The 144,179-nt window shown below is 37.9% G+C and overlaps 1 protein-coding gene across 3 annotated transcripts; it reads left to right on the top strand.

Moving 5' to 3' along the window:
- The first annotated feature begins 52,141 nt into the window (after nucleotides 1-52,141).
- On the top strand, nucleotides 52,142-133,738 carry SNX13 (sorting nexin 13). 3 transcript variants are annotated; one of them, XM_063303733.1, is made up of 26 exons: nucleotides 52,146-52,373; nucleotides 72,004-72,116; nucleotides 74,054-74,156; nucleotides 78,420-78,509; nucleotides 83,712-83,833; nucleotides 88,196-88,317; nucleotides 90,260-90,361; nucleotides 90,988-91,076; nucleotides 94,869-94,952; nucleotides 98,331-98,469; nucleotides 99,538-99,626; nucleotides 100,080-100,179; nucleotides 102,294-102,487; nucleotides 104,362-104,466; nucleotides 104,675-104,807; nucleotides 106,095-106,132; nucleotides 107,110-107,179; nucleotides 115,297-115,436; nucleotides 116,308-116,415; nucleotides 117,320-117,430; nucleotides 120,597-120,758; nucleotides 124,801-124,872; nucleotides 127,630-127,775; nucleotides 129,133-129,201; nucleotides 129,736-129,848; nucleotides 130,155-133,738. In XM_063303733.1, exons 1-26 carry the CDS (start codon nucleotides 52,359-52,361, stop codon nucleotides 130,400-130,402), a joined length of 2,877 nt encoding a protein of 958 aa, XP_063159803.1. In that variant the 5' UTR covers nucleotides 52,146-52,358; the 3' UTR covers nucleotides 130,403-133,738. The 3 variants fall into 3 exon arrangements, with proteins under 3 accessions (XP_063159804.1, XP_063159803.1, XP_063159802.1); XM_063303732.1 differs by having other exon boundaries at nucleotides 115,264-115,436; XM_063303734.1 differs by lacking the exons at nucleotides 116,308-116,415; nucleotides 117,320-117,430; nucleotides 120,597-120,758; ... (3 more) ...; nucleotides 129,736-129,848; nucleotides 130,155-133,738 and adding an exon at nucleotides 115,883-115,956 and having other exon boundaries at nucleotides 52,142-52,373; nucleotides 115,264-115,436.
- Nucleotides 133,739-144,179: the final 10,441 nt, after the last annotated feature.

Here is a 144,179-nt window from a genome sequence, read left to right as displayed (position 1 = left end):
TGTTGAATTTTAACACAAATTATTTCATAAGAACTTATACAAAACTTATAAAACAGTTAAATAACAGGATCTCAGAAATTAGGCTCACAAAGGTTCAGGAAAATAATAGAAATAAAACTCTGGAAATGCCATGCATTTGATGAACAAGATCAAAAAGCTTAAGTGATAACAATTTTATGTTTTGCTGCAAGAGACTAATACAACTATCTCTTTAAAAGCTGGAAACTCCTGGATGTTAATTCCAGGAATTGCTTGAATGGCTCTTCATTCATTCATAACTTCTACAAAAGCAGAAGCATATATGTAGGAAAATATGTAACGAAGTGAAAACGAGGAATATAAAATAATTTGTCTCTTTATGCAATATAAGAATTTGAAAAGGGATGTAAGCATACAATTATACTAGAAGTTCAGGATATAGGATTTAGCTCCTATAAAACTCACAAGCTGTAAATGATTACTATTGCTTTATATTACTATTCTTACCCATTTTTCAAGCAATTACTGTGAATCACATCAATTTAGACAGAGAATCACAATCTATCCTGAGGAAAAGAGACTTTTCACTATGATATATTGTTAAAGGATGGCCAACAGCAAGCTTCAAATTCATTTACATGTGTAACATCTGCATCCATTTTATATTAGCCACAGTTTAGCATCTGATATAATCCCAACTCTGGTTTCTTGAAATAAGCCAATGTCTTAAACTATAGTTTGAACTTAATTACAAAAACAAAATTAAGAATAACTACAATTTGTCAGGTTTAGGTAACATAGCAAGCTGCTATCAATCTAAAATGGAAATAAAGCCTTCTTAGTAAGTTAAAGGAAGGAAGGAAGTTGTGCAGCCCATGGCTTCACCCTATGCCATTCTAAATTTAGCACCACACCTAAACAGCCCGTAACTTTTATAGTTATTTTTATAGTTATAGTATTAAAATTATAATATCTAGAATGCTATATTAAAAAATGGTTTGGCTCATCCATTCCCCTTCTTTCACTCTGTTTCCCAAGAAGCAAGTCACAGGGTAAGGGAACAGTGAGCTGCTACCAGAACTCTCAGTGATCACTTGTGGAAGATTTTTGAAATGAAGCCAAGAGCAACATAAAATTAGACAAAAGTCTGCATGCAGTTCTAGGGTCATAAGATGCCCATCATTTCCACTACAGTATATCATCACCATACTGGGAATCTGCTGCATAAAAGATGTCTTCAAGGTGCCTAACATAAACACACATTATAGGGAATGTCTCACCAAGCACTAAGTTCCTCAGGGCAGTCAGCACCTGCTTTCCTTGGGCAGTTCCCAGACTCTTACACCTCAACTAATGCCTAGGCTGATATTTATCCTAATGTTTTTACCTTCTGTGCGTTAAAATAATTAAACTATAATCTGACATTTAATGATGTGAAAGAAATAATGGCATTTCGTCAAGGATAAAAAATTGTATTTTTCATTCTTTTGATTATCAAGTTGTACATAAAAACACAAAGACCTTTTCAACTACCAAAAGACTACTGAATATATAGTAGTATATACTACTAAAACTATTTATTTCTTTTAGACATATATAATTTCCATATATCTGCCTATCTAATGCATTTTAATTCTCTAATATTTAAATAGAAACTTCATTTTTAAATTTCAATATATCAAGAACCGATACATCTGTTTTCAGTAAAAATAAAACCTAATTGCTGCACTGAGATACAATAACATTCTGTGACTTTATAAAATCATACATCTGGTTTTTTAAAAAAGTAGGCTTATATAATTCATTGAATATAAAAACAACGATATTTCTATTCCAAAGAATAATTTCTAACCACTCTAAAAATACTGTTTTTCTTTAAAAGCAAACAGCAGCTATTTTCATTGTTTTAGGACTAGAATTATTAATCCCAGAAGTTTGTTCTGCAGAAATTTCTTCAGCACCAAACTCAGCATTTTCTTTTCTTCCAATAGTTACAGTATTTAATGAAAGAATCCAACCTGATAAAGCAGGTGAAAACCAGAGCGAACAGTATCTCCCTTTTAATTTCTGGATATGCTTCCTATGCACTTAAGATAAACCTTATGCCTGCTAACTTGGAAGCAAGTCCCATTTTGTTCAGCGATACTTCCAAATCCTCTCATGATAGCAGCCTTAATCTTTCAGAAACACAAAACCCTGTAATTAATAAATTTAAGCAACCACCCAAATTGAAAAAGGCCCACCCCAAATCACAGAGATTGGTATCGTAACACTACATGTTATGTGCACAACTAAGTTCCTCTACCTGTTTGATCCCCACCATACATTCTCTACTGTGACACCTCGGAGCAGCTTATAATTACTCGGTTCATTTTAACAAGTATATAATTTAGTACGTTCCTACCCCACCCCACCGCAGTAGCCCAGATTTGGGGGGGTGTGAATGAGTGTCGGATGTTCTGTTTAAATAATAGCTGGCTGTAGGAGAGGGGCGAGAAAGAACCTGCGCAAACGGCTAACCTCGTGAAGAGCTGCCAGCCTCCGAAAGCGACGCCGAAGCAGCTAAACGGCTTCACTCCCGACCAACCCGGAGCAGCATCCTAAACTATGCAAAAGACCACCGCGCGGGAATCCCAGGGCACCCCCAGCCAAACGCGCACGAAACAGCAGCCACTTGGCGGTAGGAAGGCGGGACCGTGAGAGCCGAGCGGAGACCCTGACCCGATCTGCGCCGCCAGGTGCTTCTCCTGCCCTCCCACGCGCCCCACTGCACTCCGTAGGGATGGAGACGAGACCCCTCGGAGAGCTTTAGTCTAAAGAGGAGAAAGCAATTTCGAGAACGGGCGTGCGGGGCTGGGGGAGGGAATATCCGTCCATCCTTCCGTCCGTCATCGCTGCTCCTATCCCACTCATTTTGCAGATGCTGCTGGTGTGGTGGCGATTATTATTATTTTGCCATAATCCTCTCTCTCTCCTGTAGGGATGCGCAATTGCACACCTGCCCCAAACTGCCATCTTCTGGCGGTGCAGCCAAGGGGTCTAAGACGCGGAGAGCTGGGGGAGAAAAGTTACCTCAGTCGCCGTTACGCCGGTTGTGCGGAAAGGGCTTCCCACGATCTGTTGCCCAGGCGAGCAAGCCGGCAGCCAGGCGAGCGCTGGGCACGGAGGCGGAAGAACCAGCCGAGGCTCGAGGCGAGGTCGAGAAGGAAAAGATGCGAGGGGAGGGACGCCGCCGCCACGAGGGGCTGAGCTTTGCGCTCTCAACCCGCCGCGGCGATTTGAGGAGAATTTACTAAAAATAGTAGCGAGGGGGAGGGCGGAGGAGCCGCCGCCGATTCCACTTCAGCCCACGCGCCTGGCTGACGCTGCCGCCCGGAGAAACGAGCGCGGAGGGCGGCGACTGGGACGGCGAAGGGAAACCGTGCAGGAAGAACAGGTGCGAGGAGAGACCGCCAAGTTGCCGATCCTCCGGAACAGCAAGGGCATATGAGGGGGGCGGGGACGGGCTCCGGCTGTGTATCTCATTTGCATGTGTGCATAATCCGCGAGTACCCGAAGCGCGAAGGCTCTTTGTGAACGCTGCCGGGAGGCGGCTTCGGAGGTGGGCATTCAGATAACTTGCTCCCTTTCCTGTTCGCTTGATTGTATTTTTCCAGCCATCCTTCGTGCACACGGGCAGGCTTCCTGTGCTTCCTCATCTTTCATAACAACCCAGTTTTCTAGAACCACAAGAGTTGCTAAACTGCACATTGGCTACAGAGGATGGGTTCCTCAACCTTTTGGAGGAACCCTTGAAATATATTTCAGGCTTCAGGGAACCCCTGCACATTCAGGCTCAAATATAGGCCAGAAGTTACAAAATTATATTTGTTTCATGTGCTGGCCTGTATATATGCATTAACAGTGTTCTTAAACTAAAAATAAAGAATGGAACTTACTTCTTTCATGAAATGTTGCCCGAATTTGAAATAATTTTTAAATAAATCATGATCTCCCAGAGAACCCCTAGTGACCTGTCACAGAACCCTGGTTGAGAAACCCTGGGTTAGAGGACTTCAGGTGGGAACAGGGTGGACTGAGCAGCTGTGCCCACGAATTCCCCAGGCAGAACTGGCACCATGGCAGTTTTTTTGGGCTCAGTCTGGCTCCTCTTGATGCCCAGGAGCGTTTTTCCCAACCAAGGAAAATGGTGGAAATTGACCCATTTGTCCTCCAGACAGCAAGTTGTAGCCAGGCGATCATAAACATCTGTGATCTACGGGTAAGACTTCACTGGGAGGCTGAAGCATCATCATTTCCAAGCTGCACTGCAGACTTAAAGGAACATTAAGTCCAGCCACCCCATTTCTAAACCACCCAATTTATTTTTTTTTTTAAGTATTTCTACCCTAAGAGAGGCTTTCTACATTAAGGAGAAACTATTTTGGTGCTTATCATTATTTTTGTGATTAATTCTTTAAAAAAAATTTTTTTTTAAGCTTTGGATTTTGCTTTCCATCCAATACTAAGGAGGGTTGAGAGTATGTTATCGTCTCCCTGTTATTTTTGCACTAATTTTGAAGATTTTGGCATTTTTCCTACACATTGAATCTGCCATTCTGAACTTTTACTTTTCTGCCACTACTTTCTCTGGGAACTGTCTGTTATCTTAACTCAGTTTGGAAATATTCCATTACCTTTCACTTCTGCTGGTTAAGTATCTAGGGGGCTCCATAACTTACTGCCTCGGACATGGAGGATCTTAACCAGGCTTTCTTTGACTTTCTCGGAGATATTAAGGCAGATATTAAGCAATTTTTTATGCTTCTTGACAAGTTATTATGCAAGACATTCAGAGCATTCTGGAAAATATGTGGTCTAAAATGTGCCATCTGGTTGGGGATGATGTGGATGAACCTGAAGCATCTAACAGCTATGGAAATGTCTCTCCCAAGAGTGAGATTTGGGGTTCTGTTGAAATCCTGGATGAAATTGACAATGCTGAATTGAAGAACTTAAAGGGAGAAATTTTGCTTTAAGACATGAGTGAATTTGACTTTCTGATAGAATGGAAAATAAGGGGTTATTATGTATGGGACTTTTTTAAAGAGAAGTCTGTGCGAGGGGAGCGGTTGGGCTGTTTGATTTCTTTAAGAAAACTGTGCTTATTATGGGGATATGTAAATGTCTTGGTCTATTTTGAAGTGTGTTAAGGGACCAAAAATACATATCTGAATGGTCTTTTGGCTTTGGATGATTTTACTTATTAATGATTGGGATTATGATTATTAAGATTGGGATTGGGATTATGATTATTTTTTTCTTATTCATGTTTTTTGCATTAATTGTAATGGCAGAAAATGTACGTGCTTTTTTATTTTGATCTTTATTATAGTAGATAGGAATGTATAGAATAGTTGTAGGAAAGGAATAATTAAATAATTATTATTTGGAGGGGAAGTTGATTAGGTGATTTATACTTTTTCTTTTCTTTTAATATAAGGGGAGGAAGCAATGTTATTTAGTGATTTTTATAATGTGCTAAGTGGTTGACTTGTAGAAATAACGTGATTTTGGTTTAATTTAGAGTAAGGGATTGATTATGGAAAATTGCTGTATATCGATGTTTAAAGTCGGAAGTCAGTTTTTGTAATCTATCTGAAAAAATTTATCTTGTGTTTTCACACTTTTTTAGTTTTTTTTTGTAGTTTTTTGTTTTTCTGTATCTTTTATCTTTTTCTGAAATTTAATAAAATTCTTTTTAAAAAAAGAGAGAAACCCTGGACTAGGCTAAGCATGGTTAGCTGTTTGTAGTTCAGTGTGCCATCAAACTGCCGCCACAGTCTGAGAATTATTATCCAAGCTCCGCTATCCCCGGATTAAACTTTCTTCAAGGGTCATACTGGGCTCAAGGCTGGGAACGGTAAGGTTAAGCTGGACACATCTGAAGAACATCAAGTAACACACTGCAGTTAGAACTGTCTTTGAAGATTAACAAATACTGATCTTGGTTAAAAAAAAAATAATAACTTGCCTTCTCCAGAAGCTGGATTATTTCCAGATGGGTTTAAATAACTTACTGATTCACACATTTTTTAAGCCATGTTCTGTCATAAATTAAAGTTTACAAACTAGCATGGCTGGCCACACACAATACACACACACAACAAAACTAATCCCTCTATGCTGTAAGGCCTGTGCCGGCTACTAAGTTAAGGTGCACATCTTTGAGGTGGCACCAAATAATACTGGAACAAAATTTGCTATTCCCGCTGTCAATCTCTATTCTGCCTTGGTTGTGTCTGTTCTGTGTCACTGCTGAATGATGTCCTGATGTGTGAGGGTGTCAGTTGTTATAGATACAGTATTTGATTTCATCCTTTGGCTTTGCCACTGTCTCCTTTCAATACATCACCAGCCAGCGAGAAGAACATTCACTAATGAGGGCACTACAGCAGAAAGAGACACTTTTAACTTTGGAACACTTAGGCTGGATTGTCTGCCCTTCCACACACCCCTTTTGGCCATTTCCCAAGTTTTAAACAAACAAAAAAAAGTAAAATAAATGTATAAGAAGGCATGAGGACAAAAATAGCCTCAGAATGCAGGAAGGGAGACCTGCCATGAGTTTGCAGTTATGCACTGAGAGTGCAACTAACTGGGTCATGTAGAGCGGGAAAACAGAAGATAACCGAAACTAGTAAACTGCTAAGCAACCAGATCATGGAATGGTAGATGCAGAGGTGATTGAAATTGTTAAATGTAGAGACACTGGCAAATATACAACAAAAGCCAATTTCAGCATCCCTCCATTATGGCAATTGCAATGAGGAAAAGCAGCGCAGTTGCATCTAAAGTAAAGATACGTTTCAGAATACTCTTAACAGTGATTGATTGATTGATGAATTATGTATCATAAGTCAATGTTGAGTCTTAGTGACCACATACATAGACCTTCTCAGGATGATATCTACCCAACCTGGCCCTTCAGGTCTTCCAAAGGTGCATGCATTGTCACTGTTACTGAGTCCATCCACCTTCAGGTCATCTTCTTTCCTTCCTCCTTCACAGCACTATAGACTTCTCAAGAAGTTAGGCCTTCTCATAATGTGTTCAGCATGTGATTATTTGGGCCTGGACATTTATGCTTCAAATGAGAAGTCTGGATTGATTTTTTTTTCCCCTATGGTCCATCTGCTGTTTTTTTTTTTTGGCTATCTGGTATTCTCAAGAGTCTTTTCCAACATCAAAGTTCAAAAGCATATTTTATGTTCTGCTTCTTCAAAGTCCAATTTGCACTTCCATAGAGTGTCACTGGGAAACCACTTGCTTAAACATAATTATGTTCTTTGTAGGTATAGACACATCACAGCATCTGAATTTCTTTTCCAAGGCCTTCGTTGCTACTACCAAGGGCTGGTCTACAGCATATTTCTTGGCTGCTGATTCCTTTATTGTGGAGTCCTTGTTGTTGTTTTCTTGCAGACGTTTCATTGCCAGACTAGGCAACATCTTCAGTGCAAAGAGGGAGTGGGCCCTGCTCTCAGTTTATATACTGTGGCTTGCCCTGCTTGTGTTGGTAGGGGTGTTGTTCTCTCCTTGGGAGTTCTTTGATTGGGCTGTTGTTTGCTGCTTGGTTGATTGCCTGAGTTAATAGTTCCTTGATTAGGGTGCATTGTGCTGTTTGATGGTTCATCAGATGCTAATCCTAGTGCTGATTTTTGCATATCTGGGTGTTGATTGCTGGCAAGGGAGTATACTTGTCTTTTGTCTTTTCTATTGTCTCTTTTGAATGGTATGTAAATGTTTACCTCTATGTGTCTGTTGATAGCTGCTTTGTCTGAGTGCCAGGCTTCCAGGAATTCTCTGGCGTTTTTGGATTTGGCTTGGTTTAGGATGCTCACCGTTTCCCAGTTGAAACTATGGTTGAGTCTGTCCATGTGTTGTGAGATTAAGGAGTTCTCATTGTGTCTTCTGACTGCTAGTTGGTGTTCGTGGATGCGCTTTGCTAGTCTTCTGCCTGTCTGTCTTACATAGTGGCTGTTACAGTCTTTGCATCGTATGTTGTAAATAACTCCTGTTTTTTCTTCTTGAGCTATTGGGTCTTTTGGGTTGCTTAATATGTTTTGAGAAGTTTTAGTTGGCTTATGTGCTACGGTGATGCCATGTTGTTGTAACAGTCTGTTGGTGGTTTCTGAGATGTTTCTAATGTATGGCAGTGTTATCCTTTTTATAGTTTCCATTGGTTGGGTTCTAGTGGGTTGGGTGGTGAGGCACTTTTTGATAAAGTTGAGCGGGTATCCCTTTTATTGGAAGATGCTGTGCAGATGTTCTTTTTCTTTTTTCTGGTGTTCTGGGTTGCTGCAGTGTGTAAGTGCTCATCTGAACAATATTCTTATACAGCTTCTCTTGTGGAAGGTTGGATTGTTACTTTGGTAGTGGAGCACTTGGTTGGTGTGGGTAGCTTTCCTGTAGACTTGTGTTTCTAACTTACCATCATTTCCTCTACTGATGAGGATGTCCAGGAATGGTAGTGAGTTGTTGTTTTCTTCCTCCCTTGTGAATTTGATTCCATTAAAGATGTTATTGATGGTTTTGTGGGTTTCTTCCAGTTGTTTCTTTTGTATTATGACAAAAGTGTCATCTACATACCAGATCCATACTTTGGGTTGTATGTGTGGGAGTGCTATCCTTTCAAATATTTGCTTCAATTGAATTCCTTTATTGTTAATAAAGGCAGAAGCTATCAACTGGTAACAGAGAGATGCATAATGCATAATGGTAATAAGGTAAGAGATAGGTAGTAACTCAGGTTAGACCAAGAAGAGAAAAGTAGCATTTATATCAGTTTTAGATATTATGGCTGGGTTTACTTATTGTATAGGGTTCACATGCTAAGGTACAGCTCATTTTAACTATGGTCTATTAAACAAGCTGCAGTGTGATAAATGATAGCTTACAAATCAGGATGGTTGTATTTATACAACATGCTAGACCAAAACCAAACAAACTACATTATTGAATAAAGTAATGTGAAAACCCAGATATTGAACTTAAGGGAGTTTACTCATTAAAAGTAGCTAATCTGTATTGCATTTAACCACAAAGTATATTCCCTTGACCATATGAGAAAAGGACAGATTAGAAAATAAATACAATACTCGCATCCTAGGTTATCACTTTTATCCCTATGTTTGCATTCTTGTTATTACTCTATGCCATGTAAAAACAGTTGTCTTTCTGTACAAATACATCATATATACCCAGATACACATCATGATACATATGGAGCCAATGTACTATATTATACAAGTAGTCCTCAACTTACAACCATTTGTTTAGCGATCGTTCGAAGTTACAACAGTGCTGGAAAAAATGACTTACAACTGGTCCTCACGCTTAACAACTGTAGCAGTGTCCCAGCGGTCACATGATCAAAATTCAGGTGTTTGGCAACCAGCATGTATTTACAATGGTTGCAGCATCCCAGGGTGACGTGATCACCCTTTGCTACCTTTCCAGCTGGCTTTTGACAAGCAAAGTCAATGGGAAACATGTGATTCACTTAACCATGTGCTTCGCTTGATGGCCACAGTGATTCACGTAATGACCATGGCAAAAAAGGTCATAAAATTGGCTGTGGTCACATGATGTCTCACTTAACAACCACGCCACTTAACAATGAATTTTCCAGTTCCTATTGTGGTCATGAGTTGAGAACTACCAGAGATGAGGCAGGCCCCTTCACTTCCAGCCTTCCAGAAGGCTTTGAAGACTTGGTTCTGCCACCTCACCTGGGATGGGGAGGGCAATAGCTCTTCCTGGGAATGGCTGGTGTCATAGAGGCCTTCCTACCAAATGAAATCTGCACCGCTTGGATTTCAAATGTTATATTTATTTTTATTTTTATCTTGGTTGTATTATAATTTATGTGCTTGACAGTTTTAAATTGTAAATTTTATTGTAAACCACCCAGAGTCCCCCTTTTGGGGGGAGATGGGCGGTGATAGAAATTTGAATAATAAGTAAATAAATAAGAGGAAGAAGACTCAAGTTCCATTCTACCTTCAATCACAAGAGCTCACTATTCTATCAGTAATATTAGAAGCAGAGGACCACCACAAAACCAATTCTGTTGGGCCTTTAGGTTATTCAACAGGCATATGTATTCTGAAAGTCCCAAAATGAGGCAATATTCAACAACGTATCAATACAATGTATTAACTGATATTTGAGACTAATGATATAAGGGACGTCTGGGTTTACATCTGGATTTAGGACAGGATTAGCTATGCTCATTTGTTTATTTATTATTTATTTATTCAATTTGTATTGCTGCCCATCTCAAGTTCATGACTCTGGGCAAGATAAAAACCACATAACAAAATTAAAATAATATATATACAGCAGGTCCCTGGTTTAAGAATGAGTTCCATTCCTAAGTCTGTCCTTAAGTCAAATTTGTATGTACTGTAAGTCGGAACAATTATTTAGCATCAGTTAGTCAAATGTTTGTCTTAGTATATAGTATATATTTTATCTTGCTATGTATATAAAACACTTAAGAAACAGTTCCAAATACACTAAAACATCTTAAACATAATAATACACAAAGTAGTATTGTGTATTTAACATGAAACATTGTACTTAACTCAAATTTTTAATGTAACAGTCTTTATGGCAGTCTGTTCTTAACTAGGAGTCATCTGTAAACTGGGACGTTCTTAAACCAGGGACCTGCTGTATAGCAGCTGAGAGAAAACCAAACAACAACAACAATTAACACAACCAACACACAAGCTCCGCCACACATCCCTTCATCCTCATGAATAACATCCCTCAGAATAAAGACAGAGGGAGATCAACCCTGCTGATCCAAAAACTCTCAAGAGTTACTGAGTTTGTTACGTACATTTTACTGCACCATGCTTTCTATATAAGAGCATCCAGTTTACTATTAAACAGTTATGACTGCTGGACGAGAAGAAATTTAAGTCTGAGTTTTGCCCATCTTTACCCAATACAATAATTGCTATACCCCTTTTCAGAAAGGGAGTTAAGACCTGGCTTTGCCACCTCGCTTGGGGTGAGAGGGAGGACAGTAGATCATGGAGATGGCTAGTGCCGTGATGTGGCCCCTGTAAATTCCATCATGACCATCTTGAATTTTATATTTTATATGTTATATTTTACATTTTCTATTTATTATATAATATTGTATAATGAATTTTTATTCTTTTATTTATCGTAAGCCACCCAGAATCGTCACTGAACGAGATTGGGAAATGGATAAATTTAATAAATAAATAAACAACACACCAATTCCACACAAGATTATTGATGTCACCGCCATAGGTAATCTACTCTGCAGATTTTTTTTTAAACCCTATCTGATTGGTTGATTGGCCTGACTTTTTGAGGTTACAGTAAAATTTCTTCAGACAGGACATTTGTAGCTGCTACAGTTGGATATTATGTGTTGCTATCACTTTTTCCCACATTCTTAAAAAATACCCTCAAGTTATTTCCATCCTATTTATGAAAAATGTGTGAATTTTGGTAACTTCTTTTTAAAAAACCCATGAACAAAATTATCACCCATTTGCACTGACCCAGTTTGATAGGTACAGCTATTCCCAGCATAGAACAGACCTGTTTTTTCTGTAACTGTTAAAAATGGCAAGTCTATCAAAAAACAAAGATTGCAACCATAATTCAGTGTGATAAACATGACTGAACACGAATTCATTGTTTTAAGTGATCAAAATCCTTTGCCTGAAATTATGAATCTGTCACTTTTGGTGTGTTTTTTTTTTTACATTCAGGGGTTTTAATTTCAAAGACTTTCCATCTCATTATTGAATAATATGAAAATTTTGATAAGTTCTCATAGAAGAAATGAACTAAAAGAATTTCCTACCCATCCACCTAATAATCATCTGCAAGTGATCTGCTTCTCTTCTTCCTGCTTAATGAAAATGGGTGAGGTAGAGCTGAAGAGACCATCCTCTTAACAGTGACCAGTTTGAAATGCCTACACCAAAGATCGTGTGAACCTCCCAGAAAACATTGTCAGCCATGCCTCGGTCTTCAAATTGTGTTCTTTCCACAATATGATTATCTTTTTTTTCTTTCCCAAGTTTTTTTTTAATCAGCCATAGAGATGTGATCTTTCTTGTTACTTTTCAACTGAAGTTGTAATTCTAAGCGGAGTAAGCCCCTTTGAATGGTGTAGCTCATACTTTTTCATAGGAAGGCTCCATTTTTGCTTTAATTCCTATGAATGTATTCCCATCTTATACACCATCACTTAACTATAACTTGAATATTAAAGATCTTCTTTCATAAAGAGACTCAGACTTCCTCTGAAACATTTTGCAGGGAGTATTTTTGAGAGTGCAAGAGCCAGGTCCTTCTGAAAGAAGACTGTGGGCTGTTAAGATTAGAAAATCTCAGAGTTCAGCACTCTTGCAAGAGCTGAATTAAATGACAGTGGAAGAACTGGTCTCCTTGAAGTCATACCCCTTAAGTCTGGGTGCATGATTGTCTACAACTTTCTTTAGAATTGTAATTTTTATTTGAGCAATGGAGTGTCTATGGAGAATGGGGGAGGTTCCTGGAGTGGAGAGGCAAGAGCTTGGAGAGTGAAGGACCAAGCAAAGAAGACCTCTAAGGTCCCCTGATCTCTTCTTACTAAGTGATATGGCTTCTTACCCCTCCTCCCTGATACTACTGCAAAATGCCAGGTTGGTTCTTAAACCTTTCCTCATCTATGATTGTGGATAAGGGAGCTGACCTGGCATATATTACTGAGACCCAGGCACATGTTAAGTGTTACATATTTGACCCAATTTAGCCCACTTGGTTTCTCAGTGCAATGCCAATCTAGGCTTGGGGATTGGAGAGTGATTTTCTATTCTGTGGTCCATAGGAATGCTGTCTCATTCACAAAATAAATTTTTGCTGAACTGCTTTCTATACAGGTGTGTACAGTTTATCTTTAACCATTATGGCTAGTCTGATGAGAAGAAAACTCAGTTTCTCTTGGATGACATCATTCCTGAAGTATCCAGGAAAGTAGCCAAGTTTTGCATAATTGCTATTTTTATTAGAAGATTAACAGTTATCTTTGTTATGATCCATCTAATACTGACATGTTTATGCTTCCTGTGCCATATATACAGAAAAGCTTTTGTTTAAAAAAATCTGAAGTTAGCCATATTATTTTACCAACTATCCACATAACTTTTTTTTTAATTGTGTTACAGGTAGTCCTCATTTAGTGATCACAGTTGGGACTGGCAACTCAGTCACTAAGCAAAGCAGCTGCTATGTGAAAAATCACATGACTGTGACTGTGCTTACAATTGGTGAGCAAATGACAGAGAGAGAGAGATGCTGCGATGGTCGTAAATGCAGCCATTGGTCGCAAAATTACTTTTTCATCAACATCATAACTGTGAATGGTCACTGTCTAAGGCAGTCGCTAAATGGGGACTACCTGTCTATACCTTATTTCATTTTACCTTAATCTTACTTCATTTTATTCTTCTATCTTTTCCTCTTTTTGCCTCTTACTATTTTGGAACTTACATCATTATTGTTATTTAATCTCAGTTGTAAATAAAGTTCAATCAGTCAAGATGCCTCAGCACCCCAGCAATTATACTACAGATACCAGAAGGCATTATTTTATGGGGTCCCCCCCAAAAAAAGATATTCTTGGGATTTAACATCTGTAGGAAGTGGCTTGAGAAAGTCATCAGGTGTTAGGTGAATAGGTGTGTCAGTAATACACTAATGACACTCGGTTCTGTTCTCTGTAGTATTTGAATCAGAAGAAGCTGTTCATATTCTGGACCAGTGTCTGGACATAGGAAAGATGGGGATGACAGCCTGAGATGCAAACTAAAATTGCATTCTGACAATATGGAGACCCTGTGGGCACTTCCAGGTACAGGAATTGGGAAGTATGCCAATAATGAGATCATCCAGGGTTGCATTTCCCCAGAAAGAGCAGATGACACAGTTCATATGTGATCCTAGTATCCTCCATCGGTGGAGTTCAAAATACCATTGCACCCAATGTAATACCAAGTACATTCTTTCCGAGATTGAGATAGTCTAGCTGCTCTTGTTCACATACTAGTAACCTCATATTCAGATTACTGTAGTGCACCTTTACAGTATCCTTGCATTTGCTCTGGAAACTATAGCTGGTGTAGAATGTGTCAACTGGTAAAACAATTGCTATGACTGCCAGGGATCAGAATACTTGAAATATCAATTTTTCTGGTTTATAATTAAGAAAATCAAGGGAGGTCCTGCTACATATGCCAAGACAATCATCTTAATAGTTACTTATAAGTTGACTTCTTGTGCAGTGGCAACTGCACAGAAACATTTTTCCATCTAAAACATGTGAGATGGCTACTCCAGTAACCTATGTCTTCATTCAGAACTCCTCTGTAGAAAAATTGGACGAATGGTTGTTTTGCTTTTGGCTTTCTTCCCCTGCCCTTTTAATGAATGAATGAATAAAATTTGAGATTGCTGTTAATTGTTAAAGAACAGTAAGAGGTGATTCACTGGGAAGCAGTATGTAAATATATATTCCTGAGGAAAGCCTCCTAGAGTTGGCTTGCAGCTCATTTACACACATATACTTTTGTTCAATGAAATAACAAGAAAATGGGAGGGGCTTAAAGCCATTATTTCCACTTCTTATAGTTTCAATCTTGGCTATCCATATTTCATTTGACTGCTCAGCTGGTTGCTAAGACTTGAGCGTTCTATTCTGGGTAAACTCCATGGGCATACTGCTTTATTTCTGTTTCTACAGCAATTGTCCAAATTCTGATGAGCAGCTTCTACATGTCACTTACACCTCCAGTTAGACAACTTCTTATAGCCTGGATGTTAACCCTTCTCATTTTTGCATCCCCCTGTCTGAAAGGAGTAGTGCATCAGTCTTATTTCCTTCCCACATGGAGTCACCTTTGCTTAACAGTCTTCCTTGCTCCCCTACCATATGCTGTATAAATCTGTTATGCCTTTAGCTGCATTATTCAAATATAAATTCCATCTCTCAGGGACAGGTGGAGACTCCCCCTCTAAAGATGTGTAATCTTAAATATAGGGACAGTTTGATAGTTTACCATCCAATTCATTATTCTATTAATAAAACCAGTAATATATTTTTGCCACATATAGTGCCTGGCCAGTGGTGATTAATCATGGTTAAACCATGGCTTTACACAATGTAACAGACATTATCTCAGATATATGGATATCAAACTAACATTTATAGGCTAATGTTATACTGGAATTTTAGAATTTCTTCATAAAATTGATTCTGCCAGGAAACAATGATGGTGAAATCTGCAACCTTATGTGTGTCTGCTCTGAAGAAAAACCCACTATCATGCTTTTTTGTTTTTTGTTTTGTTTTTTAAGCAAACCATATGATTTATATCTATACCCCTTAAAGGAATTGTTGGAAGGGTGGGAGAATTAAGTGAATGGAAGAATGGAGGGGAAATACTCTCTTTGTTTTGCAGTTATGGCCAACAGATGTTATCATTCTGTTTTCCCAAGAATATTCTGGCAAAAATATGTAAAGCTAATAATTACATATTAGTACACATATCCTCTCACTGTCTACTGATCATACCTCCGTTTCCCCATAAAGAGCTTGGAAATTTGGATTATCTGGCATCTATAAATAAACTCTACATATCTATAGATTTGTAAGGTCAAGACTGTTTAAGATGCTCTGCACCAAAAGAAACAATCAAATGAGAATTAGAGGGTCGATGCATTAAAGCTTCAGATTTTAAAATGGTAAAAGCACAGTAATGCCTCTTTTCAATTTGCAGAATTGTTTACCAAGGTTCTGATACTCCTAATAAATATTATCTTTGCTCCATTAAGTTATGATGGACAGAAATTGATCAGCTGAAAAAAAAAAGGATCTAACAACCTATAAACTCAGAGATGAAGATTACTATGGCAGTGCAGAACTTTGGATTCAAAGACAAAAATGTGCTTCTGACATGCAGATTCCAAATGCAGAATTTGTCTACAGCTGTTTAAAGCCACAGTGCCTTTTTCCAGGTTGTAGAGCTGCCCTCAACTACCACAGAGTCTTCAGAAAGAGGTGCTTGGTTTAAGGATTGGGAGACAGGTGCTCCATGTGTTGTGAAACACCTTTCTGCATTTGAACCTGAACTGCTGTACAGCTCTATTGGATACACATATGCTATACGTTGAGGTCAAGCTATACTGTAATGTACTTAGTCGACTGGGTCAGCAATCCAATACACAACTTTATTGGGGAGAAAGATTAAATGAATACAGTGGCAGTTGCTAATTGCTTTAAAATAAGTATATATTTGATGAATCAGCATGTTTGACAAAAGGAGAACATTAAAAGCAAGAACCAGATTGACCCCCCCCCCCAATTTTTAAAAAACTGATTAACCAACCAATCAATTTTATTTCGGTCATAGACCAGCATACAACTAGTAACATAACAAATACACTAAAATAGAAATACAAATAAAAAGTCATATTGATAGCATAAAATGAGGTAAAGATGAAATTATGAAGGTAATTAACTATCTGTCATTAAGTCAGTGTTGACTCTTAGCAAAGACATAAATTTTCTCTAGGAAAATTGTCTTTTGCTGTTTTGTTTCTTTAAATGTCATACTCTAACTGCCAATAGTCAAAGGCCAAAAGCAAATAACTGTTGCAAAATGATGCTTGGGCTGCGGAATCTGTCCCATGGGCTTAAACAAATGTTAAGCTACCTCATTGATCCACAGGACCTTAAGTGAGGTTCCCCCCATTCCTGTATACTCCTTTTCCCATTGCTACCCCCAGGCCTTCTTGACGTTTGTCTGGCAAGTGCCTTCCTCCATCGACAAAGATGCCTGCCGGATAACCTGTTCCAAGAGCAGAAAAAATTATAGGGAAAGCACATACTGGATGAGTGATTCAATACAGAGTGAGATGGAGTGCTATGGTTTCATACTATATCCTACCCAGAACATTTGTTTCCAATAAGGAGGCATAAGAAGCAGTTGCTTTCCATCTTTTCTTGAAAAGAGAAATGGATGACATCTGTGCAAGGAATCTGTTATCCTGTGCCAGAAGCACATTGACACAAGATGTAGAGCTTTGTAAAGTAGAGGAATCAAGTTACTTACAATATGAAATTGCCAACCCTTTGTTGACCTAGTCTTATCTGCTCAGGATCTGATTTACTGGCTATGTGAGTACAACATACTATTGTTAATTTAACCATAGTTTAATTAATTAACCCAATTTTCTGGATTAATGTGACATACTATGCCATCAAATAACTACATGGATTCACAGAACATCTTAGTCTAGTTTCCTATCCATCACAAAGATACCTGCCCAGAGTCTCCATTCCAGCTTTGATCGCTCTGGGCAATTATCTTGATCAATAGCAAGACAGGAAGTATAAATTGCCACAACGCAGCCAACCATTCTAGACAAGCAGTTATTTAAGTCTTCTAAATCCAGAATTAATTATATCTTCCATCTGAGGTTGTTATTTTGAGAATAGAATGTTCTAGGTCAGAACTCTGTTCTCATTTTGTGAATATGTAGCATATTCTTAATTTATTTTACTGAAGATGCTTCATATAGTAGAACTGTGGAAAGCATTTGGAAGCAGTGCTTCACAATGCAGGGGAACACAAACAAAGCACCTCTCTTCAAATTGTTAAAACAACCACAGACTTGTATTATTGGTTTAGATGTCTTGGAAATAGCTTGCGAAGAGCCACACAAGACTTGTAAAAGATGTGTGTCAAGCCTCTAACAGCAGCTTACAGTTGAGAAAGGTGGGTTCGTACAAAATCTCAGTCAGGTTTATTGCAAGGAAAAGGGAGTTAGGTTACCCAATACTGAAAGCTGGATATGTGTACTAGTAAGCATGTTAAAGCAAGGCCCTCTTGATGCTTTTAACATAGGGGGAGGGTTAGAAGATAAGAAAAGAAAGCCATCTGTTCTTGTTCTGTGATATTTTGGAAGAGTCCATTCATGTTCCACAGCACAGAAAATTGCATTACTATCTGGTTGCTTTAATGATTCAAAGAGAGATGCTTTGTTTGTAATTTTCCGAGACAGAGAGACGCTGGCATGTTTGGGAGAAGGAGGCTTTTGCTGTTAAAGCTGCCTTAGAGGCTTGGAGGCATCTCTTGGAGGGTGCTTCCTCCCCTTTTGAAGTTTGGACTGATCACCGCAACCTCGAGGCGCTCCGTACGCCCAGGCGCCTCACCCCAAAGCAGATTTGATGGGCTCAATTTTTCAGCCGTTTTAATTTCCAGCTTAAATTTATACCTGGCAAGAAGAATTTTCTGGCTGATGCCCTTTCCAGGTTGCCATAGGATGAGGGCCCGGTTTCTGATGTAATTGGCACTGTCCTATCAGGGCCACAACTGGGTTTGGTGGCTGTCACGCGTAGCAGCGCTCGCGGCCAGCCCCCACCTCCTTCCTCGCCGGTTCGCAAGCCGCCTCCATTGTCCTCTGCATTGCGCTCTACTTTTGTATCTGCGCTGCGTTCTGATCCCTGGCTGCTTGCTAATCCTGACAAGGTGTCCATTGAGCACGACCTCGCTTGGGTTAAGGGGCGTTTATATGTACCCGACTCTCAACATCCTGCTATACTTGCTCGTTCTCATGACAGTAAGCAGGCTGGTCACTTTGGTCTTCTGAAGTCCCTACATTTGATCCGAAGACAATTGTAGTAGCATGCCTCCTCAAATTTGGATGACCTTGACCTTGTTGTTCTGTAAGACTTTAAAAATTTGGTTTCCCCCCCAGGCACTAGGCTAGGATCTCGGCTTGGACACTGGGTGAGCCCATTGGGTAAATGGTTTCGGTTGTCGAACATGTTATGTTTGGCCTTACTTCATCTTTTGCTTTTATGGTTTTTACTTTCATTGCTTAATGCCCAAACCGATATTGAGTCACTAGCAAACACCAGGTTGTTGAAATGGCTGGCCAAGAATGTATTTTCAAACAAATAAATACCTGAGGGTGGGTTTGATTCAATAGCCCTTACCAGAGCAAGATCTGAGCAGCGAGATTCTGTGGTTAAATACAGATGATTCCACCAAGTGCCATATTCTGAAAGAATGTGTGTTTGTGGAGCACCAGAAATAGGAGACATTGCGCATGTCCTATTCAACTGCCAATTATATGCCCCAGCAAGGGCTCAGTACTTACAGACACTACTTGATGGAACCATATATTGGGAGTGTAACAAAAGATTATCTTATTTCCTTAAGGGCACAAACACGTATGTAGTCATTAGAACTGTTAAGTTTATAGTTAAGACTGTGCAACCGAGAACACATTTTATAGAACATGTTGGAGTTCCATGTAAAGTGATGAATTCACCTAAACACCTACTGTTTTGTATTTTAATATTCATCTTATTTTATGTCTCTGCAATCTATTTTATCTTACGCTATTTTATCTCACTCTTTTATCTTACCTTAGTATATTTTATTTTATCTTACCTTAGTATATTTTGTCTTATTTTACTATATCTTACCTCATCTCATTTTATTGTCTTATTCTGGCTGATGCCCATTGTTTTGATATGGTCAACTGACTAATCAATAAAGTTATACTATACTACATTCATTCCTTACCTTTTAATGTCTTTAATCCTATGTTAGCTGTCCAGAGTCACAATCTGCAAGTTGGGTGGCCATAGAAATTGAACAAACATATAAATAAATCCATTATGTAAACATATTGCAGGTGCAATCAACAGCACAACAAGAGAAATGGGCTATAAGCAGTCCATTACATTGGCAGGTAGAATTCTGAGATAAAAATGTGCAACTCAGTTGCCTATGTGACCTATAAAAGCCTTGACACCCCAGAGCCTCTCCAAAACTTGTCACCAAATTTTTAAATTTCATATGACAAGAACAAGAGTTTGTTAAATATATGGTAAATGCAAGGCAGATGTAAACTAAATTAAGATTTTTTTTCCTGGTGCCATCCATATCTATGTCTAATTTTGGGAATGCAGCAATTCACAGGCTACATATAGGTCCTAGGAATGCAAAAAAAAAGAAATGCACTCCTCCATTGACAGGATAGGATAAGCAGGTCTCCTCGGACAGATCAGCTGCAGCCCTTCTTTCATATTGAGAGGCAAATGGATTTTGTTGACCCTCACGCCCCCCTATTAAATTCTTCTGCCAACTCACTGTGAAGGTTTCATGCTGAGGGCGTGTTCAGAACTTCTAACTCTGTTCATTTTCCCCAAACACAAGAAATATGGTCCTGTAGATGATTTACAAGTTATTAGAATTTTAATTATTATTATTAAGTAGAGTTGTAGGACTTCAACCACCTACAGAGTCTAATCTCATCCCAGCTTTTCATTACAAAGCTTTCTCCTTTTGTTGTCATGTCAAATAGATTTATTTGCTTTATTCTGATGTAACCATCCATGTATAATCAGACCCACTTAAAAAAGAATCTCAGTGTTCAGAAAGGAAAAGAAAAAGTAAGAAAACACCTAGGAAGTTTTAAAATTCTTCCACCTATCTTGAGCTGCTGAAGGTTGTTTATAATTCCATCTACAGATCAGCAACTGTCACGAATAAAGTTAACTGGAAATGTCAAATGCTGAAATTTATGACAGTAAATGTATGATTCAACTCACATAAAGAGAACACCCTCATAATAAACAAGCAAAGATCTTCTGGAAGGGAAGTTTTTTTTTTCCTGCACTTGAAATTTAACAGGCAACCGTCTACATCCTACACATAACTGTCATAAAGCACCTCTAAATCTGTCCTTGTTTATAGCATGTTATGACAAGATTTGACAGTTTATGAAAGAGCTATAATTGCCACTAAACATCCAGCATTTTGTCAACTGCAATCGTGTTTAAGGAAAGCATTTCTTTTTCCCTTCCTGAAGGAGTTGACTGAACTTTTCCTTGCTCCTGAATGTTTTCAGATCCCTGTTTATCCTCCCTTAGAAGTTATTCTTACAGCAGCAAGGAACATAGGACCTTTGAGGGTAGGGTAAGAATGCCTAATGAAAACCAGTACTAACTGAGTTGGCAGTAATACCCACATGTGTATATATTGATTATTACACGCAGTCCTCTTTACCCAGATTGAAGAAATAATCTTTGGATGCAGTTGGCTTTTTTTGTTTGTTTGTTTGGATTTCTTTACTATGCTCACACAGGAGATCATAAGAGAATGTTCAAAATAAGACACAAATCTGTTTCTGTACACTAATGTTGTAAGGTTTTCTTTACCCCAAAAAGCTACAGGGCCCATAAACTGCAACATGAGGGGGAGGAATAATGACTTAATGTCTCCTTCCCCTGAAGCCTCTTTTTTTTTTTTTTGCTACTGAAAATCTGCATTTTCTCTTCTGAAATTGCTATTTGTTGCTGATGCAAAACTAATACCAAATCTTCCCAGTGAATGTTGAAACGTTTAAATTTAAGATTACATCCTTGGAGTAATTACATCTCATTGATCTAAATATAGAAAGCTGAGTTCTTGCAGTCATACATTTCGTTTTAGTGGGGTGGGAATTTCCTCTCTGGGACATTGTGCCAGGAAAAAAAAACCCTCATTCAGTAATTCTAATTATAGTACATTCATCCATCAGTGTTAGTATACAAGCTATAAAAGAAGTTGTGCAGGGAAGCAACAAAACAGATCAATAGAGGCCAGATGTGCTTTCAGGAACCCCTAAATATAGGAGACGCCCTAGCAAGTCACATAAGAGAGCAGTGCTTGCTGTCCTCTACAAATAAGTCCATCTTCATTTTTTGTTTGGAAGAAAACTTCCTTCTTCCTTCTCCAACTTCTGAAGACCTTTATATAGGATGAAATCAAGAAAGCCAGTGGGGGGTAGAAAGAGTGAGGAGATGTACGTTCAAATCTCCATAGCGCCATGAAGCTTACCAGAAGATAGCTGGGTTCAGGATTTTTACTTCATGTTTCATATTATAAAGCATATGATGATTTAGTACAATATGTGAATGCATCAACTCTCATGTCCTGCTTTTCTTTCAGCTTTCAGTTTTGACATTCTCCATCAATATTCTATACATGCCATCCAAACGTACAGACTGGCTCTGAAGGAAAGCACAGAGCTGCTTTACATTACCTAGAAACAGTAAATATAGTACTCTGGGGAAGTTTTAAACAGCCCTTTTCTCCTGACTACAGTTAAAGAAGAAGGAATAAAGAGAAAATACAGTTAAAAGAAATAAGAAATAGGTGTATGTTACAAAATTAGAAGTAATTCCATGTTGCAGTTTAGGCCCAAATGTAAGTGCCATGTAACATTTGAAGGATATTCATTAAATAATACTTCAGTTCTCCCATAGATAATAGTTACGTTCTTTTAAATGTTTGGCCTGCACCCAAAAGATATGTCTTTTCCTTACATCTGATTAACACAGTAAAATGCATTTTAAATCCAATTTTCCAAGCTTTTAACAATTCTCATGTGTTTTATCTTATTAGCAAATCAAATCAAATCTTTATTACAGTCAAAGACCAACATAAGGAGAGTGGGGTAGTCAGTTAAAAGCATAGAAAATACATTAAAATCATTCATCTCTCTCTCTCTCTCTCTCTCTATATATATATATATATATATATATATATATATTCATTCACAGAAGTCTAAAAGAGGAAAAAAGGAGCATTAGATAGGTGTAGGGGAGCATAAAGGTTAGTATATCTGTCAGTACAGTACTCTAGTGTGATGAATTAGATGCTCATTAAATTTAGTTTATGGCACCAGTCATCATCTGGCAAATTTTAAGTGCTGCTGTGCAGAACCTGGCAACACTGTATGTTGTAGCAGGGTTTATCTTATTAGCAGTAATTATAATAACTCAAAACTCAACTGCATATTGGCTTGAATCCTTTTAATGAGAACAAGAGTGCAATTAGTATATATTTTTTTCACATGTCCATTTTTGAAGTGGAGATGACATTTAACTTTCTCCTTTACAACGTATGCCATTTGTTGGGTTTGTACATTACATTAAGCCAGAATGTAAGTGGTTTGGATTTAGCTTAGTATGTTATGCAAACCCATTGTAGTTTATAAACCATGGCTTAGGGCTTAACATAAAGTGTGATCCTAGCAAATTTTCAAAGCTGGTTGGTCAGTTTAGTGATCAGTTGAACTTCATTAGGTGCTGACAGCAACACTGCCATCATAAAAAGGCATAGTGCAATATTAAAAGGTAGCTTCTGAAATACATGTTTTCTGTATCCAAAATATGATTGCTATAATGCTCAGGTTCAAGTTGTATGTACCAGAAGCTAATTACATGGTCTCAGCACTCAGTAACCTTTTGCATGCAAGTATCTGTGTGTGCACATACACACACAAACACATGCATACATGCAAACACACAAAGCAAGGGTTCTTCTGGACAATCAGGTTGTTCCAGTATGAGTACAGGTCACTAACTTTTTTCTCAGGAACAGGAACACACATTATTAACTACCTACACCCCAGCCCCTAGAAAGGCAACCTTTGCATGTCATTTCCTACTACATATTGAAGTAGATTTTTTTCACTTATTCTGGCAGAAGCAGTGCTGCCTAATTCCCTTACTTCATTTCACTGTAGTTAAGCACCTATGTCTTCTCTGCAGCTGGCTGTTGTGCGCTGTGGCAGGACCACCTCCGTTCTTGTCACTGGCCATTGTCCTCCATCACCATTTTCTTCTTGTTGGTATATTGTTTTCTGCTACAGAAATTATATTACCATGGTAATTGAGTACTTCCTTAAGTATCGGCAGGGTGAAGAGGTCAAACTTAATTGTCCTCAGTTTAGGTGTTAAAAGCTGCATTGCCTGGGGGAGGTACTTGCCTGGACTTGTTTTAGTTTCAGTTTCCTTCTTTCTACACAGCCTCTCTTCCCGGTGCTCTCTGAGCGCATGTGAATGCACAGCTTGTAAAAAAAAATGTTTTTGTGCTTTCTGTAAAGACATTTATTTTTATAGAATTGCCTGGTGTGTGATTTTTCTGATCTCTTGGGCTAAACGCTTTCCAGCAATCTCTGACACTCCTGAGCTGTTGGGATACCTGCCCCCTTCTGAAAGGACTTTGATTGGTGATCCTGAGTTTTGTTTTGTTTCTTAATTTCACTGGTGGACTTTAAAAAAAAAGTCATTTGAGGAAAGGTGAAAGGGTAGGCTTTTGTTTTACAAGTTCACTTCAAGGTACCCTTAAAAGGTGGCTCTCTTTGTTTAAAGTACGTGAAATTGACAAGTGTTCTGCCAGTTCCCCTTTCAAGCACAAGCAATAGGGAAAACCTAAAACTATTTCAACATATTTACTGATAGAACGGCAAAATGGACCTTACTTTCTTTTTTTTTTTAATTGTATTTTAACCAGGGGAAATTGTCAAGCCTTTTGCCAATTTTCCTTTCTAGCCCAAATATTAAGAATGATAAATGATATTTTGTTTTTGTTTTTTATGCACTAGTCCACAGGGAACACACCAGATGGGAAGGAATAAGTATGAAGGGATGTCAAATAAAAGACCCCTTTGGAAAAGAAAGTGGTGGGTATGCTTATCCAGCAGAAATGGGAGTAGTAAAGAAGCCAGGGAATCCACTTACCCAGGACCATGATAAGTGTGGTCTTGGCAAAGCATCATCGCCAAAGAACAAGGAGGAGCTAGAATCCAGAAAAAGGATTTCTTAAGTCAGCTTCTTTTCCAGCTGGTTTACACGCAGGTTAAGACTATAGTGCAGAAAAGCTCCAAGGTTTTGTAGCAGTCCATGAATGAAAACATATAAAAATTGACAGTTTGATAACTTTTTTTTTAATTTTTGGAAGATACTGAACACACAAATGCAGTGAAGGGCAATTAAGGTGATGTCTGATTAAATCTGGTTTATGGAAAAAAACCCTCCCTTTGTAAAATCACCTAGGACAATGTGCTTTCACTTCACATTTGGGGACCTAAGCAAGGTTGCCCTTACCTGTATGGATAACGTGATGCTTTTTAAAAACTTTGAACACATAATATATAGGCTAATTAATGATGCAATGCAGCACTGCTCTTCTACAGCTTGTTTTCACCAGCATTATTAATTACAGCAGAACAGATGTCTTAGGGAGAAGCCAAGGTTAAAATGTATGACTCAATATAATATACGAATATGCGAGTTGATAACCTGGTCATTTCCTTGAGTTCCAAAAGAATCTGCCAGAAATTTTTACCAGGCTCTTTCACTTTTGTTACTTATTCAAGCAGTTTATTCTTGGGAGTATCATCACCACTTATTAGTAACGAAAACTGTGAATTTTGCTCTGTTGGGAAAGTCAAGGAAGACTGATTCAAAAGAGAGTCACCAGACTTTTACTGCATTTATGCTTTTATGTTTATGTGTATATATGTATATGTATTGTATTTGCATTTTATATTGCTATTTTAAAGTTCATATTACCCAGATTGTTAATTTTAATCTTTTTCTGTTGCCGTTGTTCTACATGTGTAGTCTGAGCAAACCCCTTAGCATATCTTGAATTAATTGTCTTTTAGCCAAAATTATGTACTTTTCCTAATTACCCTGACATTGTCAATTTAGTTTTGGATATTTTGGATATTTGAATACTAAATTCCTTGAGCTGGTTAATGACCACAATAAAGACGGCTGCTGCTGCATTTATTTGATCAAAACCCCAAACGTTTTGGGTTTCCTTGCTGTGAAAGACAACATAGCTATATCTCTGGACATTTCCTCAATTGATTAAGAACTGCAAACTGCACTGTTTGAGGGCAAACAATATGCTTTTTAGATACTGCTTATTTTACTAATTGTGTGTGTGTGTGTGTGTGCATGCATCAGGGAAGGATCAGTGTTTATCACAGCTGTGTTCACCACTTTCACAGGCTGCCTTATAAGCACTTTTATTTCCCGAATGATAATCTTTTCCACCTGAGATCTGAACCTGCCAACATGACCTGATGCAGCCTTCTCAAACATGGTATCAATGGACGTTGGATTTCACCCACCCATCATTTCCAACCAGCAAAATCATTGGCCAGCTTGGTTGGTAATTAAAGGAACTGAAATATGAAAATGTAGGAGATGGCAGTTTGAATATTAATCTAGTGTTACACTACATTAGGGCAATGTGGTAATTGTGCACATCGGACCTGTCATAAACCTCTTAATGTAGCTGCAGCTTTTCCAGACAGGTACTATGTGCACATCTGAATCACAGCTTGTCCTTCAAACCAGATTGCTGCATAGTCCTATTGTATTCATCCTGCATTCACATGTGTATACAGATATCAACCTTATGAGGTAGATCAGACAGGAAACATGACCAGATGAGCTAATTCTATCCCTAACACCTGGCTTGTTGTTGTTGTTTATTCGTTTAGTCGCTTCCGACTCTTCATGACTTCATGGACCAGCCCACGCCAGAGCTTCCTGTCGGTCGTCAACACCCCCAGCTCCCCCAGGGACGAGTCCGTCACCTCTAGAATATCATCCATCCCCCTTGCCCTTGGTCAGCCCCTCTTCCTTTTGCCCTCCACTCTCCCTAGCATCAGCATCTTCTCCAGGGTGTCCTGTCTTCTCATGATGTGGCCAAAGTATTTCAGTTTTGCCTTTAATATCATTCCCTCAAGTGAGCAGTCTGGCTTTATTTCCTGGAAGATGGATTGGTTTGATCTTCTTGCAGTCCAAGGCACTCGCAGAATTTTCCTCCAACACAGTTCAAAAGCATCGATCTTCCTTCGCTCAGCCTTCCTTATGGTCCAGCTCTCGCAGCCATATGTTACTACGGGGAACACCATTGCTCTAACTATGCGCACCTTTGTTGTCAGTGTGATGTCTCTGCTCTTAACTATTTTATCGAGATTGGTCATTGCTCTTCTCCCAAGGATTAAGCGTCTTCTGATTTCCTGACTGCAGTCAGCATCTGCAGTAATCTTCGCACCTAGAAATACAAAGTCTTTCACTGCTTCTACATTTTCTCCCTCCATTTGCCAGTTATCAATCAAGCTGGTTGCCATAATCTTGGTTTTTTTGAGGTTTAGCTGCAAGCCAGCTTTTACACTTTCTTCTTTCACCTTCATCATAAGGCTCCTCAGTTCCTCTTCGCTTTCAGCCATCAAAGTGGTATCATCTGCATATCTGAGATTGTTAATGTTTCTTCCAGAGATTTTAACTCCAGCCTTGGATTCCTCAAGCCCAGCATGTCGCATGATGTGTTCTGCGTACAAGTTGAATAGGTAGGGTGAGAGTATACAGCCCCGCCATACTCCTTTCCCAATCTTAAACCAGTCCATTGTTCTGTGGTCTGTTCTTACCGTTGACTTGGTCGTTATACAGTGTCTTCAGGAGGCATACAAGATGACTTGGTATCCCCATACCACTAAGAACTTGCCACAATTTGTTATGGTCCACACAGTCAAAGACTTTAGAATAGTCAATAAAACAGAAATAGATGTTTTTCTGAAACTCCCTGGCTTTTTCCATTATCCATCCGATATTGGCAATTTGGTCCCTAGTGTCATGAGTGCCGTTGAGCTGAAGGCATCAGCACAACGGCACACATGACAATACCTAGGAAGCAGAGGTAGGGATTTAAGATAAGCAAAGCACGCACAACAACAGACACAGACCCCGAGGAGAAGGGAATGACCCCGGCCGGATGACCCAGCCATCAAGACACAAAAGAGGAAGAAGGAAAGACAAAGACAGGGCGGATCACGAGGCTCACCTGAAGCTGTCAGCAAAGCGCAACGGAGATCACCCAGCTGACAGCAATCACCGGCCGGAGAAAGAAACCGATTATGGGCGAAGCCCGGGGCACCAGCAGGGGCCCTGCAACCCTTCACCTACCGGCACGGAAGTATGCAGGACAAAGGGGGAATGACGCAACCCAAAGTGGGGGAGGCACTGACCGGCGCGGGCTATTTAAACCCCGCACCGGCACGCTCCCTTCACTCTCAGCTTTTTTCTCGTTTAGCACTACGCTGTAATAAACCTGAACCTGCTCTTCCCTGAATCAGTGTCTGTGTTTCACTCAGCGGTAGGCAGCGCATGACACCTAGTTCCTCTGCCTTTTCTAAACCCAGCTTGTACATCTGGCAATTCTTGCTCCATGAATTGCTGAAGTCTACCTTGCAGGATCTTGAGCATTACCTTACTGGCATGTGAAATGAGTGCCACTGTTTGATAGTTTGAACATTCTTTAGTGTTTCCCTTTTTTGGTATGGGGATATAAGTTGATTTTTTCCAGTCTGATGGCCGTTCTTGTGTTTTCCAAATTTGCTGGCATATAGTATGCATTACCTTGACAGCATCATCTTGCAAGATTTTGAACAGTTCAGCTGGGATGCCATCACCTCCTGCTGGCTTGTTATTAGCAATGCTTCTTAAGGCCCATTCAACCTCACTCTTCAGGATGTCTGGCTCTAGCTCACTGACCACACCATCAAAGCTATCCCCGATATTGTTATCCTTCCTATACAGGTCTTCTGTATATTCTTGCCACCTTTTCTTGATCTCTTCTTGTTCTGTTAGGTCCTTGCCATCTTTGTTTTTGATCATACCCATTTTTGCCTGGAATTTACCTCCAATGTTTCTAATTTTCTGGAAGAGGTCTCTTGTCCTTCCTATTCTATTGTCTTCTTCCACTTCCGCGCATTGCTTGTTTAAAAATAATTCCTTATCTCTTCTGGCTAACCTCTGGAATTTTGCATTTAATTGTGCATATCTCCCCCTATCACTGTTGCCTTTTGCTTTCCTTCTTTCTTGGGCTACTTCTAGTGTCTTGGCAGACAGCCATTTTGCCTTCTTGGTTTTCTCTTTCTTTGGGATGTATTTTGTTGCCGCCTCCTGAACAATGTTGCAAACTTCTGTCCAGAGTTCTTCCAGGACCCTATCTACTAAGTCCAGTCCCTTAAATCGATTCTTCACCTCCACTGCATATTCCTTAGGAATATTAGTGAGCTCATATCTAGCTGATCTGTGGGTCTTCCCTAATCTCTTGAGTCTGATCCTAAATTGTGCAATAAGAAGTTCATGATCTGAACTGCAGTCAGCTCCAGGTCTTGTTTTTACCGACTGTATGGATGTCCGCCACCTTTGGCTGCAAAGGATGTAGTCAATCTGATTTCGGTGTTCTCCATCTGGTGAAGTCTGTGTATAAAGCCGTCTCTTAGGTTGTTGGAAGAGAGTGTTTGTTATGCAGAGTGAGTTGTCTTGGCAAAATTCTATCAGCCTATGTCCTGCTTTGTTTTGTTCTCCCAGGCCATGCTTACCTGTAATTCCAGGTGTCATTTGACTGCCCACCTTAGCATTCCAGTCTCCCGTGATGAAAATAACATCTCTTTTAGGCGTGTTGTCCACTGGTGCTGCAGATCCTCATAGAACTGCTCTACTTCAGCTTCTTCAGCATCTGTGGTTGGGGCGTATATTTGGATCACTGTGATGTTAGATGGCTTGCCCTGAATTCGAATTGAGATCATTCTATCGTTTTTTGGATTATATCCAAGCACTGCTTTAGCCACTTGACTATTAATTATGAAGGCTACTCCATTTCTTCTGTGGTCCTCTTGTCCACAGTAGTAGATCTGGTGGTCATTTGATGCGAAGTGGCCCATTGCAGTCCATTTCAGTTCACTGACGCCCAAAATGTCTATCTTTAATCTTGACATCTCACCAATAACCACATCCAATTTGCCCTGGCTCATAGATCTTACATTCCAGGTTCCAATGGTGTGTTGATCCTTAGAACATCGGATTCGCCATTCACCACCAGCACTGTCGGTCGCTAGCCATCCTTTCGGCTTTGAGCTAGCTGCGTCATCACGTCTGGGGCTAGTTGAACTCATCCTCTGTTCCTCCCCAGTAGCATTTTGACCATCTTCCGACCTGGGGGTCTCATCTTCCGATGGTATACCGACATATCTCTGGTTGTACTGATCCATTTAGTTTTCACGGCAAGAATTCTGGGGTGGGTTGCCATTACCTTCCCCAGGGATCGCATTTAGTCTGACCTCTCTGTCATGACCTTCCCGTCTTGGGTGGCCCTTCACGGTTTAGCTCATGGCATCATTGAGGTGCTGAAGCTCCAGCACCACGACAAGGTAACGATCCTTTGCTGAAGAACACCTGGCTATGTTCATGAAATGCCTTGTGATGGTATACTATACCAAAATAAGAAAAATAAAGTAAATGGCTTTACTTCACAATTGATCACAGAAAGAAAAATACTAAAGCAAACAGGAAGGCAAACTGTTAGAACTAATGGTGGAAATTGCCAACAACAGAAGAGAAACAAACACCAAAAAGACAAATATCTCGAGAAGGAACTTAAAAGAATTTCAGAGAGCTGTTACAAGAGACAAGAAGCAGTATTACAACAACATCTGTAAAGACATTGAAGATGGAAACAGATACGGAAAAACAAGGATTTATCCAAAAGATCTCTGACCTCAGAAAGAGGTTCCAACTTTGAACTGGTATGCTAAAGGACACCAATGGACAGATAGTTTACCTGAGTCAAAGAAGATCAAACAAATATGGAAGGAATATACTGAAATTCTGTACAGTAGAGAAGTCAATGTCCAAAATACCTTATAATATACTGTATACCCTACCCACAAGAACCTCTAATGCTAGAAAGGGAAGTCAGATCAGCACTCCAGTCATTACCAAGTCAGAAGACTACAGAAATTTATGGAATATATACAGAAATATGACAAGCAACAGAAGAAAAATCTGTAAAGGTTCTAACCTAACTATGCCAGCAAATCTGGAGAATGACACAGTGTCCAATAGATTGAAATAGATTGGTCTACATACCAATAGCAAAACAGGACACTTAACAGAGTATGTAAACTATTGTAAAATATGCTTAATTTCATATGCTAGAAAAAATAGTACTTAGAATAATTCAATGCAGGTTAGAGCTGTACATGGAAAGGGAGATGCCAGATGTTCAGGCTGGTTTTCAAAAAGGGGAGGAACAAGAGACACTATCGCTGGTGCAGGCTGGATAATTGAAAAAGGCAAAGAATACAAAAAGAAGTTGATATGTGCTTCAGTGATTACTGAAAGGCTTTCAGTTGTGTCAACCATATCAACTTGTAGAATGTCTTTAGGAAAATGAGAATTTTCGTTTTTGCCTCTGTTTTGATTGATCTTCCTTCAGCAATCTGACATACAGTAAATAGTTGTCTTATTTCAAATTGGTGTGAATATAGATTGTATCAGACTGTCTGCTTCTTGAAGCAAACAGTTGTGCCTGTTTTTATAACACTCCCTGAAAAATCATCAGCTGGAAACTGCACTTCACATGTGATGAAAATGTTCATAAAATTCATCTTGGCTTAATTCTAAAAAGACAATTACAGAAGAGTAATTTAGAGTTCAGTTTTTCTCAGATTTCAGATCCACAAGAAATCTGAAGTAGATACAACAGAATGCAAGATAAGGTTTAATTCTCCAAGCCTTTTGACTAAGAATATCTGCAACTATCTATTGATACATGACTGACACTATTATTAGACACAGTGAAATGATCAACTTGGATGGCAGATACTGGGTGATACTAATAGTAGCACCTTTGCCCTGAATTTGTCAGTTGTTCCTACTGAAGTCCCCATGACAGGGTAGTTATGGACTCTGTTCTTCCACCAGTGTTGAAATCTGTCATGCTTATCATGCTTCCCAGAAAAAAAAAAATGTAAGTGCTGAGATAGTAAGGCTGGAGCTCAGGAAAAGTAGAGATGAATGGGTGTAGTTGATGAAATGGGTGTCTGTTTCTTCTCAATTTGTTGTGTTGTTATTGCATTGTTTTTATTGCTTGTGCTTTTATTACTGTTGTTAGCATAGAACTGTGCGCCCCAAGATGGGTAGCCATATAAATCTTTTAAATAAATAAACTAACCTTGTAAATTGCTTGAGGGGAAAAAACCATACCCCCCCCTTTTTTTTAAAGGCTGGCTGGGGAATTCTGGGAGTTGAAATCCACGCATCTTCAAGTTGCCAAGGTTGAGAAACACTGTTTTAGAATAATGATTGCAATAAGACAAGGTACATATTTATTGCTACCCTTCACTCTCCCTGTATGTTGTCTATTAACTTATAATGGGAAGATTTTTATCTAGAGTAGTAGAGCAGTGCAGTTCCTGTGTAAAGGACAGACAGTACAAGACACTGCTCTTCCATACAGGAGCATTTCTGCACCCCCATTTCTCTGGGGCATTGTCATTTTCACCAAAAAAGGAAGAAATATTCAGTGTCTGGTTTGCTTGTCATCTCATCTATTGCTGATTTTTTTAATCTAGAGATTGGTGGACCTGCTCCTGATGAGGCCTCAGAGGATATCACTCTGTTTTTTAATTATCCTCCTGATGGCTTCTTCTGTCTTCAACTTTTTTTTTCCAACTTGAAAAACTGATAAAATTAAAAGATCCTACGTTTCCTACAGTTGTGCAGCTTATTTATACAAAAAAAATAAACTATTTTAAAATAAATTCAATTAGTAAAAGTAATTCTTATCTAACTAAATTGTACTAGTACATTTAATACTTGGTATAAGTAAACCAAGTTGCACCTATTGCACTGTATGTTCTTAAAAAAGGAAAGTAAACTTAGAATAGTAAAGGGGTTGTAAAAATGTATAATACAAAAATTTCAACTTTCTCAAAATGTCCCCATTTTTTTTCGTGCTTCAAAATTTCTGGAAATTTTGTATCTCTAATTTATACATCACATTAAACTATGTTTTTTAAATAATGGTTTGTTCCATGGTTCAGGATAACACTAAGCTATGCGCATGGTTTATAACTATAAAGGCTAGCTTAAGACATCATGCTAAGCCAAAACTAAACAAACCACATTATGATATACACAATATATGAACTCAAATGTTTAATCATTGCCAGTTAAAAATGTGGGAAATATCTTTGCTGCATGGATTCTGAAGACTCAAACCTATAAGAAAAGAATTAGAAATGAAAGTATACAAAACAGTATAATGTACTGAAGTAAGCAAATCTGTCACATAAAATATCCCAGTGGATGTAAACTATTTCTGTTTAAGGGATAGATGGTATTTTTTCCTTTTATACATTTTGGTAGTAGAAAGAACAATTCAAACAAGTTGTATTTTGATCGTGAACAAGTTTTAAAAAGCAACCAAAAGTCTTAAAGGCAGATTATGCTTGAAAGAAGCTCCTGCAGTTTTAGTGTCAAGTTTCTTGCCTGAACTCTAAGTGAACAATACATTTCTGTCAAATTATGCAAGGTTACAGACCTGCTTAAAATTCTTTTAAGATGGAATTACTGTAAAACCAAGCTGATACAAAACTATTAGAAGACTAAGATGTTTTAAGATTTATGCATTACAGAATGTGGGCAGTGGGACAACTAGGACACTTCTACCTACTTTTTCTCAGCAACAACCATCAACAAAGCTAAGAAACAGGTTCTATCATGCTTCTGGGGCCCCAGACCCAGGCACAAACCCCCATAAATACAATTAATTCCCTTTTGAAGCCATTTAAGTTGGTGGCCTTTAATACACCTTATGGAACAAATTATATGGGTTAACTTAGCTGTGCATTATGGGAAAAAGAATTTTGGTTGGGTTCCCCTCCAACTCCTACACAGTGAGCAAAAAAAGATGTTTTCCTAACTACTTTGCACAACTCTGTTATGTGCTGTTCTGCTCACTATTTCTTTCATACAAAAAAGACTAGAGCCTAGCACTCCATTACCTTGTGTGCTGTCTGTGCTGACATGGGGCCCCTGATGTTGAGGAAACCACTCCATTAGGAGAACTTGGTACAACAGATGCTTTTTCTGAGCATTCCAGGAACCTCTGTGTGAAGCAACTTTGGCAGAGAGGGTCAAGGTTTACTTCAAAGGTTGGGCTTCACTTGGTCCTAAATCTAGGTGTGGATTGCTTGGTTTTGGCTTAGCATGCTATCTGAATGGAATATCCTTCAAATACTATGCTAATGTGATTTGCGAACTATAATTTATGGCTTAGCACAATGAATTTACTATTACAGGTAATCCTTGCTTAACAATGGTAACTAGGAGCAGAATTTCCATTGCTAAGCAACACGATCATAAAGCATGATGTCACATGACCATGCTGGTCAGTGACAGCAGTTCTAGCAGTCCTTGCTTGCTGTTGTTAAGTGAATCTCACATGGACATTAGGCCCAACAGCACGTGATCTCAATTAGTGACCTCCTGCCAGCTTCCTCATTCACTTTGCTTGTGGGAAGCCGGCAGGGGAGGACACTGTGACAGTTGGAAATGCAGGCCAGTTGCCAGAATCCCAGACTGTAATCATGTGACTGTGGGGGCACTGTGACGGTCAGAACTTCGAGGACTGGTCATAAGTACCACTTATTCAGCATTGTTGTAAGTTTGAATGGTCACTGAACAAGTGGTCATTAACTGAGGACCACCTGTATGGCCTAGTTAATAAACTGTGGAGTGAACAAACCATGGCTTAGGATTCTATATGAATTCAGTAGTGTTAGGGTCTAGTAATTTCATGGCTTGTGGCATTCATCTTCTTGATCTAGCTAGTCTTTTTTCCAAGCCCTGGTCAGGCCCAACAATTGGGATAACAGCTGTCTTTCATCAGCTTCCACTGATTTGCAAGGATTATCAAGGCTATCAGGGCCAGCAAATCTTTCATTCTTGCTGATTCACAAATGGAATAGTAAGCATAAGGCAATTAGTACAAGTGGTATCTAGCTAATAATGTGCAGATTAATTTGTTTTACTAGTCTGGTAAATTTACACTTGGTATTAATTCAGCCATTAAAACTAAGTCAGCAAATCATGGTTTAAACACCATTGCTTCATTGTGCAGGATTCTTGGAGCAGATCACGTTTGCATTAACACTTCTTGATTTCTTAATTTCAGGGGTCATCAGTTCTGCCCTTAAATATAACGGTTACGGCCAAAACATGCAAACACAGACTGCGTACTTCTTTTCTATCAAAACACTTTTAACAACCCAGTTTACAAATTCATCTGTTCGTTAGTTGCAATTACTTTTACTTAGTTAATGACTAAAATAGCAATACACCTGCCAGGAAAAAAGCAGTATCCTGACTAGAAAATACCTTATGTCTTCCATGTCGTTTTCCTAATCCTCCAGAATAAAAAGTAGACACTAGCTGAATGACACGGCAATTGTGAAAGAACTGTAGCTTTTTATAGGTGGCTTTAGTTTGTCATCCCAAAGTGTCACATCCGTTTCCTGTTATGCTATCAAGCATTGCCTGGCTTATTTTCCTAAGATCTTTATCCTGTCTGTTCACCTTTCTATGTTTGTATCTAATTTAAAAGTTTACTGAACTATAGATGGATTATAATGGTGATATTTTAGTATTATTACTTCTGCACTTGCATACTCTCCACTATCCTGAGCAATGAGAAATCTCAAAGGCAGCGCTATACAGATGTGTTTTTCTTTGGGGGAGGTGAGAGAAGGAGAATATCAAGCAGGGCATTTATGGTTTTTTTACATAAAAAAAAAGGAGAAAGAGAGAGCAGGCTGCAATAAGCTCCAGAACTAATAAAGTTGTTTATAAACGTACATTAAAAACAATAATAATGATAAAAACAGTGGTAAATGATAACATGATAAAAACATTGATAATGTCAAAGAGGGAGAATGTATAAATTATTCTTTAAAGCCCTGGAAAAACTGTCCAGAAAGACCATTCCACAAACAGGTATCATCTCTACAAAGACTTCACAGTTTTGGCTGTAGATCAGTGTTGTTTCAAACTCAGTAACTTTAAGATGTGTGGACTTCAACTCCCAGAGTTCTCCAGCCAGCATCTACAGCTGTAGATGTTACCAAACACAATCCCAGTCCACAAGCAGTTAAACAGGAGCATTCCCATTCTGTTCTCTGAATTCTATGGAAGGTGCTTGGGTAACTTCTAATCATCACGTGTGAATTTGTTTGTTTCAGTTCGGTTTGGTTCCTACAGAACACTATGGGACTCGGAGCAAGTCTTCCCCTAACACAGTCCACACATTTTAAAGTTACCGAGGCTGAGAAACACTGCCTTAACCGAAACAGTCCCAAATCCTTTGTTTTTAACATTCCAGCTAGTATTAATGGAAAAAAGATTAAAATATTTGAAACACAAGGATGGCTGCAAATAGCAAATAAGCAGCAGCAACTAATGCCATGACCCTCATTCATAGCAAAATAGTTTAGTTCCACAAATTCCCCTACAAAGCATTTCAGCATAGTCACTATTATATTTCAAACAGCAGTGAAGCAAAAACTGACAACTTCTGTGCTAAAAGCAGAACCTGTCCATCCAGCCTGCAAACAGGATAAATGAAAGTGGAATTTGAATATATAATATCCCTCACTTCACTATTCTTACTTTGCAACGGTTTACCTTATAATAATGGAGAAGCAAACAGATATTTCTCATTCTCTTATTTTTCATTCTTAAGGCCTGGCCACAGCTGCACCACTGGGATTCTATTCTAGGTATCTATTCACAGCTATGCTCTGCTAAATAACCACAAACACTTCAAACATGTTAAAGGCCTCAAATGTGATTTATTTCAAGGAAATTATACCTGGACATGTACCCTTTCATGGAGGTGGGTAGCATGTAAATGTACACAGACAAGTAATTATCCTAGAACAATTGTCACCAGTTCCTCCTTGAAAAACTTTTCATGGCTAACTACTGATCCGATTCTAGATATGTCTTTGAGAATGCATCTTCTTAGGCTGATTTCTATCAACAATCTCTTTTTGGTTTGGGAGACAGTAGTAGGCCAAAGGATTTCTTATTCCTGGGACCCCTTCAGTAGTAAGAAGAGAGTCCATTTCATCATCATGCACATTCTTGTACTCAAGATATGACCATGGAATTCTTGCTAGTATCAACCCTCATGCAGCTGGGCAAGATCACAGAAGCTACACAGATTTCCATAAGGCATCTTTAATGTTAGCCAGGGATAAATACAGAATCTTGGAAACTGTAAGAGGGATTTCCGGCTGTTTCTAATGGGTCCTTTAAGACAGAGTCTCTGTGAGTGATTTGAAACTCTTCTTTGCAGATTTCTAGCCACCTGGGCTGATTTGCCATTTATGAGAGAAGCTGCCAGCAGACTCACCTATCTCTTGATTGTGTCTACTCTCCTTTTTATTCCTTTCCCAGTCTCCCCACAATCTCTCACAGCTCAATTCATGTACGTATCACAGTCTTGCAAGACGGCTTACAAGGAGAAGGGGCTACTATATAACGTCAGCAGGTATGGTAGAGAATCATTGTGAAAGGTGAAAGGTCCCCTGTGCAAGCACCGGGTCATGTCTGACCCTTTGTGGGGATGCCACTTTCGTGACGTTTTCTTGGCAGACTATAGTGGGGTGGTTTGCCATTGCCTTTCCCAGGCGTCACCTTCTCCAGCAAGCTGGGTACTCATTTTACCGACCTCGGAAGGATGGAAGGCTGAGTCAACCGGAGCCAGCTACCCGAGAGAGAATCCAGCTTCCGCTGGGATTGAACTCGGGTTGTGGGGAGAGTTTCGGTTGCAATACTGCCGCCTACCACTCTGCGCCACACGAGGTTCGCCACACAAGAATCATTAGAACTTGGCAACTTTAAGATGTGTGGACTTCAAGCAGGCTGGCTGGGACTTGTGTGGACTTCAAACATGCTGGCTGGGTGAATTCTGGTAGTTGAAGTCCACACATGAATTCTGGGAATTGAAGTCCATTAGTTCAAAGTTATTGTTTGAAAGTTAGTATTTTCAGTACTTATCTCAAGGCAGCAGCATCCATCCTGGAGCTCCTTTCATAGGAGGCTCCACTGTGGCAGACGCCGACACTGAATAAAATGTGGTATTTTTTAAAAAAAAATTATCCCACCTTTATTATTTTTATAAATAACTCAAGGCAGCGAACATAATCTAGGAGGGAAGTGTGTGATGTGTGAATTTCCAGAATTCTCAGCAATGGCCATTCTAATAGAGGAGTCTGGAAATTATCCACACATCTGGAGGCACCTAGATTGAGGAAGAGTAGAAAAGAACATGTGGTCTCCTAATAATTCTTCATTTAGAAATTAACTTTTGTTTTCCTCAGTTGTACTGAATGACAGGGTTTCTTTGCTTCTTTTCATATTTATTCTTTCCTATCCAGTGGAATGTTGGGAACAAATTATGTAAAGAGGCTCAGTTCTGACCATCAGCAGGATAATTCTTCAAAATTGAACAGAACAGAATCTTCAGTAAGAATCATTAATGTTGTTTGCTATTAAGCACAATATAGTTTATTTTATTCAAGGCATTTTTACCTTTTACCTTAGGCATTATTTACCTAATACCTTACCATGCTATTATTCATAGTTCAGTGTGTATGTGCTTTTAAATAAAATCTTAGTAAGAACTACATACTAATGGTCTGCTTTCAGTTTACATAAATGATGGAATAAGCTGCCACCTACAGTTGAGAATTAGGTTAAGATTAAAACTGTATTTTACAGATTACTCTGAAGTAATTTTTATTATTTGGCTGCATGGCCTCAATGGATACGTAAAGTATTGCACAAATGCTAATTTAAAAAAAGATAGAAGACACGCCATCCTGATATACCATGTCCTTTATTTATTTATTTCTCAAATTTATACAATTTACGTAAGACAAGATTTTATAATGCTCTATTACTGCCAGTGGATCTGCAACACAGAACCTATTTATCCATAAGAATTGGACACATTGTGTGTGGGATCACTTCAAGATGTGGATACCCCATTTACTTAGTTAACTGATCATACACAGCTAGCATGTCAAAGGATTCGATTTGCCTCCTTTCTGACATAGTCTTTTTCCATATAGCTGTCTCTCTCTCTGCCAAATGGAGTATTAAAATGTATGCACATTGTATCCAGCTTGAAATGGCACAATCATAAATAAATAAATGCTACTTGATTGCGCTTAAAGTACCAAATGCCCCATGAAGGGATTTTTTGTTTTTCCTTCCTTCATTTAATTTTCATGCCTTATTAGACATTACTGTGATAATAAATTTATCCCTTAATAAAATGAACTGAATCTAGGCTGAATTACTTCATTGGAATAAATCCTATTCTTCCACTAACTTTGAGAGAACTTCTAGGCAGTCATGTTTCCATCTACTTTCCTGGCAGCTGGGGCAAAGGAGCAGCAGAGGCACCTGATGGGCACACAATTACTAATGGGAGTTTGGAAGAGGAAGGGGAAGAAGAAATGGTGCTAATATTGCAGATTGAGCTAGATAAAGGTCATAATTTTAAAATAATTTTCTTTGTGCTCCTGAAGAACCCCGTAAAGGAGCAAACAGACGTTACAGATCCTTCTTCGCTTTCTGCAGAGATATACAGGTGGGAAACAAGTGCTATGGGAGAAAAACGGGATAGACAAAGCAATGGGTCAAGACTGAAGATTAATGGAAGAAAAAGGAGCACAGAAGAACTCAGGAATGTTGTTTTTCAGCAAGACTCATCTGGAACAGGAAGACATTTTATGTTCTTTTCATCTAGAGGATCCAGTGGAGAGTTGAGAAGTAAAATCAGTATTAAAGATGCATTCTTAGTATGTGACATCATTCTCCTGCTGTTACTCACCAACACTGGTATTCACTGAAGTATATTGCTATGTTGTTGTTGTTGTTGTTGTTGTCTGGAATACATACTACTTCTCCTTTTTCTTTTATCTCCCTAATCCCAATGGGAAAGAAGCTGAAGAGGACTCAGACAAGCCCTGGGCAAGAAAAATCTTGAAATAAGTACAGATTGAATATCTGATCCTAGAATCGGACTGTATGCCGGTAAGTGCAAAAGACCCTTTTATCGTAAGTAATCCGTTTGAACCTTTAGTTGATTTTGAGGAGGCAGAAGGCACAAGCAGCCAGGATGGATCTGTTTTTCCACCTCTTCAGGAACATCATCTAAACCAAAGAATAGAAGCCTCCTCACTAGCTCACAGTACTGGCCACGGGCAGGCCTTACAAGGAAACTGCATCCTAGAGAAACCCCAACCTTCCATCCTCCATCAGCTGATGACCTCAACATCCCATCCGCTTAACAATAAACTTCCTCAGCTCTGCTGCCCTCCTGAAAGGCCTATTACAATAACAATAGAACTCACCCCAGGCACACTGACAAGGACCTGCCTAGCTTCCCCAAACTGACCAGCCAATCAGACCCCTACGATTTCCCACCTTGTAGCCCTCAAGTTCTATAAAGATCTTTGCTTTTCCATTGTTTGGGGTCCCTCTTTCTTGTAAAGCAGGCACCCAATGATCATTGGTAAACATGGTTCTTCTCCTCAGTGTTGTGCTCCTTCATCAGACTGAATCCACAACACTGTTTCCCTGTTATACTTGAATATAAATGCCAACGATCAATGATCAAGTGGACCTCCTTCTTTGTTTGCTATAGGGTCATCCAAAAGGCAGTCCTCCAGATGGAAGAACCTGCCAAAACCACTCTTTTGACAAAATAAACTCAGCAGCATCATGCTATAACTTGGAACCAGCCCAAATTATGCTTGTTATTCAAAACAATATCCACAGATGGGACACTTTTAAAAGAGTAGCCATCTCTTTTTGTTGGTTGCTGCTACATATACCAGTTGCTCAAGTGGAATTAGTGTCTGCAGACTGGCTGCTGAGCTCCAGGGATGTCTGCAGAATACTACTTACATTCAATACCGTCATAGTTCTGTCTATGTTAATACAAATGAGAAATTATCTGGCTTCTTTGCAAATTTCTCTTACCCAGGTTTTGAAAGATCTAACAATCAAGCCCCTGCTGCTGCTCTTGGATTCTGGGCTTACTGCCAAGAGTAAAATTGACAGAAAAACACAGATAAGAACCAGACTGCAAACCTACTGAGGACCTTGAGAAGACCAAAACAGAATTTCTGCTCAGATAAATTAACTCCTTCTTGCTTTCCTGTGCTGATAAAGGAAACCAAAGTTAGAAATTATTTCCCCTTGCTGTCCAGGAGTAAGACGCTGCTTTGTGGAGACTAGCAGATTTTAAACAGGACTTACCAGTTTGCTCTTTAATAACAGTACACCTTCCACATCAGCAGCTTTTAATTTATCCCCCCCCCCCAAAAAAAAACAGTATGAAGAAAGATCTGGCTCCTATGGTAACTGTGAGAAAAACGTAGCTGCCCCCTCTGAGGCTCTTCTGAATATATTCCAGTCACCCCGCAAGAAACACATGCCTGCTCTATGTTGTTTTTCTCTAAGGAAAGATCCCTGCAGATCCTCCTCTTCTGATCACCTACAGCTAAAACCTTCCAATTCTAATTTAACACCCCAGTTTCTACAACCTTCTTCTGATTATCAAAATGATTACCAAAAATTGGGAACTTGCCCCAAGTCAATGAATAGCTCTCATATTAAAATGTCTCCCTGCCCCCTGCCTCCCCTCAGACACAGATTTCATCAGATCCTTTGAACCTAAAACCCTGTCAACACTCTCACCTCCGCCAGATGTGCTGCTTCTGTTCTTTCTTCTGAATGACTCTCAACTTTCCCCCTAGGTATATAGATTCTGGAACATTGAAGGATGGGAAACAAACAATCCAACCCAGTATTTACAGTCTATATACAACAATATGAAATTTTGCTGCTTCAAGAGACTGGGGATATAAAATCCATTAATGGTTTCACATCTTATTCCCTTGCCACTAGGCCCAGTCAGAAAGGCAGAGAGGCACTTGGGGGAATGGGCATCTTAGTCTCTACTACATTGCATATAGTACATGTACTTTACCTGTCTTCTTTTTGCAACCAGCTAGGTATTGCCTCTAAAAATTGGTCCAATCAATCTCCTCCTCCTAAGAGTCTATTTTTCAGTCCATAACAACACATCCCAAAATACCGGTTGGAATTGTTTTGAATTCTGGTTCTTAGATTTAACATACAAATTTTCAACCTCAACAGTCATACTTGCTGGTGATTTTAATGCTAGGATGGGACCAAATAATAATGTTTCATGGCTAAAGAACGTGCTTTGCATAATTTTATCAAAGCATTTGTTAGAACAAGACTGGCAAGTGCATACACTTACCATACTGGGTGGAATTAATGGTCAAGGGTGGGGAACTTGGTAGATCTTCAGATGTCGCACTGCTACACCACTCAGCATCCCTCACTAAGCCATGGCAGCTGGTGCTGTTAGAAGTTATACTTTAGCAAAGTGTGGAGATCTACATTTGTCACTCTAATCTTTTCTGCTCAGCGTCCATTTAATGATCTAAGAAAGTCAAAACGAAGTCATATTCATCTTATTACCTAAAATCGGAGGTGTATCATTCCCTTTCATGAATACTGAATTTATTCCCTTTTCTTTGTGATACACGTACCCATGTTTTATGGCAGCAAATGTAATAGCTAAATTGTATGTCTTGTGAAAGGGTTCACCCCCTTTCACTTCCTAAAACCTGAACATTGTACTATGATAAAAAAAGTACAATAAGCTGACCAGCAGGGGGCTTACAGACTCTTACACTGACAGTTGAGAACTTCAAATGTCTAAGTGGGCCAAATACCACTACTGTACTGTAGCAGTCTTCTCCAGTCTGGTGCACAATGGAAGTAGTAGATTGCAACTCCCATCGAATGCTAAGAATTACAGGCCAAGACATTTAGAAAGCGTCAGGCTTGAGGAAGGATGCACTTTACTAGATGATCATCCCTACTAAGGCCAAGACAGGATTATTTATTAGGAATATCAAAAGCCTCCTTTTAAAGGTTTCCTTTATTTCCTGTATTTATGTATGTTAGCCCTGCGAGGTAGTCCAGACAAGAAGCACAATCAGGAGTACTAGCTCTATATTTATTGTAAGGTTACATTAACAGAACCTTGCAAGACTGAAAGAATTCCCCCCCCCATTCCTTTTACTCTCTAGAAAACTAGGGAGGATCCCTTCTGAACCGTTTCCCACACCATCCCCCCCTGTGGGCTGAGACATCTTTTACATGCCAATTGCCTAGTAAACTCTCCCTCCTGTCTCCCAAGATCATTCCCACATACCATTACAGTATTACATTCAATTACTACTTTTCCTTCAAATAATTTAAGTGCCGTTTGAAGTCTTATATAGAATTCAAGATATGGTCCCTCTCCTTTTTTAGTATTACAATATCCTTGAGAAGTAGATCAGAAAAATGATGTAGATCAGGTCATCGAGTGATTTTTAGGGGTACGTAGGGTTTTGGCCCTGAGGCTTCCTAATCTAACACACTAGCTGTGTGTATCTGCCCAAGTTAAGTGGTCATGCTCAGGGTTAATGAGTTCTTTGAACATCTCATGTGGATTTAGAGAGGATCCCTATTAACCTCAAGCAGTTTTAGATGTGGGTTAAAGTGCATTCCCTTGGCTGCCAAGTGGTATAACTTTTTTTTTTTGGTGCCTTCAAGTCAGGGTTGATTACACCACAAAGACGGAATCTTACTGTATTGACTTCATGGAGACAAAACATAATATTTAGATTGGTAATTAAAAATACTCCCCTTAGCTTGCATGCTTTCCTTCTATAAAAGGGCCCTCCCCCACTTTCTGATTTTTTAGTACCAGTCACTTGCCATAATGTGGTAGTGATCCATTTTGTGGGAAGCAGACAAGCAGTTACCAGTATCAAGAAGCAAATGCTGGATACACCAAAGGAGTAGGAAGATCGATCAATTTATTCACGCCCATTAAGTGCTCAGAGACAGGGCTTTTAGAACAAATACAAATATTAAATCAACTTACAATATCCAACAAAAGAGGTAAGCCACCTTGGCAGTAGCAGTTTATGTTTTTTTGTCCTTTTCTGGAATGCCAGTCTCACTGGAAGATGTTTGGGCTGCCCTTTCTCCTTATGATAGCTACTTCCTTCGCCTCCCAGCTGGCATCCCTTTTTGAGAGAGGGAATGGCTCAGCCCCCCCCACCCCCGCTGTTTCAAGGCCAGGCCTCTCTGAAGGGCTGGGGAAGTTTTACAGTTCTGAGTAGAAGAGGCCAGCAGCAGTTTTTTGCTTTTTTGTTTTTACTTTCTCTGGTGAGGTGGGGTGTATGTGCCTGTGTGTATGTTTTGCTTGTTTTCCTCTCTGCCTCCACCCAAAGCCTTCCCCTTATAGTCTTTAAGCTTATCATGCACCGAGTCCAAAATATGCGGTCCCTGATGCTTACTCTCAAGGAGGCAGGTGTTTCCCCTTTATTACACACTATGTCTAAATTGCAAAATAGGGTTGAGCATATTAACCCAATACACCAGAGACAGTACTACTGCAAATAATATGGTAAACCATAGCCACCAGCCTGCCCCTTTCCCTCTTAATTTGCAGGGTTTAATCAAGTGGCACTTCTGGGGAATTACAGCCACTACTGAACCTTTATAGGGAAATGTTGCTGTACTACCTGGGGGATGGCTTGAAACAGGGCACAACTCTGTAAATGCATTAAGTAATATACTCTGCTCAATTATCATCAGCTATTTAATCCCCTAAGCAAAATCTGCTACACATAGAAACTTACAGGTTAGGAAAGAAATTTAAGAGTTTGGGTGGCCTAGTGAATGACAACCTGTCACTTGTTATTTTCATTTAATCCATGTATTATTTGCACATATTTCTTAGTTTGGGCTTCCACTATAGCAAACACTGATTTCATAGCCAGTTCCTATTGCCTTGTTCTATTGGGCCTACCCACTTAGGGCCTGAGAGAAAGAATGCACCATACAGAGTTATTTTCATTTAATTTCAAGTCATCCAATTTATCTGTGAACCCATTCATACCATCATATTTGAAAACAGCTAAACAAAGTCATTAGCTAGTGTCACAAACACTGATTTAAGTTGTAAGGAGATCTTTTTTTGGGGGGGGGGAAATGTACATGATGTCATTGTCATGCAAATTATGCAATTTAGGTACTTGTGTCAGATGTCAGGATGCAGATACTTAAAGGCACCATTTACATGATGATATCACTCCTGTGCAGGTGTTGTCATTTTGGTGTCCCTGCAGTTTGCCCTGGATGCTGCTGTTAAGCTATGCTTGGATTGGTGTTTTGTGTTATGCATCAACCAATATGATTTGTAAACTATGGTTTATTGCTTTGCATTATATGTAATTTGACCTATATGGCTTGTTTAACGAATTATGGTTAAAATAAATTGTGGCTTATCACAGCATATGAATACAACTATCCAAACAAGTATGCAGTTTTTCTAGTCTGAACGATGTCAAGGAATCAATTAAATCTTAGTAAACACTTGTAGAAGTAAGAAAGTATTACCTCCTTACAAAATACCTAAAAATGCAAGTTTGGGTGACTGTTCTTTACCAGCGGATCCTATAGGTTAAGACCATGAGAAAGAAGGCCTAATGGGGGAAATTAGCAAGACATTCATTTATTTATCAGATTTGTAAGGCCACTCAACTCCTTAATGACTCTGGATGACATACAGCCTTAAAACAGATCAAACAACACATAACAAAGAAAAAAAAATGAGTATATGGAAAGAGTAAAACAAACATCTTCTCTAACATGTGACATTCCCACAAGAGGCCCAGCACCCAAGCTAGCTACAATAACTCATGCCCTTATCACCGTCCAGCTAGATGGCTGTAGCATGCTCTACTTGGGGCTCCTTAAAAGCTACTTGTAAACCATGAAAAATCAATAAAAACAATATTAGGAAATTACATAGTTTTAAATTCTGTTTGTCTTTTTACATTTTAAAATTATTTTTTTCTTTGTCTTCTATTTCTTTTCCCTTTAACTGATTACAAATACTGATAATATGTTTTCTCCCTTGAACCTGGCTTATATTGATAAAGCTTAGGACATATCCTTTTTTTGGAATTGCATCACACTTGTGAGTCATGTTCAGCCTGAAATCTCCAAGAGACCCAGATCCTTTTTGCATGTACTACTGCCTACTATGATCTCCTTTATCTTACACTCATACATTTGATTTTTGCTACCCAAATGTAGCAAAAATGTAGGACTTTTGAACTCTGCTGAAATTAATCTTAATGGTTTCTGCCTAATGATCCAGCTTGTCACAATTCTCTTACTTGATACTGTCCTCTGAGGTGTTAGCTATTCTCCCATTTTTATGTTGTCCACAAATCTGATAATATTTTCTAACCTCTCATCCAAGTCATTTATAAACATGTTGAACAGCACAGAGCCTAGAATGGAGCTTTATGGGACATCGCTCAGTTCTTCCCTCTAGCTTGACACAGAGCTATTAATATACACTCATTGAGTACCATCAATATACTCATGGGACCATCAATGCCATTGACATTACTAATGCCTGTACTAAAGCTCCCTGCTGATGTGCTGGAGAAGATAGTAAAGCAGATTAAGCTATAAAAGTCAGTGTTGTGGGTGGGATAGTGTATGGCCAGATCTGATGTCAAAGTAGATAGTCCTGTGGTCAGAAGACTTTAGTAAAGGCTTTACTTTAGGATAAAAAACTCAAAGATGGGGAAAATAATTCCATTAACCTGGCTCTATGAATCTCTGACAATGCAGATAGTATTAACAAAGTATCCTCCAAATGAGGAAAAGGAAGTAATTGTTAGAGATAATATTTGCTATCACACTTCATGCTCTTGTAAAAAAATAAAAGTACTTTTGTTGCCATAATCCAAGAAGCCTACTGGAGATAACTTTACTGCAAGGCACACAAACTGTTCTGTCATCATCCTTCCTGTTCTCCCCTTTTCTTTCCTTGTCTTTGTGAAATGCAGGCAACAAGCATCAATGAAGAATAAAGGTTAGCCCCATGAACAAAAAGAGCATACATTTATAAGAAGAAACTGCCATATACTGCAAAGTTCACAAGATTCACATGTCACATGAAGCCATGGTTTCCTTAATCAAGGTTTATGAAATGTGCCATCATTTGCTAATATTAAACCAAAACTAATGAAACTCATTATCACTTGGTATAATAAGTAAATTCAGCTAGTGACTGACAGCAGTATTTCGGGCAGGAATATTTTCTGCTGTCTTTAGAGATGTCAGAGGTTTTCAGCATGGCAAACATCTGTTTTACTAATGAGCTATATAATATTGGTAGATTTAAAGTAGATATGCTGATCACTTTAGTTAGGATCTAAGCTCTAGTATTTGAGATGCATGCCTGATGTTCTGAATTTAAAGTATACTTGCCATCATTGGGTGAGGGGATGCCCAGGGTTCAGTATTTCCTCCTTTATCTTTGTTTCAATTCCTCTTCAGGTTCTTTTTCCACTAGCTTCTCTGCTGTTCCATTCTACTCACCACTGCTATGGTTTTGAAATTCAAGATATACATCTGCTTATACTCAGTTTTAGTGTCACTTAAAATCAAGAGCATTACGTGTCACTTTCCCCCAGTGTTCCTACTTCTGCTTCCTCAACTAAGTCCCTACTGATTAGTATGATGTCAAGGGGAACTGATCCTCTTGTGCATTCTTCTACCTTCTAAAGGAGACAGTTTGTCAGCAAGACAAGTCAGGCATTTTCTGGAAGAACTATGCTTGGCAGAGCTTGTGTTCCAGGATACGTATATTGATATATTTAAATCACCCATCCCCATCACTACAACTCTGTATCTCTTTGAAAGATCTGCAATTTGTTTTTGGAAGGCATCAACAAGTTTCTCCCTAGCTGGGTGAGCAACAGTAGACACCTACAACAATATTGCTCCCTGCAATATTGTTTTGTTTTAATACAGGCACTTTCTACAGCAGTGCCAAGTTCATTCACTTGGATTTCTAAGTAGATGTGGGTATTTTAATATACAGTGCAACTCCCCCCTTTCTGTTTCTTCTGTTCTAACAAATTATAGGCAAGTATAATAAAAAATACTTAAACAAAACTGAACTTATGAAAATCAATTAAAAGGTGACACCCCACATAACCACAGCATTCCTCAGTTGAAATTTGTGCTCAGTTCAGAAGAATATTATCCAGTGGTGTTTGTGGGGGGAGGTCAAAGCAGGCAAGATGGCAGCCATATGTATGTGCAAAAGGCAGGACTTCAATCGCACTGTTGCAACTGTCCTCTTGCCAGTTTTGACCCCCACTGCACCCCAGGATGCCACTAATGTCAACCAATTTACCTGCCTGCCTCATATTTCATATTTCCAATAATTCCTTGAAGCAGCTGTTTATTTGTTGAGCAATTGTGTTGGTTTAAGGCATTTTATTATTTTTAGCTGAAACACTAAATGATAAGAAGAATATTGCACAAATAGTCAGGCACAGTTTCAGTAATCCTGAAAAGTTTCAAGGGAGATCACAAGTATACGCAGATAAGGAAGAATTAATCTGAAACTATATAGAGGCAATACCTCTAATTCCTGCCTTCAAAAACAAGAGGGAAATAAAAGAAGGAAAGGAAAAAATGGAAGGGGTAGAAAACAATTTACTAAGACCAGTGGGTTATGTAAATGCTGATTTATCAGAAACAGCAGATGCTATTTAAGTTAACAAAGTACAACACTATTTATCTACAAAGACATTTTGCTAGCCCTCACAATTTTATATGAACATGGCTGGCCCATCTGGTGCCTCAACTAAATAAATGGGGTAACTGAACAGCGGACTCATCTAAGCACTATGAAACAACACTGGAAATAAGAACTTAGGCAGCTCCCACTGAATATTGTGCTTTTATTCAGAAATTTTGTTGGCCAAGCAAATGGGTTGTTCAAGTTGATCAGTCTTCTCAGAATTCTGATTTTTATGTAATGTAGTAAGCCTTTGAAAAACAAGATACTACAGTAAACTGTGAGATATCTGCTTTGAATAAATCCGTATTTCTGATTCAAATACCTGCCTCGCCCCCCCACAGCATGTATAAAAGGAAGCAGGAAAATACAAAAGGTTCTGTAATAAGTCAGCCTTAAGGGTTCTGATAACGCAATGAAACAACATACGCAACCAGGAGATTGCTCTGGCTAAGCTAGATTTTTTCCATGTTCCTATTTCTAATAGCACATATTAAAATGAAAAGCCGATTATGGAACCTATTAAAAAGGCACATTATGGTAGACATTTCTTTAACTATGATGTACAGGTAGTCCTGGACTTACGATGGCTATTGGGACCAGAATTTCCATCACTAAACAATGCAGTTGTAAAGCTTGACATCATGTGACTGGATTGCTTAGCAATGGCTATCCCTGCAGTCTTCACTACCGTAGTTAAGCAAGCATCATGTGTCCTTAAGCGAGCACCTCCTTGCAACTTCCTGCCAGCTAGAGACTTGTATTCATCAACTGGTGAGAAACTGCAGATAACAAGGAGTACCTATCGTGGTGATAAAAGGGTACTGTATACATGTAAGATGCATTCACTACCAAATCTATGAGATACACCCCCGCCCCATACACATGAAATCCTTAAAGTGCCTTTGTAAGAAAATAGTCACAGCAAGCTTAATTGACCCTGAGTGGCAACAGAGAGAAGACTCAGTCAGGAACCAGTGGCCCAGTAAACCAAATCATTTCTATTCACTGACCATATCTCAGAGATAGTATGGCTAGCATGCCGACCTAGTAGGAAGGGACAAATAATAAGGTCACATGGATGCGTTTATCTAAAATATTCCAATGTCATGCTGTAACTTCCACTGTGTCTGCCTTTTTGTTTTGCCTTTGCCTTTCTTTGCCTTGCAATGTAGTGGGCCAAATATATATAAACCCTGGTTCTGCTGTTGCTCATGGCCACTCAGCAAAATTTCAGACCTTTCCTGGGGGTCCATTATGTACTGTATTATTGCTTATATGCATGCTAATAAAATTATGTTGTATCTATTCATACAGGTAGTCCTTGGTTAATGACCATTCATTCGGCGACCATTTAAAGTTACTATGGCACTGAACAAGTGGTGGTTCCAATGGTCCATGGCTTTCTGGCCATCCCAGCAGCCCCATGGTCACATGACCTCAATCTGGATGCTTAGCAACTAGCTTGTACTTACAACAATTGCAGCGTCCCATGGTCACTTGATCATGATTTGCGACCTTCCCTGCCGGCTTCCCACAAGCAGTCTCTATGGTAAAGGGTTTTGTGTATCTATAGTTTTTTTTTGCACATGGTTATGATCCATCTGCCATTTCATGCAGAACAAAACTCCATGCTCTTGGAACACTTTACCACCTCCACAGTTGAAATTAAAAAGCACACTGCAGAGACCTCTGCTGAAGGAAGTGGCACAGGTTTTGCAATGTGTTGCTCTAGAGCAGCAGTTCTCAAACATTTTGGTCTAAGGAGCCCTTTACATTCTTAAAAATGTCTGAGGACCCAAAGAGTTTTGGTTTATGAGGGTTTTATGTATTGATAGGTACTGTAGAAATTAAAACTGAGAAATATTATTTAATTGACTCTGCAGACCCCCTGAAAGGGTCTCAGGAACCTTCAGGGATCCTCAGACCACCCTTTGAGAACCACTGTTCTAGAGCAAGAGGAAGCTGCACAACGAACTGGCTTGTGGGGACAGTAGAACATCTGTTTCACACCATTACACTTCACTGTCCATTCCATTAAAAAAAGTGAAGCCAATATTTGTGCAAGTGTGGTACATGTATTCCCGCCACTCACTCCCCAAATAGAAGCAGTTATCCAGTAAACTTTGGACTTTCAAAAGTCTTTTTTTTAAATATTTTTTTATCCCACCTTTATTATCTTTTATAAATAACTCAAGGCAGGGACCATATCTAATACCCCTTCACAAAATAAATAAATATAAATTCTAAGCAAACCTAACTATCATAGAATAAAGGAAGAAGTTATTTGGATAATTGGCTACAAGACAGAAAGCAGAATGAAATACATAGGCAGTTGTTACAACTGAACAAAATAGTGGGTTGAAGGTCCTGCTTTGGGATCAGGGCATTTTTTTTAACAGGTTTTAACGAAGAAATATCTAAAACCACCTAAAGGATAACACCAAATTGGGAGTACAGGCATTTAACAGCAAATTTAATTTAAATAATAGGGCTCTATAGCACTTTGGATACAAAGGCAAGAAGATGCTTCAGAGCAGAAAGTGTCACAAATGTAATTCTTAAATAAAAGTCATTAAAGCAGTGGCGGTCCTTTGCGGTTGCCATGCAATCCTAGAAATGATGCATTTGGTTCGAGGTGTTACAGACCAAGGCTATGTTTATATCACACAGCACTCCGCAGTTATATGGCCTGCTTTTGAACAGAGGTTTAGTTCTCTTCTGCAACAGCACCGAATCCACATCCCGCTCCTATGGGAAGATCATAACATGTCCCCAAATGGCCCAACTTTTGAATGCTTCTGCTTAAAAATACCTGCACAAAGGCAGAGTAAGTATTGATGGTCAAACACCTCAGTTTAGCCATCTGTCAAAGCTTACCCTTTCCCAAGCCCCCATTAATAAGCTGGACCGGGATGTTTTCCTGCAGGCTGCTGGCTTTTGGTAGGAGGAAAGGGAAACAAAGGCAGGGGAAAACACCGATCCCATTCTCTAACACAAACAGTATAAATAAGGACACCACCACTTGGTGGGGTCAAATCCATGGCAGGACTGGGTTTGGTAGTGAGTCAGCCAACTTCACGCTGGTAGTTTTGTCAGCTGAAGGACCGGTGGACTACACTTAAACGAGAGGTGAAGTCAGCATGTTTGCGCCTCCAGCTGGCTGCAGTTCCTCTTTTCCTTTGCTAGTCTAATCCTTCCATTAACGTTTAATGATTAAACTCTCTACTCTTCAGGATCGGAAGTCCTCTGAAACGTCTTCTCCCCCGCCGCCCCACTTTATTCCTACCCCCGTGTAAGGGACATTAGGCAGATACCCTCCCGATCTCCACAACGACGAATGTAAACCCGGATCTCCCACAGTCTGCACCAACCCGGGCTCAGCCCTCCTCTTCCCACCTGCTCTGCAAGGTCAAAGCCCCGTCCTGGGAAGAGGAGCAGACAGGGCGAGCGAGTTTGTATCGGCCTTCGGCTGCCTCGGCGCGAAAGAACCGGGGCCAGCCCAGGGAGCCCAGCCACGGGAGAGAGGCCTGCCCCGCGTCTCACTGCCCCAATGGGCGGCTGCGCCGCGGAGAGCGGCGGCGGCAACGTCTCACGTAGCCAAGATGGCCGCCCCTCTTGACCGAGCGGCGGCGGCGGCGGCTGGAATGGGGTTGGCTTTGCGGAGGGACCGCTGAGGAGGCTGAGAGTTGCCGGGGTCGCTTCCTTAGCGGTGTGCGGTAGCCTTCGGCTGGGGACAAGCGCACCATGCGGCGGAGCTAGAGCCGGAGGCTTCCACCGCGAGTAATGATGTTAGCTGAGGTAAGAATTCGGCGGCGGCGGCGAAGGGGGCGGATTGGAAAAGAGAGAGGAGGTTGGTGGGGTCCGCGATGGCGTCGTTTGTGCCTTATTATCCTCCTTTTCTGGAGCTCTCCCGCTTTCTAAGGACTTTCTTTCACCCAGCCTCTAGGCCCCCCTTCCTGCTCCCAATCAGAGCACCGCATCGCTCTTCTGGGGTCGATTGGCCTCGGGTGAGTTTTATCTCGCGTTGTGGTAAGGGTGTTCATCTGGGGCTGCCCCTTCGGAAGCCGGCGAGGGATTTTCCCCGCCGCTTAGCAGAGAGGCCGAGGGCTGCTTTGGCTTTTGAAAAGACGTCAGGGTGATTAGGCTAATAATGCCTGCTGAAGAGAACTCTTCTCCGCTAGGCCTCTGTTGGGAAGGAATTTGCTTCCCAGCTTGTTTTTACATGAATAACACGGGTCCCTTTCTTCTCTTTTCTTTCCCCCAGTTAACCCAGCATTGAGTTGCTATGTGTCATCAGTTGAGGCGACCCCAGTGCCTGGTTTTAGCCTAGTGCCTCATTGCATCCTGTCAGTGTTTTTTCTTACCTGCCTCAGTTTCTCTCATGTGATGGTGCAGTTTATTTTCCAGAGCAGTGGCCGATTGAGCTGAATTTTTTATTACAGTTGTCGATTAGTGCAAATGGAAGTAGGAAAATTATTTGGAGATGAAGTGCCAGTGAAAGTGGGATTTTTTAAAAAAAGAGCAGGCACAGCATTGGCACTGTTTCTCAGGTGTCTTCTACTTTCTCAGCCAGTCTAAAAGACTTTGACTTCATACTGGTCGTATGCTCACTTCTTGGTTGAATGGCAGAAGTATGCTTTTGTTGTAAAGATTGCTTATTGTCTTATCGTAAGGTATAGCAATGTGGAGTTGTTGCATATAAGTTAACAAAGATTTGTGGGCTTTTAAATTATACAGAATTGTTTTCTGAGAATTCTAATTCTGTGCTGTTGAATGGTTCAAGCTATTGTGATTAATTGATTCTTGGTACTTTTGTATAATGCTGTAGTAGAAACCTGATAATTACTACTGTTGTAGTTGAGTTACTCTGCATTGGCATAATCTTGAAGGTAGTGTATATTTGATACCTATTGGATAAGTAATCTGCCTTATTCTGTCAAATCATTAGTACTGCCTTCTTTAGCTGTCTTTGCAAGGGATTCTTATCCATGGTTAACTTAACCATAGTTTACTCAACCCAATTTTTTGAATTTTCACATTGAACTGGACATTATCTGACCACATAGTTTTGTTCATGCAACTTTCTGCATAAAATATGGTTGGCTACTTTGTCATTAGCTTCATTTTTGTGGAATTCTGAGTTTTCCTCAGATATTTACCTGAAATGCTTTGCAACCTGAAAATTCTTAGTTTCAAAACATGTACACTACTGTTATCAGTACATGAATTTGACCTCCTCAAGAAAGAAAGAGCTTATTCATAAGTTACTTTTCTGATGAAAGGAAACAAATGATTTGTTGCTTCATGTCAGTGAAATTTGGAATCTCCTTTTTTTTTCATCAGCAAAATGGATACAATGTAATCAGGCTTTGTACTATGTAAAAAAAGCCTTACAAGTATTTATTTATTTATTATAATATTATTACATCTGCAGTTTGTTCAGGAGCTCAGCTACAAGCTGTGTTAGTGGTGGGATCAAAAAGATCAAGATAGTAGTCATGACACTGCAATCCAATTCCAGTCCCTTTGTACATGTATGCAATATTGAGACAGTTACCAAAGGGGCAGAGCTCCAGTTGCATTGCTGCAACTTATACCTTGACCCCCTTGTCGATGCCAGAGTGGCATATGTAGTGCTTCTTCCTATTTTTTCCCACAGCAGCATCCCTCTGAGGTGGGTTGGCTGAGAACGGAAGACTGGTCCCAAGTCAGTAATAATATTAATTTATGTAGCACTAATTTAGAACGTTCAATTTTGTTTCATTGTTATACTAAGCATGCAGCAGTCATATACTGGTAGTCCTCGCTTAACGACTACAATTGGGACTGGAATCTTGGTTGCTAAGCAAAGTGGTCACTAAGTGAATCCTTCCTGATTTTATGGCCTTTTTTGTGGCGGTTGTTAAGCAAAACACCATGGGTGTTCAGCGAACCACATGGTTGTTAAGTGAATCATGTGGTTCCCCATTGATTTTGCTTGACAGAATCTGTACGGAAAGGTTGAAAATGGCGATCACATGACTGTGAGATGCTACAACAGTCATAAATGCGAATCGGTTGCCAAGCACCCAAACTGTGATCATGTGACTGTGGTGACGCTGCAATGGTCATAAGAGTGAGTTCCAGTCATAAGTTGGATTTTTTCAGCACCGTTGTAAGTCCGAGCCATCACTAAACAAATGGTTGTTAAGTGAGGTCTACCTGTAAGGGATTTAGATACTATTTTCACATTTCAAAGGGTGAAAAATAAGCATGCTTAGTAAATGTGAACCAAAAGCATACTTAAGTTCATGTATTATGACAAAACACAGATTTACCATTCATGTGGTAATTAGTTAATATTTATTTGTTTCAATAGGAATTTGAAATTATACTCATGTATTATAACAATTAATGACATACTATTTGAAAAGGTTTATTTCTCTAAAAAGATAATGTATTTTTCCCAGAGTTTTAAAGCATCTCTTTTTATTGCATATTACACGTGAGGTAAATTGGAATTTTCTCTCTTGATCTGTCTCTTTGGTCTTATTCAGATATGCACTTTCCACAATTGAAGGTACAGTGTGGTGCTATTGCATTTCTACCAGCAAACAGTTGGAGATGTCTTGCACAACGAACACTTGGCTAATTATTCTGTATTGCTTTCTGTTAAAATGAGAAGTATAACCAGGAATGGCACACCAAGTTCTATGAGTAGCTTTTCTTTGGTATTGGAATACATTATATATGCAAGTTCACAGTATATGAAAGTGCAGTTATTGTATATTTAAAAGAAAGACACACTACATCCAGGAGGAATAATTTTCTAATATATGTTTTCAGTTTTATATTTATATCTTGTAGATTTTTGAATGTGACAGAATCAAGCAACTGCAGCTTTACTCTTAGAGTTACCTTGCTTCATTTCAATGGGTGGAGGGTAAGTTGGGCATAGCAACCTAGTCTAAATAGAAATCAGGTCTTAACTATCAGAGTAGTTCACCGGGGTAGGTGGTTTGCTGCGGGCTCCCTTAACTGTTATCCATGAAGCAATGGTAGCAGAAAACTGCATGGTATTAAATGTTCTTCCCCAGCATTCTAACTGCAAAAGTGTTAGGATTTAAAATCTTTTGGAAGGAGAAATTTGGAAGTATAGTAGCAGCCTTTGTATGAGAACATAAATAAGCCTTAACCTTTCTGTCTTGTACTTGTCATATTTTAAAGGAGTTATAGTATTTTTGAAAACGTATTAATTGAGGCCATAGAGTTCTTCAGTTAAATGTAATATTAAAACAGTTACTGTTGCCATAATGTCATAGCATTGATTTATAACTTTGAAATTATTCAATTAATTTTACAGGTCATGATAATATTTTAATATCAAAAAGTCCTTATAAATGAAATCATAAAGTTGCCTGCCCCATACCCTTATTTTAAAGTAAGAATCATATATTCAGAAAGAATCTGATGCATTATCTAGCTTAAACTTCATTGTATCCTGGTTAAAATATCTTGTCCTTAAAATATCTTCCACAGAAGTGTTAACAATTCAAAAATTAAAACTCCTCAGTCAAAGAATTATATAGAAGTTGGTAGGAATTTACTGAAAGATAAACCTGATTCACTACAACAAAATTTGGAACACAATTGGAAAGTTGAACAGTATCAAAGCAGGATGGGAAAGCACCAACCTGTAGCAGCCAATAAACAGCACTCCACTTGCTTCTAAATGGTAAATTACCAAAAACTTATAGGAAAAATGAAATAGAACGTCAGGAGCATGTGTACAGGTAGTCCTTGGATAACGACCACCCATTTAGCAACCGTTCGAAGTTATGACAGTGCTGAATGAGTGGTAGTTACGACTGGTCCTTGAAGTTCCGTCATCACAACACCCTCACGGTCACATGATAATGATCTGGGAGCTTGTCAACCAGCTTGCAGTTATAACAGTTGCAGAGACCTGCGGCCACGTGATCACGATTTACAACCTTCCCTGCTGGCTTCTCACAAGCAAAGTCAATGGGAAAGCCAGCAAGGAAGATCTCAAGTTGCTTGGGTAAGTCTCCCCTACCCATGCACCCTGCCCCAGCCCCAGCACTTCTGCGCTCCCACCCACCATGCCTTCCTGGCCACCGACACACCCTTGTGCACACTCCCTGAGCCTCATGCTTGCACCACACCTCCCTGGCCACTCATGTAAACTCCTTGGCCACTTGCACACCCTCCCCCACCTGGTAGCAGCCACCACAAGCCCCGCTGCACTTGTTCTGTGCCTCCCCTGCAACCCGCACACCCTCACCAAGCCTCGCTAGACTCGTGCTGCACCTCCCTGGCCACTCACACACCCTCGGACACCCTCTCTCACCCAACAGTAGCCACCCCAAGCCCCACTGCACTCATGTTGCACTCCCCGCCACCCACGCACCCTCATGCACCTTCCCTGGCCTCATTGTGCTTGCACTGTGCTTCCCTAGCCACTCGTGCATCCTCTCCCACCCAACAGCAGCCACCCCAAGCCCCACTGCTCTCATGCCGCCCCTGCCCCATCACTTATGCACCCTCCATGAGGCTTGCTGTGCTCACACTGCGCCTCCCTGGCCACTTGCACCCCCTCCCCCACCTGGCAGCAGCTACCCCCAGCCGCACTTGTGCCACACCTCCCCAGCCACCCATGCACCCCCTCACTCCTCCTCCCACCCGGCAGCAGCCACTTGCCTGCCTGCTGGCCTGCTTGCAAGCCACCTGGAACTTGCAATTTCCTGCAGGCTTCCCCACTGACTTTGGTTGTTGGAAGCTAGCAGGAAGTTGTGAAGAGGTGCTCGCTTAACCACCCATGATGCTCACTTAATGACGGCAGTGGGGACTGCAGGGATAGCCATTGCTAAGCAATGTCATTACATGACGTCGCACTTTATAACCGCATTGCTTAGTGATGGAAATTCCGCTCCCAGTTGCAGTTGTAACTCGAGAACTACATTTATTCTAAAGATTGTTTTACAGTGGTGATGGAAAATGCCTTTAAGTGTATGAAATCTAGTACAGCTGCAGAGCTTGATGACATTGAAATCAAGCAAATAAAACACTTGGGAGTGGGCACTAGGAAATGGCTCCTGGAACTGCATACCGTAAAGACAGATTAAAACATGGAGGTAGTCATGTATTTATCATTGCTTGAAACCAGCCAGTGCTCCTTCAGATGCACAAATCTTCAATCCAGTCTCCCTCCTATTCTGTCTGTTCTGTCAGAATTATGAGTGCATAATTCTGAACCACCTTTCACCCTTAGGGGATAAATAACTCATACTTGAACAAGGACCATTGCTTTCAACCAGGAAAACCATATACAGTCCAGATATTGAACCTCAATATATTGAAGATGGTTTTCAGAGTTCCCTAAATCTCAGGCAGAGTGTTTATCAGTCTTGTTAAACTGACTGCTTGATAAAAGGCATGCTACACAATTATTTATGTTATGGTAGGTATATAATCTGAAACAAGATTTGAAGCTAATATACTGTAAATAATCTAGACCAGTGTTTCTTAAACTTTTTCTTACAGGATTCCTTCTCACTTTTAAAAGTTATGAAGGACCCCAAAAGAGCTTTTGTTTGTATGGGTTACATTTATCAATATTTATCATATTAAAAATTAAAATTGAAGCATTTGCTGCCACTGCCACTTCTCAGGATCGTTTGATGGGATTTTGATACTGCATTGTATTATTTTTCAACATAGGCTGGCAAATAATATTGATTTTATGGACCCTGAGAGTACCCCCCAGGAGTCCTTGGACCGTAATCTGAGAAACACTGATCTAGTTGTTGAAAATTGCCACTTCTATGTCTAGCTTGAATGCAAATGCAGCTGATAGCATATTCACCTGAATGGCTTACTACGAAGAGAGTACATTTTTATGAATTATTCACCAATCCATTCATATACAAAACAAATAAATAATCTGAACCGATAGATTAGGGAATGGAAGCAAGGGAATTTATTCAGATTAAAAAGAGACTAATAGCATTAGAAATGCTTAGAAATTATTAAATTAAATTATTAATTTAAATTATTAAATTAGAAATTCCCGCCTTAGGCACAAAGCCAGCTGGGTGACCTTTAGCCTGTCACACTCTTTCAGCTGTAGGAAGAAGGCAGTGGCAAACCATTTCTGAAAATCTTGCCAAGAAAACTGCAGGGACTTGTCCAGGCAGTTTCTGAGAATCAGACACGATTGAACTGATTAAAAAAGAAAATAGCATTAGAAAAGCTGCCTATCTGTTATGTTGCTAACCAGCTTACTTTTGTACACCTAAAACTCAACTTCATTCCACATGTCAGCTGGAATGGAACTTGGTTAAATCACAGTAAAAACCTGCTATATCTTGGAGTGACCCTAAATAACGAACTTTCATTTAAAATGCATAGAGAAATTGAGAAACAGTGTCTCCCCACTTTTATTGGGGAGCTCACACAACGATTTGTTCTTCCTTAGCCCTTTGATAATCTAGTTTTGAATAAGTAACAGTCCTCTCAGAGTCAGAAGAAAATTTGATTTTTTTATTGAAAAACAGCTGCCAAATTGTCATAGGTTGCTTAAAACCCATTAAATTATATATTTCTACTGTAATAGCTCCTCTAGATAACTGTATCCAATCAAAATGGCAGAAAATGACAATTGGAGGATGCTACACATCCTCTATATAACTGCATCACAAAGTGGAGTCGATTTTTAGATCATACAAATTGTCAATGAAATAATTAAATACTTGTACTGTAGAATTCCTTCAAAAGAGGTGCTTCACAATGTATAAGATTGCATGTGAAATACCTTTTTTTAATTAGCTGAAACAGCTCTCTTTTTTCTCAGGTTTGATACTGCTTTACATGTGGCGATAGCTAGGACCAGTTTAGAAAACAGTCACATGAGCCTGAAAAAAGATAGTGGTACCTCTATGATTTGAAGATGCATGTGTCATATACACAGACATACATTGTAGAAACACTTCCTTTGAAGGATTCTGGAGAGGAACTATGGCAAACATTACTGAAGAAATCTCACAGAGATTAAAGGTGAAAGAGCAAGTTGTCTGCTGAAGTAGAGGAGGAATGCATCAATTCTGCCATTTGTAATTGGGTCAATAAGCCCAGAATCCACTTGGTTAAACTGGGGTATTTCACTGAACAAGAGATCTACGTATTTAGTGAGTGGCAGACTTTGCAACATCTTCTGTTTTATCCTTTATTAGGGAACAAATTCTTGCACATCACAGGATCTCATGGTGGCCAAGTCATGACTGTTGAAATGTGCATAATGGTGCAAAGAAATATGACTTATTGAACAGACATGACAAACTTCATACCAATTTCCAGTGTTGATTGGAACAATTGCTTGTGGACAGCATAAGTAATAGCTGCTGTATCTATGAGATTGTAAAGAAAGGCTCTGGAATCACAATTTTGCTGCTGCATAAATTTAACTAAAAATCCAATTTTAGCATTAATGTGCTAATCAAATAGTTAATGTGGGGCTTCATCTAGAGACTTATTGGTAGGCAATAAATATGTGATTATAATTGTATGTCGGCGCTCTTACATCTAATTAAAAAAAATCTCTTGTTGTGCCAGTACTGCAAGCAAAGATTCAGGTACTGGAATTAGGGTGTAAATTATGTGAGCCACTTAATAACCATCTCTGTTAAATGTAATGCACAGTATTCTTTTTTAAGAGTCCACTAGATTTAAAATGTCTTGATATGTTCATTGTTAATAGCATTTAGAGTATGTTATAATATATTCATGTAGAAGTTGTGACATGAAATACTAAGAGGACAAGTTTAAACTTGATAAAAAAAAAGACTTAAGTTTGTGATGCCAGGACTGAATGCACTTCTTTAATGAAGGCAAAGAAAAAAAAATCAAAATAGGTGATAAGAAACCAAAATCCAAAAGGAAAAAATCAAAGCAATTATAAATGCATCAGAGTATAATTATAAATAAATTATAAATACATGAGAACTGTTTTTTTAAGTTTATACTGTATTCATTGCTTGTTTCTCTCATGCAGCCTGATAACAGATTTGATGAAGTTATATTTAAGTATGATTCAGAACTTTATTGACTTGATTCTATTTTTGCAAATTAAAATGTTTCATTTTAGATGCTGACAACAGAAACTTATCAGTGCCGGTTTGGATAGATTTCAGGCTTGTGCCATCTGCTTTGTTTGTTTGTTTTTATAGCAGCACTTGCATGTCCACTACAGAATAGTGGCTAGGGCACAGAGCCAGTTATCTAATGTATTCTGTAGAATTTATCAAAAAACCATGCATGTGCAAATTAAAATGGTTAGGGTAGGACTGTTACAGGTCAGGGACTCTAAAAGCTTATCTTTTGAGATTGGCAGGGTGAACTAGAGGGGGCTTTTTGATGTTACTGTTAAACAGTTGAAAGTCAGACACTCTTGCACTACTGATCTTCCTTATAGGAGAAAGTAGCTTAATCCCATACATTTTTCTAATTACTTTTTGCATACTACAAGAGAACTTGTAGTAACAAAACAGCAGCTAAAAGAATTTTAAGCATTTCTGTGGGCCAAAATATTTCATTCAAATTGTTCAGTAATTTCCAGTTCAGTTTTATTTTGTGAGTTATTATTTTTTCATAGTTTGCTATTAGATTGATTTTTGTTGAAAATCTTGAGGGCTGCGCTCATATACATGTATTTCTGGGAGAAATCTCCCTAGAGCTCAGTAGGATTTATATGTTAATGTTTATAGCATTTTGATCTTCATATTTTGAAAACTTGCTGTTTAGCTTGCTTCTGAAGCATTACAGTATAGGAAGCTGTGTGGATTTTTACAAGATAATGGAGTAAAGTCATATTTTATTTGTCGTAATCATTGATATCTCAGTATTATATGACTGGGTATGATCTTTATTAATCACCCAATTTTCCTTTTCACAGCAAATTAAATAAATATCCTTCCAATACATATTTTGTCTGCTAGGAAACAATTATTTTCTATGTAAAATATTTTCCTTTTTTATGCTTTTTCAATATGTATATTAAACTGATTACTTGAATGAATGTTACAATCACACGCCATACCTTCCACATTTAGTTAGTAGAGTTGCTTATCAAAAGTATTATTTCTTGATAATACAGTGAAACCTTGTTTTAACAGACTGTTTGGGATCTGTTACTCCTTATTTCCATTAAATATAAGTGTATGGTATATAATTTGCATCATGACATTGTCACATAAATGATGTATGTTGCCACATATAGGTTCATAAAATTAAGGTAAAATTAACATGATTTTAACTGCTTCATTCAGACTACTTCACATCCAACAGCCTTGTTTCTTTTCTCGGGGATATCCAGGCAGAAATTTGGTCCATTGCATCAAAAGTCCACTGAATATGGTTCCATTAATTACAGTTTCAGTATGCTGTTTCTGACTCATGGATGTTGTAGGTAAAGGTAAAGGTTTCCCTTGACGTAAAGTCCAGTCGTGTCCGACTCTAGGGGGCGGTGCTCATCTCCGTTTCTAAGCCTTGGAGCCGGCGTTGTCTGTAAGGACCCGTCCGTGGTCATGTGGCCAGCATGATGACACGGAACGCTGTTACCTGCCCGCCGAAGCGGTACCTATTGATCTACTCACATTTGCATGTTTTCGAACTGCTAGGTGAGCAGGAGCTGGGACTAGCAACGGGAGCTCACCCCGCCACGCGGTTTCGAACCGCCGACCTTCCGATCGGCAGCTCAGCGGTTTAACCCGCAGCGCCACCGCGTCCCTTCCATGGATGTTGTAAGCAGTTATAAAGTCCTGCTTTTTAATACAGCATAGTAATACTTATCCTATGGGCAAGGTACAACTGCTTGTAATATGGACATCACTGCTTTATAAAACTGTACCATATAAGTATGAGAAACAACAGTAAAAAAACTGTAGGTTTATTATTAAAATAAGGATCAGTGTAATTTGGAACAGCACAATGTTTTGGGATTTGTGACAGTATTCAATCAAATGTACTTCTTACTTTAAATTCCTAAACTTAGTCTACTGGTTCTAAATGCCTTTTAAAAAGAATGAAAGTTTCAAGTGCATTAATTCAGCAATGCTGAATTTATAAAGACTCTCCCAGCCACAAATGAAGACTAGATAGAAAAAAAGTTGGTATCTGAAATAGATTGATCATATACCATAGATAAGAAAAAGAAAGCACAAGCCCAAATCCTGTGCAATACCTACTTTACTCTGCTTTGTGTGTCTAGGGTTGCTGACTTCAGCTGAAGCCAATCCCAGAGATTTCCCCCGACCTAAGTAACGTCCATATGTGTGTGGCATGTGTATGTGTGTGTATGCAGGCATATGTGTACTAGAAGCACATTCCAGAAAAAGGCAGGTTCAAGAAAAAGGTAGACTTTATATTAATTAGATTAATAAAACTGATCAAAATTAATTATCTATAAATATGGAATCCCATTTATAAAACTAATTGATCCTCATCTCCATATTCTCTCACACGTGCAGACTACTCTCAGAAACATGTTATATATGAATGGATCTCTTTCCCTTTCCTTCCAGAAAGAAAAGGAGGAAGGAGGAGGGAAGAAATGGATGCAGATGGTTTAAGAGAAAGACGTAGGTGTATTAGGAAAGAAAAGAAACTCTTTCTCTAAGTTTAGTTTGTATTCATTTTTACTATTGTAATTAAAATTCTTAATAAAAATATTAAAAGAAAGAGAAGAAAGAAAAAGCAAAACTGAAGAGAGATCAGGTGTAAAGAAAAGGTCACTGGATAGAAAAGCAAAGAAAAGATAGAGAATCCCTATTCATGCATTAGAAGACAGTTAAATTTATCAACAAATAGCCCTCCTAGGCAACAGCTGATCTTTAGGCTAATCTTCAAAGCCATCCATGCTTTTTAGAAGCATATCTACATTTGTACTTTAGCCCGTTCACACAGCATTATGTTTTGTTATTCTCAGGAAATACAAGACTGTGGCCCCCAGTTTATAGATGAGGAAAAAAGTCTTTTTCTTCCTATTAGAAAATATAGTATTAAAATTTTAATTAACAAATGAAAATTCTTATGTGACAAAATGACATGATCTGCACAAAGTGTTATCAGGCTCAGGAAAACACCTAAGATTTGAGAGCCATGCTAACTGGTTGTGTCTGATTGACATAGGTGACAGAAATTGAAAACCGAGTGGAGGAGTGATATAAATAATACCCCAGATACTGTTTGTTACATGTGTATTGAATGTCAACATTGTCCTTGAAGAATATCCTATAAATTAATACCAAGCATAATCTTGGAAAGTATTTCCAAAATACATATTTACAAGTATAATCTCTTACCATTAGTTAAACCTTAGTAACATTATTTCTATCAAATCAAGCCATTTAATCATTAAAACCCAAAATCAAAACATCATTTTTTTCTGACACAAGCAAGTAGTCTAAAAGTGGTTGCCATGTAGAAACAAATCCAGAAACAGTATTTTTTCTTACCAGTGCTGTTAACTTGGCCATTTGGGCCAGCTCCATCGGTTTAATAATCCAGTCCTCTACTGAAGGTATTTGTGGATCTTTCCATCTTTGTGCATATAAAATTCTTGCTGCTGTAATCATATATAAAAGCAAAGTTCCGTGTTGTTTCTCTAGCTGCTTCTCCATCATACCCAAGAGAAACAGTTCTGGGTTATTTTTTGTAAGTCCACTTTAGGATCTTTTGAATATTGGCACATATTTGGTCCCAGAATTTTCTGGCCTTTTCACAAGTCCACCAAAGATGATAAAAAGTTACTTCACCAAGGGAACAGTTCCAACAAATGTTCATTACTTCATTATACATGTTTGACAACTTACCCGGAGTTAAATAGCAACGATACATCATTTTATAAAAATTCCCTTTTAGATTATAATTCAAAGTAAATTTCAAACCTTTGTTCCACATGTTTTCCCATTGCTCCAACATAATATTGTATTCAAAATTCTTAGCCCATTTAATCATATATTATTTAACTTGTTCATCTTCTAAATTCATCTGTAACATTTTATACATCTTTGTAATATGTTCATCATTTATACAAAGTTCCACTTCAAATTGAATTGTTTCATTAACAAATCTAACATTCTTTTTATCCACTTAAAAACATTCTAACAATTGTACATATGTAAACCAATGACATGTAAAACCTTCCAACTCTAACAGTTCCCTTGTTTTAAGTTCAGTTCACCGTCTTCAAAATTTAACAAATCTTTATAATTTAACCAACTTGTTCCCCCCACATTTTCTCTTCTAACAAATGCTTCATGAGGTGACAACCACAATGGTACATTAGGGGACATCTTGGTTTATATTTGTTTCAAACCCTCATTATGGCACTCTTAACAAAATGGTTTTTAAAATATTTATTAACTTTATCATACCACAGATAGGCCCACGCCTTTCTGGTAGAATCTCATAGGATACTTTGTTGAATGTTTGTTTAATAGCTAGCCTCTATTTTTTTAAAGATATGTTACAGAAAAATAAATGCTAGCTTCGTTGCACTAATATTTTATAATTGGTATTTGTTACTGGATTCTGTTCCTATATCAACATTAAAAAGGATAGTTCTGCTTCATTTACTGAGTAGATTTTGCAACTTGGATTCTAACAGACCTAGATTGGCCTTCTCCAATGCAATGCAGTTCAGATGTGTTTGACTAGAACTCAAAGATATGCTGGTATTTGTAGTCATAAATAACAATATTCATTATTGTTACATTCAGACATTTACTGTATCAATACACCTTTACATAGTGAATTCTACAGGTTAAAATGTATGCTGTATAAAGAAGAAATTGCTTTTTCCTCCTTCCTGATATATTCAATAACCCCAGGTTCTAGTATTTTGAGAGGAGACAATCTTCTTCCTATTCAGTTGCTCCATACTAGATGAAATTTTATATCTTCAAAGTCTACATGTTTTAACCTTTTCTAAGAAGAGAACTGTTCTACCCTTTTGATCACTTTGTTTTTCTGAACTCCTAATGTCCTTTGAGATATAACCAGAATTGAACACACTATTCTAAGTGTAATTAAATAATAGATTTATCTACATAAAATATTGATATATAAATAATATTGGTATAAATGCAGTATTGAATCTTGGCTGTTTGATTTATTCCAAATGATTCCCATTATGAAATTCGACTTTTTCACAATAGTTGCATACTGGCAGTCAGTTATTAATAGAATTAGATCCAGATTTTAATTCCCTAGCTTTGTCACTCTCAATGTCAACAGGTGAACGAATGCCTGTCTTCTTAAATTCAGCAGTAGGTTATTTCTAATAGCTTTCATCATAGGTTGTATTTTCTGAATTAGTAAATAAAGTTAAAGCACCACTATAATGGGTTGACAGGTTTCTATATTGTGGATTTTAATTTTGTAAGCTGCCCGGAGTCACTGTGTGTAAATTGTACGGCCATATAAATTTGTTTAATAAAATAAATAAATAAATAACACAATTCCTAAAGATTTTTAAGTAATACAGGTGGAATATGTTCAACTGCAACTGTTTAGATACAACTTGTCGCTCTGTTTGGTCTCTAGTATGTTGAAAGTATGAGAATGATAGATATCTTTCTCATCTCTAATCTGTCTATCTCTGAAACTACATTCCACTCTTCACTTTGAGGCACTGCTCAACATTTTTCATTTTGTTTTTGAACACTAGAGACAGCTGTGGCTGGTTGAAAGGTATGCAAAGAAGCATATAGAGCGTATATATCTTGATTTTGTGTAATTGAAACAAGCTAGAATTCTGACATAGTTGTAATGAGTCATTATTTCAAATTCTTGCCCTATGTTTTGTCTACTGGCAAAGCCACAAGGAGACATTAGAAATGCTTCTATTTGATGGAAGGTAGAAACACATAAAACATTATGAGAGGAGAAGAATGGTAGAATGACACAATGCACAATGAAAGCGTTATTCAGCAGTGTAAATGATAAATATGCTGTATACATACTATTCATTAACTACAGTTTTGAAAATTATATCATAATAAATATAGACATAGGTTAAAAGTCTCAAATATGCTGTATTCTTTGTTGTAAAAATATCCTTGTGTTATATGTTTTATGTTTTAATATTGTAAATGTAGAATACAAAATTCATATCCACTTTCCACTGTGCAGAGGAAAATAATTGAGTAAAAAACTAAGCATGTCACTTTTATTTGAAATTATACTGAATCACTATTATATAGGTTGCTTAAAATGAATTAATTATTGTGTTAAAGCAGTTGGAATTCAAAGAACAAATAAAATTTTATATAATTACAGCATATGAAGTTAACCAGTAATTAAACCAAGATGTGCTTTTAAAAACGATAATAAATTAAACTATCACAGGCTGGAATTTGTTCTATGGCAAATTTTGTGCAAAAATTCAGTAAACTAAGTTTCATCCTTTTATTTAGTAGCTCTTAAAGGTCTTTGTCCATGGCCAACACAGGCCATATTGATTTTTATGTAGTCTTTTCATAATTCCTGGTTTTAACATATTAATTGGAAATATATGCCACTGAACTCAACAGCAGATATTTTATGAATAGTGATTAGCTTTCTTTTTTTGATTAGACCTTCAGTCTATGCACCACAGAGGGAAATTAGATGCAGGATTTGAGACAGCTGCTGAAAGAGATACTTTTGCAAGTATGTGCAGAGTGATAGTTTATTAAAAATAATAAAGGTGGGATAAAAAATTAAATAAATAAAACAAAACAAAACATCAGATCTGATAGGCCATCTCACTTGTTGAGGGGAAGATACCATAAAATGAAGCATCTGCTATATTCTTGTTTCAAGTCAGAGGCATCACTTTTATAACAATGATTATCTCTGTGTATGGTTAATATGGGGGAATTCTCAAGTTAATATACTTTCTCTAAGTTTAATTATTAATAATGCCCCCAAATTCTGTCTGTGTCATCTGTATAAATTGAGTGTGGATGTCTTGAACCTCTAGGACCATTTCTGGCCCTTGTCCATATTTCAGAGGGAGAGTTTCTTTACTCAAAGTTGCATTTCATACTGTCTGTCAGAGGCTGAAAACAACAAAGGAAAAACCCTGTGTCAAAAGCCTAGTGGCATCTTCCCCAGCATCTTCAGTTTTGAATGCCAGATTACATCCTACAGCATCTGAAGCAGTGACTTGTGCTTTTGCTATAATAATATAATTTTAAACATGCATTCAAAATGTGTTTTATGCAGGCAGCCATCTTTGTAAAGCAGGTTGTTTACCAAATGTGCAGCTGCTGTACATGCAATATCATGTGGGTTATGGTAATTCTAAACAGTGCTGTTCACACAATTTTCTCTTCCGTTTAGTTTCTCAAAATGAGTTTTTTTACAAAATTACTTGAGAAGAGACAGCCTCGTGTGGCGCAGAGTGGTAGGTGGCAGTATTGCAACCGAAAACTCTCCCCATGACCCGAGTTTGATCCCAGCAGAAGGTGGATTCTTGGGTAGCCGGCAAAGGTCGGCTCAGCCTTCCATCCTTCCGAAGTCGGTAAAATGAGTACCCAGCTTGCTGGGGAAGATGACGACTAGGGAAGGCAATGGCAAACCACCCCGCTATACTCTGCCAAGAAAATGTCACGAAAGCAGCTTCCCCCCAAAGGGTCAGACATGACTCGGTGCTTGCACAGGGGACCTTTCACACACACTTGAGAAGATCCTTAGTTTTAGATGTTGAACATAATATTGAAAAGTTTTTCCATTCAACTTACTTAAGTGTTGTCATCATATGGACCTTTTCTTTTTGTACACAAATGCTTCTAATGTACATCCTGTTTTCTTTTCAGCTGACCCTATCCTATCTTCTTTATGCAGTTTTCCTGAATATATTCTTTACTTTGATGTGAGTTCCCTGAATTTATTATGTTTTTGTAAGCATCCTTTCCAAATATTCTGTTCTCTTTGGGAATCTTTGTTAGCAAAGGCAACAGGATTAATTTATTGTTATTCTCTGTGCTACACCAAACTCTATTTTGTAGGTCATGGCATTTTAAGATAAAGAGATATCTTGATAATTTTTTTATGACCGTATGGGAGAGCTTGTTATGATTTAAAATAGACTTGTGAGATCCCAGCATGCTAAAAGAATGCCCAAGATATACTGAACATGCCCCAGGCTTTTCAGTATGTTCTGTGATACACAAGCTGCATTTAACACTTAAGATGTTCTCTGACAATTCATTTGTAGTGTTCTATGGACAAAAAAATGTTTCAAAGCTACTGTTTTACCATATTATTTTAACTTATAGTGACACTCCTTGGCTGAAACTTTCTGTAATGTATTAGTGAAAGATAGTGTCTTTCTTTACCAAAGAAGTAAAACTAGTAGTCAGGCTAGTGTGAAAATAGTTGAATTGGCACATAACATTAGTATTATTCTATGGTTAAAGGCTGATTAAAAACATGAGGTTTTGCCCATTAGAATGATTGATTAACAGTATGCTTATTCATAAATGCAGGGACGCGGTGGCGCTGCGGGTTAAACCGCTGAGCTGTCGATCGGAAGGTCGGCGGTTCGAAACCGCGCAGCGGGGTGAGCTCCCGTTGCTCGTCCCAGCTTCTGCACACCAAGCAGTTCGAAAACATGCAAATGTGAGTAGATTAATTGGTACCGCTTCGGCGGGAAGGTAACGGCGTTCCGTGAGTCATGCTGGCCACATGACCCGGAAGTGTCCTATGGACAACGCCGGCTCCAAGGCTTTGAAACGGAGATGGGCACCGCCCCCTAGAGTCGGACACGACTGGACTTTACGTCAAGGGAAACCTTTACCTTTACCTATTCATAAATGCAGTAAGAAGGTTTAAGAATTAGATGGCATGAAGCTCTAAGTATCATGTGACTGTTTTCTTACAAATATATTCTTAGTCTGTTTTAGCTCAAGCATTTTTAAATCTCTTTGTTTCACAAGAGAGAAATCTCAGTGGATAATCTTGGTGCAGTTACCTTGTCCACCTAAAAACTCTTTTTGAAACCATTATAGACTTGAAAGCTATAGGCCATTATGTTGCAGGAATAGGAAACACAGTGCCTAATGGCACTTCTCTTGCCTTTATGGCAAGGGAAGGATGGCAGGATACTGGAAAGCAAGGTTTTGCGTTGAAGAAATCCTAAAGGTCTAGAAAAAAGAGGAGCATTTGACATTCTATCATTGCCTGATAAAAATGGGGCCTGGCAATAGAATTTCTGAATTTTTGTGGTAAACAAGGTACTTGAACAATTACAGACTATTTCAGAACCACTTGTCTAGTCATCTTTGCTGTTGTTATGGGTGACAGTATCAGGAAAAAGATGGGACAAGTGCATATAATTCCTAGAATTCCCAACAGTTTTTAGTGTAATCACACCATTATATCCTTCAGGGTTAGATTGTGGTTAGATTTAGAGACATTTTGGCAGTAATTCTATTCTTATCTGAAGAGTTTATTCCAGGAAGACTACTGCTGAGCTCCTTGGTTTTTAATGCTATTTGTTCTGTAGGGCTCTGTGTTATTCCATGTATTACTTAGTATCCATGTGAAATATTTGATTGGGGTAATCTGAGGTCTGGAATGACTCGTCATCAATTTGTGGGTGTCACCCAACTTTATCCTTCTGGACAATTTGAAGGGAAGTGGTAGAAAAACTAAATCAGTGCCTCACCACGTAATGACAGGGAGAAGTCCAATAAGCTTGCCAGTCCGGAAAGTCAGGTACTTTGAGGAGATGAATCATCTGCTCAAAAAAGTGATGTTCATCTTATGCTAGAGGAAATAACACTTATCTGATGGAACAGGGTTTCTTGATCTCTCTTTGTTGCTAGGAGTGGGTATGCTTTTATTGCACTGAGCAACTTTTATCAGCTTGGGTTGGAGTACTAGTGATGACTGTACTTAGGAAAAATTTAGGCATCACTTATCCATGCTTTGTTAAAGTTAGATATTATAATGTGTTGTTTATATGGCTGTCTTTGAAGATTGTTTGTAAACTGCATTTAGTATACTTTGTGGTTGCTAAATTGCTAGATTGGACTGAGTGTTATAGCTATGTTATGTCAATTCTACTTACAACTAATTCAAAGATTTTACTTTACCCTTTATGTCCTTCACAGTTTAGAACTATTGGTATTTCAGGTGCCACCTTTTCCCTTACAATAACACATTTACATTAATAACTTAAATTGAGGGCCTTTTCAGTTGTGCACTAAACATGGGGTATTCTTCCTGAGGCAATTTATATGATGAATGCTTTTTCAATCTTTCAGCAGTTGGTAAAGACTTTATAATTTTCTAAAGTTTTATAAATGCCATTTTATACCATTTAACTGTATTATACATTTTTTATAATTATATGATTTTTTTATAATTTTGAGACTTCTGTTTCCATGTTTTCATTTTTAAGGGTTTGCATTTCTCTTTTTGTTCCTCTGATTTATATTAAGACAGCAAATAGAAGGATAGCATGATAAATGAATGCCATGTTTGTACTGAGTATTCATTTCCAATAATAATTCTAGTAATGAGGTTGTTATTAAAAATACTTAATTTGAATATGTGCCGTATTTGCCATAGGAGTCAGGTCTCTAGCCACTTTCTAGCCCATTGATACTAACTTTTGAATATTGAAAGCATTGTAATTTATGTATTGTTGAACACTGAAAATTTTTGCCATTTAAGTGTATAATATTTGCTTATAGAAAATGACAACTCATGGAGGCAATGATAAGGTGCTTATGAAATGGGATGAACTATAAATTGCTGATTTGAAAAATCATGAACTCGTGCAAAAAATGAGGAACTGCAGCCAACTTCATTCTCTGAATAGATGAAGATGATTAAATTTGCCATTTTCCATGCATATTATGTGTTGCAACCAACATATGTACAGAAAAGGGTATAGCCTTAATTTTAATAATTATTTTAATTATTTAATAATTATTTTAATGCTGGTTCTGTTTTGTTTAAATTATTTTGTTTTATTGTGAATGTCATCTTTACATATCTAGACTGAACTATGTGGTATGCAAAAAGCAGTAAGTGATTGTAAGTCATGATTTCTGCCTGTATTTTATGTACATCTTCTGATAATCATGTCAGTCTGTCTGCATTAAGTGGTATTTAATATTTAATGTGGATGTCTAAAAGTTGATATTTCTCCTTAGGAATTCAAATTGTGTATGCATGTACAATCTCAAGCTTATATTCTTACATCTTTGTTTGGTATCTACTTAATTTTTAATTCTGTGATTTTCTTCAATAAAAAGGAAAAAAGCAAAGAAAAAAAAGACCCTACCAATAAGTTGTTATGAAATAAATATTGGGGAAGACTTTATACTTAAATGTAAACATAAACATTGTTTTGTCTCTCATTTTATTCCAGACCAATCTTTCCATATGGGGATGGGGAAGCCTTGTTATTCTGCTTTTTCTAATTACATTTGGACCATTTGCTATATTTTACTTTGCATTTTATATCCTCTGCTTTATGGGTGGGTAAGTATATCATTTGATGTCTTGATCAGGCTGAAGAAGTCTTAAAATTAAGATTGATACTCTACAATCATCAAATTAAATTGATATGCCACCTAACTCTTCCCAACAACTCTGGGCAGTTACAAATAAAAACATTAAAAAAAGGAAAAAAAGTAATGATAGACAAAAATGAAGAGTAAACATGGCAATGGTGATAAAAAAAACCAGGTCCTGTACCATGTGGGGCTTTATAGGCAATGACCTGCATTTTGAATCGCACCTGGAAGCAAGCTGGCAAGCAGTGCATCTTGCGAAGCAGGGATGTTACATGGGCATCATTGCCCGCAACACTACTTTCTGGCCCAGCTGAAGCTTCCAGGTGATCTTCAAGGGCAGCCCCATGTAAAGTATGTTACAGTAGTCAAGCTATGAGGAGACCAGGGCATGAGAGACTGTCTGAAGGGCTCCCCGATCTAGGAAAGGGCACAAGTAGAGCACCAGATGAAGCTGTGTAAAGGCCTTCTCGACCATAGCTGTGATGTGCTCATTTAGCAGGAGCTGTAAGTCCAAGAAAACCCTCAGATTGCATACCACCCTTGAATGAGGAAGTACAACCCCAGAAGGCAATGATAAACCACTTCCATACATTTGCCAAGGCATCTACGTGGACATTTCTATGAAGTCACCAGGAATCAAGCTTGCTTGAAGGAGGCTTTACCTTTTTTCCCCCTTTCCCCTTAGTAAAAAGTATCAGGTCTACTAAAGTTAAATTACTTAACGTAGTGAGGTTAGACATTTACTTAGGTGAAAGACATAGCCATGTTAAAATGTAGTACCACAATTTTTTTAGGGTTGTAGCTTATTGTGCTCAAGCAAAGTGTTGGTGCATGCTACTCAGTTGCTCCCCATTTTATTTTTCCTATAATGGTTAAAGATTAAATAAATTTGAAGACCCTGTTGATGGCTTGTTTACAATTATGTGCAAAGTGGAATCTTTGGCTTACTCTAGTCCTAACAAGCCAGACTCTGAAACCAGGATTTATTCTTGCCTTCCGATTCTTAGTTTGAGGATGACAGGCTGGGCATTTTGGTTTGTGTATAGCAGACAAAATATATAGGGCTGATTTTTTTTTGCTTTTTTATTAATTAATAATTGTTCAAGATATAATTAAGACACATAATGCAGTTGATTTTAGGGCTTTCTGATTTTTGATCATTAACTGCTGACAGGAAAGACTAATGTGCAAGAATACACATTACTTAGTCGTGTGATCATGTCTGTGAATTGGCCCAGTATCAAGCATATCAAGTAAATTGCTTCAGTATATTTGGGCATTGTTGATGAAGTATTACATTATACATTACATAAAATATCATCTCTCTGTATGCCTAAGCTTAGATTTTAGGTCAAGGACAAACAAGTTGAAAATATCATGGAAATATGTAACTTACATTTCCCTAACAGTCCAATGTATTTATATCTACCCAAACAACCTTATTTGGGAGTTTTTCAGATGCTTTGCCCAGCCCTACTAACAATCCTTTGTAGAGAACACAAGCTTCTTAGAAAAGTTTACACGTATAAATATTTGTTACCTTCAACTTTTATGTACTCATTGAAACCATTTTCACTCTTTCCTGAATAGTTCTGATTTACTCAATTGTGTCTTTACTTCCATTTTAAAGTTTGCTGTGGACAATGTTATGAAATTATAATGTAATTTTCAATTCCCTATGGAGGAACGAAGCTAATTTTAAAGGCATTAAGGAAAATTCAGCTTCACTTAAATGTGCTTTGTTAATAACAGTACTGTTTAGATAGAGCAGTTAGCACATAATGGAATAATTGTGAGAATAGTCTTAGAAAAAATGTATAGACAATAAGAGTAGTCATCCTTGTATTGTGAATGTTAGTCAATACATTATCTCAAAGTTTGTTATATAATTTATTTTTGTAGGGGCTTTGTGATAACACTCTTATTTGGAAAAACTAATTCAGAGAAGTACCTCGAACAGTGTGAACACTCCTTTCTTCCTCCAACTTCATTTGGCATTAATAAGGTAAGCAACAAGAAATAAATATTGGCATTATTTTTAAATGTATTTTTTTTTTCTTTAAGGTGTTTTTTTTCTAAGTTGTACTATATGCCATTTCCCCCCAGTTAACTAATTTTAATGGGTAAGCAAAAGTTTTTAAACAACTATTAAATGTCATCAGCTACTGGCAATCAATTTATTGGCTTTTAAAGTGAATATCAGATAAAGGGAGAAGTTGAGTTGAGCAGCAAAATTGAAGCAACAACTGATTTTGGGTAGTGTTACTTTCCTTTAAAGTGTCAGCACCTGATCATTCGAGCATTCACACAATCACAGTCAGGAGGCTGGGATTCCTTTAACTGTTTTAATGAAGCGTAATGAACGGTATAGAAGGCAAGCTGCGAATAAAGAGTTCCCTCTCAAACCTAACTTTAAAACTACATTCCGTTAGTTAGTCCGCTTTCCCATGAAACTATGTCACCCCCCCCTCCCATCCAGATGGTATTCCTGGCATATCTCAACCCCGTGTTCTTGATGTCCACCATAGCCATAATAAACCACTCACACCCCCTCCCATCTGGCGACACAGAGTCTATTCTTTGGAGAAGGAAATGATGGTAGATGCTCCAATAAGGGGTTTTGTAAAACCTTTGATCGGGGGGATCTGACTTAAAGAGTAAAATGGTCCATTAAAGAGTTTTCAACACTTACGATTGATGTGCAGTTAGCATTTGAATTCAAAGGGCCTTTTACCAGCTTCTTCTCCTGTTTGCCAGTTGAAACCCTATCCAGAAAAAGTTAATTTTTCCACAGTATCAATGCTGTAATTTCATCAGTGCTAATTACTATTATCTCATTGCACAGCTCAAGTCCCTCTGCTCCTACAGAACCCTGGTCTCTGAGCTACTTATGAGTAGTCTTTACTTTTTCCCTTCCAGGTTAACCAAGGCAGTGATAGATACTGCCAGAGACGTTATCTTCTCACCATACTTGCAGCTATATATTCTTCAGGCACATTTATATAAGATAAACATTAAGAGTACTGGGTCATATGTCTGTTGTGACTGCCAATTGTCCATTTCACCTTTTCTTGTTTTGCTGGCTATAGGCATGGGGCACTTTTCTGGGCTCTGTTCTACTTCTCCAAACTTCTGGTTCTGCCCTGCATCAAGGAATTCTGATGGCTGAACTCAAAAATCTTGCCAGAGATGTTCCCTTTGTGCCTCACTCCCTGGTGCATGCCCTCACCCCCATCACATATATGACCAGATGCCTCTGAGTCCTCTGTATACAAGCGTCAGGCCCGGGCATGAAGCGTCATGATAGATCAATGAACCTGATCCAGAACATTTAGGTTATATTAGATAATTCCACAAAAGTCTGGTACATATACTGACAAGATGGTAAAAATTCTACCCCTTTCTGGCATTAATGTAACTCTCACTTCTTCCTGATAGTCCTCAAGGTCAATCTGTCTATATCACAGGGAAGTAGGCAATGGCTAACCTTTTGCAGTTGGAAATGGGGTAAGCCCATGTTTTTTGACAATTTTTTTTTAACTTGGAATAGATCCTTCTTTTATATCTACTCATTCTACTACTTACAAGAGACTTGATGAAGATCAGTAGGCATTAGACCAGTGTTTCTTAAACATTTTTCTCTAAGGAACACTTCCCACTTTTAAAAATTATAGAAGACCCCAAAAGAGCTTTGTCTGTATGGGTTACATTTATCAATATTTACTGTATTAAAAATTAAAATTGATGTATTCACTGCCACTTCTCATGACTGTTTGATGGGATTTTAATATTGTATTATTTTTCAACATAGGCTGGCAAATAATTTTGATTTCATGCAACCCTGAAAGGGTCTTGGGGGACCCCCAGGGGTCCTAGGATCATACTTTAAGAAATCCTGGGCTAGATCAAACTATATCCTGACCCTATCTATTCTTCATCTTTCAGTCCCAAGTCATCAATCTTGACCTCAGTTCCTCAATTTTACAGCTTGAGGGATTTAAATCCACAACTGTTCTAGTACAAAGTACTAGATTTATAATGTTTTTTGAAGCTACTTTCAAGGTTTCCTATGTGATTAAATGGAAAAGCTTTGGAGATTTTGCCTGGAAAGAACAGTTATTGCTATACCAGCGCCATAATATTTTGGCTTTCCTCTTGCACTTCAAACCTTGTTCAGTAAAGGTACATCTTGTAGCCATTTACTTCTTTTTTCCTTTGTCAGGAAGTACTTCGCATTTTTTTAATTCACTGATTTTTATGACAGATTTAGTGTACTTTTATCTTCCAGTGTCTCTGCCAGTTCCACATTTGGCCTCTCTTTTCTTCTCTCTATGATAATGTTGCTCCAATTAATTTCCTTTGGGAGAAGCTAGCTTTCTTCATAATTATGACATTGGCATATTGACTTGGAGAGTTTTACTAAACATTCATAGAATCATAGGGTTGGAAAGGACCTTGGAGGTCTTCTAGTCCAATCTTCTGCCCAGGCAGGAAGCTTCAGACCATCCCAGACAAATGGCTGTCTCTAACTTTTGAAAAGATTTAACGACTGCAAGAGGCAGGCTGTTCCACTGCTTAATTTCTGTTTATTTCAAGTTTGAATCTCTCTCTGTAAGGATTCCACTTATGGGTTCCTGGGCACTATGGAGAATAAATTAATACCCTCTTTCCTCTGACAGTCCTTCAAGACTACCATGTTCTCTCCCTTTAGCTTTCTCTTCTTTAGGCTAGACATACCAGTTCTTTTAACCATTCTTCGTAGGATTTAGCCTCCAAGTCCTTCACCATCTTTGTTTCTCTTCGCTGCACTCTTTCCAGTTCCTCAGCATCCTCTTTGTATTGTTTTTTTTTTTTTGTAAAAACTAGCTAGTCCTTCATCTAGATTTGTGTTCCTTCCAAAGTCAGTTTTGGCCTTCCATTCTATCAATACATTACAGGTAATCCTCAGTTAACGACCACTTTTTCAGTGACCATTTGAAGTTATGACAGTGTTGAATGAGTGATATTTATGATCAGTCCTCAAAGTTCCAGCTATCCCAGCACACCCTGCAGTCACATGATCCCTATTTGTGATCTTCCCTGACAGCCTCCCACAAGTGAAGTCAGTGGGGAAGCCAGCAGGGAAGGCCGCAAGTCATTCCTGTAAATCACTTCTACTCCTGCCACTTCTTCTCCCAAGGAGCCCAGCTACAGAGTACAAGATTCCAGGGATCTCAAACTTTGTAGCGTGTACCCGCCAGCCCAGCTGCACTCACACAACACCTTGGCAGCCACCTCTGCATCCTCCCACCCCCAGCAGCAACCACCACACCCGACCATTCTTATGCTGCAGCAGCCACTTACCCACCTGCTGGCCTGCTTGCAAGCTGCCTGGGATTCACAACTTCCTGCCGGCTTCCCCATTGACTTTGCTTGTTGGAAGCTGGCAGGAAGTCACAAGGAGGTTCTCGCTTTACAACCTCTAATCCTCACTTAAGAACAGCGGGGACTGCTGGGGTTGCCATCGCTAAGCAATGCTGTCATGTGACATTGCGCTTTATGAAAACATTGCTTAGTGATGGAAATTCCACTCCTGGTTATCTTTATTAATTGAGCACTACCTGTATATTAGAAATCTATAAAGTTTTGTTTTAGGCAAGCAGATAATTTTTACTGTAGTTATCAGTACATCTTACCTCTTTCATCCATCTGATTGTGGAACTTTTGCCTAATGAAAATGTCTGAAGATCTCAAAAATTTGTGACTTGGAATTGGCCCACTAAAGATTACCATTATATGGTTCTTGATGTATTGTGTACATTTAGTACATTTTGAAGTAGTATGACCTTTTGAAAAATGTGTAGTTATTGCTGGGAGAGTGGAATATTTACTCAATATACTTTTGTCTCACCTATCTGTATATGTAATGTATATGTGGATTTCCCCACATTTTTTTCCCATACCTTTCCTATAAATAAGGTTGGCCTAAGTATCATGGTCATGCAGTGACTTGAATCTAGGTCTGCATGGTCCCAGTCCAATATATATATTTTTTTTTGCCACATTTTAAGTGTGGGAATATTTGTTATTTATAATAATAAACATTTATTTATTATAATAATACTGCAGGAGAAAAATCTGAAAAGATTGCTGCATTTGCAGTTGGTCAGTAACTGATATATTTGGGACTTCCTTACTTATGTTCACATTGTAAAGCATAGTTTTTGTTTAAATTTGTGAACTAAATTTGTGAACTAAACTGACTAACTTTGTATACTCTTTCTCAAAGTGCATAGAAGAAATGAAAGAAGAAAGCAGACCTATTAAGATTGATAGGAGGTTAACTGGTGCCTATATAATTGATGAACCTCTGCAACAAGTGAGTTGAAAAACATTGATTTTTTTTAAAGGTTTATTACTGTAATGTTCTGTGACCTTGATTATTAAGTGTTAAGATTTTGATAGAATAATTTAGATACTGAAATTGTAGGATATATAATTTGTTATGTTGCAGGTAACATGAGTGCCCTATGCAATATGAATTACCTGTTCCCTTTCAGATCTGGAAAGGGAAATTCACAGCATAATATAATATGTACCCTCTCCAGAATGTTTTTGTCCATACCCAAAAGTCTTTGACTCACGAACATCTTGAATATATGTCTCTTCTTGTCAGTGTTTCCCTTTCTGTTGAACTTTGTCAAGCTAGGATGATACTAGTAGACCTCGCTTAATGACTGCTTCGGACAGCGATTATTCAAAGTTACAGCGGTAATGAAAAAGTAACTTTGCAACCAGTGCCTGCATTTATGACCTTCACGACATCTTTCTCTTAGTCACGTGTTCACCATTACAGTCAGTTAGTATGCATTGTCCTGTGCCTGACCTGTTTTTTTTCTTATTCCCCCCCTCGCACTGCAGAGAGATTGCTTAAACAAGCAATCTCTTCCTGAGCTGTTTTTTTCCCTGGCACAGCAGTTCCCCAAAAGATGCTAACCACAAGTTAACAAGCTCAGCTCTGTGACCTTAGCTGGCTCATAGCTGCTGTTTGTAACTGACAAGACTTTAATTAATTAATTAATTAATCTAATTTGTCCCCGTCCATCTCCTCCCATTGGGGGACTCTGGGCAGTTTAATCAGTTTCACACCTTCAGCTTGAAACTGCAAGCCTGCTAGATAGACAGCTGGCACTAGCGCATTTCTTTCAATAGGTATTCCCCATTGTGTGCCTGCTTATTTATTTTATTTTTATTTATTTATTAAATTTATGTCACCACCCATCTCCCCCAATGGGGGCTCTGGGCGGTTTATTCTCTTGTAATCCCTTCCTCTCCACTGAATGTAAATAACAAACATTAATTCTCTTCTTGCTAATTATTCCAGCCCTGGGATGAGCATTCTAAACGGTGGGGAAGTAGGGAAAAAGAAAAGCTGAAATAAAATCATAAGCACAGTCGCGATCATGTGATTTTCCATTCAGTAACTGTGCCACTTAGCATCTGAGTTGCTGGTCCCAATTGTGGTTGCTAAATGATGACTACCTGTATTACAGTAACATTTGTTTTTCTACTGAGGCTATGCTGTGAATTATCTTTAGCTTTTTTGTCTTCAGTCCCTCTGGTCTGAGGGCAAAGGGGAGAAGATATTATCTTTGTCATTGTAATGGTTGCCTATTCTAAAACACCATCAGAGTCATGAGTGTGAATTCAAAGATACCTGATTTATTAAATAATAGTATGCAGGATCACAGAGAAAGCTGAGATAATCGAAATAATCAAGTGCAAGGGAGTCAGCATCACTTAATTGAACATACCAGTCAGCCGCTCAACCCTTCAACTTGGTGGCAATGGTAGTTACTTTAGCCTCTTCGGAAGGGAAGCATGCCCCAAACTGCATCATATAACTTTTAGCATTAGTTAAAAAGAAGGATAACTTTGTTGGATCCCCATCGAATTTGACAGAAAGGTCTCTCACTCTGCCTCCAGTTGGAGTGGAACCAGCTGGCGCTTGAGTGGTTGGGCCCCAGGTTACAGTAACTTTTCCTTTTCGGGTTGGGGATACTGATAGCCGGGCTCTGTGGAGTGGAGATTCATTCCAGAGCCATCTCCAGCCCCACTCCACTGGCAGTCTGGATGGGAGGATGGGGGATGGTTGCGGGAAGCTGGGATCTCCTCTGCGCCTCCCCTGCCCCTCCAGTGACAATGACAGGTTTTTCAACATGTACTCCATCTATTCTATTTTGGCTTCCACCACTCTTAGTCTCTCAGGGGTTCAAGAGTCCCCTCTCCTTCGCGTGCCCAGTTTCCTCTCAGTTGACACCGTAGTAGATTCTTTGTCTGGGGTTAGTGGGAACCAGTACTTCCAGGACGTCCCCGACATCCCTGGTTGGGGTTCCCCCACTTCATCCAAGGTGATCAACTCTGCGAGCAATTCGCTGGGTGCTGGTTGCTTTGGGTCTTCCCCGTTGTCAGATTCCTCTGCATCAGAATTGGAATTTGATTCATCCCTTGACAGGTCTCGGGATTCTGAAGGTTCTGGGGTGAGATTCAGTTCTCCGCTCTTGACTGTCGACTCAGGCATCAAGCTAGCCGTCTCCTCGAGTCCCCCGGTTGTGGATTTTGACTCAGCCATCGTTAACTATTTTCCCTCAGAAGAGACTGATCTTGGTAGGAGCTAACGGTACAACTTTGGGCATTCTCAGCTTTATGTAATGGTTGCCTATTCTAAAACACCATCGGACTCATGAGTGTGAATTCAAAGATATCTGATTTATTAAAGAATAGTATGCAGGATCACAGAGAAAGCTGAGAATGATGAAAGCACGCCAGATTCAAACTAAAAGCCCTCGGTGCAAATGAAATCCCTCCCCCCGTAGAATCTTCTCAAGTTCACAATCCCAGGTGCTCCTAACAGTTTCTGATGTCTGTGGGAAAAGTCCTTGAACAGATAACATAACCCAAACACATTCCATTGTACTGATTTCACATACAGAGCTTGGTACAAGGTTTCACAGCAGCTCCCTCCCAAACAGAAACGCGAGTCAGCGCCATGGCATGTGAAACGTTACGATGTATAAACTACATTGAATCAGTGAACATGACAGTCATATAGGCTTGGCCCCAACCTTGGTTAATACATGTAACCGAGATAAATGGCAAAAGCTAACAGAATTTGTATGTAAATAAACAGAACACAGTAGAACTGCTTGCTCCTCTGCTTGTGTTATTACTAGTGCCAGTTTGCCCTTAAGCTTGCTCTTGAAATTTCAGAAATGAAAGTCTTGCTTGCACTATGATTGCTGTTACTATTTATAAAAGTTGTTTTGAAAAATTAATTGTTCTTATGAAGGAGTATTTCAGAACTATTAGCAGAATTATTTGCAAAATGCAAAAGTATGCATTTTGAGCAGAATTTCTTGAGTATGATTAAATGTACAGTATGCCAGTAATTTAAATAGCTAGATGATAAAAGTAGGTTTTGAATTCTGTAAGTGTACTACATTTGTGTGCTGCTTGTCTGAATACAGCTTAACTATAGACTAATATATTACTATGGCTTGCCTTTACAAGCATGAGGAGATCTGAACTTTGTAGCTTGCTCATTCTACCATTTCTCCCTGTCTAATGGGGTAGAAACATTTTCCTGTTATCTGACCTCAGGAAACTATGATTGGAGCAAACTAAATATTTGAAGTAAAATTCATACAAAATAATAACTGGTAGATTGCTGTTAATCAGGAATGGAAACTTCAAAGCATGCATTCTGTGGTAAGAGAGAATGGAGCATCAGAACCTGATACTTACACTACCTCTTGCTTGCCCAGGCAAACATACTTGGATGTTTTGATCATTTTTTTTCCCAGAAAAGCACTGGAACTAGCAAGCTAGCTTATTTATTTATTTATTTATTTATGACCAATAGCCACAACTTTTATATGATACAAATAGACATGACATAAGGTACTGTTAGATAAAAAATCAATTAGTTAATAACATCTATAACAATGTCTATGAATTACAATCAAATGTAATTAATAATAATTAGGCCCAAGACCACCTTACAGCAAGTCCCACTGAACAAATTTAGCAGTTCTATTAGATATTTCAATAAAGCCATCTGCTAACAGGAATGTGTGTTTTTCTCATCTGTCTGGTTCAGTTGGTCAGTTAATGGAGATTATTAGTGTAGAACACCAGAATTGGTATATGGAACAAAATATGTGGAACTTACTTTATTGATTCTTCCAAACAGGGATAGAAATGTTCTTGCAGAGTGATGTTAAGGCTCCAAAGCTATAAATAGTCTAGCTTGTGAGAAAGCTATTCTGTACAAAACAAAGTATTAGTAAAATAATTGGCTAACAGTTTTCTGCACAAATTGCTCATGTAATAGTAGATTGCACTGTCCAATGTATTCATTTTCTTCTACTTGCCAAGTTACTGTATCTTACAAGAGGGTGAAAACATCAAAATAGAAAAAACAAACAATAAACAGCTGCATTGGGGAAAGACAGAAACCAACATTCTAGCAGGTACACATATTATCCCAGCCCACAATTATACTAACCTCTTACATAATCATTTAATTCTAATATTACGAGATTTAAAAAAAAAGTCTCCTAGTAAACTATGGAGACACTGTGGTGGTATGCATATCGGATAGCACACTTATTGGTGTTCCCTGTTTGCTAATATAAATGTCTTGATGCTATTAAAATACATCACTTCATAAACATTTTGGCTTCTTCTCAACTTCTGAAATTTCTAGAGTTTGAAAAAGCAGAATATGTGGAGTTGTAAGGGCTTAGAAACTGAAAGGCAAGGTCCAAAACACAATGGAACAAGTGGGGATGCACTTGCTTCTACTACTATGGTACATTCATATCTGGACTCACTTGAAATCGCTCCATAAAAGGCACAGGAGTGCAGGATCATTGAAAGCAGCAGAATTCAAATTAATACAATTAAATTGGGATGCTCTTGGTGATGGAAATTTAAATGAAGATTGCACACATACAAACACACAGCATCAGATGAGCAGACATAAGAAGAAAGGAAGATGGTGGCTTCTTGTTCCACTGTGGCTCCATTGGCTTTCTGTTCTAAGGGAAATTGTAAGAATTGCTCTATTTATCATGTGGGATCCAAGCGAAGGATGTAAGAATTGGTTTATAACAGTTCCAAATGATTTCTTCATATATTCAAGTCCATTCAGTTTCAGTTCAATTCAGAAGAGAACACAGCATAACTGTATCCCATTGAGATATTCTTTAGGAATAATGTACTAGGTTAATTTGTTCAGAAATACAGGCAAGATGAAATTCTCATTTATCCCTAATCTGAAAAACTGTAGAGGTATTCCATAATCAACATTCATGAATATCCAAGGATGTGATCAGTGTTAACTGTTTTGAGATTTCACAGATTTTCTATAAATTTGCATAAAATAATGCAAACGTAATTATACCATTATAAGCATAATTATTATCTCTATTAGGAAGTTGATTTGCTAAATATTTGTGTGATGTAATGACTTTATGAATGTTTTAATGTTTGATTTTTTAAAAATTATATATTTCAGATCATTCAATTTTCCTTGCGTGACTATGTCCAGTATTGGTATTATACACTAAGTGATGATGAATCTTTTCTTCTTGAAATCAGGCAGACTCTCCAAAATGCACTAATTCAATTTTCTTCTAGGTAAGAATTATTTTCAGTAGTTTCAAACAGGTCTATACTGTTTGAAACCCTCCAGTACTTTTAAAAGGTTAAACACATTCATGACAATTACATGTGAATACCCTCAAAAGCATGTCATTTTACAAAAACTACCTTGGTGTCTCATGAAATGATATTGTTAATCTTTACAGAAAGAAAAATAAACATTTGTGGTAGTATTAAAACTAATGATATCATAAGCTTAAAAACATCAAGTCTATTTCTTCAGATGAATTTTAATACAAATTTGATGTTACTCGACTTGAATTGGATCTTCTGGCTGGGAAGAACAAGTTGGCTTCTTGAAAGGAAAGAATCCTAGGAATATGTTTTTTTTTTCTGATATGAATCTGTGTATAAGCAATTGACATCTGATATGAAAAAGCATTGTTGAAAATTTGCTTGTATCATACGGGGAAAGCTTCATTCAACTCTACCTTTTTCCAAGTTAGAGTAACCACTGCTTCAATTTCCTGTAATAAGCTTCTAGTAGGTATGAGGTGATATGGAAAATCATATTTAGAAAAATAAGCTGAACATAATCTTAGGCTATCTTTAGTACTTAATACTCTTAGTACTGTGAAAAATGATCCTACCTTTCTTGGAAGTTGTTGCGTTATTGACTTCTGTTCATATGAACTGCCTTCAGTGTTTTCACTGAAGAAACTAAACATTTTTAAAAAGTAGTGTTATTAGAAATTTGCATTAAGATTGATGTGAAAAGTTAGCTATAACTTAAATATCTGTGGGTTTGATAGAAACTTAAACTTAATTTCAGTGGGATTTAAGTGTAATTCAGTGTATAGAAGTATCACTAATTAGCAATTTATGATTCATTATTATTGCTGTAAAATAAGCCCTTCATATTAAGAACTTATAGAGGGAGGTTGTGACATAAAAGGATTAACATTATAGTCATAATTGGCAGAAAAATAGAGTGCCAAGTCTCCTGAGGCCCTTTATGTCATCTCTTTGATTCTGTCTTGTGTGACAGACTTTGGGAAAAAGCTGGAGGCTTTTTTTAAATATATATGAAACCTGCAGAAGGATAATTTCTCTAAGGTCTATTGTAATGCCCAAGGACACTTGATGCAAAGCATCTCTCAAAATAAGGAAGTGAATGTGTGCTGTATATTGGCTCCTTTCCTGTTCAATTTTTACTTAAACTCTGTAGTCCAGGTGCTTAGAAACCCCAAAAACCATTTCCTACTTCTGGCCGATAAAGAAATTCCATTCTTACTTTATGCAGATAACATTGTCATTTTTTCTTGTTGTGGGACTAAGAGCATTGCGGTCCTTCACAATGTATTACGAAGAAGAAAGATTCACTATAAATTACTCTAAAACCAAAGGCAGAATATTTTTTTTTAAAAAACCTGATTGATGTAAATGGCATATTAGTCACTGTGTTATTGAGCAAGTTAGGTAATATAACTACCTGGGAGGTTGCATTTTAGGATTCGGAGGGATAGAATGCCCAAACCCTTCAGGCCACAGCATTGGCCACTTTAGATTTGGTGGGTTTTTGTTTTTTAAATCAAGTGGGTAGCCAATTTAAACCCTCAGCCTTCTGGATTTCCAGAGGAAAACAATTGCCCAGCTTCTTTATGATGCACAGATATGCATCTATAATGAGGAAAGCCTTCATCTTGAAAAATTCTTGAGGGCAATATTTGATATTCTTTATTGTTGTGGAGTTATGTTCCAAGTGTTACACCACAAATTGAAGCTACTTTATTTCTTATGAGCCTGGCTTTGGCAAAGCAGATTCTTGTATTGGCTGAAACTGATATATTGTCCAGAAGTCCTAACCCCCTTAATTCTTTATGACTAATACCACCCCAGCTGGATAATTTCAATGGAATCAAAATGTGACCTTTCTCCATTTTCTCTGACATTTGGATATGTAAAAGCCAAAGAAACTGTAAAACAGCATATGTGGGATATCAATAAACAAAATGATCTTAGCAGAACAGTTGTTGTACAGTCAGAAATCCAGCTAAAATTTTCATCCTGCCTTCTTACATTTTTAGTGATCTTTCCTCAAAGCACCAGCTTGCCTCTCCTTTTGTCCATTTATGTGCCTTGCTTTTGGCAGTTATGCAAGGTAGATTCACTGGTGTCCCATATAATAATAAATACCTATGTCCATGCCTTTCTGGATTTGCTGAGTCCCTGGCATACCTATTATTGTACTGTTCCTTCTGCAGGAACTCCCAGCATTTACTCCTAACAGGTCTTCTAAACAAATATTCATGTAGAAATGATACTTTTTATGGCAACCTTATTTTATCAGATAGAAACCTAGATACTACCTATAAAGTGGCAAAATCTGTCTCTGGGACTATGGCTTTTAGGAAACTAATGATATCACAGGTGCTATAAAGGTGGATTTATATACTTAGATTTAACTTCACCGCTGTTATTTATATGCCAACCTTTATGGTTCTAAGCTTAGTACTAAATACCATGGTTATAGTTAGATTTTAGTGGTCAAGTTTTACAGTTGTTTGTTAGTAACTCTTATAATATTGATATTAATCAGTTATTTTATACCTTAAATTCTGTTTTCTATAATTTCATGTAGCCAGCTTACACTACCAGTGAATTGTTTGTCATGAAATTTATGAGAAGATCACAAGATTGCCCAGATTTTTTTGATCTATTTTATTTTATTTTTGTTACATTTCATTTACTTTATTCTTCTCTTTTTTATTCATGCTATATTGCCATATATCAGTTTTAATATCAATAACACAAATGTTCTAGTGGTTAAGGCAACAGACTAGAAACCAGGAGACTAAGTTCTAGTCCTGCCATAGGCATGAAAGCTGGCTGGGTGACTTTGGGCCAGACACTCTCTCTCAGCCCTAGGAAGAAGGCAATGGCAAACAAATTCTGAAATCTTGCCATGAAAAGTTCAGGGACTAGTCCAGGCAGTCGCCAAGTATCAGACATGATTGAATGAAAAAAAAAAAAAAGTTAGACCTAATGTTTTACAGTTATATGTTACTAATCCTTTTCATTATGTTATTAAAATAATCTATATCTTAAATTCTTATTCTTGCATTTGTAATTATATGTATTTTATACTGATCCAGGGTGTAAATAATAATTGACTGACTGAATATTCAGTTAAAGATTGATTGGTTTGTTCATTATATCACAAACTTTATAAACTACAATTTTTGATACTAAACATTTTGTTGTATAGTTTATGCTAGCTTATCTTCTGTTTTAGGGAGTGCTGTTTTAAGTACTGGCAGTGCATAATGCTACTTTATTTATTTATGAAATTTGTCACCGCCCATCTCTTCCCAACGGATGGACTCTGGGCGGTTTACAGCATAAAACAATAACTATACAATAAAATTCCAATGTAAAATATGGACTAAAACAATTTTAAAAACTACCAAATATGATAAAATCCTGATGGCTATGGTCTCATTCAATCCTTGCGTAGGAGGGGCACTTCAAGGCACTAGCCAACCCCAAGTATGATTATTCTCCTCCCTGTCCCAAGCCCAATGGCAGAGCCAGGTCTTCAATTCCCTCCAGAAGGCTAGGAGCGATGGGGCTAATTTCACCTCCGGGGGCAAGATGTTCCAAAGGGCAGGTGCCACTGCAGAGAAGACCCACCTCCTGGACTCCACCAAATGGAATTCTCTTGTGGATGGGGTCTACAGCATGCCCTCTCTGCATGACCGGGTGGGACGGGCTGATGAAGCGGGGAAGAGGCGGTCCCTCAGGTAACCCGGTCCCATGCCATGTAGGGCTTTAAAGGTGATAACCAACACCTTGAATTGGACCCAGGCTATTTTTGGTGCCCCTACAAGGGCACATATAACACCTTTGCTTCGCGAGCTGAACTGGTTAAATAGGAGAGGAGAGAGAACTGAACCCTGCGGCACCCCACACAGGAGGGGTCGAGGGTCGGATCTCTCACTTCCTATCACCACCGATTGGGACCAGCCCTGGAAGAAGGAGGTGAACCAGTGCAGAACCATGCTGCCCACCCCCAACTCCCTGAGCCGACCCAAAAGGATACCATGGTCGATGGTATCAAAAGCCGCTGAGAAGTCAAGAAGAGCAAGGATGGATGCACTTCCCCCATCCCGCTCCCACCAAAGATCATCCATAAGTGCGACCAATGCTGTTTCCGCCCCATATCCGGGCCTGAAACCTGACTGAAAGGGGTCTAGATAATACTTTACTAATTGATTATTTTAAACACGCAAAAGCATAAGCTGTGGTCTAGGAAATAAACCAGTCGAGATTGAAGAAATAAAGTGTAAAATTGTAGTAGAGGCCTGCTGTGTAATGCATTGTCATTTTTTTTTTAAGGACAAAAGAAATAGATTGGCAGCCTTATTTTACTACTCGAATTGTAGATGATTTTACTACTCATCTTAGAGTATTCAGAAAAGCTCAGCAAAGAATAACTGAAAGAGATGATCAGATTAAAGGTAATGCCTAAATATGTTCTCCTTATTGCTATAATAAATTAAATGAAGGCATTTTCTACCCTACAGTTGCACTGATTCAGCTCTGTTTATTTATTGTTACTGTTTTTATTTAATATTTATTTTATTAGATTTATAAGGCCACTTAATTGTCATGCAATTTAAGGTGGTGTACAAAGAAAGTTAACACAATGTAACAATAAAATAAGAATAAACATAATAGACAACCATCCAGAGAGTACGAAAACTTAAAACCCATACTAAACCAGTGAATTCACAAATCACCTTGATACAATGCCTGCTGGAAGAGTCAGGTTTTTAGGGCCTACCTGAAGGTCAGGGCCATGTGGACCTTGGAAAGAATGCTGTTCCAGAAGCAGGATCAGCAACACAGAAGGTACACCATGTTTTTTCCACTAAAAGCTTCTTAATTCAGCAACTGTTCTATTTGTACTACAGATAAATGCCATATTGTACATAGCATGGCTTGTACTGCTTGATACAGATATACAGGTAGTACTTGACTTATGACCACAATTGGGACTGGAATTTCCATCGTAAGTCATTGCAGTTATAAGTCAACTCACCATGGCCTTGGAATGGGTGCTTTACGACTTGTAAAGCATTTCCGAGTGTCGCAAAACGTCACACACACACCCCATAGTCACATGATTGCATTTTGGGTGCATGGCAACCAGCTCGCATTTATGACCGGTTGCAATGTCCTGCAGTCACGTGATTGCATTTTGCAACTTTTTCCCATTGGGAAAGCTGGATTTGCTCATGACCACGGTGTTTCGCTGAACAGCCCATGATTTGCTTAACGACCTGATTTTATCACTATTTTATGGTGGTCGTTAAGCAAATCACAGGTTGTTAAGTGAATCACCACATCATGTAGCAGATGCAGCTTCCCCAATGGGAAAATGGGAAAAAAGTTGCAAGATGCAACCACGTGACTGTGGGACATTGCAACCGGTCATAAATGCAAGCTGGTTGCCATGCACCCAAAATGCGATCATGTGACCATGGAGTGGTAGTGTGATGTTTTGCGATGCTCAGAAATGCTTTACAGGTCCTAAAACACCCATTCCTAGGCTGTCGTAACTTCAGATTGTCATTAAATGGTCGTAAGTTGAGGACCACTTGTGCACTTCATTTTTGCCTCTGTTTTTCCTACTTCCCTCATCCTTGCCCTGATTTTAGGCTTCCGTGTAATATACCCTGGGTTTTTTGTTTGTTTGTTTGTTTTTAAGGAGAGAACAGAGGGGATTGCAATTAATGGGAGGGAATAGAGAATTCTGGTTATATAAATCCAGCATTGGATTCCTGCATAAACAGAAATCACTGGCCAGAGTCAGATGTGCTTTCTGTAGAAAAGCTTTCTTGTTTAATTTCTATTCAGCCAGAACTCATAACCCTGGATGGAAGGAAGACAACTTGAAGGGGTAAAGTACATGAATTGCTGGTCTTGAATGTAGAATATTTTGGCCATCTTCACGTGATTTGCAAAGTAACTAAAAAGAAATGGAAATACAGGATGTGCAATACAGTACAGCCTAGCAAATAACAGTTTGCTTCCTACTACACAAAAACCAGTAAGAATTACTATTCTTTTTTGCTTTGTGTCATACATTCAAACACAAAAACATATTCCTTGCTCCCTTTTGAATCTGATGTGGAAGATTCTATTTGACTGTAATTGCAGTACAGCTGTACATACAATGTACCCTTCAAAACCGACAGTAAGTCTTCATTAACAGCTGGATACCTTTGAAAATATAGGAAAAGAGAATTAAATTGCTAAACCATATACAAATGGTACATAAATGTTACAATAACAAACATGTGGAGGAGAAATCTGAGTGTAGTTACTTCAGTAATAGGTATTATTGCAGACTAAAATTCTTCTAGATAAAATCTTAAGTTTCCAATTTTGGTGTAGATGGAGCAGAAGATCTTGTAGATACATTTTTTGAAGTTGAAGTTGAAATGGAAGAGACCATCTGTCGTGATCTAGTCTGCACATCTCCCAAAGATGAAGAAGGTATATGATTATTTTCTTTCTTTAGTTATGTTTTAAATGAAATGTGCAGATCATCATTCTCTTTTCTATACTATATAGTATATTAGATACTATAGATAATATTTTATTAACCTTTAAAACATTATAATTAACATTCCTTAAAACATTAGCTATTAATACATATTAGATGCAAACTACATGGCTATATAATTACATTACTATAAAAGGATTAGATATGCTAAAAGAAAAAAATACATATAACTGGTGAACTATATAAGGGGAAAAATTCTTGATTAAATGTCTACATTGATAGTTATTAAATCTGGTGTTAATAAGCATTTTTACATCATAGATATGACATTTAATTCTACTGTTAGTGGAAGGAAGCATACGTTTGTATATTATTTTTCTGTTGGTTTAGAAATAGGACAAGACTGTGCATAGTATTAATTTTCAAATTAATCCTATGATTAAACTTATATAAAGTTTAGATGTGTATTTATATGAATTTAGAATGCATCTACCTATATACATATGTATTGCCCTCCAAAATCGCTAGTGGTATTTGAAGTATGTAAAAACTTGAAACGTGTGTGTGTGTGTTTTGATATACAGTGTTTGTTTGTTTTTTAATTTTGCGCTTTTAGGATTCCTAAGGGATCTGTGTGAAGTTTTACTGTATTTATTGCTACCTCCTGGAGACTTCCAGAACAAGATCATGCGATATTTTGTCAGGGTAAATTTAATTTCATACCATATTCCTGCAGTAATCCAATATTCTTTAGCCTAAGAGCTGCATAGTATTGTATAATCAAGAATATGCTATTTATTTTTAATAAATATTAAATATAATAATTTTTAAAACTAGCTAAAAATAAAATGGGCATGATGCAGTCTGCAATTGAGAACCTGTTTTGAAGGAATTCAGAGAGTCTGGCCAAGTTCATTTTGCTCTTCATTCTTTTACATCCACATCAGCATGGCATTGAGCCATTTTTTGAACAGGTGGTCTATTGAGGCAAGGAACAACTGTCTGGAAATATGGAAGGCATGCACTGATTCTCTGTTACTTCTAATACTTACTAGACATCTTACATAACTGTATGTAAGTATATGGTTAACTCTGTTGTACCTGCATCATTCCTTTTATAAAAATAACTTTTGTACTTCCTTTTAAAAAGTCTCACTTCCTTCATTCTCTCATTCAGACACATTTATGTATATATGTTTATGAGCCAGGGTACATTACAATGCATTGTTTTAAGTTTTGTCTGCTTTATGGTTATTTATTTATGTGGTTTATCCTGACCTTTATTAAGGTTTATTTATTAAGGTTTATTTATACTTATAAATAATTTAATTTTATATAATAGAATATTTCTTTGCTTGGCTTGTACCACTGAAATATTTTAGACAATTTATAATAAGATTCCTTTAGATATTTTGTTACCTGATATTTATTTATTTTCTTTTCATATTTATGTGACCTTTATATCTTCCTCATATCAGGAGGAAAAAAACCCTATAACTTCTATATTAATCACATTTTACACTAGAAATGCAGAGTTGTAGTACCTGCATGCTCTTGAAGAAACTTACACCCAAAGTTTTTGCTTTTAGAAACACTAATATGTTTGGGGGAGGAGAGTTCCATTTAAAATGAAGCTTAAGGTTTCCCTTGACGTAAAGTCCAGTCGTGTCCGACTCTAGGGGGCGGTGCTCATCTCCGTTTCAAAGCCTTGGAGCCGGCGTTGTCCATAGGACACTTCCGGGTCATGTGGCCAGCATGACTCACGGAACGCCGTTACCTTCCCGCCGAAGCGGTACCAATTAATCTACTCACATTTGCATGTTTTCGAACTGCTTGGTGTGCAGAAGCTGGGACGAGCAACGGGAGCTCACCCCGCCGCGCGGTTTCGAACCGCCGACCTTCCGATCGACAGCTCAGCGGTTTAACCCGCAGCGCCACCGTGTCCCTTCTAAAATGAAGCTTACATGGACTGATTTGTTATAAGGAGAGCTGTTTATTTGAAATCTCCTGTTTTCTCCCTGCCATCTTGGAAGAAAGAGAGTGATGAGAAAACCTGTGATAGCTGCTGTATCAGCTTTTGCTTCAAGTTAAATATAAATGATACAAGGCTAAGAGTATAAATTTGTGCTAAATTCCAACTTGTAATGATTGCAGATTACATTTTGTTTCATGTTTTGAGAAATACAGCCACATTTATATATAAAAAGGCAGGATAAAATGGTGATGAGGATGTTGATGATGATATATCACCTTCTTTCCAGCTCTTTAATTACACTTATCAACTGTTTTGCCATCACATTTTTTGCTGAAACTGTTAATTCTCCACTGTCTTCCTTTTATCACTTCTTAACAACTACAGTCCTCTTCTCAACATACATATAGTTTTCACACAGCAGCCTCTTAAGTGATGTTTTAATTCTGTATTGGGCACCTTCTCTCTTAGAAATACGTGCTGTGCTTGGGATATCTTGGAAAATTGCCTTCCATAAAATCAAGTCAATAGTATGATCTTTGTTTGAAAGTAATCATCTAACTTACCTTGGGTGATCTTGAAAAGCTAAGCAAGACCTGACCTAGTTAGTATTTGGATGGGAGATTGTCAAAAAAACCCAAGAGCTGTAGGCTAGATTGGGAAATTGAAAAATATTCTGGAAAAAATGCAGTGGCAAACCACAAGAATATTTTATTTTCCCTGTGGTAAGTAGGCCTTAATTTTGTATTGATATGCATAGAATGAACGTTAATGTTTTTCATTTTCAGTGGTATATCACACTACAATTAATTTCTACTATAAAAATGCAGGTTTTAAAATGGTATAATTACAAGTCTCGTTTAATTAACAGTAACTATTGGTATGTAAGCATTAGCTCTTATGGCTGTGCATGGTTTGAAACTGATTAGGAAGAAATGCTTCAGACTTCACACATTTGCATCATCTGTCTGCTGTTCATTAAAGTAGCCTGATTTTTTTACAGCAGCATCTTCAGGCTTGAGCAGAAGCCTAAAATATGTCAGGCTATTTAATTAATAGTAAAGAGTTGCTGCACTCGTACAAGGTCCTGAACACTTTTTCTGAGTCACTTTCAAAATGTAGACAGCTCCAATAGCAATAACCCATGCTTATCTAATCTGTTAATCTAATATAATCTAAAATAGTTTTCATCTGCATTGTTTTCTTCGGATGCAAACCTATGTAAAGTTACTTGTGTTACATTTTTATTGCATTAGATATGTATAGGATTCTGTCATTAAAAAGCTTAACATTGAGCTGACTTCCTAAGATCCAGAACAGGATTTCTCAACCAGGGTTCCATGGAACCCTGGGTTCTGCAGGAGGTCACTAGGGGTTCCCTGAAATCATGATTTATTTAAAAAAATTATTTCAAATTCAGGCAACTTCACATTAAAGTGGTAAGTTTCATTCTTTATTTGTAGTTTAAGAACACTGTTTATGCATATGTACAGGCCTACCCATGAAATGAATATAATAATTTTGTAACTTCTGGCCTATATTTGAGTCTGAATGTGCAGGGATTCCCCAAGGCTGAAAAATATTTCAGGGGTTCCTCCAGAATCAAAAAGTTGAGAAAGACTGATCCAGAGAATCAAAACCAGCCTTTTTTCAGTTGTTATCCACTGTGTGATCACATGGAGATGAAATGGCATTGCATCATGGCATTTCCTGTTATTATCATAGGTAGTATGTCTGTATTGAGGAAACCTACTGAATATGTATTTTGGTCCGTCAAAACAAGGATGAACTGGAAACAGAGACTTGGACAATACAGCTAACAAATATAGATATCCTGTATTTCAAAAATGGTAGAATAGACTGTCAATAACTGACTGTCAATAACTTCTGAACAAAAAGAAAAGTTAGTTCAGAATCTATATCTGGTCATATTTCAGACCTTTCAAGCTTTCATGCAGTACTAGTTCTTATTCACCTTCTGCATTTCTCTTTCCTTCAAATATATGTCCAAAGTTTGGGTGGAACTTTTGAACCACTAACTAAAGCCCAAGATGTTGATGTAGATTCTCTAATTGAAATCAGGATAGTATAGGTTTTAAATAATTAGAGACCAATATGTATTGAGTTGTCCTCTCCTTTGGACATTCACCAACATGTGGGTACTGCCATGCTCACAGAACATGGGGCCAGAGGATGCAGCCATTCCTTGTATTATTACATTCAAATGGAAGATGATACATGAAAATGGATTTCAGTTTAGTTATATTCTTCTTGAATTTGGTATTTGGAGTTAAAATATGTTTGTGCTAATTTAAGTAAGGATACAAATCTAGATATACAAAACTGGCTGTTACTTACTGAAAATAATTTTTAAAGTCTATTAAATGTATTTTTCAAGACTTATGAAAGATAAAAAATCAAACTTTATCTGACTTCTATTATTTTGGCAAGATCTTGAATTAAAAATCACATTTTAAAGAAATTATATAACAGTAGGTCTAATTTTATTTTCCATTATTTTTCAGGAAATCCTTTCTCAAGGAATTCTTCTTCCATTAATAAATCAGCTCAGTGATCCTGATTATATTAATCAGCATTTCATATGGATGGTAAGCTCTTTAAATTGGACAAAATCTTCAGCCACCTAGAGCCAAACCTGGCAATGCAGGAACCAACAATTCTCAGGGTAGACAGAATTGTTAAGCAAACATACTTCAACTTCAGCTGCCTCCTATGGTCTTGAAAACAGCAGCAAAACATCCATTGACTCAGAAAAAGGCAGGATGAAAAAAGATTAAATCCTGGAGCATACATATAATGGATAGATAAATAAGCATGGATGGGTGGATGGATAGATAAACATGGATAGATAGATATGTATGGATGTATATATTTGCATTTGTGGTACAAAGGTAGACACAACATCTTTCTGCGAATTCAAATGCATATTACTACAGGTAGTCCTCATTTACCAACCACAATAGGGACCAGCAACTCCACCGATAAGTGGTACGGTTGTTAAGTGTGATGTCATGGGACTGTGCCAACTTATGATGTCAGTTCTTCCTGTGGACATTAAGCAAATCAGGCGTCATTAAGCTTGATGTCACATGACCCCTGGTGATTTGCTTAATGACCACAGGAATTGCTGGCTTCCTAACTGAGTTTGCTTGTTGGAAGCCAGCTGTGAAGGCCGCAAATGGTGATCATGTGACTGTGGGACACTGCAACCGTTGTAAATGTGCGCTGGTTGCCCAGCGCCTGAATAGTGATCATGTGATCACATGACCATGGGATGCTGCAACAGCTTCAACTTTGAGTACTGGTCGTAAGTCTCTTTTTCCAGTGCTGCTGTAAGTTTGAACAGTCACTGAACAAGTGGTTGGTAAGCGGGGACTACCTGTATTTGTATGCTGGTCTTTATATTTTCTGAATAAGAAAACAGTGTATATTGCAGATAGATAAGTTTGGATATGTTAGGCCTACAATTAATGATGAGAAACAGTTCCACAGGTAACAAATACTCTGACGCTTGTAACCTCTCAGGTTGTGACTGTTATTCTGTATATTTTCAACAATCATGGACTTCTCTGAGCAACTGTTCAAGCATTTGAAAATGAGGATACTTCACTCTTACAAAGGTGAGGAACCTTAAATGGTTCCAGCTCGCAGTTTTATTGTTAAGAAATGGAAACTAAATGAAATTGTTGAAAGGCAAGACTGAAAAAACAACCCAAATGCCAGAAGTGTTCAAAAAGTGGTCATATCTGCAAAATAGAATTCAAAGCTCTCTGCAAACAATCTGCTGAAAAGTTTAGCTGATCATGGAGTAGTTGTCCACAGAGTGTTACTTATACAGTAATAATCTGTATGAGAGTTGTCAGATGAAAATCTTTTCACCCACCTTATCAGAAACATCACATATGCAAAAGAAAATCTTGATAAGCCTAAAATAGTTTGGAACAATTTTTCTTTTGATTAATGAAGCAAAACTTAAACTGTTTAGTCACAACAAGAAAAGATCCACTTGAAGAAAAGAAAGTGAAATATTTGAAGAAAAGAGGATCTTCCAAGCCATTAAGGATAGGGTGGCTCTGTTATACGTTGCGGTTGTGGGGCTGCCAATGATGCAGGAAATAGTTTGAAAGTGAAAGAATTGATTGAACTAAATATTGACATATTCTAGAATATATATCGTGATAAGTAAAATATATCCTCTAATATGCTACAATCAGTGAAAAAAATTAAAGCTTAAAGGTGGTTGGATATATCAGTGAGCCTGATGGAGTTTTTTTAAGGTTAATAAAAGAACTCCAAGCAGCTAACAGCAATCTTGCAGAGTAGAAGCGTGAACCAAAAAAAGGACCTTGCATATTAAGCTTGATTACATTCAGAAATAAATTCAGTCTTCACACTGTAGTTAGATGAATTAAAATAGAGATAGCTTACTTTTATTCAGTAGATCTGGATACAAGTAGATTCAAAGTAGAAAGCACTTAATCATCACCGGTTCTTTGTTGACACTTTCTATGCAGAATAGAAAGTCAGTGTGCAGGTGAGATTGTAAGGGGAGGGCTGCATTCCTGCAGCAGCTCCTGCTTGCACATGTGCCAGAAGAGTAATGGAGACTGTTAATCCCCAAGCCCAAGGAGGAGGAGGAAGTGGAAGTCAGGTGACCCATGTGACATCCCACAAGCACAATAGAGATGCGATTTGCTAGAGCAACCCCCGTATGCTTATGAGACAATGCTGAGTTGATCCCTGATAATTCCAATAGAGACAACAATCCAAAATATATCCAAATCAACCTTGAAGTGCTTACAGTAACCAAAAACAAAAAAACAGTTTTGAACTGGCCTTCATAGTGCCCAGACTTGAATATTATTGAAAATCTTTTGGAGATCACAAACATGCAGTGCATGAATAATGCTTCTAAGCTCTAAGGCTGAAGAGGGGGAAAAAAACCAAAAGCACAACTGGAAGGACTCTTAGCTGGCTATAGGAAACGTTTGGAAGCTGCCAAAGGAGACGTTACCAAATTCTTCCAGTCAAGGTGTCCTGCATATTCACTGTTTTCTTATTCTGACTCTATAAACAAAGGCACATAATAGTGTGAATTCAGATTTAAGGAAAGAAGTTGAGTTTAACTTTCTTCCATGTAAAGCATGTATCAGCTTTTGTTCAGTTAGGAATTCATTAAAACATGCAATTTAATGAGGGCTGCATAAATATGCAACTGTATATATAGGCTTTGAGTCCTGTGAACAGTAGTGGTCTGAACTGTTGTTCATAAATGATCTTTTTTTAATTTCTGCAATAAAGCAACTTGAGCTAGCTGTAAAGTTACTACACTTAACTGAATGTGGGATTGAGTTTCTCGAATAGCTTTTTTTAAAAGAATAGTAATAATTATATTTCAGAAATTATGTAATCAGTTTCTAAATAATTGGTGGTATTTATTCATTTTAACTTGTTAACATTGAACATTTTATCATGATAAACTATCCTTAATCTGTGTTAGCAATATTCAGCATTAATTTTAGGGGAACAGTTCACTTGTAAGTTATCCTAACTGAAATAAGCATTTACATAATAATGTTTAGTGTATTTTATTTTCTTTGAAACTGTTAGCTTTTTGTGAATCAATAATACTTAGCTGTTCAAAGTAATGCTGACCTAAAAAGAGGAGTAGAGAATGCTGTATGTGCCATTAAAATGTAGTATTCAAGAAAATGGAAAATAATCATTAATATAGCCGTATGTGCGACTTCATTGGTGAACCTTAAATATATTTATTGTCCTTGACTTTAAGGAGTATGCACAATGATGGCAGGGAGGTAATAAAAGTTGGGTTATTCAGAGGATGCAGTATGAAGAATTTTTTAAAATGGCAGAGTGCATTAAGAGTGACTGCATATTTATATATAAAAATCACATCTGGAAAGCGTGTAATTTTTATTAACATTTTCTTTCCTCACATATTTCAGATTCGTGATTCAATTTGCAATTATGAGGCCTTTATGAACATTGTTAAAGTAAGTGATAAAGTAGGAGAGTTAGAAGCAGTAAGGGATAAAGCCACAGAAGAACTGCAGTATCTTCGTTCCTTGGATACAGCTGGAGATGGTTGGTATTGTAATGTTTATATTTACAATTATTATATAATCGTAAGATACTGTCTGTTGTCTCTTCATATAGCATTATTCTCTTAGAAGCTAGAAGGCTATATAATCTTTCTTATGGACCGATTTTCTAGCTAAGAATGAGAACTTCAGGGAAGAAGCCAGGGCTTAAGATGTAGAATGAAGATGCAAGTAGTCTTGCTATTTTTAATTAGATTACACCCCATTTAAGCACATTAAGCTTCTTGGATGGCTAGATTAGTTTCCATAACTGACCATTTTGGAAGAATAAGAAACTGGCCTCTCTTGAATAATGAGCTATTTATGATTTTATTCCATTTTTGTTCCATTATGGAGTTCAAGTCTGCATATAAGCTTGCCAAGATGGGGTATTACGTATTCTCAGGCCATGTTCTGAAAGCATAAAAGTTCCCTTAAGAAAACTTATTTATTCCAATAGACATTGGAAAGGGAAGAGAATTTTGTAGGTAATTGAAGTAATATGTGTGCTATGGAAATTATGCTTGTTCTGGTAGATTTAATTTATGCATCTTTAAGGGCTGAACACTGCTTTAAAAGAAAGTTTTATTTTGAAATGGGTTCCTCAGCATAATTAATTTTGTGTTCAATCTGTCAGGAGATAGCATTGACTATAGATTTTCAAAAGCTGAACTTAGGAAAAATCAATACAAAGACAGTGCATTTATGTTCATAATGTAGTTAATTTTTTTTTAAGTGTGTCTCGTTTAGAATTTACAGTCCCTTCTAATGGTTTATAGTAATGCTAGCTTTTTAAACATTTTCTCATAGAAAAATTTAAAAATGTATTCTATTGAAATAGTTTTCAAAACCCAATTTTTCATTGCCAGCAGATATTTAATTTGGTTAATAGTTCTGTGCTTAACAATAACAATGTTGATTCCATTTTGAAAAGAAATTGCAGCAGTTTTTCTTCAGAGACTTTTGATTGTCTTCTCCTTCTATGCAGCCTTAAGCAACACTTCTCCAATTCACCAGAAATCTAATTAGATGGTTTTTATCCTTTTGAATCTTACTTGTTTTTCTTTTTCAGATATTAACAATATAAAAAATCAAATAAACAGCTTACTCTTTGTGAAGAAAGTATGTGATTCAAGAATACTGAGGCTACAGTCAGGAAAAGTAAGTATGTTTCATCTACTTGGATGTATTACAATTATACCTAAGTGTCTGAGTTAACTGGGAGACCACATTTTGTAAATCAAGTAATAGAGCTCAGTGTTATCAGAATCTTTTGCATTGTTGTCAATATCTGTTGAATGTCAGTAACTTGATTTTGTCAGTTTATGTTCTCATATCACATCAGTCTAAAAAAGAAGATACTAGTTTTGCTATATATCTGATTGATACTGAACTAAGATCCCAGCCCAAGTTAGGGAATCTATAGCCAATCCATTAGCAAGCAAACTTTTAAAGCGTACATGCAATAGTGAAATAGTTAACTTTATTTCTGAATCTCTGTAGCCAAAATCTTATGAGAAGGTAACATCCCTGATGTTGCTATGTAGCAAAAATAAGTCCTTTTGTATGAAGATTGCATAACCTTATCTGTTAACGTCCTGTGTCTTTATTCAGGAAATAGATACTGTGAAGCTGGCTGCAAATTTTGGAAAACTTTGCACAGTCCCTCTGGACAACATTCTAGTAAACAATGTTGCACTACAATTTTTTATGGGTAAGAAAACAGTAGTTAGGAATATATACATCTTGCATGATTAAAACTGTAGTGCTATTACAGGATGGTATAAACGTATGTGGATTTGCCTAAAAAAAATAAGAAAAAGTAATTGATGTGGAGACTTTTTGGGTCCTGTCCATTCAGTAGGTTTACCTTCTCATATGTAAAACTGATTTAATGAGCAGATGGCATATAGACTGATTCCCTTCCCAAAGGACCCACACAATTAAGATAGCTATAGGTCATAGGAATGTAAAAGAATTCTGCCATTAACTCTATTGGCAGTCAGTTTGGGTATTTATGCTCACTGGATGAAGTTTAGATAGCATTCGTCTTTCCTCCGTTAAAAATATTAAGCAAAATAAAATAAGTCAAGCTACTGAGATTTGCATGCAAGCTCTGTGGCAGTTACATTTGAAAAAAAAGCATCTATTTGAACATTCATGTCAGTAAATCAGAATATGAATGAAATGCATTCAACATTTTGTTTTCAGTTCAGAAAAAAATAGCTTTACTCACAATATTCTGTGGGAACATTCTGAGTTGGCTGCATTATCTCAGAACAAAAATTTGAATAGCTTGAATGTTTCATGTTTCATCAGGACAACAACTTAAAAAAATCACATATTGTAGCTTTTGAAAGCAGTGGAAATTCAAAAGAAATTGTATGCTCTCTTGCTTATCGCCCCAGGATCACAAGAATAAATAGATTGGCAATGTCTCCTGATTGCTACCAGCTAGTCAGCTTGCTTAAGCAGATTGTTTTGTTTCCTAAGGAGCATTTAGATAGTCCAATATCCTTTCTTCACCCCAAGGAGATATTCACTGAAAAGAATATAAGGAAATGCTAGGCTCTGTGTTCTTTAAGAAAGAATAGGATAATCTCCCTTTTTTTTTTCAATTATTTCCTCCAGAGCAAACTGCCTGAAGATTAGGTAGTCAGGCAGAAAATTAACCCCAGTCAATCCACTGACACAATTGGGGTTTCTTTCAGTAAAGTTTCAAAGCTCTTAATGTACATTGCCTAAGCTTTGTAGACTCTGCACCTCACTGCTTACTTACTAGATTCATCCAGCAGTTTTATTTAGCAAGGCAAGGAGATATTTATTGTATTTTCTGGCTACCAAAATTTAAAAAAAAAACTTTCTGAGAACATGTAACCATATAACACTGCTGGTACTGGAGTTACACTAGCTAGCAGTGTGTTTCCAAGTACAATGTAAGTTCTGGCCATGATGATCTATGTGGCTCAGGTCCTGGGTATCTGTGAGACCACCTTTTCCAGGTATACTCTGTTTACCCGGTTTGAATGAATGGAGAATGCTGTTGAAAGTTCTTTTCTATCATCAGATGCCACTGGAGGAATCATAGAGGCATTCTCTATGAAAGTTCCCCTCTTCTGGGCAAACTTGCCCCCCGGAAGCAAGTTATTCTTATGGTCTTCCAAATATTAATTAACACATGTTTGTTTTATAACTGCTTTGGATAGATTTCAGCAGTAAATAGGAGGTTGTTTATCTAAAGTTGTTACATTTAAAGTAGTATTTTAAAAATATTTTTGTATTGGTATAGTGTAAATTGTATTATTGGTCTAACTGTACGCTGCTTAGGGTTGCCCAGACTGAAACATTGTATAAACATTAGCAAAAGAAATACAGTAAGTTCTCTCCTCTGAAGAGAGGCATCAACAGAGAAACACAGAAGTGTTCCCAATTAGCTGTCTGCATTTACACCCTAAAACATTTAGCAGCACACAACAAAAAAGATATATCAATAAGCAAAAGACGACTTCTTACACTTCAAGGGCCAAGTAGCATATTTAATAAGCCTCCCACACCTATCTAGATTTTTTTTAACAGTTGTGTGCATTCATGTTAGAGAACCCTGCATCAGGAAATAAATGTGAATTGAATTGGCATTTTTAAAAGAGAAAAGGGCTCCATCAGTTAGAAGATGTTTTAAACATAGTTGTTATAAGTATATTGCATTGTTTGTTTGTTTGTTTTATTCAATTTGTATAGCCCATATCACTTTTATGACTCTGGATGGCTCACATAATCAAAACCACCACACCAAAAAATTGAAAATAAACAATTGTTATTGTTCTTTAGATTACATGCAGCAGATGGGAGGTCAGGCACATCTTTTTTTCTGGATAACTGTAGAAGGATACAGGGTTACAGCTCAGAAACAGCTAGAAGTATTGCTGAATCATCAGAAAGATGGAATGCATCAAACAACACAAACCAAAGGTCTGTTAAGAACAGCTGCAGTTGGAATATATGAACAGTATTTGTCAGAAAAGGTAAGAATATATATTTTTTTAAATGATGTTTTATAAAATTAGAATACATTTGTGGAACTGAAAGATTTGAAAAATTTCAGAAAATGAAACAGTCAACAGTCTGGGCATTAAAAGTTATTACTAAGTCTAACCAATTGAATAAGATATACAGAACAAGGTATGGTGGTAGTGATGACTCAGGATGGCTTAGTATTTAACCTTTATTATAGTCAAAGACCAGCATAGAACATAAAATATAAAAAGTGAAGAAATATGATGTAAAGGTAGAAACATACAAAACAAATCAAGGTATAGTGAAGGTTTCCACATTAGGTACAAAAAACCAGAATAATAAAAAATATCAAAGCTGTAAGAATATATTTTAGGCGAACTAATCCTGAATGGGGAAGTTCAGAATAAATCTAGAACCATTATAAAATTACCCTATATAAAATATACTAGAATCCATAATAACTAGAGAATTCATAAAACAATAAAATAGCGCATAAAAGAAGTAAGTCTTAAAAAAAACCTGGCTTAAAACAGAAAACATCCATATAAAAAACAATTACTATATTCCATCAATTAATTAATTAATTCATGAATTAATTAATTAATTAATTAATTAATTACAAAACAGCGTAGGTGAAAAATAAAGAAAAATCAGTCTGAGGAGAAAAACAGTTATTGGTAACATTTTGAAGAAACCAGAATCTTCCTGATCTTACACGCTGCCACACAAAATTTTGCCACACTATATGTTATGGTGAGAGCCAGTTTTGTGTAATGGTTAAGGCATCAGGCTAGAAACCAGGAGACCAAGAGCTCTAGTCATGCCTTACACATGAAACCAGCTGGATGACCTTGGGCCAGTCACACATTCTCAGCCCTAGGAAGAAGGCAATGGCAAATCACTTCTGAAAAACCCTGCTGAGAAAACTGCAGGGACTTGCCCTGGCAGTCACAGAGAATCGGTCATGATTGAACAGATTAAAAAAAAAATGATAATGTAGAGCTCATGTCAGAAAATAGGAAAGATCTGTAGAAATGCCTGGGATGACCTGGAAAGTATACTAGCAGTGGTGGTAATCTAAGTACTTTCTACATGATTATCATGATACTGTCAAGCAAGTAACACATGCTCAGTGGTTTCTACCTTCTCATCCACATGGGGCCACAATCATTCTGGATAGTGGATATTTTTTTAATATGAAGTGAGGGCATAACTGTGAAGGCTCTCCTGTGACCTGAGTAAACCAAATTTGTAAGCAGGTTTTAATAGATAACATATGCAAGGATGGCTTAGTAATAAAAATCATAACTTGTCACATGACTAATAGAAATATGATATCTATTATTAATGGATGAGTCTATTTGGTATCTCTGTGCTGAGTAACTATGTAATAGCCAAAGACCCACAAAAACCTTAGGATCAGCAGCTGATGTTTGAATGTGGAAAAAGCCCTAGTGAATTTAAATAAATAAATGAATGGTTATTTCTATCTTTAGAATTCAGATTGCCTTTATATTTGTTTTCATTCTTGTGTATTCAAAATTTCAAGCTGAAGATTCCAGATCTTGAGAGAAAAACCTTAGATGTTTGAATTACCTATTTATTTCTTCTAATCCCACCCCCATATAATTATTTCAATTTATATTTCATCAATAAAATTAACTTCCTTCCAATACCTGAAAATAAAATAATGTGTGTTTTATAGATGTCTTGAACTACTTGAGATTTTTGCTTTTGTTAAAATAACTGCCATAGTTTTTGTACTTCTTTCTCTAGCTTTCTCTAGCTTCATTTTATCTTCAGTAATAATGGCTGATGTTAATTTTTTACAAATGATAGCATTAAAATAATAAAACTAAAATAATTTAGTTTTCTATGGCAGGCTTCTCCAAGAATTAATATTGATGATACATTGGTAGCAAAGTTGGAAGAAAAGCTGAATAATGAGGATCCAACTCCTGAAATTTTTGATCAGATTCAAAGAAAGGTGTAGTATTTTCTTCTCATCTACTACTGTATATCTGTCCGTCAATACTTGTGACTAATTTTGCTGAAGTTTATATTGAAATGTGGAATTATTATTTAAATACATATTGCTTTATTTACAACTAAATGCACCTTTATCTATTTAACAGAAGGTACTCTGTAATTTAGATTACATATTTTGCATAATATTAAACTTTAATTTCATTAAGGTATATGAATTGATGCTGCAGGACGAAAGATTCTATCCTTCATTCAAACAGCATGCACTTTATGTACGAATGCTTGCTGAGCTAGATATGCTAAAGGATCCTAGCTTCAGAGGATCAGATGATGGTGAAGGAGGTAAGTTGACTTCAGTAATTACGTTCTTTTATGATATGTTTACAGCATTTGATCTCTGACTCATTTAAGAATTTTGGATTTATTTAAGTGTTTTTCCTCCCTCATCATGTAGAATTCTTATGTCTTTTAACTTGCTGTTTTGCATTCTACCACATATTTAACAAATGGGCTTATGTGCAGGCACTAAAATTAATTGGGGGAAATTCTGTATACCTCAACATTTAAGAATTGTAGATACTGCTTTTTTCTTATTTTGCATAATTCCACTGCTTCTGTTCTTTTTTGTTTTTCTATAACCATTGCTAATTCCCACAGTAACAAGTAGTGTGCTTCAGACCCTACAAAAGCAAGTGCCACTCTGCTATTCATTAAAGTAATATGGCAATTTTTGCCTGAAAAAACATGCCCCTGCCTTAAGAGTAACTTTAAAGAGTAAATTCCTTAAATAACTAGCCTCTGTTTTTAGGCTTATGCAGAAGCTCTTTTAATGTTCAACAGAGTGGTTCTATGGTCTCTTTGATCCTTACAGTCCTAATATTAAATGTAGTTCTATTATATACAGAGTTATAAAACAAAAGATATACTTGGCTACCTCCTAGTGGCCTATGTTAGCAGTGGCTCATATTTTCATTTAAGTTTTAGCAGGCAGCAGGGCTAAGGACTCTCTGCTAATAATTAACTTAATTTGTTCTAACATATTTAAAATAATGGGATGGATGGAATTTTCATTGTTTCCTTTTGAACTTTTTAATATTATTTTGACCACAAGGTTGTAATAGCTTGGCTTGTTCTTCCTTCATAGTGATCTCAAAGTTGTAATAATTTTTAGCTCCTAGTTTGCTCAATAGTCAGATGATTCATTATGCAGAAATTTGTATACAGTTATTTACATTTTTAAATACAGTATGGATAAATCATAATGCTTTCATTTCAAAAGACAGAGTTGTCCAGGAGAAAAAAAGTGTGATTGAAAGAAGCATAATAAATGAGGTGTTGTAGTAGTTTGTTATCTAGACTATGTCCTAAAATTCACCTCTCAATTCAAGCTTTCCATTTATCACTGTCACTACTTAATATGCGGTAAAGCTTTATTTATTTATTTATTTGATTGATTGATTGATTGATTGATATTACTGCCCCTCTCCCCCAGTGGGTATTAACCAGTTAACAACCATCTTTTTCATCCTGAGTACATATACTTTATGCATATACATAGTACACACTTACATTCCTTCAGCATGTATTTCCGTTTTATGGCTTATCACAAAAAATGCTCTATTTTCACAGAATCATTTAATGGATCTCCTACAGGCAGCATTAATTTGGTAGGTGTGCTTTTTCAGCATTATAGAACAACCTCAGCAACTGGCTGAGCAATTCTGGGAGTTGAAGTCCATACAATTTAAACCTGCTGAGGTTGAGAAACACTGTTATAGAAGTTCAAAATATCACTTGTTTACTTAAGGAGAGAGCAACCAGTGAAACAAAACAAAAATGAACACTGTAAAGAAAAACAGATTTGATCATTTTTAAAATGCCGATATATTTTGTTGATGTTTGTTTGAAGTACAGAAAGTATATTTGTATAAGAGAGAGAGACTTGGGGCCGAACTCAATGTGATCTATTTGATTATCCAAGTCATCCTGTAAAAGAAAGAATGATTTATAAATTGTACTGTCCAGTAAATTTAATTATTATCTCTTCTGTGTCACATATTTTTTAAAAAACTTCTGAGTCTTTAACAGGCAAAGCACTTTTGCAGGTTCTCTGCTTGCCACAAAAATGTTGCTGCTAATACATTTTAATTAGAACTTCAAGCTTTAATCTTTTTCATTGGGACCATGATAGAGTAAAGGGTGACCAAATAATGAATGCAAATGAAAGTTAAGAATATAGTTTTGGTGTTGAGACTATTCTAATTCTGTTTTATTTTGAAAGTTTTTTGCTATTAGTTATAAGAAGAAATTGCAGTTAAAAGCAATTGAACAAAACATACATTGCAATATTTAAAAATATAGTACTAAAATGCAAAGTAAGTAAGATATATAAAGTATCAGAAAATTAAAAAGCAGTAAAAAAGGTAACAATCAAAACAACATTAACAAATTCTCAAAAACTCTGGGAGAATAAAAATGTCTTTGGCATCAGAAGGACAGTAATGACGGCACCTGGTATATCTAATTTAGAGGACATTTCAAAGTTAGGGGACTGAATTGTGGGGGGGGGGGAAACCCCTTGCTAATAATGCAGTAATATTTCTGGAATATAAATGGTAACTGTGGCTTTTTTTCCCCCCACTAGTCATTGGATGATCTTTCAAATGTGACTGCTGATGAGTCCATACAGCTACATGCGTGCATTTCAGATACTGGTGAGTTTAGTATTGATACTTGTGTAGTAGTAGCTTTTAGCTTATCCACGAACATTCCAATATTTTTTTGATTCCTATCTATTTGTGTTATACGTGTTTTTACTTCTTTAAACCTTACCATACATAGCTGTTTCTCTTCGTTCTCCTGTGCCTCAAGACCCTTCGGTAGGTTATTGGCAGCTTGGCTTTTGGGTGGTTGGTTAGCTATCTTCCTTTTTCTTCTTGATGTATTTTGTTTTCTTTTAATTTTTATCTGTAAGCTACCAGACTCAATATGGAGATGGGCAGCCTCGAAACTGAAATAATAAATAAATCTTGCATTGTATGTGTATTTATGGATGCTGATCGTCACTCCAGAGGAGCAATCAATCTTTATTTAGTCCAGGACCAAATCCGTAATTGAAATCATCTACCTTCTTTTTTAATATCCAGCTTTCATAGTTTTAAGTTATTATTTGAAAAATAACGTTTGTCTTAATTATTCTGGTCTTTGTTGTGATAGAAATACCCTTACGTTTTGATGTCCTGTCTATTATTTCTTCCTAAAATTAGTTTCTTCTATACTTCTGCAAAATACCTTTATCTATTCTTGAGTCTAGGTCAACAAAACTGTCTACCACCTTTAGTTCTCCATCAGCTGTAACTTCAGTAGGTTGACATTACCTTTATATTTATATTTAAGCCAGCTAGGTGACCTTGGGCCAGTCACTATCTCAGCCCAACTCACCTCACAGGGTTGTTGTTGTGGGGAAAATAGGAGGAGGAAGGAATATTAGGTATGTTCACCACCTTGAGTTGTTTATAAAAATGATGAAGGCGGGATAAAAATTAAATAAATAAATAATGAGCTCTTTTAAGTGTTTACCTTTGATTAAGTGATGTTGTCTGCATATCTTAAATAGTGTTTTGGTCTCCTACTCTGATTCAAACCCTGCCAACCTTGTATTATTTTTGCTGAATAGGTTAAACTGATGTGGGAACAATATGCAACTTTGTTTCACTCCCTGTCCTATTTTGAACTACTCTGTTTCTCCAAATTCAGTTCTTATATTAGGTTCATCAAAAAATTATCAGGTATTCTCATGCATTCATTAACCTTAATGTATTCCAAATAATGGCAAAATCACCAAAAAGGTGTCTTGCCCAGAACAGTATAACATATAATCATTTGATTAAGATGGTCCATTCTACTTTACCAATCCTCACTTATTTTTTAAGTGTCTTATTTATTATGCTTCATTTCTTCCATGGCAATTTCAAGTTTTCCTTGATTAATGCTACTTACATTCCACATTCAAAATGTATGTGTCTGTATAAAACAATTACATCTATGGCTACTGCACCAACTGCAACTGTTCTCAAACTAATCAGACTTAACAGTTAACCACCTTTAGTTACATCCATCTTGAGTACTGCAACATGCTGCCCCTAATAAGTGGAAATTTTTGAAGATCCCCCCAATGCTAAAATGTTGCCTATCCAATATGTGGCCTGGGGGCCACAGAGGAGAATAGCCATGGTATGCACTTCCCAAGGAGGTATGTTTGGCTCCCACTATCTTTATATTTAGAAAAACAGCAAAACCCTACTCATTCTTCAACCTTTAATTGTTAGTTATATTGAGTTTTAATTTTAATTATGCCAAGCTTACATTTATCTTGATTTTAAATGTATGGTTTTTATTCTTAAGTTTTATAATTTGAATTCTAATTGCTGTAAGTCACCCTGAGTGTCAAATAGTCAGAAAGTTATAATATAAATTGAATAAAAAATTACAAGAAACTCCTTTTTCAATACTGGTACTAGTAATGACCAGATTTTCTTTGGTCTTTGGTCTGACCTCATCCTCACCTCCAGATGTACTTCTGAAAGCTCATTGTTCTTTCCCAATAACTAAAAGTGTGCCTTCTGACCTATGGATCTCATCACCAGGCATTCAAACTCATCTAAATATTTTAGCCACATCCATCTAGTTTTCTTGTCAGCAGTACAGATGCAATTTAATTTTAGAGATCTCCAAAGTAGATCGGCTTCCTGTCATGAGTAAGGATGGCGAGCAGGGGGCTCTCACCCAGACTGTCAAGCGCATGCGTAGCACTGAGGAACTGTTCAGCCATTCAAAGAGACACAGATCGGGACCGCCTTAACCTTTGGGGTTTATATGGCTGGGTTTTCCCACGCTTTCTCAGTTTGTTAGGATTCTTGTTAAGTACTACTAATAAATATTAGAGACCAAGTCCTCGCCTCAGTGTGTTTCCTGGTAATCAGGACATCAATCCTAACAAACTCCTACTCCCATCGAAAGAGGGAGGAACAAGCAATTAAACAGATACGTTTAGAAATGTCTTCAGAAAACCAAGAAATGCGGCTCGCCATCCAGCAATTAGCAGCAGCCCTACAGCAACACCAGCAACAAGTAGATCTCCAGATCAACACATTACAAGCTGCCATGCTACAGCAGTTGCAACAACCAGCTCCGATTAACCCACAACCGGCACCAGCAGCAGCAGCAGCAGCAGCCCCACCGGTAATGTTGAGATCACAGGGCAGTCTACCAGAGAAATTTGGAGGAGAAGCAGGACAGCTGAGAATCTTTCTCACACAGTGTACTATGTTCTTCGACAGCAGACCCGCAGAGTTTCCCACAGACAGAACCAGAGTCACCTTCATCCTAGGCCTGCTGAAGGGACCAGCGGCCAAATGGGCTATTCCCATGGTGGAGAACAACGATCCGATTCTCAACGACTACCAGAACTTTTTGGCAGGCTTCCGAGCACACTTTGACGACCCCATCAGAGAGGCCACGGCCAGCCGGGAGATTCGGAGGCTCAAGCAAAGTAACAAGAGGGTGGGACTCTACATTGCTGATTTCAAGTTGTTAGCGGGAGATCTGGACTGGAATGAGAGTGCATTAAAAGACCAATTCAAACAGGGGCTGGATGAGGAGATTAAGAATGAATTGGTGCGCCAGGGAACACCAGCCACATTAGAAGCCCTATATCAGCTATCGGTGGTCATAGATGCCAGGCTAGAGGAGCTTAGGCAGATGCAGCCGGGGAGAAGCAAGACCCTCCGAGCGTTTTCAGGATTCCCAACTCCCCTTGTAGCAGCCTCTCACTCAGCACGAGAGGAGCCAATGCAGATTGGGACAAGCAGGAGACTGATTTCCGAGACTGAGAGGCAGAGAAGGAGAGAGAGAGCCCTGTGTTTCTACTGCGGAGCCCAGGGGCACATGGTGAGAACTTGCCCAGCGAGAGGCCAAACAACCCAAGTAAGACCCCCAGGGCAAGCAGCTGAAACAGGACCCATCCCCGCCTCTGTTTCCAATCAGGGAAACTCCGTTGGTCTCCCTCCCAAGAGCTCAGCAGGGAGACCGTAAATCAATTAAGGAGGGCTCATTCCGAAGATTCCAGGCAAGACTTTTACTACTTACCCGTAAAAGTCCAAGTCAACCCAGAGCACCAGGTCAAGCTAGAGGCCCTCGTGGATTCTGGAGCGTCAACTAATTTTATTGATGCACAGACCATACAAGACTGCAACATACCGACCAGGGAATTGCCATGCCCCATAGAAGTAGAGACCATTGACGGCCAGCCCCTCAAGGCAGGGCCGATTAGAAGGCTCACAGAACCGGTGCAGCTGACAGTGGGAGACCACACTGAGTGGATCCAGCTTTATGTTACTGCAGCGCTAAATGTGCCGGTAATCCTAGGCACGCCTTGGCTGAGGATCCACAACCCGTTGATGAACTGGACTACAGGAGCAATCTCCTTCCCAGCTAAGGAATGCCAGCACCACAAGAGTCAAGCCGCTCCACACTCTCCAGCAACCAACGCAGTCACAGTAGCAGGGGGGGTCCACTTACCAGCCAAGTATGCAGATTTTGCAGACGTTTTCAGCGAGCAAGAGGCCACAGCACTACCCCCCCATAGGGACTGTGACTGCACCATTGAGTTGTTACCAGGAGCCAAGATCCCAGCAAGGAAACAATATCCCATGTCCCCCAAGGAGTTAGCCACCTTAAAGGATTACTTGGACTCCAATCTCCAGAAGGGGTTCATCCGACCATCTACGTCCCCAGCGTCTGCTCCTACCTTCTTCGTACCAAAGAAGCCCGACCCGTTGGCACCTGCAACTCAGGAGACACCCATGAGAGTGGTCCACGACTTCAGTTTCTTAAATAAACAAACAAAGAGAGAATCCTATCCTCTGCCCTTAATCTCGGAGCTGCTAGATCGCTTGCAGAAGGCACGCATGTTTACCAGGTTGGATCTCAGGAGTGCGTACAATCTGATCCGGGTGAAAGAGGGGCACGAATACCTGACTGCCTTCGACACCAGGTTTGGCAAATTTGAGTACCTTGTTATGCCCTTTGGCTTGTCTAATGCAGGAGCCATATTTTCCAGATTTATGAACCACGTTTTTGCTGATTTACTAGACAAGTACATGGTCGTTTATCTAGATGACATATTAATTTTCTCTGAGGATGCCACAACTCACGTAACCCATGTACGTAATGTTTTGCAAAGACTGAGAGAGAACAGGCTGTTCGCCAAGCTAGAGAAGTGTGCCTTTGATTTAACTGAAGTACATTTCCTGGGCTATATAGTATCCACAGAAGGCATATCCATGGATCCTGCTAAGGTCCAGGCAATTCTCTCTTGGCCACCCCCCCGAAATGTTAAAGAGATACAAAAATGGCTAGGATTCTGTAATTTCTATCGCCGTTTTGCCCCGGCCTATAGTCATCGGACCAGACCATTCACACAGCTCTTGAAGAAAGGCTCAAAATTCGTATGGGGGGAGAGGGAGCAAGCAGCGTTCCAGGAGTTGAAGCAGCTTTTTGCTTCCCAACCGCTCTTAAGGCACCCTGACCCCACGAAGCCATTCATAATGTACTCAGATGCTTCAGACGTTGCCATTGGGGCAGTGTTATTGCAATATACAAACAGGGCAGAGAATACATTGCTTCCTTGTGCCTTTTTCTCATGCCTACTCTCACCAGCAGAGAGAAACTATGATGTGTTTAACAGAGAGTTGCTGGCAATTAAAGCAGCATTCCAAGAGTGGAGGCACTGGCTAGAAGGGGCAACCTTTCCGGTGAAAGTTTGCACCGATCACAAGAATTTACAGCTTCTACAAAACACCAGATCCCTCACCCCACGCCAGATCAGATGGAGCCAGTTTTTCTCCCGTTTCAATTTTGTCATTTCTTATGTGCCCGGGGCGCAAAACTGCTTGGCAGACGCCCTGTCTCGATCCTTTCAGGCAGACCCCCCCACTCACCAGGAAGTACAGGCTGCTATATTACAACCTCACAACTTTGATCAGCCGATGAGGGGGAGCCAAACGGAGAGTTTAGCAGCAGGCAGCCAAGCAGAGGACCTATTTGCAAGAGCCAGAGCTCAGCAGCAACAGGACCCGTATGCCAGGGCCAGGATGGATGACCTCCAGAGGGCCCCGCAAGACACTGCCTCCCCATTCAATGTGGAGGCAGGAATCCTCTGGCATAGTGGGCGATTGTACATTCCCCCTTCATTGAGGGAAGAAGTACTGAGACTGTGTCATGACCACCAAACAGCAGGCCACGGAGGCGTTTTCAAAACTCTCCATAGAGCTCTGAGAGACTACTGGTGGCCTAAGATGGTTGCAGACATTAAGGGCTACGTTGCTTCTTGTCACACCTGCAGACGAGCCAAGCCTCTCCCAGGGAAGCCCACAGGACTCTTGCAGCCCCTACCCACCCCCAGTAGGCCTTGGGATACGATCTCCATGGATTTCATCACTGATTTACCCCCGGTCCAGGGCCTGACTTCCATACTGGTGGTGGTGGACCTTTTCACAAAGATGGCACATTTTATTCCTTGCAAGGGCCTCCCATCTGCACCAGCCACCGCGCAGTTGTTCATAGACCACGTTTTTAGGTATAGAGGCATGGTGAATCACTTGGTGAGTGACAGAGGCCCACAGTTCACTTCCAGGTTCTGGAGGGCCCTTTTCCAGTCATTAGGGGTCCAGATCCACCTGTCATCAGCGCATCACCCTGCCAGTAATGGGCAGGCCGAAAAAATTAACCAGTGGTTACAGCAGTATCTCAGGTGTTACACCACGTATCGGCAAGACAATTGGCCAGCCCTGTTGCCCATGGCAGAATTCACTTATAACAACTCTGTGCAGTCATCTACCCAGATGTCTCCGTTCCAAGCGCTCTATGGGGTTAACCCTCAGGTGTTGCCCACCTCCTCCCAGCAGGGAACTGTTCCAGCAGCAGCTGATTTTCTTAAAGAGCAACAAGCCGCACAGGAGTTGTTAAAGGAGCAGCTGAACAGGGCAAAGAGTGCTTACAAAAGGGCGGCAGACGCTCACAGGCAGGAGGGGCCAGCGATTGCAGTAGGAGACAAAGTGTGGCTCTCTACCAAGTTCTTGATCTCTACCAGACCCTCCAAGAAATTGGACTCTAAGTTTGTCGGCCCTTTCACTGTGGTGCAGCAGATAAATCCAGTAGCTTATCGTTTACAGCTCCCACCATCCATGAAGATCCATCCAGTGTTTCACAGAGCCTTGCTAGCCAAAGACCCTCCCCCAAGTAACTTGCGATCGCAACTACCCCCCCCACCTCCAGTAATTGTGGAGGGAGAGGAGGAGTACGAAGTGGAAGAGATTCTGGACTCTAGGAGGAGGGGAAGGGGCATCCAATATTTCATACACTGGAAAGGGTACCCTGAGGAGGAGCGCACGTGGGAGAATGCCAGAGATGTACATGCTCCAGCACTGGTTCATCGATTCCATCAGCTTTTCCCTCACAAACCCAAGCCTCGCATTTTACCCGAGATTCCTCTTTCGCCTGAGCAGGCCGAAGAAGCCCAAGCTGAGGAGTTCGTGAGTGTGTATTTCCCCCCGCCCCTGCCTGAAGCCTCGACTCCAGTTACAGAGGAGGTGGGGGAACCACAGCCCTCAACCTCGGGCTTGCATTTCCCAGGGGGGAGGGGGGCTGACCCTGCTAACTCTCTAGATGTTTTTCAGCAGCAGCCACCTGGCTCGGAGGCGTTATCGGATTGGGAGGGCAGCACCGCTTCGTCCGTGGAGGAGTTGTCCTTTGAAGAATTGCCTTCTTTGCCAAGTTCTCATGAGACTTTACAAGCAGACAACATATCTTATCAAGACTCTGGAGGGGAGGGGGCTGAAATGGAATATCAATCTGGAGGGGAGGGTGATGTCATGAGTAAGGATGGCGAGCAGGGGGCTCTCACCCAGACTGTCAAGCGCATGCGTAGCACTGAGGAACTGTTCAGCCATTCAAAGAGACACAGATCGGGACCGCCTTAACCTTTGGGGTTTATATGGCTGGGTTTTCCCACGCTTTCTCAGTTTGTTAGGATTCTTGTTAAGTACTACTAATAAATATTAGAGACCAAGTCCTCGCCTCAGTGTGTTTCCTGGTAATCAGGACACTTCCCTTACACACCAGAGCTTTGCCTCCTAGCTTCATCCCTTTGCTCTTGGCCCTTCCAGGATTTCATGCTCCCATTATTATTCCTCTCAGGGACACTGAACCTAGCAAGGTCTTCCACCATGTCTAGGTAGCAATTTTGTGCAAGGGATTAATTATAATATTTATTTTAATAATTTTAATCTTAATATGGTAAGAAAAAAATTGACCTTTTATTGTGACAAAATGACATAATAAATGATGTTAATTCAGCTAACCATAGTTAAAATAGCCCACATTTTCCAAGTCAAGCATAACATGAAAGTCTAATTAATTTGAATAAAAAAGTAACCTTTCAATTTCTTTGCGTCTTTGAGGTAAGGAAGGGAAGTTAAGACCCATAAATTTATGTAGGCTTCAATAAATAAAAATATATACGTATATGCCCATCACACCATTCCCTTTGGAGGTAAACAGAAAAAAATATTTTCACTATAGGATGATACTTAAGAAGAATTTCATACATGGGAAAGCAGTTTGCATGTCCATCTTGATTTGACTTCTCTCATTTTCAACAGCATTTCATTTCATGTTTCTTCCACTCTTTCGTCGTCTTCCTTTTTGTCTATCCATTTTTGTTTGTTTTAATTGATAGTCTATGCTGATTATGACCCATATACTATGGCAGGAGTTTGTAACGACCATGGGAGGACATATGCATTATATACTATAACTGTTCAACGTCGAACTGCGACTGCTAATGATGAATGGAAAACGTATCGCCGCTACAGTGATTTCCATGACTTCCATATGAGAATCACTGAACAGGTAATTTGAAGTTTTCTTGGTTTCTTTATTTTTTTTTTCAGGAAAGCATTGATTAACTGAAATTAGCAATTGATAAATTTCATTTGGATTGCCTGAAATCAACTGATTTTGGATTAGCTTATTCTCAAGACCATTCTGTGTTCTCCTGATTATACATTGAAACTGGAGTAAGCTAATCTGCATCTAATGAAATTCATATACCACACTTTCTGGTTCCAAACCTCAGCTATGTTATTAATTTCATTACTCTTTTACAACCCATGTACATTGACTTCTTGCACATATATTTCTTACAAACAGCAACAATTGCAAAATGTTTCTTAATTGCATTACTTTGGAAATGAATATGTAGGTTGATACCTCTGAACTTCATATAGAAAATCTTGTTAGTGTACATGGAAAAAGAGGATGTAAGCTAGGCAACAGCTCTTCTTTTTGATACCTAGTTTAGATACTGAGAATCTTTACTCTGCATTGAGGAGCAGTTACTCAAGTCTACACCTTCAGTCTGGAGAGGCCCAGTCCAGAAACTGGTGATTGTAAATTCCAGCTATAACTAGCCGCAGATGTAAACATAATATTTTATCACAGTTAATTCTAGAAAAGGAACAAGGAAAGCAGCCTAAGAGATTGGGAGAAGAGTTTCCTTCTGAGTAGACAAGTAGCTTTAACAATTGTTAAGAAACTAGCAGTGTTCCAGCTATACTGGTTATGAAATTTATTTGTTTGTTTATGTATTAAATTTATATGCCACCCAACTCACAGCAATTCTGGGTGGTAATGTCTTAATGAAATAAATCAGTGGCAATCTTTTTTGCTGAACTTCTACATGTGTGTGTATTTAGAATGACTGCCATGTCTATTTCTTTAGTTTGAAAACCTAGGAAATTTATTGAAGCTTCCTGGTAAAAAAACATTCAACAATATGGATAGAGACTTTTTAGAAAAAAGGAAGAAAGATTTAAATTCATACTTACAGGTATGTTCTCTTACCCAGGTTCTTCATTAAAGATGAATACATTTTTCTCTTACTTGCCTCCCCCATTTGACCTCTAGGAAATTGCAGTAAACTTTGTAGATAATTTAGGGGAGTATGCTTCAGTATGTAAGAATTATGTAAATACAAAAAAATAGTCCTCGTATAACATCCAGTCATTCAGCAACCAAAGTCAAAACAACGCTGAACAAGGGATGCTTGCAATGGGTCCTCGGGGTTGCGGACATCACAGCATCTCCCCACAGTGACATGACCACAATTCAGATGCTTGGCAACTGGCTGACAATTATGATATTGCAGCATCCCATGGTCACGTGATTGACAAGCAAAGTCAATGGGGAAGCCTACAGGAGGTTGCAAATGGCAATTACATGACCATGGGATGCTGCACAGGATTTGCCTAACAGCAGCAACTGGGACTGCCAGAACTTCCATCATAAGACAGTGTAGTCATGTGACATCATGCCTTAGGCCCATGTCGCTTGGCAGTGGAGTTCCTGGTTCCAGTTACCATCGGTGAGGACTACCTGTATGGCTGTTGGGAGACTGGCACATTAAATGAGCTCATTTCCAGATGGAAACAAATCACAATTATCACATAGAACTAATATTAACAATATTAGTTCTATGTGATTAGTTCTACATTAACAATAAAATTAATGTAGAGTGTACAACTCTACATTACCCTTTAGCCAAGGTGGGGGTGGGGTGGCTACAATTGTTCAACAGTAATAGAATAATTCAGTACATTTGGTGTAGGACTTTGGGGTAATAGCAATACTGCAGATTGATTTAAATATACGGTATATTTGCATTGTCTCTAAGTTTCAATTTCAGAGCAAAATATTCATCTATCTGAATGTAATTTACATCTTTTACTTACTAGCTTTTGCTAACACCTGAAGTGATGAAAGCATATCCAGCTTTAGCACACTATGTATATGACTTCTTGGAAAACAAGGCATACAATAAAGAGAAGGGAGATTTTGCTCGGAAGGTACTTATATGTATATAATATAATTCAGCAATCAGAACTTTGTGAAGAATAAATTATATAGTCTGTTTTCTATGCACATAGCCATTTAACCTATACCAGTTAATTAATATATGAATTGTTACTTTGTATAAATATAGACTGTAAATAAAATTTTGAAATAGAACCATTAAATTCTTGCCAGAGAGCCAATTTTTCAATATATGATATTTGTAGTGAGAATTTTTTTTTTTAAAAAAAATATAGAAAGTGCAGTTCATCCTAAAATTTTATCTAGTGTTTTAAAACATGCTAAGATTTCTGTCCTTTGATCTACCCTTAAATCCTCTGACCATTTCAGGCACCACTTGCTTCATAATTCCATTTGCCTGCTCTAAAGAGAAAATGCATGTCTCACTCTGAAATTGCTTTCCGAGGCTGTTTCATATCAAGGAATCAAAGCGCAACTTTTTTTTTCCAAATACAGCCCTTGTCAAAACTGATCATTCAGCAGTTGGGGTTAAAGTACATACCTTTGCAGACTTTTTGCACAGGTATCCTTTTTTTTTTGGCTATGTCCACTCTGTTTTAATAAATTAGATATATAAGGCAATGATATTTCAAATTTAATTGGAGATTTAATTAAGAGTAGATGTAAAAAAATATTCCAATTACAGCAGTTACCAATAAACAGAGTTGTTTGGTTCTTCTTAAACCCTTTATGGGATTAAGCAATAAAATTGGCATGTAGCTACTGTGTATCAGTCCAAACTGACTTTATTTCTTGAACAAGTAGAGGCCAACTTTCCTTTGAGTAGTCTGAGGACTATGCCTTCCCAAATTATTTTCCTATGTCTTTCAAAAATGATAGGCTTTAGATAGAAATTGTAAGAAAAAGTAATCTTTTAAAATATTGCATTTCACAAATGTCATAAATACAGTGTTTCAAATAGTTTATTTTACCTGTTGATTCACAAGGATAGTTAAAGTAGCTAGCCAGATAAGGCATCAGATCACACCACAATTTAACAGACAAAACAGCAACTTTTTAAGCATCAAAATTTTTGCACAAAGAAAAAAAATTCAGGATTTTCCTTTGTTTTCTGAGATACAAAAGGGTTTTCTCTAGTTATGTGCCCTAACTAGAATGTCCTTTTACCTCTTCTCTTTACCTAAATTAACTCAGAAATGTAGAAACACTCACAGAAAGACTTCCATACGAGAAGCACATATGGGAAAAAGTTGTCTTTCAGATATTCCAGTTCTAGGCTGCTTAGAGTTTGATAAATCCAAATTGGCACTTAAATGACTTTGGAAGTTAAACGATAGACTTTGCATGTCTTTAAGCAGTGAGACAATATTCCCTTTAATATTACAGCCAGTTAACAGTTGTATTTGAACCAGTTGTGGTTTTCAGACAGTCACTGGCAGCCTACTTAGAACTCACTGCAGTAACTGAATCAAATCAGGTTACATGGTTTACTTGGTTTCATTGTCCCAGGTAGGTAAAGGTAAAGGTTTCCCTTGACGTAAAGTCCAGTCGAGTCCGACTCTAGGGGGCGGTGCTCATCTCCGTTTCTAAGCCTTGGAGCCGGCGTTGTCCATAGGACACTTCCGGGTCATGTGGCCAGCATGACTCACGGAACGCTGTTACCTTCCCGCCGAAGCGGTACCAATTAATCTACTCACATTTGCATGTTTTCGAACTGCTTGGTGTGCAGAAGCTGGGACGAGCAACGGGAGCTCACCCCGCCGCGCGGTTTCGAACCGCCGACCTTCTGATCGACAGCTCAGCGGTTTAACCCGCAGCGCCACCGCGTCCCCATATTGTCCCAGGAAAAGACACATATAATGAATCACCTAATCTCAAAAAAAAAAAAAAAAAAAAAAATAGAGTCCAGAGAATTTTGGAAGATTTCCATTTAGAAAACTTGATCTTCTTCCGAACTGTAATTGGCTAGCTTTAATGTGTATTTTATGCTGTATTTTTCAAGGCTGAAATATCAACTCTATCCTCTTTCTTGCAAGTACTTGCATATACAGCATGCTTCCATTTATCTTAACTACTGCACTGTATCATGTCCCCAAGCTGTATGGTTTAGAAATTCTTGTTCCTGTTGTTTAGACTACTATAGCTATAATATATTTTACATTTGGAAATGTGGCCACTTTTCCAAGTCTTGAATGGGGCAAAGGAATATATTTGGAGTAAAAGAGTAATTTCATAAATAAACAGGTAGGTCAAAGGAATCAGTGGGTTCTAGAAATCTGAAAATGAAATGCAGAACAGTTGCACAGGTATATGCAGATAGATAAATAATGCAGAATACATATTGCACATGTTAGGATAAACATTAGGTGGTCGCATGATTGTCATTTTTGACCTAAAATCAATGGAGAACCATGTGATTCACTTAACAACCACATGGTTTACTTAGTGACCGCAGTGATTAGCTTAATGACCACCACAAAAATGGTCATAAAATCAGGTCAGATCGCTTTTGGTTGTTAAGTGGCTGAAATTCCAGTCCCAGTTGTGGTTGTTAAGCAAGGACTAACTATATGCATATAGCATAACATTTGCCTGCATTAAAATCCTCCTTATCTCAGTAGTTGATGCATGCGAGTTAATGGGCTAATAAACTTTTAGCATTCACAATTTTTCCTTTAAATTTCCCCCAGCTTTCCAGAACAGCTGTTTATATTAAAAAAAAATCATCTCTTAAGGATCAGGATATAAGCATGATGGGGAAGGATTGTCAGTTTTCTGCTGAAGGAGACAATTGGCAGCTTCTGTTGTTCATGCAAAGAACTCAGTGGCTTCCATCTATTGCTGTTGTTCTGCATCAGATGAAGTGCTTTGCTCAGTGGCACAGCAAAAAACAAAGTTTTGCCCTAAGAAATTTGCTGTCTGAATTTAGATTGGGGAATTGAATATGTGGTTGGATAGAGGACAAAAAAGAGAATCTATCTGATACAGTAATACTCACTTGGAGTATGTCATGATGATGTTTTATATTCAAAATAATTGAATATGAATGCTTTATATTTATACCATGTAGTATTTTTAGTAATGGTTTTGTGTTACTAGTCTCCAAAATAGTGTGATGTTTTCCGACATGCATTACTGGATGACTGTAGTCATGTCCTCATAGACTTATGCAAGCGTGGTAAATGTTTTCCTCTTCAGGTGGACACATTTGTAAATCCACTGCGTAACTCTATGAGAAATGTTTCAAATGCTGTCAAGTCCTTCCCTGACAGCTTCACAGAGGGGATGACAAAAATGTCAGACAACATGGGCAAAATATCAGAAAGATTGGGACAAGATATAAAGCAATCATTTTTCAAGGTAAGAATATACTGAATAAGACAACACAGTTTGTTCTATTTTGGATTACTTCAGTTAAACAAAGAAGAACAGAGCAGGCAAAAAATTGAATATGTTAGTTACTGTATTTTATTGGAAGGATGAAAGTTACCCAGAGAAGGAGCAGACCTGAAGATCAAAATCATTTTTTGAATTTATTCTAAAATAGAAGATGCAACTGGGAACTGGGAAGTTTGTTAAGAAATTCAGATGGAAGCTGCTTTAGGCACATTTATTTGTTTATTTATTTATTTTACCATATTTTTATCACTCCCCATCCCCCCATGCGGGGACTCTTGGGCTATCATATTTTCCTTAATTTTTGAGATGCCTAATGTTCTGTATGGTACCTGACTTTATACATTAAAGGGTGAATTAAAGAAAAAAGGTAGTTTATTAGTGGTTGGGAAAACACTAATGTAGGATTTACTTGCATTATCAATTCTTAATAAGTAGCTGATTCAAATATTTACAATTACAAAGTAACTTTATTTATTTGAGTTATGTTCTGCCTTTCATTCAGAAGCTCAGTATCTTTTTTAAAATACTGAAGTTAAAGAAACTAGCCTTTTGAATAGCACAAAATTATCTGGGAAAAAAGCAATTTGTATTAATTAAATTATGCCTTTGTTATTAGCTGCTTAATCACTCTTTCACAGATTAGAAAAAAGAGGAAGAGAGGAAAGCAAGGGGAAAATGGAAAGAGAGTTGCTTTTAGCAGTGTGTGTGATACTAGGTTATATCTCTGACCAGTTCCACCATCTAGCTCTCATTCCTCATCTCAAGTGCCCAGGGTACCAGATCCTCAGAGCCTTGGAGTTTCAGCTGCGGCTCTTGAATGCCAGATCAATAAAGCCATGGGTCTGTAATAAAACCATCCCCATTCATAATTTAATTGTGGAGTATGTATTTTCATTTGTGAGACTGTTGGCATCGACAGACACCACTTCTCAGATAACCAGGTACTAAACCTTGTTAATGCAGTTGCACCTGTGGGGGAATTAGACTTGTTGCTTGTGTTCCACTCCCCCTGCTGCACAGTGGCATTCCTGCCAGAGCTGCTCAGCCTAGTTACCTGGGTAGCAGTGCAGTTCCCCAAACTAGTATTGTTGAGGACTTCAAACTGCCTTTCCTGGCCAAGGCTTTTGGAGCTGCCTAGGAGTTCATGCGTGCCGTGACAACCATGGGCCTAACTCAACTTATTGAGAGCCTGATGCACCTAAGTGGTGCAGACTAAATGGGCAGATGCAATGTGATCTGGATGTGGAGGGAATCAAGCTCATCCCTTCGTCATAGACTGATCACTCTCTGCGTGCTACTTGCAATGCAACTTCCACCACAGTGGAGAAGAACCTATTAGATTGGTCCACCCCAGTGCCTAATGGATAAAAAGGGTGTTTTTGAGACTTTTCTGAGGATCTGGTGGCCAGTTTGGCCAAGGTTGCCCAATGGAATAAGGAAGTGATTATGGCGCTTGACCACAATACATTGGAGCACCTTCTCTCTTCTCACAGATCCAGTGACATCTTGTGTGCCAATTACAACAATTCCCCAATTCCAATTGGGGGCCCTTGCTCATAGTCACTTACTCACCCTACTCACCTCCCATTTGGCTCACTCTAATGCACTCTACACAGGGATACCCTTGAAAAGCTTTCAGAAGCTACCGTACATCAGTATAAAATGTGGCTGCTCAGGCAGTAATAGGCGAATCCTAATGCACTTGGATGACCCCAATGCTTCAGAAGCTTTGTGGTTTCAAGTCAGTTTCTAGGTACAATTCAGCATTCCAGTTGTCACCTTTAAGGCCCTATACAGCTTCAGACATAGTGATTTCAGGGATGCCATATCCTGTATTCATCTGCCCATCCAGTCAGGTCAAATAGGGTCAACTTCTTCAGGTCCTATCTACACAAGAAAGCCATCTGACAGGGTCTTGGAAGTGGGTGTTTTCAGTTGCTGCTCCCATACTCTGGAATTCCTCCTTACAGAGACCAGTTTGCACTTTCCCTTCTGGGTTCAGGAGAGCAGTTAAAACCATGTGACTTCATCAAGCACAGGGCATGCTATGACTGAAGTTTGGAATTTGGCAGATCGTGTTTCTGTACCTTTTTAAAACATAGTTTTGATTTTGTATATGGTTTATTTCATTTGTAAGCTTGTTATTTTTGAAGATGGGAGGGTTTTTGGCTTGGTGATGCTTCTGATTGTTAGCTGTCCAGGACCACTGGCAGTGAACAGCATACAGATTAATTAAATAATATCTGTTACATGTCATCAAAGCAACTAGAACAGGGGTTCTCACCCCACATTTTTTTTTTTTTTTGCTCATGGCACCCTTCTGAGCATCATTTACCTCTGTAACCTCCTTCATAGTCACTGTTAGCTGGGGAAAAGGTAGCTGTAGCACCTTAGAAATACAGCATGGCCCACATTGAGAACCACTTGTTCTAGAAAAGCAAACTACATATGAATAGCAGATATATTTTTTGTGTGTAAAAATCACATGCTTTCCAGATTGTAAGGGCAAAGTATGTGATTTTACATTGCTTTTAGCCCTAGTTATAACAGTTTCTGAGCTAAGTTGAAACTTTTTTATGTTTTATAAACATTTATATAAATTAGAACAAAATTTTTATGGTATAGATATATAGGTACAGGATATGGGTGTGGGTTGGTATACACACATGCACACACACAACAGCTATCTATAAGTAGCATAATATGATTTCTAAGTGTTTTGTTTGGCATTTTATGTTCATGTAGCAATTGCTTAGTTGAGAAGTTGAGAATATTTGACAACCTGGGTGACCTCTTCCATGGAAGTTGCATGGTCTCATAATTATTCTTTGGACATAGTGAGACTTTGATTATGTAGATGGATCATGTTATGAGGTTGTTGTTTTTTTAATAGAACTACTGTATAGAAAACTCCTTGAGTTTGATCCAAAATGTAATTTTAGGCTTGAATATTAAAGGCTTGAATATGGAAGCTTCTACTTCACATGTTTTGCAATTTCTTCACATTTCTTTTTCACAGTATAAGAACAGTACACATTATCAGCTCTGCAAATCCTATTAAATTACCCAAAGCCCTAGGTTTATTTCAACCCTCTTTCCTCCTGTGTCATATTTCCATTGAATGTGTCTTTGCAGTGCTTCATATTTTTTAGAAAACAGAATGCTCTGTATTTGGTGCCTGAGTTGTATAGTTCAGTGTAGAAATGGATGGGTTAAGCCTGCCTTTCGACAGTCTCCAGATATACACTAAAGTTGCTGGATGGGACAAACGTCTGAAGCAATTTTTTTCTTTCATTTTTCCCAATAGCCTTGCTTTCATCAATCGTTTACCTGTCCCTGAATAAAATACACTTATTCCATTTAGCCTTGTCATTGCTAACCTACCTCTGCTCTGCCACACATAAATGCATCCTTCTTTTCAAAAAATTACTTAAATAATTGAATAAATACATTTAAATGACTAAATTAAAACCAAGTGAGATGCATGCTAATCACAAATATTATTTCCTTTTTTCCCTGTTATATTGAGTAAAGGTAAGATTGAAAACTCACTAATACAGGGTCTTATTAGCTGTACAAACTGTACTTGTATAGTCAAAAAAATTATTATGGCATAAACTGCACTCAAATGAAAACAGAACATGTCATTGATCTCAATATTATATTATGCCTTGATCTAAATAATAAAAACATTGTGCAATGCCAGGTATGCTATATGAGATTGTATTTGATAAATATAATTCTGTTTGAGCGTTTTACATGCTGCTACACAATTAGTATCAGAATGTAGACCGATTATCCTTTTTGTCATCTGACTGGAGAATCATAACGTATTTCAAATGGTGATTTCTTTTAACTTTGATTTAAATATCTCACTGATGTTAGAGTTTTTAACAAACATATAAGTCCTGTATACAATACAATTTTGAATTAAAATTCGTTACCCTGTATTTGTAAATGATTTTGTCTTTTATAATTTCTTTTCCCTGTCTGGAATATTTAGGAGCCTCAATTAATGCAGAAGACATATGTTGATCCTAAACACTGCCGGGTTTCAGCACACCTAGATGACAATGTGAGTTAATTGTTTGGTTAATTTCAACAGAAATCAATCTTAATTATAAAATAGCTAATTGTATTGCCTTTTATTTACTGAAATGTATCAAGCCTATCATTAGAATCTAATTATCTATTTTATCAATGTTCATTGTGCATGCACAATGGGATGTTTTTTAACCCCAAAACCCTATGCCTTATTTCAGACTCTTTGAATTTTTCTTTCAGTTGGAAAATTTTCTTTCAGTTGCTTCCTAATAGCAAGGCAGCCTCTTGAGAAAGTCAAACCCTAAAACCTATGAGCATTATTGTCCCACATCATTGACATAAAAACAAATACCAGCAGAATAAGTGTTTTGTATTTTCAGAAATTTGGCAAAAAATGAACATTAGACTTCAAAATAATTATTGTATATTTATAAAGTCCAAACAAATGATACTGCAAGGGATTTATTCAGGTAGTACATCAATTAGCTGCTTTATTTTGCAGTTAAGGATGCTTCCAGTTTGGTCCTCCATTTCCTTCAAGGGTTAGTTAATGTATACATATCATGTGGATTATCTGAATTTGTCAGCTGATTATTTGGCATTCAGGTAGAAATTTGTGGCAACTCCCTTTAATCAGTGGGGGAAATGCTTAAACGTTTAGCCTGTGGTTCTTTCTATTCCTTTGGAATACTATTCTTGTTCATAACACAAGCCTATGGCTTGGCTGTGTTTTCTAAAACAACACAGATCCTTGAGTCAGGTGTAAAAGCCACAAAAAACATGCAAGATTCAGAGAAGGGTCAGTTTAGACCTCTGTGATAGGCATGCAGAACTGATTGAGCATTTCTTTTGATTTTTGACTTGCATGACTATACAAAGGAAGCATTTTCAAGATGTCTATAATCTATCAGCAGTTGATAATTTCTGTGTCACTTCTATGATACTTTAGCTAATAGAATATTCTAGGTCTATGATCCCCTACTTTTCCTTTCCCAAATTCCAAATATATGAAATCAATTGAAAAGACATTTTATCTTTAATGAGAATACAAGTCTGTAAGATTATCAGTGATTATGGCCACATTTGTCATGGTCAGATATCTGCACCTGTTCTATACTTCACATTTTTTTACTTGCTACATCAAAGCATTCCAGTTGGTATGTCTCTCTACCTACTGTGACTGTGGCATTGCCAAATGTCCTTATTTTTTCCCAGGAGTGTGACATGTTTCATATTTTGTATGTTGTTGTTTTTAATATCATAGATATTATCTATCTACATTTTTAAAAATTATTTTTGAACTCCGTAATGTTCTGGGCTCATTATTTATAATGAATTATAAACACAGATAATGGTACACCATATTATCCACCTTGATTGGTGCTTATTATATTGGGTTTGTATTACAACATTTCTGAATCCATTGTGTGTTTTAATGGTTCAGAAAATACTTTTTAGACTGTAGAAAACAATATGCAATGGGGTGTCAGTATGCCAACAAAGTTTTGTCTGAAATTAACATTTCCAAAGCATTTTGGTACTGCAGATTCAATTATAATATGCCATAGTGAGATGCTCTTTAAAGGTGAGGAGGAAAGTAATCAATTCCAGTGTATAAATACAAGTCCATGGGATATTCAGAGAAGTTCTTTAGCTCATTTGTTTTCAGGACATATTTTCAATTGTATTGTCTTCCATTAGTTTTTCAGAGAACAAATTGGTAGAAATATAGATGAACTATTAACTAAATGTAAAAGTGTTCATACTATATAATAGTTTTTAGAAGTAGTACTCTGAAATGAATTCTTACAAAGTTGTTTATATTTGTCTCATAAAAAATATCAGATGGAGGTCCTTTAAAAAAAATTAGCTGTTAAATATTAGTAGTAATACTTGGTACATCATGAAATCTTATAAACATTTTGAATCACACTGGTCAAAGATCGCAATAAAGTTTGCCTACCAGTAAATGTTTTGCATCTGTATATTCCCACTCTAGTCTGCTTTATAGGACTAGAGATCCTCTCAAATAATGTAAGGCATATGTTTTGTTCCAGCAGTGTGTGGGCAGAAAGTTTGTGGATTCAATAAGCCAAAATGGTTTGTTGAAAAAGCAAAACAAAAGAATAACAACTTTTACTGCAAAGTATAACAGAGGCAGGAAATATTCAAGGGCATGGCAACAAAACAAGACATTATGGCATTCAATAAAGGAATGTGAAAACAGATCAGAATCTTACATTGCTCCATCCTTTTCAGAGAAAACAGGGAATGTTTCCTAGATTCTATCAACTGGTGGATAGCACCTTTCCTAGGTGGGTCTGTGTTGAAGCTCATTCTGGGGAAGGGCTTCCCAAGCCTGCATGGTCTACTGGTACAATTGCTTATACTTCTAATTAAGTAGGTCTTAAGGCCTTGTCCAGTGATACTTTGCTGGAGAAAACAGAAAGAAAGCCTTTTCACACAGGAAAGGAAAACAGGAGCTATCATTTATCTTTCTTTGCCATTACAGTATTCTGCCACAGGAGCACTACAATGTCATAGCAATCTATAGGAACAAAAAAGGTGAAAATTGTCTCTTCTTTGTGTCATTTGCTAGATCAAGTAGGGTTTATTTCTGTTTGCAAGAATAAATATTGCTAGATCCAGTCCAATGTATTTGCCTGAATACAAATATTCTAGTATTAATATACTTCTTAACAAAACAAGCAATTTATAGCTTCAATGTTGTTTAAGTAAGCTTATCTTTCTGCCATTAAACAATAACTACTCATCCCTAATTTACTAGGTAGAAGACAATGTACCTCTTAAAATAATGCTGCTACTCATGGATGAAATATTTGATCTGAAGGAGAGAAATCAGTGGCTACGGCGGAATATCAAAAACTTGCTTCAGCAACTGATTAGAGCAATGCATGGATATACAATAAATAAGTACTGTCTTTCATTTCCTCATTCTTAAACACCTGTGCATGAAGTGGAAAAGATATGAAAAACTATACTCCCACTTTTATACATTATTTGAAAATAGCTATGTAGTGAATTAGAGAGTGAATATGATATGAATATATAACTGCTTTTGTCATACTGGTGGGCCAGCACAGCTTGTGAGGAGGGAGGGAGGGAATTGCCTGTCTGATTGAGCATCCTTCATAGTTGTCTCATCAGGCTCCATACCTCACATCGGCAGAGTCTGCAGTGCGGGGCTTAAAAAGTCAATATAGCAGTGCAGTCAAGCTTACCTTTTTGTGCGCATAATACCGGCACACATGTAACGGGTGGAGCTTCACCATGCTTGGCTTATTTGACACTCCCCCCCCCCCCGGCAGAGGCTGCTGCTTTACATGCCAACGTGTTTTTTTATTTACTACTTATTTGTATGCCCCCCATTCCTAATGGCTTTGGATTTCTAACAATATCAAAATAAAATGACACCTCAAAAGGACACCAAATAAGTATAAAAATAAAATGTCAAGAAAATATAAAACCAGGAAATACAAACATCACACATCCGCGAACCCCACCTTCAGTCATAGCACATCATCCTCCTGTGCCAGAAGGAGAAAGTAGTTCTTCACAGCTTTTATCAAGCCAGGGAGGGATGAAGCTGACCAAACCTCTGCAGGTAGGGAGTTCCAACGAGTGAAGAGGCTCCTAAAAACTCCCACCTCTGAGGGTCTATCTGGCGGCAGACTTGTAAAGACAGGACCTGGAGAGAGTTGACAGTATTTGATCTGGTTGGACATGCAGATGAATACAGAAGAAGGTGTCCATCAGATAATGATGTCCAGAGCCATATAGGGCTTCAAATGATCTTCAGAGTCAAATCATCAATAAGTTAAGCTTCATCATAGGCATCAAGATTGGCCATTTCTGATTCTTGGGGATCGTGTGAAATTGTTAATAAGCCACTAAGACTTTGTAGGAGCTTTCTCTGTTCTGGACACACTCTGCAAATATATGTTCACTGTTAGCATATTTTCAAAAAGGTATAAAATTCTCTAGCAATTGTATCAGCAATAAATTTGCTATCTGGAATGGGTTTGTATTTGACAAAGGTAAATATAAGCGGAGCATATCCCCTTCTGTTCTTTAACTATTTTATCATTGATTACTTGTCAGAAGATCTTTTTTAGTTATTGTGAAGTTGGTTGGATTTATTTTTAGTTGAACTTACAGGTGTTCTTGTGATTTTAGTGGGAACTAAATTCAAGTAATTTAGTCTGAGTACAGATATATGAAAGCAAATACTTGTTTCAAAAAATTAATCTAGGAATTTTATTCCTTCCAGAAAAATAGTTGATCATGTTGATTGGATGACATCTCCTGAACAAGTAGCAGATGCAGTTAAACGGTTTAGGTAGGTCTATTTTATACGTGTTTGTCTTTAAACAGATACATGGTTCCCTTAAAATTAATTATAGTAGCTGACAACATAAATGGTTCTTCATTAGAACTACTTACTAAGGTTTAAGATATTATTAGCTATTTACAAAAAGATTTCCTTTGTAGAAAGCAACTGATTTGTAAATAGCTAGATTTTACTAGTTCCTCAGTTTAGTACTGTTCCCCCAATTTCACTGTGCTATGGACAGTAGTTTCTTGCATAGTGTATGGAGCAGTGTCACATGTATAATATAACTGATGCCAGAGACATTATAGATTCAGTAAATCACTCAAAACCAGGGTCTGATAGTGCACATACATTTATCAAGATAAATCACTTGAATGCTATGGTTTTCATTTCATACAGACTTACCATAGGAAAGATGTATTGGTAACAGCACTACATTTCATACAGACTTACCATAGGAAAGATGTATTGGTAACAGCACTACTTGCAGATAATTGTAAGATGGTAGTCATTTTAATAAGTAAATTTGTCTCCTTCCAGAGACGCCTTTTGGCCAAATGGCATTTTAGCTGAAACTGTTCCCCACAGAGATAATGCAATCAGAATGCGAACAAGAATTGCTGCAAAAACAAAACTGCTGGGAGTAATGCCTGGTGCGTGGAATGTATTAAACTAATTGCTTCTTGAGCTGAAATAGGAAATACCCTCAAATGTGGTAACTAAATTTTAAAGAAATATAGTCTTCTTTTGCCTCCATATGATGATGTATTATAAAACATGTTGAGAAATAGTACTACTCTAGGAAAGTAATCTTCCTTGCATTTAATATTTAACTTTTTAGGGAATCTCTTTTTTAAAACAAACTGTTTTAACAATTTATAATCAGAAGTTCATTTAATGTATAGATGAAAATGAAGATAAAGCTATTACTGAAGTTCCATGTTTTGTGGTTTGTCTAGATGAGTTGAAGCATATCCTTGGTGCTGAGACAACAAGAAAAGGCATTCTCCGAGTCTTTGAAATGTTCCAGCATACTCAGCTAAATAGGAGGATGGTATATGTTTTCCTGGAGGGCTTCTTGGAAACCTTATTTTCAGAGTACGGATTCCGTGATCTCTTCAAAAAATTGCATTCACACTCAAAGCAGATGCAGCGATATAAACATAAACTACAATCTACACAAGCACCTTCTTTACAGAAAAGGTGACACTCCATACTATAAAATTGGTGTCCATTTGCCCAGGACTTGGGCATATTCTCTGGGGCTTAAAACTCATGCTGTTATTCTTACACCAATCTTTTAGCGTCATATATTAGATTATTAATACATCCATAAGAAATGTGGTTCTTCTCATCTCTAATGCAACCACTACCTTGAACTGAATTCATGTGTTTTAAATGATTTGGTGTATCTTCGTGCAACATTGAGAAGAAAACTAATCTGCTCTGCGAGAATGTCTGTCTTTTCCACTCCTCACAGAATTTAATTGCCAACAATGAAAAATGCTTTATTGGGTCCACTGAGTAAAGTAAAGCACAATTATTGGGGTAGCAATGGAGGACTTGACCGCTTTGCTTGGAACTGGGAGACTGTGCAATGTGAGAATCAGGTGTGATTTGATTTGTATTATGACTATCTCCAGAGTCCCTAGCTCTGAAGAAGTTGGGCTAGCATGATGAGAAGTCTGTTGGAACAAACGGTTGTGAAAAATGCTATGCCCCCAAATTATATTTCCAAACTAGGTGTGACATGTGCAAAAACTTTATGAACTTATTTAAAAAAAAACAATTTTGGTCAGGTTTACTATTCAGTGGGGTAGGTTAGAAGAACAAAAAATAGACATAGGTTTAAGGGTCTTGATACGTTCTTAAACTATAGTCCATGTAGGCTACATATAACTTTTAAAGGAGAAGGCTCAAAATAACATTTAAGAAGGGAAGGGCTTAACATTAGAACAAGGATTATCACATTTATTTACTTACTAACAATCTGGGAGACTAAGGGGAGAAGCAAACAAAAATACTACACTCTTGACATTAGGAGCTTCTTTGAAAAGAATTGTAGTACATGACATTAAAAAATCACCCTGATACATTGACCTCAGCTGGTAAATTACTAAAATGAATTGTTTTTACTGACATGAAAGTCTTACGGACTTCCCTGAATAGTCATCTGGAAACAGTGGCAAGTTCCTGAATGCACTGTAGTGTATATATGGAAAAAAATAAGCATGACTGTAATAGTTTTTAATAGTTTTTTTTTATTTTTTGCATAATATAAAATTTTAATAAATCTCTTCTACATGGAATGCCCCATCTGCCATCTTTACTTCCAACATAATGTCTAATTAAGAATGAAGTAATAATTGACTGGACTTGGACTTAACATCTTTTTTTTTTCTGATGTTTCTTCAAGGACCCCTGAGACTTCCAAGGAGGTACAGGTTATTTGTTTCAACTTCAAAATATTATGTTATGTGGTCTATTTAAAAAAGATGTTTAAATCCCCCCAAATACCCAAAATAAAATATTCATTTAATTCTCTGATATTGAACATTTTCATTAAAATGTTTGGTTTTGATTAACATGATTTCTTCTGAAGAAATGTTTGAGTTTGGCTGTAAATACAGTACTGAAGTTGCCATTTAGTAACTTACATTCAGGAGAAAATAATCTGCAACTTCAAGAGAAAGGAAAGGTGAAAGGAGTAATCAAGAAAGGCTTTGGTTCAACAATATGAAGTTTGCTTAGCACTGGCCATATTGAAAAAGAGATTTTTTACGTCTTCGTTATAAGAAGCATGTGCTCAATTGCAATCGAGTTTTTTTAAAAAACTATTACTATTATTATTACAGATCTACATACTGTATGTGTAATACCATTTAGTGGTAGCAGGACAGTTTAAGATAAAATACATGAAATATCAGTTACCTGTCTGTTGTGCCCCATGTTTTTAAATAAAGGTGACAGTTGACCTTAAACTTTTTCATATGCACATTCTTTGAAACATTTCTAATTCTTGGTTTTGTCTTTTTCCCCTTTCTCAATGAAAAGATAAAAATAGTTTGGCTATACAAAATTGTAATGAGACTTACATATATAAATGGTTTTATTTTTTTAAAAAAATCAAAATTATTTTACATAGAAAGATAGGATATCAGTAAAATGCTATGGTTAAACTTTAACCATAAACTAGCATATGGGTGCTCTGTCCATTTTGAATGAATATTTGGTCCTTTGACTTGCCACTGCAGTTTAAACTCATATCCTCTCAACAGGCCGATATCACCTCTAAATGTCTGTGTGTTCCAGGCAGTTGATTTCTAAAGTAGTAGACAACCAAAATCTACATAGACCTTCAGACAAAGGAAGCCTAATAGGGAACAAGTTAGAACATGCCCTGGATTTCTTTCTTAAATTTGAATTAATCCTTGTAGATTACCCCAGATCTAAAATACAAATAGACTAACCAGCAATCATTAAATAGAATGTATCTCTTACCCATGAGTATCATCTCTAGGTTTTAGGATTATTCTCAGTTGTTGACATTTGAAATTTATTTCTTAGCCATAAAACCTATTCATTAAGGAAACATAATACGTCCTTTCTGTTAACAATTATTGCACCATAGCATTTTGTTATCTGTATTTAATTTCAAAATGTGCCCACAGGGAGGAACCATCAGTTGTATACATTGTCCTAATAAGTTACTATGTACAGCTAACATGTGATCCATTGACATTATATGAACTGTGGCCCCATCATTTTATACCCTTTAAAGCATCCACAGAATTTATTATATTATTGCTACACATAATTAGCCACACACATCCCAGCCTGAGAATGCTGTGACTAGCCTCTGAAAATAAATGTGCCATGTCCAACAAATGCACTTATTTAGCCTTAATTTAAAGAGAATGGACAGTAAGGTTGAATATTTCATATAGTTCATCCTCAAGCTTCTGCCTCTGGTGTTGCTAGAACTAAACAATTTTAATGCTACCAGAAAGTGTAATAATTTTTAAAAATAAAATATGAACTCCACTCTCAATTCTAATTTTAGTGCAATATTTTCATGTAACGCATGTGTATTTGAATAATTGTAAAAAAAAAAGACATTTTTAAGGTTTTGAGATCAAAGGTAAACTATCTTAACTAACAATGTATAATATTCTGTTATTGCTGCTGTGTTGGCTTATCTAAGGACTTGTTTTAAAAGTCTGGTTTGTCACTCCTTGTAAATCTTCTCTGTGCTCAAATGAGCATGGTTCTTACTTTACAAGGAGCAAAATCTAAAGAGCACATCAACATGTAGATGTTATATAAGTGACATGTGCATATAATTGTACAGTATGTGTCAACTGCGTGCCTAATAGTTCTATCAATATGCTTTTCTTTAACAAAGAATGGGGAAAATGGAATGCTGTGGTCTTTCTTGTTCTGAACAGCTGAAAACTCTAAATTTTATTTGGAGTTTCCATTATGTTTGTCCAATGAAGGAGCTTGGAAAAAAAGTACACTAATAAAGCATTAACAAGAAATATTTGAGTTTGACCGATTTACTCACCTCGTATAGTAAATTTGCTATATATGAGATGATAATGTATGTGTTAAATGGTGTTAAATGGTATCTCCTATTTAGGGATTTTGTTTCTTATTAAAAGCACAAACTGGTTTAACTATATCTAGAAATTATCTTGGCAGATGTAATAAGTATGATAGTTATTTAGAACAAACATATATGCAAGCTTATGTGCACCTGCTGTGCAGTCACATTCCCCATAAAGAGTGGTAGACCTGCAAAGTATTGTTTATATGGCAAAAGGCTCCTTTAGCTGTTCTTTTTTTCCCCTCTTAGGTTTTTCACAGTCATGGGCCAGTACGCTAGGACTATTGCTCTGCTTGGTAAATACAAAAATTCTAGCTGTTTCAGATTCATCTTCGAGCCAACAGTAAGATACCATTTGTCCCTATAGAAAATGTTTAAGGTATACTTTTCCATCCTGCTATATCAGCATGTGATAGCACCTGACTGGCCTTGTCTGAGGTTGTTGTTGTTGTTTATTCGTTTAGTCGCTTCCGACTCTTCGTGACTTCATGGACCAGCCCACGCCAGAGCTTCCTATCGGTCGTCAACACTCCCAGCTCCCCCAGGGACGAGTCTTGTCTGAGCTTAGGATCTCATTAGTACTTGGATGGGAGACTGCTAGGGAACACCAGATTAGGTAGTGAAGAAAATTCCCAGAAGAATGCAATGGCAGCCCATTTCCATAGTGTTGCCAATAAAACTTCATTGACATCACTTGGAATCAAGCTATGTCAGCTTATCTAAGGACTTCTTTTAAAAGTCTGGTTTGTCACTTCTTGTAAATCTACTCTATGCTAAAATGATCGTTCTTATTATTTTGCGAAGAGCAAAATTGAAGTAGCTATCAAAATATAGCTGTCCAGGCAGTAATTGAAACTGATCTTTAGAAATAAGTTCATAAGAACAAATCTGATGTATTTAGATTTATAATGCAGGGTTTTTCAAACTGTTCTGCAGAACCCTAGGGTTCCGCAAGATCTTAATGGGCTTCCAAGAGACTAAGGAGAAACAATACAAGTTCATTCCAGTGCAGCCATTTTTTTTTTATCACTAGAGCTTTTAATCTTGATCAGGAGTTCCAGGATTTTTTTTTTTTTTAAGCTAACTGGTTCCATGGCCTGAAAAAAAAATTGAAAACCTCTGTTCTAATGTCATCCTAAGAGGTTTTGAACAGCCTGAGAGTTTTCATGACACCCAACACCAAGCAATGACAAAACCAATCTTATGTCAGGCTCAGTGAAACAGAAGGACTGTGTGATCAGATCATCTAATTAGGACAGGAAATGTTTTACACAGAGTAGCTTTTTTAGATCTCCATTGCATCATGCTTTTAAATCTAACTAAGACATGTTACCAGAACATAATGGTGCTTGTGTAAAATAAATGACACATGCATAATTTATTTTATTTATTTATTTTTCAAATTTCTATCACCGCCCAGCTCTCCCAGAAAGGGGACTCTATAGTTGCAGTCACAAAAGAATTAGGAAGTGATGAAGGCAAACTAATGAGCAAGATATTCAGAGTTCAGAATACTCAAATCAGTTTTCCACTTTTAACTTCTCTATGAAAATCAGCAAGCTGCTTGCATTAAATAAAAATCATATTTATCTCTAATTTGTATGATAAAACCATTTAATTTTTTTTTAAATCAAGCTAAAGCAGCTACACAAATAATTTTCAAAAGCTCGTTCTTTTGAAATTTATTTATATAAAATGCACTTTTAAGTATATGAAATATATATCCCACCTCAGTCTAAGATGGATTCTAGACAATGTAATTCAAGAACATATAAAACCGGAAGCTTTTTTAAGTATACATTGTAATATATATTACTGTGTATATTAATTCTACAGTAATGATTTAGGAGCTTGTGTGAATATACGTATGTTACTATGGTGTTAGTTTAATTCTGACCAGCATATTACTGTTATTAAGAGGATTCAGTCATTGTTGAGGATCTTACTGTTTGGAAAAATAAGTACCTGCAGGTGTTTTTTTTTCTTCTTTTTTTTATGGGTACCCATGGAGGTCACAGAAGCATTAAATCTGTTCTAATTCAACTTAGCTGCTAATCATACAGAGAAAAAGAATCTACAACTGAATATGGGGTAAATGTCAGTTCACACCTGTTTTCACCATCTCAATTTGTTTTTATTCTCACCACATTTTACACCTCTTAATTTAATTTGTGACTGGTCTTCTCTCATTCCAGCTGTCCAATGATATAAAGCATCCTCCACTCTGCCGGTATTATCAAGGATATTACAGGTTCCAAACAATGAACCAAGAAATTCAAAAGTGTTAAATAGACCCTGCAATCCCACTGTGTTTATCTTTCCTAGTTGATGGTAATTCAATTCCCAACTTGAAATGGAACTAGTATATTTTAATCTGGCTGCAGATTTTATTATTATAACAAAAATTATATATAAACTTGAAATGCAAAACCACCACCTCTGGTTTTGCAGAGGGTAATAATGCTTCAATGTTGCTTCTAACATCTTGAGTTTATTCCTGTTTACCTAGAATTGATTGATTGATTGATTGATTGATTGATTGGACTTATATGGCTGCCTAGCGCATACAATGAGTCTAGGGGCTCACAACAATCCATAAAACATAGCTGAAAACATACCCTTCCTACCGGGTGTCAGACATGTGTACCATTAGTCTGAATTCCAAACAAGGGAATAAGACTGCTGTGTAAATATTGAAATCCTGATGATACTTACATAGTAATTCATGCAATACCATAAAGCAGCCTTCTCCAACCTGGAATGCTCTTGTTCTTTTGTGACTGCAACTATAGAATGCCTAGGCAGCAGGACCAAATTCTGGGATAACAATACGAGAATATCCATAATTCTGGGAATTGCAGTTCCCAAACCTCTGAGGAATGTCAGTTTGAAGAAGGCCATCTGAAAGAATTGAACTGTAGTTACTTTCTCAAGCACCCATCAATTTAAAGATTTAAAACAGGGCTTAGCTGGATTTTGTTAAGTCATTTTTAAAAAAAAAAAGTGTATTAGGAGGTACAAAATCACATGTGAGACTATTGGTTCATCTAACTCTTTATTGTCTATTAAGGGTTCTGAAGAACCAAAGGACTTCACAGTCTCTTCTGATACTTTAGTTGATCCTAATAAAATTTTTGTTCAAATGAATGGAAGTGACTCTCCATTGTTGAAAATGCCAGATATGTTCTTTTGATAAGCAAAATGTGTTATGTCACTGTACCATAGCCTTTAATATGTTTTCTTAAGATTCTTTAAATATTATCAGTTTCAAAAACTATTACTGTACATGGTACTGTAATTTTTTAAATCCCCATAGTTTCAGAACTGACTGACCATGTCAAATTGGGAGTTGTGTTATCTGAGATAACACAACTATTAAATCTTAAATCTTCCCTCAGCAGCTGGCCACTCAAACATGGGCACATATTTGAAGAACTAGCAATATTCTTTTGATCCAAGTTATGTAATTGTTGATCTCCTGCACTTGAAATCTAATGATTGTAGCATGGGACTAGAACCTGATTAGGCAAAACAGGAAAATCATATTCCAGTGTGTGAATAATTAAGAAAACTATGAATCATTGCCCTGGGGGTGGGGAGGGAAATGAATTCTAGCTAGAACTCTTTTGGGGATATGGTACATTGAAAAGATAAACAAAAGTGATCAAAAATTCTTACTTACAAAATAATTCCAAGGATGCCATGGTGGCTAAATTTGAGAGAGCCAGTATGAGCACGGAAGCACAAGTTCAAAGCATTACTTTCCCTATGAAGTTCATTGGACACTAAATCACTATCAAGCTCAGTCAAAGGTTGTTAGGAAGACAGGCTGTGAACAACTCTACACTCCTTTGAGGAAGGAATTGATAACCTTAAGCAAGAAGACAGCAGTATAGTTTTCCTGGCAGTGATACAGTAGGAGTGGGTTGTTTCTTCCTCATGATAAGGGAATCACAGTTTTTCTTTTAAGTGATCAATTTTTAGATGTATCAAGGATGGTGGCAAGATTTCTAGCCATAGCTTTAGCCTATAGAAATGACTGGTGCCTTGCTTGCAGTTTTGTTTTTGTTTTATGTAATTTTATACAGGTATTTTAATTGCTGCATATGTTTCAAATGTATGTTGGTTTGGTCTCGGATAGTAAAGCAATAAATAATACTTTGCAGTCCTACCTGCAACCCTATAATTTCCTGGTGATATCTTATAGGTTAGTATTGATATCTTCTATCTTATATCAATACTAACCAGGCCTGACCCAGCTTAGCTTTTCAAAGATCAGCCTACCAGGGAATGGTTGAATGGATATTTTTGGAGCCTGGTTCTAGGGCTGATAGGCAACCTTTCACCATCTGCTTTCACTCTGTGGAATGATGAAGCAAAAAGAAGACATTTGATTAATATAACCTCATGCACATTTGTACCAGTTCTTGTACACCTGTCAGCTAGATGAAGGGATAAATTCTCCATTTGGTCTGCAAACAGTGAAAATCGAGGTACCCTTTTTCCAAATAGTTTTCATCAGGAGAACCCCTGTTATTCTCTACACAAATTAATAACCAAACAGTTGTTATATGCACCAGTTGGGAGGAAAATGAAAGTTTAATGAAGGGACCATTGTTAATTAATTTTAAATAAGAAAAGCAAGAAAGAGAGAAAGATTGCAAAGCACAGCTACAACTACAGTTAATGGTATTTCTCTAGCCAAGGACATACAGAAACACTAAGCAGATGTGTAATTAAGAACCAGATAAAGAAGGTTATTAGCCCAGAGGCAAATGAATGTAACAACAAAATAAGAGCTTAAAAAGTATGATAGTTTTCATTTCATGGCTATTAAATTTGATAATTTGAATCAAAAAATGGCCAGTGACGTAATAAAATAGCAAGGATTCTTCTCTCAAGTCATTTTTTTACATCATGGAACAACTTGCTCAGTTGAACTAAAGTTGTAAAATTTTAAAATTACAGAAGTAAAATTGAGGGAAAGATTTCTATTTACTTACTTACTTACTTACCAGGCAGTCTAATTATTGACAAGTCTGAGCAACATCATAATGTGAACCTTTAATGTCTCCATTCAATTAGATGAGTGGATGTCAGCCTTCCCAGGTAGACCAGACAGGAAACACAGCCAGATGAGCAACACTATTGTAAGGCTACATTAACAGAATCTTGCAAGTCTGAAAGTACAAATCTCCCACTGTCTCTTTTTACAGCCTAATAAGTTAGGGAGGATTCTTTCTGAGTTTCTTTCTGTGTCCTTATGCAGCTGCAGGTTCCGCCCCCCTTTATCTGATTGTTCTCTAGGCAGCATCTTTTCCTGTCTCCCAAGGTCATTCCCACATACCATTACATAGGATCAGATCCTCTGTGGAATTTCATTCATTGTAACAAAGCAAAGAATCTCACAAGAAATTATTGAAGCTTATCAGCTATATGAAAAGGATATCTGGGACAATGATCCTGCACAATAGCTATCTGATTATCTTCAGGCAAAGCCAAAACTTTCTAAATCAAAGCTTCAATGAAATTATCATTGTACGCTTTCTTCATTTCCTCCAGAATTTCAATAAGATTGAAAAGATTGGCCCAGCAACAGTGAGATTGCAGACATGTGGATTTGTCCTGAAAAATTTTAACACCTTTTAAATCATTTATAGAAGTGTCTACTGGCTTCTGATGAAGTTGGCAAATTACCATCCAATTCTATTTTCAGCAATATCCAATCTGGAACTTAGTGTGTTAAAACAATATCGTTAACAGTTTTTATATTTTCTCCTATCTCAATAGAAATAGCCAGCACATTTTTCTCAGTAGCTGCTAACACTGTCACTGTAGTAGAAGAAGATGGTCGCAGAATTTCTCTTGACTATCCAGGCAGTTGTTGAACGATTTTCCAAAGAACACAATACACTATAACCACTGGTTTCTGGCTCCAATAGTAGCAGTTAGCATGGCAAATAAACAATTACCAGGATGCAAACTGTAGATGTTTCTGGGGTATGCTGATACCTGCCTTACTGTAGAGCCACCTTGACTGGAAGTCCTATCAGAAAATCTTTCTGTGGAGAAATTGGCTATCAGTAATGTCAGCAACATGGCTTATTTCTTTTCCTTCTTAAGAATGAGTATCTTTATCAAAACAGATCTACTGGTTTTAGCTAGGACTGAACAAGGAAGAAATGAGAATGGAGATTTCAAAGGGGAGTAGAAAGATGAATTCTCTAATTTTTTTCAGTGTACCACATATATGGAGTTTGCAGATGCACAAAACAATGTTCCAGGGTGATAAATACTATAAGACTTTTATCAGACACCTATCTCCCATCCCATTCAATGTGCGTTCCTAGATAAGGTGGCTTTTTTTTCCAACTGTCCATTGTTATTAATTAATGAAGACTAAGAGACATAGTAGTATCTGCTAGTGATGCCAGATATTAGAACACATGTTTTCAGAGGTAACTATGTTAGTATTTTGCAGACAAAACAAAACAGAACTTTAAGGCAACATGAGGATTAATAAATTTATGAATACAAAACTTTTCATGGATAAACATCTATTTTGTAAAACTTAGTTTAAAACAACAAAATTATGTAATGAACAATTACTTTATACATTTATCAACATCATTTTTATGTTCTCTTGTTTCTGATTTTATCTTATTTCAGAGATAAATTTGTTCTCCAAACTTAATAAAATAGTTTAAAATGTCAAGTCATGGTGATTCTTTGTGAAGTCTATCCCATATGTGTGTGCATGAGTGTGTGAGCATGTGCATCTTTCTCAGCTACTTAAGTTTCCACAAACAATAATCTGATTATGGGACAGAACCGATTGAGGTGTGACCTGGAATTTTTGCTTTGATCATCCAATACACCATTTAATGGAAAGAGCAGTTACAAATGTAAATTCCAGCTGCTGACTTTGTGGTTACTTCTTACCCTGGAGAGCACCTGCTAAGAGTCAAGTAATTATTTTGATGTGACATGTTATGTTGTTAAATGAGAGCTGGTTCAAGTATATGAGTTGATAAGAGAAAAGCAGTACCAAGCTTGGTTTGAAACATTTCCATTGCATATTTAAGTTATGGGAAATATATAAATGGGTTAAATAAATGAATAATTACAGCTCAGTAACATTTCAAGATAAGTTAGTTAAAATAGAAATATTTCAATGCTTCACTATTGCTAAAGATGTCTACTCTATGTTAACTTACTCATGTAGCATAAATCGACATTCAGGCATTCCTGAAAAACACACAGAGTCCTTTTTAATTAGTATAAGCTAATAACATAGAATAGGATTTGGTGACAAGGCTAGCTGTCTATTAGATCCATAACACTGAAGGCTTCCTAAGAAGTGATGTGTGGTTAGGTTCACATGATGGTGAACTCTTCCTTGAGTAAGGGATGGTTGTGCCTGCCTTGAAGGAGGCAGTGAGGCATTCCTTCCTAAAGTAGTAATTACTGGACCCAATAGTTCTGGACAATTTTAATCCAGTCTCCAACCTTCCCCCAAAGGGGTTGTTAAAAAGATGGTTGGATTGAAGCTTCAGAGGGCCCTAGAGGAACTGGATTATCTACTGTAGATCCCTTTTAGCTCTAGGCTGGGACATTGTAAAGATCAGCATTGATTGCACTTGTTGGTGATCTTTGGTAGAGCCAGGATGCAGGTTGTGTGATCATCTGGTTCTACCTGATCTCACAGTAGCCTTCAATATCATGATCATGGTATCCTTTGGTCCAATTACAGGGATTAGGTGTGGGAGGCATGGGGTGACAGTGGTTCTCCTCCTTTCTTCATGGCCAGTTCTAGTCAGTGTTGATCAGAGGAAAAGGTCAAACCTGAGGCCCTGACTGTATTGGGTTATGTTTTAACTTGTATGCTGCCCAGAGGCACTGTGGGTTGGGCAGCCTTTTAAATTTGATTTTTACAAGCATACATAGATATATAGTGGTACAGTCTTGATAAAAGCTTAGGAATACTTATATTGTTACTCAGAGATAACATCTTGGAACATATAGGTATGAATGTGCCCATGGATGGCCTCCATCCCATCTGCCTGGCTCCTAGACAGATAGTCTTTCAATTAAAAAGACCTTGGCATATTCCAAGTACTGTATTTATTTCTCAAAACATCCTTGCTTTAAGAGAAAAAGTTGGGTACATATTAATTTATCCAAAGGAAGTTTGGAAACATAGTTTAGGGAATGGTTGTACTAATTGTTGTTGTTTATTCGTTTAGTCGCTTCCGACTCTTCGTGACTTCATGGACCAGCCCACACCAGAGCTTCCTGTCGGTCGTCAACACCCCCAGCTCCCCCAGGGACGAGTCCGTCACCTCTAGAATATCATCCATCCATCTTGCCCTTGGTCGGCCCCTCTTCCTTTTGCCCTCCACTCTCCCTAGCATCAGCATCTTCTCCAGGGTGTCCTGTCTTCTCATTATGTGGCCAAAGTATTTCAGTTTTGCCTTTAATATCATTCCCTCAAGTGAGCAGTCTGGCTTTATTTCCTGGAGGATGGACTGGTTGGATCTTCTTGCAGTCCAGGGCACTCTCAGAATTTTCCTCCAACACCACAGTTCAAAAGCATCGATCTTCCTTCGCTCAGCCTTCCTTATGGTCCAGCTCTCACAGCCATATGTTACTACAGGGAACACCATTGCTTTAACTATGCGGGCCTTTGTTGTCAGTGTGATGTCTCTGCTCTTAACTATTTTATCGAGATTTGTCATTGCTCTTCTCCCAAGGATTAAGCGTCTTCTGATTTCCTGACTGCAATCAGCATCTGCAGTAATCTTTGCACCTAGGAATACAAAGTCTTTCACTGCTTCTACATTTTCTCCCTCTATTTGCCAGTTATCAATCAAGCTGGTTGCCATAATCTTGGTTTTTTTGAGGTTTAGCTGCAAGCCAGCTTTTGCACTTTCTTCTTTCACCTTCATCATAAGGCTCCTCAGTTCCTCTTCGCTTTCAGCCATCAAAGTGGTATCATCTGCATATCTGAGATTGTTAATGTTTCTTCCAGAGATTTTAACTCCAGCCTTGGATTCCTCAAGCCCAGCTTGTCACATGATGTGTTCTGCATACAAGTTGAATAGGTAGGGTGAGAGTATACAGCCCTGCCGTACTCCTTTCCCAATCTTAAACCAGTCCGTTGTTCCGTGGTCTGTTCTTACTGTTGCTACTTGGTCGTTATACAGATTCTTCAGGAGGCAGACAAGATGACTTGGTATCCCCATACTGCTAAGAACTTGCCACAATTTGTTATGGTCCACACAGTCAAAGGCTTTAGAATAGTCAATAAAACAGAAATAGATGTTTTTCTGAAACTCCCTGGCTTTTTCCATTATCCAGCGGATATTGGCAATTTGGTCTCTAGTTCCTCTGCCTTTTCTAAACCCAGCTTGTACATCTGGCAATTCTCGCTCCATGAATTGCTGAAGTCTACCTTGCAGGATCTTGAGCATTACCTTACTGGCATGTGAAATGAGTGCCACTGTTCGATAGTTTGAACATTCTTTAGTGTTTCCCTTTTTTGGTATGGGGATATAAGTTGATTTTTTCCAATCTGATGGCCATTCTTGTGTTTTCCAAATTTGCTGGCATATAGCATGCATTACCTTGACAGCATCATCTTGCAAGATTTTGAACAGTTCAGCTGGGATGCCGTCGTCTCCTGCTGCCTTGTTATTAGCAATGCTTCTTAAGGCCCACTCAACCTCACTCTTCAGGATGTCTGGCTCTAGCTCACTGACCACACCGTCAAAGCTATCCCCGATATTGTTATCCTTCCTATACAGGTCTTCTGTATATTCTTGCCACCTTTTCTTGATCTCTTCTTGTTCTGTTAGGTCCTTGCCATCTTTGTTTTTGATCATACCCATTTTTGCCTGGAATTTACCTCCAATGTTTCTAATTTTCTGGAAGAGGTCTCTTGTCCTTCCTATTCTATTGTCTTCTTCCACTTCCGCGCATTGCTTGTTTAAAAATAATTCCTTATCTCTTCTGGCTAACCTCTGGAATTTTGCATTTAATTGGGCATATCTCCCCCTATCACTGTTGCCTTTTGCTTTCCTTCTTTCTTGGGCTACTTCTAGTGTCTCAGCAGACAGCCATTTTGCCTTCTTGGTTTTCTCTTTCTTTGGGATGTATTTTGTTGCCGCCTCCTGAACAATGCTGCCAACTTCTGTCCATAATTCTTCCGGGACCCTATCTACTAAGTCCAGTCCCTTAAATTGATTCCTCACCTCCACTGCATATTCCTTAGGAATATGTACTAATTACTTGATCTTAAATATTCCCTTACTTGTTTTTAGAACTGTACTGCAGAAAATTCCTTGTAAGTGAAGCCAGATATAATGATCAAAGT

Source organism: Candoia aspera, chromosome 4 (assembly GCF_035149785.1).
Source record: "Candoia aspera isolate rCanAsp1 chromosome 4, rCanAsp1.hap2, whole genome shotgun sequence".
In the NCBI taxonomy this organism is placed as follows: domain Eukaryota; kingdom Metazoa; phylum Chordata; class Lepidosauria; order Squamata; family Boidae; genus Candoia; species Candoia aspera.
Note: the sequence above shows the minus strand (reverse complement) of the source record. Positions and strands in the feature narration are given on the sequence as shown.

What these genes read in the sequence shown, in the direction of transcription:
- SNX13 (XM_063303732.1), top strand. An exon ending in ATCTCCCAAAGATGAAGAAG is followed by an intron (nt 90,362 to 90,987) that starts GTATATGATTAT and finishes TTGCGCTTTTAG; the next exon opens with GATTCCTAAGGGATCTGTGT. An exon ending in TCATGCGATATTTTGTCAGG is followed by an intron (nt 91,077 to 94,868) that starts GTAAATTTAATT and finishes ATTATTTTTCAG; the next exon opens with GAAATCCTTTCTCAAGGAAT.